The sequence below is a fragment of the Triticum aestivum genome, chromosome 7B (genome assembly GCF_018294505.1).
Source record: "Triticum aestivum cultivar Chinese Spring chromosome 7B, IWGSC CS RefSeq v2.1, whole genome shotgun sequence".
In the NCBI taxonomy this organism is placed as follows: Eukaryota; Viridiplantae; Streptophyta; class Magnoliopsida; order Poales; family Poaceae; genus Triticum; species Triticum aestivum.
In genome coordinates, this window is record NC_057813.1 from 619,724,863 (window position 1) to 619,869,041 (window position 144,179).

At 45.6% G+C, this 144,179-nt stretch overlaps 3 protein-coding genes, 1 long non-coding RNA gene and 1 pseudogene across 4 annotated transcripts; 1 reads left to right on the forward strand and 4 right to left on the reverse strand.

Moving 5' to 3' along the window:
• Positions 1–13,048: 13,048 nt before the first annotated feature.
• LOC123158281 (2-oxoglutarate-dependent dioxygenase DAO-like) lies at positions 13,049–19,799 on the reverse strand (annotated as a pseudogene).
• Positions 19,800–24,705: 4,906 nt separating this feature from the next.
• On the reverse strand, positions 24,706–26,701 carry LOC123157197 (60S ribosomal protein L36a). The gene is made up of 4 exons (XM_044575456.1): positions 26,514–26,701; positions 25,227–25,406; positions 25,026–25,100; positions 24,706–24,935 (listed from the first exon to the last, which is right to left on the reverse strand). The coding sequence occupies exons 1-4, from the start codon at positions 26,514–26,516 to the stop codon at positions 24,876–24,878; spliced, it is 318 nt and encodes a 105-aa protein (XP_044431391.1). The 5' UTR covers positions 26,517–26,701; the 3' UTR covers positions 24,706–24,875.
• A 77-nt stretch (positions 26,702–26,778) lies between these two features.
• On the forward strand, positions 26,779–29,097 carry LOC123157196 (uncharacterized). The gene is made up of 4 exons (XM_044575455.1): positions 26,779–26,945; positions 27,048–27,204; positions 27,811–27,890; positions 28,814–29,097. The coding sequence occupies exons 1-4, from the start codon at positions 26,794–26,796 to the stop codon at positions 28,884–28,886; spliced, it is 462 nt and encodes a 153-aa protein (XP_044431390.1). The 5' UTR covers positions 26,779–26,793; the 3' UTR covers positions 28,887–29,097.
• Positions 29,098–32,687: 3,590 nt separating this feature from the next.
• On the reverse strand, positions 32,688–34,824 carry LOC123162988 (uncharacterized). The gene is made up of 3 exons (XR_006481624.1): positions 34,672–34,824; positions 33,854–34,119; positions 32,688–33,765 (listed from the first exon to the last, which is right to left on the reverse strand). It is a non-coding gene; the product is annotated as an uncharacterized lncRNA (long non-coding RNA).
• Positions 34,825–35,177: 353 nt separating this feature from the next.
• On the reverse strand, positions 35,178–61,773 carry LOC123158282 (uncharacterized). The gene is made up of 4 exons (XM_044576336.1): positions 61,503–61,773; positions 36,611–37,222; positions 35,815–36,124; positions 35,178–35,604 (listed from the first exon to the last, which is right to left on the reverse strand). Exons 1-4 carry the CDS (start codon positions 61,771–61,773, stop codon positions 35,178–35,180), a joined length of 1,620 nt encoding a protein of 539 aa, XP_044432271.1.
• Between the last annotated feature and the right edge of the window lie 82,406 nt (positions 61,774–144,179).

A 144,179-nucleotide genomic window follows, 5' to 3' on the forward strand; every position in this document is an offset into this window, starting at 1 on the left:
TGAAAGCATTAGGTTATCTTGTCCCTTGTCTTACCAACAAGAGGGTTTGTGACCCCTTGAACTAGTGCAAGATATGGAATTTGATTGCACTTGTCCTTGCCAAAATGATATGAGTGAAATATGTTGGCGGAGTCACCCTCAAGAACTCTCTAGTTCTTCTTCTTCGGGATCCACATCATCTTGATGGGAATCCTTGGAGTTGTAGTTGTACTCGATGAAGTAGAACTTGACATAGTCTTGGGAACCCACTTGACCAAGGCCTTAGGAGCTTCTTCAAATCCATCAATCTCCTCTTGAAGCTTGTCCTTGCCTTTCTGCTTGTGGTCTTGTGGTGGAAGATCATCTTGAGCTTGTGTCCCTTTGAAGGAAGTAGGATCATACTTCTCTTATTGAGGAACAAACTTCGTCTTGGGGTATTGATCTTCTTCCCACTCAACTCCATTGGCATTGAACTTTCGTTCAAAACCAACACCTTGGTTCTTCCGGTGCCTTCCTTGCTTGCGTACAATTTCCTCGAATTGCTTACTCCCGGCAAGACTCTTGTAAACACCTTTCTCTATAATTCCCTTCAATAAGCTATTTTCTTGCTCAAGTGTAACTTGGCTAAGAGAATTATTAGTGGAATCAAGAGAACTACTAGAAGCAACAACATTGGATTTAGCATGATTATTGTTACTACTAGAGGAAGAATCTTCCTTGTTCTTGTTACTAGACTTGACTTGAGGCATGTAAGTGGATAAGAGTAAACGCTTGGCAATGTAAGAAGAACTTTTCTTACAAAGATCATCATTGATTGCCTTTAAGAACTCATGCTCTTGCTCAAGGTTGAGCTTTTCGAAACGTAACTTCTCATGAGTCCTTAAAAGTTCTCGATGATCTTCTAAGATAGTTTCATGAGCTAACTTAAGAGTGTTTAGTTCTTTAGTTAGGTGCTCAATCTTCTCCTTATCATTGTCATTCGTTTTATCTTGATTAACATGATTAATTGATGTCTCATCATAGTATTCATCACTAGAGTTGTCAACAAGTAAATCATCATCACCTAACAAGTCATCTTCATCACTATTGAAATCAACATATTCGGGGTGTGATACATTTGGGCCTTTAGCCATGAAGCATCTTCCAAGTCCTTCATTTTGTGAATCAAATATGTCGTAGGAGTTGGTAGACACAAGTGCTAGAACGGCAACACCTTCATCTTGAGTATATTTGGAGTGGGAGTGATAGCTTCTCTCGGAGTGATTGTCGGAGTCGGAGCTGGATACCCATTCACAAACATGAGCTTGATGTCTTCATTTTGTGTAGCTCCTTGATGACTTGTCCTTCCTTTCTGAATCCTTGCTTCTCCGGGATGTTCTTCGTTCATAACGATCATCTCTACTCCTTCTCTCTCTTGATGGTAATTCTTCTCTTCTACTTCTTCTCTTTGGAGAATCTTCTCTTCTTTTGTAGGGTGCCGTACACTCATTGGAATAGTGTCCGGGTCTTCCACAATTGTAGCAATTTTGCTCACGACTAGAAGATCTTTTTTCATTGTATGACCTTGACTTGTAACTTCTCTTCTTGCTTCTACTCTTGTAGAACTTGTTGAAGTTCTTCACCATTAGGCTCAATTCTTCATTGAAGGTTTGTTTCTCACTTGATGATGTGGGAGCTTCACATGAGGCTTTGTAAGCACCACTTGACTTGTTGTGGAGCTCCTCCTTATCCTTGAGTGACATCTCATGAGCAACAATTCTTCCAATGACTCCGTTGTCTTGAGATCTTTGTAATTGGGCATCATTTGGATCAATGTGCACACGGTATCATATTTTTCGTCCAAAGCTCTTAGGATCTTCTTGATGATGAATTTGTCGGTCATCTCTTCACTTCCTAAGCCGGCAATCTCATTTATGATAAAAGCAAGCCTAGAGTACATTTCAGTGACACCTTCACCATCCTTCATTTTGAACTTGTCAAGCTGACTTTGAAGCACATCCAACTTGGATTCCTTGACGGAGTCGGTACCTTCATGCATATCAATCAAAGTATCCCAAATTTCCTTTGCATTCTCAAGACGACTGATTTTGTTGAATTCTTCGGGGCACAATCCGTTGAAGAGGATATCACAAGCTTGAGCGTTGTATTGCAGCATCTTCAACTCTTCCGCGGTAGCTTCACGGTTCGGTTCTCTCCCATCAAAGAATTCACCTTGCAAGCCAATACACACAATAGCCCAAATGGCAGGGTTATGTCCAAGAATATGCATTTTCATCTTATACTTCCAACTAGCAAAATTAGTACCATCAAAGTAAGGGCCTCTATGGTGGTAATTTCCCTCGCTAGACGCCATACTCTCCTAGGTTGTGAAACCAAGGCTATGATCACCAAAAGCTATGGAGATCAAGGCAAATGGAGACCAAAGCTCTGATACCACTTGTAGGATCGAAAGTATGTCTAGAGGGGGTGATTAGACTACTTGACCAAATAAAAATCTAGTCTTTTCCCAATTTTAGTTCTTGGTAGATTTTAGCAACTTAGCACAAGTCAAGCAATCAACCTACACATGCAATTCTAAGAGTATAGCAGCGAAATGTAAAACAATTGCATATGAAGGTAAAGGGGAGGAGTTTGAGAAGGCAAACGCAATTAGAGACACAGATGTTTTTGTCGTGGTTCCGATAGGTGGTGCTATCGTACATCCACGTTGATGGAGAATTCAACCCACGAAGGGTAACGGTTGCGCGAGTCCACGGAGGGCTCCACCCACGAAGGGTCCATGAAGAAGCAACCTTGTCTATCCCACCATGGACATCGCCCACGAGGGACTTGCCTCACTAGGGTAGATCTTCACGAAGTAGGCGATATCCTTGCCCTTACAAACTCCTTGGTTCAACTCCACAATCTTGTCGAAGGCTCCCAAGTGATACCTAGCCAATCTAGGAGACACCACTCTCCAAGAAGTAACAAATGGTGTGTTGATGATGAACTCCTTGCTCTTGTGCTTCAAATGATAGTCTCCCCAACACTCAACTCTTTCTCACTAGATTTGGATTTGGTGGAAAGAAGATTTGAGTGGAAAGCAACTTGGGGAAGGCTAGAGATCAAGATTCATATGGTAGGAATGGAATATCTTGGTCTCAACACAAGTGTAGGTGATTCTTTCTCAGAAAATGTATGTTGGAAGTGTAGGCATGTTTTGATGGCTCTCTCCACGAATGAAGAGTGGGTGGAGGGGTATATATATAGCCTCCACACAAAATCTAACCGTTACACACAACTTACCAATCTCGGTGGGACCGAATTGAGAAACTCGGTTAGACCGATTTAGCAAATAATGTGACCGTTAGGATTTTTGGTGGGACCGACATGCAACTCGGTAGGACCGATATGGTTAGGGTTAGGGCATAACGTAATCTTGGTGAGACCGATTACTCAAACTCGGTGGGACCGATTTCGGTAATGGACACACAGAGGGTTGGTCAGGCAAACTCGGTGGGACCGATTTGCTCATCACAGTAAGACCAAAACGTTACAAAAGGGAGACAGAGAGTTTGCATTGGAATCTCGGTGGGACCGATCGCTCATCTCGGTTTGACCGAAACGTTACGAAGGGAAACAGAGAGATTACAACCCCATCTCGGTGAGACCGAGATCCCTATCGGTGAGACCGATTTGCCTAGGGTTTGTGGCAGTGGCTATGACATCTGAACTTGGTGGCGCCGGATAGAAATAATCGGTGGGGCCGAGTTCGACTTTTGGTTTAGGTCATATGTGGATATGAGAAAATAGTTGAGGGCTTTGGAGCATATCACTAAGCATTTTGAGAAAGAAAGCCATTAAGCAACACCTCATCCCTCCTTGATAGTATTGGCTTTTCCTAAAGACTCAATGTGATCTTGAATCACTAAAATAGAAAATGTAGAGTCTTGTGCTTTGAGCTTAAGCCAATCCTTTTGTCCTTAGCATTTTGAGGGGTCCACTTTCCTCATCCATGCCATGCCAATCATTGAGCTTTCCTGAAATATTTATCTTGAAATAGCATTAGCTCAATGAGATATATGTTGTTAGGAATTACCAAAACCACCCAGGGATAGTTGCACTTTCAGGACCCAACTTTTTCGGGTGATCCATGGTTTCGTCGCTGTTTTTGCATACGGAAACCATTGTTCTTTCACATTGTGAAGGGAGTGGAGGCTCACGATGACTACTTCAAGCTCACATGGTATTATTGCGGCCAAATTTCTTTCTCTGCTAAGTAGAAATGCATGGCTTGATACTGCCGCAGATGCCATTGGTGAGATGGTCCAGATGGGCAAGAGCGTATGCCTGAACAAAACTGTCAAGTTTGCCCGCACCCTGGTTCATGTGTTTGGAGGAGACTATCTGAGAGAACCAAATGCGTAGGACAAAAAAAGTTGTTGGCTATTAGAGAGCCCAGAGGGTTTCCAGAAATGCTTGGATCAATTGATTATATGCATTGGCAACGGAAGAACTGCCCCAAAGGTTTGTGAGGAATGTATAAAGGTCATACCAAAGAGATCACCATCATGCTAGAAGCAGTTGCATATCATGATTTATGGATTTGGCATGCTTTATTTGGAATGTCGGGTTCTCACAATGATATCAACGTGCTTCAGCAGTCTCCGGTGTTCAGGAGGCTTTAATTGGGAATCACCACCATGCAACTACATTGTCAACGGTTGTGACTACAAAATGAGATACTATCTTACCGATGGCATCAATCCGTAGTGGATGGCGTTTGTGAAGACCATATCCGAACCACACGGTAACAAACAAAGTCACTTTGCAACAATGCAGGAAGCAGTTAGGAAGGATGTCAACAGGTCATTCGAAGTGCTTCAAGCTCGTGGCAGTGATGTAGAAATCAGAAACTTTGTGGCAGTTGATGACATGTTGTGTTATTTTACACAACATAACTGTCGAGGATGAGGGTGATGGTGTTGCCCAAACCAATTATTTTTGAAGCCCCATTCGTCGCAGTACAATGCTTATTTGCTCGTATCAATTTGTGTAGCTGGTTGTAGCATCTTCCATCCACCACTATAGCATCTTCGTTGCTCGTCCTTCTGTCGTGTACCTGTATTGCTGCCGGTTGTATCATTTCGCAATATGTTTGTGGCAAACCATGATGCTGATTGCAGTGAAAATCAGAACATCGATTGTGCGATGTAGCAAACCACAACGCTGGTTGTAGCCGGATGGGATGTCGGTAATAGCAATTTGCAATGTCGGTTGTAGCATGTAACAAAAAATCATGAGCACATCCTCACCGCCCGTAGTCAACATGCTTGCCACCCGCTGTCAGCCTCAGTTGTAGCAAAAAAAGCTAGAAGAACCAAAAAACATATTCAGTTGTAGCAAAAAGAACGTCGCTGATTGCACATTGTAGCTTCCCACGACACTGGCTGTAACTTCCCCGGGAGTTGGTTGTAACATTCGGCGTCATGTTTGTAGCAAACCGGGGAGGGGGTCCGTTGCAACTTCGCCCGTAGGAGCAAAAAAGACGACATTGACGTCGAGGGGCGCAACTCCGGCGGGAATGGATGTAGCAACCACCCGCTCTTGGCTCTTGGGGGGAGGGGGAGGAGGCGTACGCTCGCCGAGGGAGAAAAAGGGAGAAGGGCGCCTTTGCATGATACACGCTCGCCAGAGAAGAAGAAGGCAGGAGGGGATAAGGTGCGTGGGAAGGGAAGGATCGATGACATGGCAGAACGGGGAACGCTAGATCGAGCGGGATCGTGCGACGCTCGCGAGACCGGCCAAAGTCGTACCGAAACATTTTCTCATAATAGTAGGTATAGCCTATACCTACTATACCGTATAGGTATAGATTTCAGTACAAAGTTGTACTAAAATTAAGACAAAATTTTTAGAAGGGGAGTATGTTTGTATGATGTTTCCCACTACGCTGCCCACTATAGCAATCTCCGTAACTTCCATGCCGTTGATATGCAGCGTTAACTGTAGTGCGGGGCAGTGGATCGTCAGGTCAAGACTCTCCGAAATGGCTGCTAGCTGCTTTTTTTAAAAAACTTTCGATCTATTCATTTTTTAATCATAGCAGTCCAACAAACACCAGAAATAATAAATATTATATCCAGATCACTAGACCATCCAATAACGACTACAAGCAATGAAGCCAGCTGAAGACGTGCCACCGTCATCGCCGGAGCCAGGCAACACTTGTTGTAATAGACAGGTGAGAAGTCGTTTGTGCTAAGACCCCATAGGACCAGCGCAGCAAAACAACAACCGCCGCTGATGAAGTGTAGCGTAGATCGGAAGGATACAACCTGAATACACCCGAACGATGACAAGGTCGAATATGATCCACAAAAGACAGATCCACCGGTACACACCTCCACTCGCCTACCAACGATGCTGAACGCATCATAGGAACGGGACTAGATGGGGATAACCTTATTCTATAGACGGAGTCGCCGTCGTCTCGTCTTTCTAAGTAGGGCAAAAACCCTAACAAAATTTAAAAAATAATAATCTAAAAACGAATCCCTCCCGCCTGCAAGGGCCGGTATTCAACACACCCCCAAGACTCTAAGGCCACCGGAGACATGGCGGACCGGCGGAGGCGCTGGCTGAAGGCGAAGGAACCCTAAGCTTTTTGGAGCAGAAGAAGCAGTGGCGGCGGCGGCTGCGTATAGCTTGTAAACGGCTGCTAGCTTGGCGCCTACAATGCTGGCATATACACCAAATAGTTTTATCTGCACGTGACGAGATTTGGCAGTTCCACGCGGTCACATATTATGCCGATTTTGCATATGCCCACATCGGCAACTTTTTCAAATCCCGGATACCTCCTAAACCTAGAGCACTCAAAATAAACACTACTACTTCGAACATGACAGACGAATCTGCACTATTTTCGCCAAGGAGGAACCCCATGCACCATGGTAGTTTTTTGCTGTCTTTATAGCCGCAAGATTTCTGTGCCGACAGGCAGTTGTTTTATTTATTTTTGTCACTACTTTCACAACTCCTATACTTTATGGGTCTATCTAAGCATCAGTCGACTGAGACTTGGGACATCGTCCAATTTATAGTCCAGCCCATCTTATTCCTTGTCCAGTCTTAATTTATTTTCCTGTTTTTGCTGGGCCGGCCCTTGTCTTTGTCTTTTATTATTGTTCGTTCTTTTGGACCAGCGTTCTTTTAATGACACGTGATTTTTCTGGGCGCTTCTTGTTGTCTAGCTTTCCTGTGTCTAGTGTGACGCTAGTTCTTTGTATGATTTTCCTGTTTCTAGTTTTTTGTTCTTTTTTTTTTGCGTGCTGTCTAGCTTTTTGTTCCATTTCCTGGGTTTTCTGATTTCATTTTTCCCGTTGTTTGTTCAATGTTTTTATTTATATTTCATTTTCAGTTACATGTTCACTAAAGAAAAGGAAACACTTTTTTGCATTCATCGTTATACTTCAGAAATAAGTGTTTGTACATTTAAAAAAAAATCCATTATGTGATAAAATTACTGTGTAATTAAAAAAATGTTCAAATAGATTTAAAAATATTCACCATATTACTTTAAAATATAAAAATGCATTTTTAAAATGTTCAATGTGCATTTCAAAAAAAATGAAGGTGTATGGAGCGGCTAGTTGCTGGTACTTGTATCCCTTGCAGTTACAGTTGAGATATGGCGTGCAATAAATTTTTCATAAAAAAACTGGCAGAACAACACTAAGGTGTGGTCGTGTTGAAAAAATGCAGTTGTGGTCAGGTGCGACACTTCCAGTTGCATGCCTAGTGTCGGACATGCAACTGGCCCGCTTCCTCTCCCGACACCCCCTCCGACAAAACAAAGGTCCAATTGCAACCATGTTGGGGGACATGTAGTTGTGGTCGGGTGTGGCACTTGCAGTTGTGGGGCTGTTGTCGGGATTGCAACTGGCCCGCCCCCTCTGACAAAACAAAAAACTCTAGTTGCAGTCGGGTTACATGATATGCAGTTGCGGTCGTGCAACCCTTGCAGTTACATTCCTAGTGTCAGACATGCAACTGGCCCGCCCCCTCTCCCGCTGCCCCTCTGACAAAACAAAGGTCCAGTTGCAAGTATGTTGGGGGACATGCAGTTGCGGTTGGGTGCAACGCTTGCAGTTGGGGGGATGTTGTCAAGCTTACAACTGGCCCACCCCCTCTACCGGTGCCTCCTCCGACAGAAAAAAGTCCAGTTGCGGTCGGGCTAGAAGACATGCAGTTACGGTTGGGTGCGACACTTGCAGTTGCATTCCTCGTTTCGGACATGCAACTGGCCCGCTCCCTCTCCCGCCGCCCCCTCCGACAAAACAAAGGTCCAGTTGCAACCATGTTGGGGGACATGCAGTTGCGGTCGGGTGCGGCATTTGCAGTTGTGGGGGTGTTGTCGAGATTGCAACTGGCCTGCCCCCTCTCCCGGCGTCCCCTCCGACAGAAAAAAGTCCAGTTGCGGTCGGGTTAAAAACATGCAGTTGCGGTCGAATGCGGTACTTGAAGTTGCGGGGCTGCTGTTGGGTTTGCAGCTGGCCCGCCTCCTCTCCCGGCGCCCCCTCGGACAAAACAAAGTCAAGTTGCAACCATGTTGGGGGGACAATGCAGTTGCGGGCGGATGTAGCGCTTGCAGTTGCAGGGCTGTTGTCGGGCTTGCAACTGGCCGGCCCCCTCTCTTGGCGCCCCCTTCGACAAAACAAAAATCGAGTAGCAACCATGTTGGGGGACATGGAGTTGCGGGGCTGTTGTCGGGCTTGCAACTGGTCTGTCCCCTTTCCAGGTGCCCCCTTCGACAAAACAAAAGTAGAGTTGCAACCATGTTGGCAGACATGCAATTGCGGTCGAGTGCGGCACTTGCAGTTGCGGTGTTGTTGTTGGGATTGCAACTGGCCCGCCCCTCTCCCAGCGCCCCCTCCGACAAAACAAAAGTCGAGTTGCAACCATATTGGGGGACATGCAGTTGCCGGGTTGTTGTCAGGCTTGCAACTGGCCCGCCCCCTCCGACAAAACAAAAAAGTCCAGTTGTGGTCGGGTTAGAAGACATGCACTTGCACCCGGGTGCAAGAAAAAAAATATATGCTAATATTCTTTTATGCATAAACAAGAAAAATATATATGAAAATGTCGGTCCTATACAAAACAAAAGTCATGGTTTAAAAATCCGCTAACAACCAACATACCCACTAACATTTATGTCTACATGGTTCAAAAATCCCCACTCATCAAAGAAGAAGCATTTCCCACATTATACAAGCATAGATAAATAAAATGCATACATAAATAAATCCACAAATAGATATCTGGCATAAAAGAGGGGAAAACAGATGAAAACAAATGCAACTGAAGAACCTCGAGGGACAAAGACCCTTCCCCTCAGACGAGTACTCCGTGGTAGATATGGTGTGTACATGGCGATTGAAATGTCCAACAAAAACAATAAAAACGCCTCGCACAACCAGCACATCGCGCATCAATATCGAACACGAGAAAAGTAAACAAGAAGAAGCGAGCGCTAAATAGGTCGGGGTAACACTAGACAAGCAGTGTTGCGTGAATCTTACGGAAACTCTGACGACTATATATGTGTACCGGGACTTCGGTTAAACTCAATCGGTTGAATTTTAGCAATCCCGCTAATAAAATTTCAACTATTGCAGCCAACATTTACTTACAAATCATCTAATGGATGTGCAACTGAAAATGATTAACAAAAAAATTGGTAGGATATTTCGTTGCTAAAATAGGGCTGCTAGAAAGTTGGAAAATATGCTAAAATCATATAGAATAAAACACAACATTAATAAGCAAGGACAAAATGAAAAATGAAAAATTAAATTAATTAAACAAGAAGAAAAAAACGAAAAATATGAAACGTGACGAGCAATAATAAATAAAAATAAAAATAAAAACAGCTAAAGTCTTATAAAAAGTAAATGAAAAGTAAAACAATAAAAAGAAGAAAATGGTAAAGAAAAAGGAAAAAATGAAAATGAAAATTTCTTTTGGGAAAAAGAGAAGCCAGCGAGACTTCCTCTCCTACAGGCAAAACTCATTTGTGTAGGGCGAGAAAAAGAAATAAAACAAAGTACTTATTTTGTAGGCTGACAAAAATAACTAAAAAAACACTCTCGGGAAACTTGGGCTGCACAGCAAAGGGAACAACGCCGAGAAGAAAAATAAAAGAAAGGCTCTCTCATCTCCACCAGCCCGTGCAGCAACCAAGAAAAGAGCTCGTTCGAGCCAACGTACACGTACACACAAATCTTAGTGCCATCGACTGAGACTTCCCTGCTGAGATTTAGTGTAGCGGTAACAACAACGGAAAACCCAATACAACAAAAACATAGAAACTAGAAATACAAATAAAGTAGAACCTAAAAATATAAACAGTTATTGATAAACTAATTATATTGAATAATTTTTGAAGGAGTTTCACATGGACGATGAACATCCAGCTACGCATAGCAAACGAGTGTGCAACTATTGTTACGCAAGCGAAATTACATACATATACTTGTAATATCAAAGTTTTATATTCTTTATAAAACATGTGATTTTACAAGAAGAAAAATATTTATACAAAAAAATCTTCATATAATTCTACAATTGTTCATGTACTTACAAAAATTATTTAGAAAAGAAGAAATGGAAAAACAAAAAAGACAAACATAACTGCACATGAAAAGAATTTTTTATTTTTTTGAGGATCACACATGAAAAGAAATGGACGAATACTTTTTTCTCCCTAATAATCCCTCCGTTCCTAAATATAAGTCTTTGTAGGGATTCCACTAGGTGGACTACATACGAAGCAAAATGAATGAATCTACACTTAAAATGCATCTATATACATTCGTATGTGGTTCGTAGTGAAATCTCTACAAAGACTTATATTTAGGAACGGAGGGAGTACATAACAACGCAGGCAAAGAGAAAAAGGCCAAGCTCACAACCGCTGTACCACAAAAAAAAAGCAAAATTAAAATGAAGAAAAAGAACAAATCACAGGAAAGACACTGAAAAGGCTCCCCGCACATCCTCAGCCCACCACGCAAACCCTCTGGCCCGCGAGAAAAAGGGCCCAGACAACCAGAAGACCTGAAGAAAAAACAACCGGCTGCATTAACAGGCCAGAACAAGACAAACCCACTTACAGCGCGAGTCTTAAAGCAAATAACAATCAAACGGTGGACGCGTCGACTGAGACTTTGCGAAGTCTCAGTCGACTGAGATTTAGCAGCACCGATACTTTATAGTACATTATACGCAAGCTGGCTTGATTTAATAGGTCCACATGATGAACCAGTCACATCATATCTCCTTGTCCTCTCACTATATGCCTACCTGCATATAAGTATATACATACGACGTCAACCAAAGATTTGTTGCTGTCTTGGGTTATCTCCATATGTAAGTCAGTGCTTGATGTTGGAGGGGCAGCTTTGTCCAACAAGATTACATCTAGGCACATATAAGACGGCCATGTGAATGACCTCGTACCATAGTTGGAAACACATTGCATAATAATTTGCGAAAGAGGTATCACAGCCTGAAAAACAGATAGGAGACCTGAGCAATTCCTATTCATATAAAGCGCATCATAGCAGACGCTGAACATCAATCCTAATTATGAATAGGAATTGCCACGAAAAGGGAGTCAACGACCACGATATGTCTAGTTTCAGCCATGGTTCTCACTTTCAGTGAGATTTCGATGAAATTAATTCCAGCAGGCACAGATATATTTATGTTTTGGCCAAAATATTTCAGCAATTTCAGTAGTACATAGGAATTCAAATATTTTCAAGAAAAATCAAATATTCAATTGAATTCAAGTTAATATTTCGGCCTTTTGGCTGAAATGCAAACTAAAATCACTAAAATTCTGTGAATTTAGGCGATTGGGCTTAGTGCTAAAATTTTCTGAAACTAAAATTGAAAACCATGGTTTCAGCATTGTAGCTCTGCAGCTTCTATCATCTGACCTTCTTGCCACTTGAAAGCAGACTGATTCATGCACACCAGCAAGTTCATGAAAGGCCTGGCCCTGTTAGCGACGATCTTAGCCACCAGTTTGAGGAAACTTTGACAAGACTGATAGGGCGAAAGATCAGAGGAGGCATTCTCCTCTCATGGTTGGTCGGCTATCACATGCCCATCCGCCGTGACCGAAGGGATGAACTTCTTTGCGTGAGTCCGTTAGCCAAGGCGTGAAACAACTTAGTGTCCCCATCCATTCTCAGTCTCACTCACTCACTGCCACCTATCTCCTTGCCCTGCCGCCGCCACCTCCGGTGGACGAACACTAGATGTGAGGCGAGAATAATAATTGGCCTATTTTTCTACTTGGAGTTGGTGGCGAGTTCACCTGTGGGGCCAACAACATTTACAATAAACAAATACACTCCTCTTCCTCTTCACATGTGGAAGTAGCAAACTTCCAAAAGTCATATAAACAATTCTATTTTACTAATGCGTGAAAACTAACACTCGCGTAGAAGACACAAATAACAATTGCAAAAAATATGACTCCAAGTCAACATCATGATTTCGGTTTTAGTTTCTCTTCCTAACAAAAATTTGAAGTTCTATATCATACCATATGAGTGAACAAATTGTAATGCCCATTCTCCCATGTTTTCAAATTCAAAACATTGTCACACTATAAATCTTTCGAAGGACCTACTACAGTCATATCAAATTCTTTGACACCTACCTCATCCCTCTTACTGTATTTTTGCTCTCTTTTTTGTCGTGAACGGTGCAAGATACTAACATCTTTTGCTCATCTCCCAAGTCGGTGTCCTAACATCTCTTCTTTTTAATTGCTTCGTAGCAACACACGGACACTGTGCTAGTATACGGAAAAAGCAAGAGGATGACCGTTGAGCAAAAGTAAATCAGATAACTGTGCTTCATGGGAGACCTTAGTTTGCAATTTTTCACCTTTTGCAATTCGTACAAGATTTCATTGACTGAAAACAACAACAATTCACAGCCTCACTCAGCTGTGTGAACAGCTAGCTGAGAATTACACTCTGGAGCCTAAACATGCCCCGTCAGATACCTAAGCTACGCCACCATTCGAGCGAGCGCGCTCGCCGGTGGACAGCCGGAGCTTCCGGTAGTCGTCGTAGTAGAACGGCTGGAACCGGCGCGGGTGCTGCGCGTCGACGAACGCCTCCGGCGCTCACACCCTGTCGTCCTTGGGCGCGAGCAGGAACAGGGCGATGGAGATGCGCGGCACCCGTTGCTCCACGCCTGAAGCACAAGACGGGTTGCTCACTCAGACTCCGAGGCTCAGCGCACCGGACGTATACGAAGACGCCAACAGTTTTACCGCTGTAACGAATTTACGGTACCGTTCCGTGCCGATGTTGACGAGGAGCGAGCCGGCGACGGGGTCGACGCGGACGAACTCGTCAGTGGCGGGGTCCAGCACCTCGAGGCCGCCGACGCAGTGGTCCTCCTGGAGCACGGTGAGGAAGCCGGAGTCCGCGTGAATCTGTTCATGCGTGTAGTTGTACCTGTTCATGCGGAACTGGAACCGGTGGCCCTCCAGCCCGAGGCTCGCGGCCACCTTGCCGGCGACGTCCACGATCAGCTCGTGCATCGCCCCTGCAACAGATTGCGCGTATGTTGAGACCAAATTTGGGGGATCAAAATTCATTTTAGGACCAAGAAAGTGCTGCGGTGATCCATTTCTTCGTCCGAACTGGCATGGGGCGGCACGTCCAGGCGCGCGCAGAAGGCGTCGAAGTCGGCGGGCGCGGCGGCGTCAAAGAGGTCGAAGGCCTCATTTTTTTTTTTGAAACGGAGGACATCCCTGGCCTCTCCATGTCCCGGCTTGTGTTTAAGTGGCTCAAATAGCCTGCATATACCTCTTCCGCGCTAAGTGCCTCACAGTTCAGCAATTCAAACATTGTTTTGCCCTTTTCCAGCAAGAGCGACTCTTCTTTTGCCGAGTGCTTAGCTAGCACAGTGGAGGTCTTGGGTGTCTTCTGACTCGCCCCAATAATGGCAACGCCATCAGTATTTTCCTCAAGAAGGGCTTCTTCACTGTCTTGATAGGAGTAGAAGAAGGAATTGGATTTGGCAGGTCACGATTATCCGCCGGGTTAGCTTTAGTATCCATGGCTAGTACTGGCCATGGGAAGCCCGGCCCGGCCGGCCTGGCCCAAAAAAGCCCGACCCAGCCCGGCCTGACGCTGCCCCCGGGCCGGGCTCGGGCCTAGTTTTTTAGCCTGAAGGCCGGGCTGGGTCGGGCCCGGGCCCGTTGTTTTTGCCATTTTTTGAAGGTCGGGCCGGGCCGGCCCGAAGCCCGACGGGCTTTTATGTGCTCGGGCCGGGCTCGGACCCAGAAACACAGGCCCGATAGCCGGGCTGGGCCAGGCCCGGGCCTGAGTTTTTTGTGTCGGGCTTGGCTAGGCCCGGCCCGAAGCCCGGCCCGGCCCGAGGTTTGGCCAGGTATATCCATGGCCTCCGAGGCAGTCATGTCAGCCTGTGGAGGCGGGTTATCTGGCTTGTTGTGATGCTCTTCAGGATGTTCGGTGTTGGCCTCAGGGGTTACCAACACCTATTCCTCTGACTCAGGGACTTGGGGTACTTGGAAGGGTTGCCAACCTTTCTCTTCTTCTCCTTGGCTTTGACCCTGTGATCACATTGGAGTGTCAAGACAAGTATGACAATAAATTTTAAGTTATAAATAAATGTAAGGAACAATGAAGACAGGCAGCTGGGTTTGAGATGAGCCTCTTGAAGACGGCGGCGACTCCTGATAATTGGAGTCATAAGGGTTAAGAGGATGTCTCATAAGACCAGCTTTGGGTAAAGAGGAAGTTGGACTGTGTGGCACCTCAGCGGGCCGTTTACAGGCGGAAGGTTCATGAGTTAACTTGGCCATTAAGTCGCCTGAGCCGCCACTTCGAGTCTGGCGTCTTGACTCATGCTGAGTTTTCTTCAAAATAAAATATGGATCTAAGTGAGCATCTGGATGAGAAAACTTTACTTTTCGGACAACCCGCCGTATTTTTTTCAGAAGGTGCGTGGTCTGAGCTAGAAGAGACAAGAATTACCTCAATATCGTCAGCCGGCTTGTGGCAACCTCATCCTGAGAATAAGAGGTGTTAGCTAATTCAATAAAGAGTCGGCCAAGAGAGTCGAGTTCTACCTCTGATTGCTTGTCAGCGTCAGCTGACTCGCCCACAGCAACCAGCTCAGCTGGAGCAGCTGCCTTGTTCTTCTTTGACTTTGGGCCAGTCCTGACCTTGGCCATAGCAGTCTTTATCTTTCTTTTCCAAAAAGCAGAGTCGGGTTGTGTAATGAAGAGGGAATTAACAAATAAGATGCAGAATAAGTCAAGGATATTTAAGCTAGACATAAACTAGTACTTACAGGTGGGGCCGGGTTGAGCTTGAAGAATGGTAGCAGTCCAGTCTTATTACAATTTTCTTTAGACTCCCCAAAGCATAGAGTTCACAGTTTGAAATATCTCCTCAGCAATAAAGTTATCGGAGCTGTACCGTTGAGGGTCATCTGACTCGCCTGAATATTCACATATTAAGCTGAGGCGACGGCTTAAGGGAAGAATTCTCCATGAGGCCCAGTAACGGGCTAAGTCAACTCCAGTTAACCCATTGGCTAATAAAGTCGTTATCTCTGGATAATATTGAAATGCTTCAATATGTTCATCTGGCAGAAGCTTTCTTTGGGGGTCAAAATTGATAGGAAGGCCATTAGCCCTATAATCCGGCAGAGGGTTCTCATTAGCTGGGGCAGTGTTCTTGCAACAAAACCATGTCTTTATCCATCCTTTGGGGTGGCTACATGAAAGCCACCGTCTCTGCGTCGCTGGATTGAGACCCCGCCTAATTCTTGACTCGGGCCATTGGTACATTCAGTTTGGCGGTTTATGTAGAAGAATTCCTTGAAGAGAGCAATAGCGGGCCCTACTTTCCAATAAGCTTCACAGAAAAATTGAAAGTGGCAAAGGTTCGTCACTGAATTTGGGCATATATCTTGAGGATGAAGATTGAAATAGTGCAAGGCGTCCTGAAAAAACTTTGACCCAGGTGGTGTAAAGCCTCTAAGGATATGGTGAGTAAAAACTATCACTTCTCCTTCACCAGGATTGGGAATATTTTCTCCTTGGATAACTTGCCAGCCAATCTCTTCTTGAGTCGCCAAGAGACCTCGGCCCACATAATCCTTAAGGATTTCTTCAGTGACTAGGGAAGGGCCCCAGTTAGAGAGAGTGGTTTTTGTCATATTGAGTCACCTAAGGAGGATGGAAGCTGCAGAATAAGAGTATGTCACGTTACTTGAGAAGTAACGATTCATCATCATCATAACCCAAGTCCGGCAGTTTAAAGATAAGTCGCCATAAATAATGGCGGGTTGTGTAAAAAAATATTCAGTCTCTACAACACTGGCGGATTATGAATTGTTGGGGAACGTAGTAATTTAAAAAATTTCCTACAATCACGCAAGATCTATATAGGAGATGCATAGAAACGAGACGGGAGAGTGTGTCCACGTACTCTCGTAGAACGAAAGCAGAAGCGTTTAGTTAACGCGGTTGATGTAGTCGAATGTCTTCACAATCCAACCGATCCAAGTACCAAACGTACGGCACCTCCTCGTTCAGCACACGTTCAGCCCGATAACGTCCATCAAGCTATTGATCTAGTTGAGGACGAGGAAGAGCTCCGTCAGCACAATGGCGTGGCGACGGTATTGATGATGTTATCGGTGCAGGGCTTCGCCTAAGCACTACGACGATATTACCGAGGTGTTAAACTATGGAGGGAGGCACCGCACATGGCTAAGAGAACAACTGGTGTGCTATGGGGTGCCCCCTGCCCCCGTATATAAAGGAGGGAGGAGGAGGAGGCCGGCCAAGGGAAGGCGCGCCAGGGGGGGGAGTCCTACTAGGACTCCAAACCTAGTAGGATTCGCCCCCACCAACTTTTCCTAGTCCAAAAGGGGGAAGGACAGAAGGAGAGGGAGAGGGGAAGGAAAGAGGGGGCCGCGCCCCCTCTCCCTAGTCCAATTCGGACTGCTAAGGGGAGGGGCGCGCGCCACCTTCTGGCCTTCCCTCTCCTACTCCCTTATGGCCCATCTAGGCCCATAACTTCCCCGGGGGGTTCCGGTAACCCCTCGGTTCCCCGAAAAATGCACGAACTCTTCCGAAACCTTTCCGGTGTTCAAACATAGTCTTTCAATATATCAATCTTTATGTCTCGACCATTTCGAGACTCCTCGTCACGTTCGTGATCTCATCCAGGACTCCAAACAAACTTCGATCATCAAAAACACATAACTCATAATACAAATCATCATCGAATGTTAAGCGTGCGGACCCTACGGGTTCGAGAACTATGTAGACATGATCGAGACACATCTCTGATCAATAACCAATAGCGGAACCTTGATGCTCGTATTGGCTCCTACATATTCTACGAAGATCTTTATCGGTCAAACCGCATAACAACATACGTTGTTCCCTTTGTCACCGGTATGTTACTTGTCCGAGATTCGATCGTCAGATCATCATACCTAGTTCAATCTCGTTACCGGCAAGTCTCTTTACTCGTTCCGTAATTCTTCAACCCGCAACTGACTCATTAGTCATATTGCTTGCAAGGCTTATAGTGATGAGCATTACCGAGAGGGCCCAGAGAAACCTCTCTGATACACGCAGTGACAAATCATATTCTCGATCTATGCCAACCCAATAAACACCTTCGGAGACACCTGTAGAGCATATTTATAATCACCCAGTTACGTTGTGACGTTTGATAGCACTCAAGGTGTTCCTCCGGTATTCGGAAGTTGCATAATCTCATAGTCTGAGGAACATGTACATGTCATGAAGAAAGCAGTAGTAATGAAACTGTAACGATTATAATGCTAAGCTAACGGATTGGTCTTGTCTATCACATCATTCTCGTAATGATGTGATCCCGTTCATCAAATGACAACACATGTCTATATGGTTAGGAAACATAACCATCTTTGATTAACGAGCTAGTATAGTAGAGGCATACTAGGGACACTATGTTTTGTCTATGTATTCACACATGTACTAAGTTTCCGATTAATACAATTCTAGCATGAATAATAAACATTTATCATGATATAAGGAAATATAAATAACAACTTTATTATTGCCTCTAGGGCATATTTCCTTCATGAATATATTGGTAAGTCGCCCAAAGATGCAGAGGCAGGTCATCTAAAGTTTAGAATTGTTGGAAATTCTGCTAAGTGTGGAGCAAAAAAGTTTCACAATCAAACAACTATATTTATGGATCTATGGACAGTTCAAAAAAGAAAAATAATTGCTAAACGTAAGAGGTGGTGACGGAAAAACTAGCAGACAACCTATTGATTCTAAAAGGTATACAAGTCGTTGAAGGTATAAGACGGTGCCAAAACTACTACCGCAATATTTCTATGGTGTTTTTCCGGATCAAAAACAATTTCTATTCAAAGATATGTTGATCTGGAAGGGGATGAATGCCGATGAACTCCAGGTGACCTAATGTAGATCTAAGAAAGAAGAAGGATGGTACCTGAGGGCGGCGGAGGAAAGCGGAGGCGCGCCGTTGTGTCCTGACGACGAGGAGGAGGTATGGCGACCTCGAGCAAAGAAGGCTGGCGCGCATTGACGGGCGCGGCAGAGCTCCAGTTGCGAAGGGACTCAGGAGGAGGAAGGAGAAGTGAAGAATACGCGGTAAAAGGCAAAAGGAGGGCCCTCGTGCCTGTTTATAAGGGAAAGTAACAGTAAATGGCTAGTGCGAGGATCGAGGAGGCACAATAAATTTTACAGGAAAGGGACGCCTCCAATTTTGGAATGATTGATTTATACAAAGATTCGTTATGATGTCATGAAGGGTTTTCCGAAATCACGGAGGTGACATCATCTCTTTATGGCGGGTTATGAAGACTTTTCAAGACCGCAATGAAGAGAAGTAAAAGGATGACTCGCTAGACGGAAGATATTAGTTGACATGAATAAGTTCAAATCAATCTGGGGCCTAATGTTGGGGATATGACCCCACGATATAACACGCCCAGGAAGGGCCGGGTTAGACCGTTGGTGACTCACGGAGTCAAGGCTTCAGACGCGCCCAAGTACCCAAGGGGCAACTCACAAGATGGGCCGATTTAAATCCCAAGGCCTAAAGACGATGTGTGGCCCATAGGCGTAAGCCGCCTTATGATGACTTGCCTTATAAGGCGAGGTGATTTAGAATATGGTCACGGGTTGTAACTCGACCCGGACTCTTGTAAGCCGGTGGCCTCGACCTGTATCTAAAGGCGTGTCCCAGGCATAGAATAGACAGGTAACAATCAATCGATAGCTAGGTCAAGCGGAATCGCTCCCTTGTAATTGATACTCAAACAATAAGCAACAAGAGTAAGAGTAGGCTTTTACCTCCACCGTGAGGAACCTGTGTAAACTTGTGTCTCTTGTCCCGCTCAATCCCGACAAGCTAATCACCGTTGCGATGGCTTCACGCTTAAGTCCTTTCACTAATCATCTGCCGTGACAAAACCATGACATATACGACCATTTTATTTAACTGAAACAAAGTGACCCAAGGTCTGTAATCCAGTAAGCGGGTTGGCGGGGCTGGGCGCGACCTAGCCGTTGCAGGCGATGACGCTGGTGTTGTGGCGCTTGGCCTCGTTGGGGAGGTTGAAGACCGCGCGCACGGCGGCCTTCATCTCGGCCTGCAGCGCCGCGGGCACGCCGACTCCTCCGCCCGCGCACCGGCGAGCCACAGGTCGACCAGCGGGATCTCCACCATCTGCGCTGCCTTACTAGTTGGCCGGTCTCGTTGACTTGCGTGGGGGATCGATCTCCACGGCGTTTTAGTATTTAGAGGCCGGCGGCCGGTCGTGAAAAGGGACGCTGGGGGCAGGCCGGCCGCTTGTCGGGACGACCGCACTCACACCGCCGGCAAGGAGGTACGAACAAGCTTCCGTGTACTGGGATTGGCGAGACGATCAGTCGATACATATCGGTGTAGGTCAAACGCTGCCATTTCTGTCATGTTGCTGGACTGTCTCATGCACGATTTTGTCACATTTTTTAAAAGCATTTAAGGTTTAATCATTTACAAAGCTCATGAAACGGCACGGTAAAACATAAAAGTACTACTAGCTAGGTGTCAGTGCGTTACTACAGGATGAAATTATATTTCAAGAATGATGGCTTGTGACCGATTGCCCTCGGTCGTTGACTATGTTGTGCGGACATTGGTGGCTAATTATTCTAGGTGCATATGAAGCGATAGATTATGGGCTGTTCTTGAAAGAATCTCCACTATTCCTTGGCAACAATGTCATTACCAAATACTCTCTGAAGATGAAACAATGGTGGATCTTTCTGACATAACACCCATAATTAGAAACATAATTCTTATATATAAAAGGCTCTAAGTTATTTTTCTGGTCTCCCTTTTTGACGATCAGCCAGTTGAATAGTTGAAAGCAATAATTTCATTTAAAAAAAATTATTAGTACTCTCGTCATTTATCCTTGCTCTAGCATTGCGGGCACCTTCTAAATTTTTAATAGATATATGAAATGGTCTTCGTGTACCGCTAGATATGATGAGGTATTGCATGTCTGAATTAACTAATGAAATCATTCTCACCTACCACGAGCGTGTGTTGTATTAAATTTCTGATTTACCAATAATGAAAGATGCATGTACTGCAGTACCCCTCCCCCCATACATATATATCTGAAAAATGAGACTAAAACAAAGGGGTGATCATAAATACAGTAGATAACAAAAGGAAAAATGAACTCATACAATATTATAATCAGTTAAATCCTATCCAAATGCAATGGCAACTCTTAACACAAAAAGTGAAATAAATCAACTAATCAAAAGATTCTCCATGTTATCTATCTTGCTATTGTTGCTCGTTTGAGTTACAAAGAGTATTTATAAATGAATGGAGGCACTTTCGATCCTATATATATCTTCTAGGCAACCTGATCAACGTTGTACTCAGTGGCATCTCCCTCCTCTAACAACTAAGCTTATGCCGTACTTTACTTCCCATGTCCTTTGTTCAAGTTCAAAAATTGGCATATATTTTTCATTACATGGACTACTAATTTCTCTTGTCCTATAAAAGTTGAATGCCTTCAAGCTGTCAACACGTGCCCATAAAGGCTATATGTGGACAGAATGTACTGGCACATTATGAAATACTCCCTCCGTTCCTAAATATTTTTCTTTTAGAGCTTTTAAATGGACAACCACATACAGATGTATATAGACATATTTTAGAATGTAGATTCACTCATTTTACTCTGTATGTAGTCACTTGTTGAAATCTCTAGAAAGACAATTATTTAGGAACGGAGGGAGTAGTTACCTGCACAAACCAAGAATCTTAGGCACCTCTATGCTCTAGCAAATCAGTGATCGGGGCCCTAGGGAGGCGGGTTTGCACCGAACCAGATAAAGGATTATCAGGTTTAGTTTTGCAATAGCATAGACCTGCAGATACTCCCTTTCTTCTTGCATGTCCCAGATATTTATTAAGAAATATATTAAGAGGTTCATATGACAAATCAGCTGATTGAAGAACAATGCCAGGAGGGCTAATTCAGCAAATATAAATCTCCATGACATCGTGAATCCGAGCATTCTTGCTCCTGCTTCTTGTACACGTCTGTATAGATTTGATCATATCCTACGCTTTCCTTGTGATAATAATAGGGTGAAAATAGGAATCATTCTAGGTAAAAATAATAATTACAAATTACTCTGCACCTGCTATAATTCAACCACGCTCCCGCAATAAACGGAAAACTCCCCAAAGGGAAGACGTGGCATCACCACATGGGAGACTCCAACTCCGGTAGGTAGAGTTTGGTGCACGTCTCTCTCTTTACTACGACAATAGAAATTGCAAGCTACTTTGGTGCCAATGTATTTACTTTGTTAAAGCTCAACTATAGGTTGATGCTCTAATATTGAGTTGAACTTATGTAATTTATTGTTTTTGTTGTTTCCGTTGTCCTAAAGGGACTTCCAAACTTCCATTCATCATAAGTCTCAACTTTTGCAGAAGATTGACAAGGCCCAATGTGTAATGAGCTTCCTAAAGAATCAAAGGAAAACAAACACTCACATGATGCATTTGGAATTCCTAGTAGCAACTGAATAAGAATGAAATTAAATTGAGCCAAAAATAAAGTGGGCTTCCAGAGACCACAAAACATGTTTATGCACTAAAATAGGAAAAGGAACTGCGGACATACACAGCAAGACCAACAAGTGTAGTTTCCATTTCTGCACTTCCTGTGAAATTCTTGGTGCATAGTGCAATACTGTGTAATCCAGCCAGCAAAACTTGAAGGAAAGCAGTAGTAAGACCTGAACTAATTGTGATGGCATATTATGCCAACTTTGCATATGCCCACATCGCCATCATTTTCAAATCACTGATATATCCCAAGCCTATAAAAACTCAAAACAAACCCTACTGTTTCAAACATGACAAATAAATTCTAGCATATTTGTCACTCAAGGAAGAATGACAAAGAAATAGTACTGGTCTATTGTCACTCAAGGAGGAAGCCCGTGTCTACCACAATGCATTGCAGTTTTTTGTTGTTGCATCTTATAGTTGGCAGCACATTGGGGGAGGCCCAAACCCTATCAAGCGGGGAGATGTGTGATGTGCGGGATGCTTCTTAAGGGAGGGACACTTTTGGGGTTTCTGACCACATGGTCCCGACCCTATTAATCACTTGTCAGAGCTATAAACCGGCCCATATGACTAATAGCAAAGATTAGGCACAATCTTAGTGGTTACCTACCTAGTAAAGATTAATCGGCCCATAAATCGTTGACTCAACCGATATTTTCAAAATTGGTATTGGGAGCAACGATGAGTCATGACAACTCAACTAGCAAGAATGGAGATTAATTTGTCTTTAAACTTTGCATACCAATGGGTCAAATGATGACAGTCCAAACTAACCCATTCGTCTCGGAAGCAAGATAACTTAACTATCTCGCATTACGTGGTGTGACACGAAATGCAACTGTCTGCAATCCCAAGAACTTAATCACCTTACCATCTTCCCGAAATGCTCAACATCTACGTGCATCCACATGGTATGATTTAGGATGAATACGCAACCCCTGCCAAAATTTCACCGATTAACAACGCCTTATTACAAATCCGGTTGACCTAACAAGCCGCAACAGTTCTGAGATAACTCGAATCGCCTATGTTGTGTTGTGAATCTGCAGTGTCTCAAAACCTGACAGGAACAATTTCTACAATCAACTGGAACTTAGACATAAGATAATCTCAAGCGAATTAGATATCACAAAACTATTAAAATTGTTCTTTCATGGAGTGTTACTTTTTTTTCAGCTTACGACATACAAAAAGTCTATATTACAAGAATGTTTACAAGCATGTAAAAGACATGAGTTCCGTGTTAGCGTTGTTCTTCTAAAGTTTTTGACACTTTTTTTATGGATTTACTATTCATGCTTGCAGCGGATGACTCTCTTAATATCAGAGTACTTAATTTCTTCAAAACAACTTATAATGTCCTGGGTCTAAAATAATGCCAAACTGCATTGGATCTTATGTTGATCTAGTTGTCAAGATGAATTACTCAATTGGCATATTGACCAACCTGAGTCTTAACACTTCTTCAGCACCACCACCTTTCTTGTGCAAAATCTCCCGCAGTCAGCTTTAATGGGTGGGCAATGTTTTGTGTGAAATTCTAAGTCAGCTAAGTTAACTTTCCTAACTTTTGTTCATTGTTTCTGAGATAAAAAAAAGACGTATCATAATTAGAACTCAAATAAGATGTTTCATAATTAAGGGACTCTGGACCTACATACACCACAAGCCTCCACTTCCACTCTTGGCTGCTACTCTCTCTGCTCGTAAATATAAGTCATTTTAGAGATTGCAATGTGAACTATATACAAAACAAAATGAGTGAATCTACACTCTAAAATAAGTCTATACACATCGGTATGTAGTTCATATTGAAATCCATAAAAAGACTTATATTTAGGAACGGAGGAAGTACAAGATTTACAAGGCCGAAAATATAATGAGTTGTCCTGAAGGCTTGAAGCTAAACACTACGAGGTGAAAGATTCCGTACAACAATCTTGCTGTGATCACATATTATGGCAACTTTGCATATGTGCACGTCCCCAAAATTTCAAAATGCCTGATACATCCCAAACCTACAACTCAATACAAGCCCTACTTATTTCAGACATGGCAACTTGCAATTTTAACTCGCAACTTGCACCATTGCAATGCAAGGTTTTGCTGCTTTTATAGCTGTTTGGTTCACAGTGACTTGATTTGAATTGGTCCACGTGAGACTCCCTCTCCACAGTAAATGCCCAGCTTTATAAAATAGTGAAAGTTGGAAGAAAAATTTGTACTCCCTTCAATCCATATTAATTGTCACAGCTTTAGTACAATCAGTCAGTGATGAAAAAACATAAGCGGCGAAGAACACAGATAGGCGGCACAAAACAGAGCCATGCTAACAGCAGCGTAGTGAGAAACAGCATACCAAAACAATTCGCCAAAGCCAGAAAAATAGACAGGAGACCTAAAAACGAAGGGCAGTCAGCGCATCATAAGCATAAGTACGACAGCAATTCTAATCAGACCAAGAACCAAAATACCATGCATAAAGAACATTTTACTTGTCGATTAGATCTGGAGAAAGTAGTTGACACAATAGCAAAACATATGCTTCATAGCCCATAGGGTTATAACCAGAAAATTAAAGATAATACATTCTTCTTGTGGGAAGTTCTGGCACAACATTCTAAACATAACAGCGATATCATCAGCTTAGAAGAGAGATGTTCCCTTGCCCTTCTTGTCTCCACCGATTTCAAAGTGCTTGCACCTCTGTAGTAACAAAGAAATTATGGTGTCAGATACTTAACATAACAGAATATAGCAAGGAAATGGGATAGCAGATAAGAGGGAGGCAGGTACCTTGATAGCGCGTTGTGAGTAATGCTTGCAGCTCTGGCACTGCAACTTCAGCACAATCTTCTTTGTTGTCTTGGCCTGAAACAAACAGAAGAATAAACATCCAGATGCAAAGACGCAACAGAAGAGGAACCGCCAACATTTCCAAAGTAACTTGAGTTGTACATCAAAGAAGATATATGCCAACAGAAACAAGTAACATACCTTCTTGTGGAAAACAGGCTTTGTCTGGCCACCATATCCAGACTGCTTGCGGTCATAACGACGCTTCCCCTGAGCAGAAAGGCTATCCTTGCCTTTCTTGTACTGGGTAACCTTGTGGAGGGTGTGCTTCTTGCACTCCTTGTTCTTGCAGTAGGTCTTCTTGGTCTTCGGAACGTTCACCTGCAAAAATTGTCATACCATACTTAGCCAACAGGAACAAACAACCAGGAGTTTTACAACACACGAAAAACAAAAAGAACTTCATAGCTGAACTCATAACCCATGCTTGTTAGTTTAAGATGTGGAGAAGGACGTGTTTGATTCCATGGGGCATGGAAATTTGCTAGTGAATCACGAGGGTGCAAAATGGCAGAGAGCAGAATTTCCAATTTTCAATTACACAAATAATGAAAAGAGAACTCAAGCCAAAGATGTTATGTTGAACTAGAAAAGCACCCAGCTGGCCAAACAGAAGGGAGTACATTACATACTCCTAAACAGGACAGGTTGAGTTAGCTAGCAATGTTGGTATGCCAGCCCTAGTACATATAGAGATAGGCTGTAAGGAGGGGTACATCATGACACTCGTTGTTAGTACAGAAGCTGATTAACTGCAGCTGAATGACAGCATACTGTGCAAACAACCTGTTAAGCTATGAGCTGACATTGCAAGCATATGGCTACTACTCCCTCCGTCCGAAAATACTTGTCCTCCAAATAGTTGTATCTAGACTTATTTTAGTTATAGATACATTCATTTTATCCATTTTTAGGACAAGTATTTCCGGACGGAGGGAGTATAAATGTGCATATTTGGGATCAATCACTAGTGATGACAACTCGGCTAACAAGACAGACTTTTGAGACCAATGTATTTTCTAGCTACACACCCCGATGGGGTTAGAAGATGACAATTCAAACCAACCCATTCGTCATTCAACCAAGTTAACTTAACACATCCAAGGACCTGAGTTGCGCAGTGCGATACTGAATGTAAGCGTCTCCAATCCACGCATCCCAATCACCTCCCCTTCTTCCCGACACGCTGGAGATCCAGCAGCACCGACACGGTACGATCTAAGAGAAATGCACAGCTCCTACGGCAATTTTCATCCGATTAACAGCACCGGATTACGAAACCCCGCTACACGAATTACCTCCGCGCTCGCAAATCATTCTACCGAGCGCCGCAGCTGTAGTGAATCTACCGACTCTGCGCTCGTTCGGAAGCCAGGAACAGTTGCTACGACCAACCGCAGCTACAGAGATCAGGGGGAGGAGACTCACCATGTCTGCGGAAGCGGCGGAGGATCCGCGACGACGACGGCGAGTGGAGGAGGAGGAGTGCGCGCCTGGGTGAGAACGCGAGGAGTGCGCCGCCGCCGCCGAAAGCTGAAAGGGTAGGAGGGCGAAGGGGTGCGCGGTTATATACGAGCGTGCGGCCAGCTAGGGTTTCGCCCTCGCGGACGTGTCGCTGCAGGTGGGTCCCGGTGTGTATCGGCCACCCGGGCCAGTAGTTGGGCCGGTGAAATGGTTCCCTCAGGCCCATGTGACACCGAAGGTCTAAATGGGCTGGCGGGTCGGCATTTCCGTCTCCGCGTCGCATCTTGGTGGACTCCGGCCAGCGAGGGGAAGAGAAGCAGCCGCCGTCGTCTCGATCTCGGGATCTCTCGTCGCCGGCGCGCGTGGGGAGGGGAGCTGCGGAGGGGTGGTTGCGAGGTGAGTCGGCCTCCTCTGGTATCTCCGTCGATGGTGCCGAGTAGGATTGATTTGTGGATTGGATTTGAGCCGCCATTTTGGTCCTTTTCTTGGAGTGGACAGGGAAGTGTGGTGGTGGTGTAGGAGGAGGAGGAGGAGGATGAGCGAGAGCGAGCAGAGGCCGGTGCCGAGGCGGGAGAGCCCGTGGGGCTTGCCGGAGGGGGACAAGCGGCAGCCCAAGGCGCACCGCTGCAACGACCGCGTCGAGGATGTCGTCCAGGTCCCCTCCTCCCTAGACACCTACCCTCCCTTTCTGACATGTATGTGTACTAGATGATATTCAGAAGATCGATGATGCAACAGCTAAAATGATCCCCTAGAAACCACTTGTAATTAGGCACTTGATTGTGTAGGCTGGTTTAGTTCATCAACTGTACTACTGTGAGGGTCTGGCATCAAATTGTTTCAGTACTTAGTTTGCTCTCAGGACTCTTTACATGTGTTTTGGGTATGATAAGCACACAATGTTGCCTGCTACTCCACAAAGTACGCACATCGACTCGATAACATGTAACCAGAATGATTCCTATCCTACCTCTGCTGTGGTTACTGCTTCCAAGCTAGTGATGGCGGTTGCAGGTTCATTCCCCCAAACACGATTAGAAATGACCAATGGACTACTTTGAAACTGGTAGTAGCTTATCTGGGCACTCCCCCCACCCCCACCACCCACCGCCTCAATATGGAATTTCCTGTAATCACCGGGCACTACCTTCAACTGGTTGTGCGTTTTCCAACAAATGACAGATATTGGCTCTGTGTTTCATCATGTGAATTCCAAGTCTGAAATGAACATGTTTTGGTCTGCTTAATTATTTGTTTGCAGGCTGCCTTTGAAGGGAATCCATTCAAGACAGTTCCAGGCCCATTCAAGGTCTTTTGGCAATGCATGCGCTCGAAACCTGGGTATCCGCTGCTTCTCATGATCTCTGTTTTAATGCTTTTGGTGGAATCATTAGAATCACTGCTGACAATCTAAATATATTTTTAGGTTGCCCGCAACAGTTTCATAAAATGAATGAGCAGTATATGAGGAAAATGTTAAGTTAGTGATTGCTAAGTATGCTCATGTTAATTTTTTTTCTTTTTCTTCGGTGATTGCTTGCTTTTTCAGCAACTTAAATGCTTATTGACTAGTTACTACATAGGGATGCTCACTAAAAAGTAATCTCTTTGGCATGGTGTTATTTTCTTGTTTATGGGAAAGTCCTATATGAGCCTAACCAGTTCCTAAAAATCTAATATGGAGCATGACACGTAACAGGGAGTTGGTCAGGCACGATTCTCCATGTAGTTGCAAATCCCTAAAATTTATGAGGCGCGTACCAGCCTACCTGTGTGCCATATATGATGTTTCACATCTGTTAGGAAGGTAGTTTAGTTGGTTGGTTGGGCAGTATGGATGGTGCAACCTTTCTGGACAATATCTCAGTCTGGCTGGCTGGGCCAGAAACCAAGGGCACCGCTGTGGCTTGGCTGGGAGCAATCAGTTCCACATACCAGGAGTAGAAGCACACATGCAATCTTTTTGATCACCAAAATTGAACAAAAGAAAGTACCTGGTGACATGGCTATCTCCTAATAAAAAGGCTAAGTGGTTCAGGAAGCTGTTGTTCTGAAATGCATATTATGGGAGGGCTCCATATTTGTGTGAAATTGTGGACTATAGAATTCTAATGATGAATATTGCCTCAGAGAGCAGGCAAGTATCAACTATAGTTTCTGGTGCACATACATTCAAAATTATGACAAGTATTCTGACCATGAATATTGCTTCTCCCCCATCTTTTGTTAGAGAAAGTTATTAATGTACAAACTGTGATTTGCAGGGAGGAACCAACTGTACCATTTACTTACCTGCAGCTGGATCCTCCGAAGAGGGTAGAGGCCAAGCTAGAGTAAACAGCACCTAAATCCTTCTGAAGTGTGCGTGGTTATATTCCGTAGTGAACTTTTTACCTAGGCGTCATGTTGAACGCAAGGCCTTATGTTTGGATATTTATTCATGAATAAATAATAGTGCAAAACCGATCCAGAAATAAGAAACGCCTTCACAGGAGGTGAATTGGTTGAAGTTGCTCTTCTGAAATGAGATTTGTAATTTCGTCTGACTTGTTTAGGGCCTTGAGAGTTAAATCCTTATTGAATGGCTTCTAAGGTTTGTTGATGGGATTTCGTAGTGGTTTGCGGCTCATGTGGAATTCTCGGTAAAGATGGTGCCTGATTCCTGTGCCTGTCAGTTCATGGAAAATTGAATTAGACATTCTTAAACTGCTCCCTGGTGACAAAAAGTTGCCAGTTTCCTCTTTGTTTCCCATTTCTTTTTGCCAACTCATTTTGCGAGAGGGCTGCACGTGCTTTTCGGTACCTGCTCGTCCTACAGGTTATGCCTGGTACTGTAAGCACTACATACACGTTCCATGATGAATACTAACATCAAAGTTTGAGATTGTGTCCTGGATTCCGGGGCAAGTCTCCTTCACACGGATTGTTTCGGAGCAGGATGGAGTGGAGACGCAACATGTGGAGTTGAGAGAAATACTGCTTGAGCTGGATTTGTATTGCAACTTACAGGACGCAAAACAAACTGTCGAAGTAAAAAAGAAAACTAGACGGGATATAGTGTGTGGATCATGGCAAACTGTCTGATTATCTGTATAGAGTGCAAATAAGATAATGATGATTGAGCTCCTTCTGTGTGATCACCGTTTTTCAGAATAAATTGCCTAGGGCAGCTTCGCTGACTTCTAGAGAAGCTTATGCATCAGATTTTCCTTGTTGCATTGCCGGGCAATGTTCACACGAAGAATTGCCACAGATGAAATAAGCGAGTAGTCTGACTAGAACCCTCTCAATTCCCAGACTGAAGAAACTACCTAGAAGAGATGTAAATTGCTGATGCAGACAATCATATCTTTGAAGGTAGGTACATTCAGCGGAGACAAATGCCAGTGAGTAGCTGTCTACTTCTGTGGTTCTAAAGGCTGGGTTACTTATGCACTTCCATACATATGATTGTCCCCATGACTCCCAAGCCGAACTAATGGACATGCCAACAAATTAGCAAAAGGCAACACTAGTCCTGTCATCCTGGTTGTCAATCAAGCTAGGCTTGTGGTCTGAGATTAGGGGGACGAAGAGGATGGAGGGCTTGCACAAATAAGAAGGGCAAGTAGAGTTGTATAAGTGGAAGGGTGGGAACTCGCAAGTAGTTTGTATCAGGAGGGATGGGGTGGATAATGTACTGGTGGTGTGAGGTTTTGCCCTCGGCAGACTCGCTGTAACTAACTGTCCTTCTAGAGATCTCTCTTAATGAAACTATGTGCAACTCTCTTGCGCGTTCCGAAAATAAATAAAGAGCAGTTAATTTGTACTTCAAGCATAGGAACCCAGAATTGAGTAATATTGAAGTGTAGTGAAGCAAGGGAATAAAGGCAACCGTGGTACGTAGAACATGGAGAAAAATGCACGAAACGATGCTCCATTGAAGCAAAAGAGTCTAACAATCAATTGAATTGATGGATGTCAGAGCAACCAGTTCGATATCATGCATAAATATAATGAGAGAAAAACTTGTATTCTATAGTGTCAATGAAGTAAGACTATTAAGTGCGCTTCAAGAAAACTCAGTTGAAATTAAATTGGATTTAGGCTTGTCGTTTGTATATGTAATTAACTTCGTTCCATTGTGTTTGTGATGCACAGTGCTTCCAATTTTAGGCTTAAATTTGAACTTGGATTTGAAATGTTGCTAATTATGTGTGGCGTGATGGTGAAAAGTCTTAATTATCATGTCATGGAATGTTTAGTTTGTTAGTTGGGTAACATGGATGGTTCACATCATGGAAAGTATAATTATTGTGTTTCGGTTGGTTTCGTTGGGTAACATGGATGGGGCAAGCTTTTTGGATAATATCTCAGTCTGGCTGGCTGGAGCGGAAACAAAGGGTGCTGGTGTGGCTTGCCTGAGAACAACCAGTTCCAGCATACCAGGAGTATAAGCACACATGCAATCATTTTGTACACCAAAAATGAACAAAAGAAAGTACTTGGTGAAATGGCTTTCTCCGAAAAAATTGCCAAGTGCTTCAAGAAGCCGTTGTACTGAAATGTATTATGGAAGGACTCCATATATGTGTGAAACTATGGACTATAGAATTCTAATGATGAATTTACCCTCAGAGAGCTAGCGGGTATCCACTATAGTTTCTGGTGCACCTACATTTCAAAATTGCGACAAGTGTTTTGACCGTGAATATTGGCTCGTTTCTCTTTTGTTAGAAAGTTGTTAGTGTATAAACTGTGATTTGCAGGGAGGAACCAACTGTACCATTTACTTACCTGCAGCTTGATCTTCCGAAGAGGGTAGAGGCCAAGCTAGATTAAACAACACCTAAATCCGTCTCAAGCGTGTGCGGTTATATTTCGTAATGAACTTCTTATCTAGGTGTCATGTTGATTACGAGGCCTTATGTTTGGATATTTAGTCACGAATAATAATAGTGCAAAACCCATCCAAAAATAAGAAATTCCTTCATAGGAGATGAATTGGTTGAAGTTGTTGTCGTGAAATGGGATATGTAACTTCGTCTTACTTGTTTTGGGGCTTGCGAGTTAAAGACTTGGGATTTTGTAATGGTATGCAACCCATATGGAATTCTGGGTAAAGATGGTGCCCATTTTGCAAGAGGGCCGGACGTGCAACACTTCAGCACCTACCGGCTTGTTCTACAGGTTCTGCTTGGGCCTATAAGCACCACATATACCATTCGTGATGAATGCTAGCATCAAGATTTGAGTCTGCGCCCAGGTTCTTCAGGCAAGTCTCCTTCGCATTGATTGTTTTAGAGCAGGATAAGTGGAGCAGAGATAAATACTTCTAAGTTTACCGGAACTAACTGGACGGGGAAACAGGTTGTCAAGAGAAAAAAGAAAATTGGGCGGTGCCTAGGGCAGCTTTGCCGACTTCTTGAGAGGTTTATTCATCGGATTTTCCTTGTTGTCTTGCCGGCAACATAGACGGGAAGAATTGCCGCGAATAAAATATGTGAGTAGTGTGACTAGAAGCATCTACACAGAAGCAGCTGAGTACCAGTTTTTCTTTCAAGCTAAGGTTTCTAATGCATTTATGCACATCTTCTTATCCCCATGACTCCCAAGCCAAGGCAACAAACTAGCAAAAGACAACACTAGTCTTATCATCTTGGCTGTCAATCAAGCAAGGCTTGATAGGCTGAACAATTGGAATATTTGTGTTAGAACTACCCTGTGCTTTGAGATTAGAGGGACGAAGAGGCTGGAGGGCTTGCATAAATAAGAAGGGCGAGTAGAGTTGTAGAAGGGAGGCAATGAAAGAGGGGTAATTAACGAAAATTGGTAGGCGCGGACGAGCGCGTGCGCTCCTGGTATCGCTAGCCATCGAACCTGCTATGGGATGTGGGCTGTGCGCTTTATTATATGTTATTCGGTTGTACATGTACGGCATATGCGAAGGTACGAATTAGCATACGTGTAACGGAGGTGGGCTTAGACGGGCGTTTGTCTCTGACGGGGTGGTTGGTACCTTAACTGACATGAGGAAAAGAGCTGCCGACTGAAAGTGGAGCAGACATCTGGATCTCGGCCATATTAAGGTTTTGTTTTTTGGAATCACCCGGCCATATTGAGTGATTCAGAGGCTAGCGGCGGCAAAGCAGTTCTTTGTCGAGCCTGTGAGCAAGTGCCAAGCTTGATCACTTAAAGTGGCAGATTTGATGGTCGGCTCAGAGTCTCAGGGTATGAACTACAGGCTCTGCTGGGTTGAAAGGTTTCAAAAATCAAACTAGATGTGTACAGTGCTGCGTCCGCGCCCATGGCCGAAGACAAGAGAGTCTGCACCCTGCTGTCGGTGCCGGCTTGATTGTCAAGCATAACATTTATATTAAAAATCATGCGTGTGATTTTAGTAAAATTTTCAGGATAAAAAATCGGGAAAAATAGGAGATACAACTGACTCTAGGGAATAGTAGCTGAACATGTCATCATTAGCACACGAAGATTAATATGAGACCTTTGTTACAGCAGCATGAAACTTAGCTTTGAACAACACATCCACATTCAGGGCATTAGACAAATACGGTACATATTTTGGCTAAGGGCACTGGCAGTGAGCAGTCAGGATACAAGGAGGAAATAGGGAAAATCCCGTGATACTTGAAATGCTTGCAGCTTGCATAGATGAATCATGGTTCAACATTTCAGGGAAAATTAACACGAAAACAGGACATATAAGTGGAGATATATGCCTGACTAATGGATAGTAGATGAACATGTCATCAGTAGCACACTAAGATTAATATGAGATCTTTGTTACAGCAGCACAAAATTAGTTTTAAACAATGCATCTAGACAGCTCAGGGGTTCAGACAAATACATATTACTAAGCTGACAATACATAATGTATATCAGGGGGCTGGCAGTGAGCAGTCAGGATACAAGGGGGAAATAGTAGAAATTCAGTGCTACTTGAGATGCTTGCTGCTTGCATACTGCTCAAGGGCACATTATTCATTGAACCGAAGAAACTACCAATTATATTGTAAACTTTTCCAATGTTGATATTGTTCTCTCTAAGTTGTTTAACAAGGTCTCTTGCATATAGATGGATATTTTTATGTGAAGGTCAGTACACCTTTTCACCACATTTATCTGTCAAAGCATGATTGTGTGATGGCCTGTGCTCAGTTATGTACGCAGGGCACTCACAGCGGCATGTGCGTGTATTTCCTCTTTTTGGTTTGCCCTGAAAGTACAAGTTCATCGCCAAATGTTTCAGTGCATTTTCACAAAACAATTGCAGGAATGGGACAATGAATTTAATTTGGACCCACAGAGTATCCACATACTATCTCCTGCATACATTTGGTTCTCTTGACGTTGAGCCTACTTTTTTCGTATCTTATTTCGAATCCAATTTCCCACGAATATAGGTTGTGGAGGTCGTATGGCTCTCCCAATGAATCAAAGTTGTATCCAACAGATGGTACCACTACGGTATCAGTTTTCTTCTCTGCATATCCTCTTAATGTTTTTTTCAAGGGCACATACTCTTCCAGCACAAGGTGCACGCTCGATAGGGGCTCGCCCAATATGAACCCTGCATCATTAAGAATGAATTAATTCTGACTGTAAATGGATGCCTTCCTTTTCCTGAAGAATGCAATATTCATCAGTGAGCAACATGGAAGTACAGTTTTACAGTCAGAGATCTAAATTATTCAGAGATGCCTTAGCGTACTAGCTTCAGAGTTGAGCATCAACAAAGACGAACTGAGGTTTGCCTTATTTTTCCTCAATAATTTACTTTGGATAAGAGAGCACCATGGATGTACAGCTTTACTTTCAGAGTTCTAAAATCATGAAGAATGAAATACCTCTGACTAAGAATGCAATTGGACCAACATGGAAGTACAGTTTTACATTCAGAGATCCAAAATGTTCAGATATATCTTAGCGTACTAGGTTCAGAGTTGAGCATGAACAAATACAAACTGACGTCGGCCTTCTTTTTTCTGAAGAATGTAGTATTGACAAGCGAGCACCATGGAAGTACAGCTTTACTTTCAAAGTTCTAAATTGTTCAGATATGTCTTAGGCTCTTAGCGCACTAGTGTCATAGCTGAGCATGAACAAGAGGAACAGACGGTACCTTTTTGTCCACCCGGCGGCTTGAGGGTCGTCTTTTCCCGTTGATTGTTGCGAATCGGTCGCCGACAAGCTCAGCGCTCTCAGCCGTTGTTCATGGCCAACTGGATTGTAAGCGGCGCGTCGCCCACATCTCCCATGCTCGATTCAGAAGCTGACTCTGGCTCACCGGCGCGAATGCTAGATGCAAGATCCAGCAAGGGGAACCTGCGAGAACACCCAGGCATCCCTAAGTTGGTTCCCGCAAAAGATTCAGAGTTAGTACTTGGCAGAAGATGAACTACCAACCATACCTGTCCACCGGATCTGATGTCCATTGCCGCCGTCGCCATGAGCTCTCGTCTTTGTTGATGGCGCTGCAGATCACTCGAAATGATGGGTTTTTCTTTTCGGTCATTGGAGGCGGGAGGTGGGCAGCGGGACTTGTGGTGGACCTGGGCTGGCATTTATTTTTCTCCATTATGTGTAAGCCGTTGTCTTTTTTTTTGCAGGGAAATCAGAGAGCTTTATTCATATGAAGGCATTCTTAGGACAATCAGCCAATAGACTGGTCACTAAGAAGCTAGGGGTCTCGTCAAACCAGCTATCGGTCACATTCAAAGTGCAAGCACGCTTTGCACAGAGATGCGCTGGAACGTTAGCTGACCTGATTACATGCTGAATTTCGAACAAAGTAAAATTATTACATAGCTCTCCTATCTCTAATAATAAAGGAGCCACAGCTGAACGAGAATTGTGGCGAGTGGTCCAGAGCATCACCATCTCCAAGCAATCAGTTTCCATTATCACATGAGAGAAGCCTCGGAGAGAAGCAAACCGAACTCCGTCTCGCAGTGACAAAACCTCCATGATTAAGGGATCAGAGATACCCAAGTATGGCTTGCACCAAGCTCCCAGGAACGCCGAAGAGGATCGAGCCATCCCTCCCGCACCGCCCCTGTCATCAGCAAAATTTAGCGCTCCATCCGTGGTGATCTTTACAACACCATCATCAGGTGGTCTCCAGCCAAAACCAGGTAAGATCATCGCATCTTTCCGTGGTAGATGAAGAAGAGCGACCGCCTCCTTAGTGGCCCTGAGCGTAGCCGTAGGATTCCTGCCCTCCTCTCCATGTTTGATCCGGTTTCGGGAGTGCCATATAGACCACATTATCGTGGTGATCTTGGCACGGTCATCATCTATGAATCTGGGATCACATGTGATATCACGTGCCCATGAGTCTGGATGAAGCCGGGGCAATCTTAGGCCGAACCATGCAGCCGCTTCCTCCCAGAAGGGTTTTGCATGTGAACAGTGTATGAGCGCATGCTCCAATTTTTCATCCATAGCCAAACAAACTTTGCATCGACGAATCTCTGCAATATGTCGATAGTTAAGAGTGGTTTCATCCGGGAGAATTCCACGAAGGACCCTCCACCAAAACACTCTCACCTTCGGAATGACATTCAATTTCCATAGGGATTTCCACAACTGTGTATTATCCTCTGAGGTTCCGGTAGCTGTCCCTTCCTCTAGAGCAACACGCTCTTTCTGAGTCACGAGAGCACGGTACGCCGACTTCATAGTGTAGTTCCCCGATCTTTCGAATGCCCATGCAAGAAAATCATCTCCACCTCCTTGCTGAATAGGGATGTTCAATATTGCTTCAACATCAGGCTCAATGAAGTTGTAACGAACAAGGTCTTGTCTCCACGTCCAATTAGATGTATCAATCAGCTCTGACACACGCTCAATGGTAGTATGTTGGGGTCGGGAGATAGGAGACATAGAATTTGTACCTGGGATCCACTTATCATTCCAGGCAGATATGGAAGAACCATCGCCTACTCGATAGATCAGTCCTGCCCGTAGGGATTCTCTTCCTGCCATGATCGCCCTCCAAGTGGCCGACGCTGACTTGGGTATAGTAGCATTCATGAAATCATTGTCAGGAAAGTAACGACCCTTCAAAACTCTTGCACAGAGGGAATTGGGGTTGGTGAGGAATCGCCAACCATGTTTGCCCAACATAGCAAGGTTAAAAAGATGCGGGTCTCTAAACCCCATCCCACCCTTGCACTTAGGTGTAGCTAGCTCCTTCCAGGACACCCAATGCAGAGATCTCTTGTCAAGAGAACTACTCAAAAAATACCTGGCCATTGGTGAAGTAAGACTCTTACCAACTTTCTTGGTCAGAAGAAAAGTACTCATTGGATAAGTAGGAATTGATTGAATAACAGATTTGAGTAGTGTTTCCCGACCTGCACACGCCAATAATTTTTTCGACCAGCCTTGTATCTTCCCACGAGCTCTTTCACTGATATGATCAAAAGTGCCACTTGTAATTCTACCCACAGCAGTTGGGAGCCCCAGGTATTTCTCACTGAAAGCTTGCACATGGATGTTTAAAGTTGCTTGCAGAACCTGCCTCAGCGAATCAGGAGTGTTAGTACTAAAGTATACAGAGCTTTTGTCACGATTAACACTTTGTCCCGAAGCCTCTCCATAAATCCGGAGAATCTCATTGAGTCTAAGAGCACTTGGGTTACTTGCATTGATAAAAATCAAACTGTCATCTGTGAATAATAAATGTGTGACCCATGGTGATCTATAACTCACCCTCAGACCTATGTCTATGGCAACTCCACTGTAATATTTCAACAGCGAGGAAAATCCTTCCGCACATAGCAGAAAAAGAAATGGTGAAACTGGATCACCTTGTCGGAAACCTCTGGATGGTGTAAAGTATGGTAAAAGTTCACCGTTAACCCGCACCGAAAAGCGCACCGAGGAGACACACTTCAATATCAATCTAACAAAGCTCATACAAAAGCACAGCCGAACTAGTATAGCTTCGAGATAATGCCACTCAACACGATCATATGCTTTCATCATATCTAACTTGACCGCACATGAATAGTTTTTGCCCTTCTTCCTCCTCCTCATTGTATGTACGCTTTCATAAGCTACAAGCACATTGTCCGTAATGAGGCGTCCGGGTACGAAAGCGCTTTGCTCTTCGCTAATAATCTCATCCATAAAGCATCTCAAACGATTGGTGATTGCCTTAGCAGCAATCTTATACAAAACTGGGCAGAGTGCAATAGGATGGTACTGTGATATCGATTGGGGGTGTCTAACCTTTGGGATCAGAGTTATAGACGTGTCATTCAGTCCCGCTGGTAGCTCCCCTCCATTGAGAAAATCAAGTACTGCCTCGGTTACAGCATTACCAAGTAGATCCCAATGACGCTGATAAAAACCTGCAGTAAAACCATCAACATCGGGTGCCTTCGAAGGAGCCATCTGAAACAGTGCCACTTTGACTTCCTCCGGGGTATAGGGTTTGGAAAGTTCTATGTTCATCGCTTGTGTCACTTTAACTGGCACATGTGATAACAGTAGCTGAGGATCCACCAAACCCTGTGATTCATAGAGTCGCTGGTAAAAGTTCTGAACCTCCACCTTGTCCTCATCTCCACTAGCGCAAATCGTGCCATCCGCTCGGCGAAGATCTGAGATCTTATTCATACGTTGGCGCTGAGCTGCTTGCGCTTGGAAATATGATGTGTTATGATCACCCTCTCGGAGCCACAGAACTCTCGAACGCTGTCGAGTCCAAATCTCCTCTTGAAGCAAGGCCTCTTTCAGTTTCTTTATAATGCTTTTCTCCTCATCCGAAGGCCTAGTGCCTATAGTCTGACACCGAACACGATTCAGTCGTTGTTGAAGTTGTCTGACAGTACGCACCAAACACCCAAATTCCTTCAAACTCCATGGCTCAAGGGTTGCCTGCAAGGTACCAAGTGCCGATGCAATGCCTTGGAGGCCCGGAGAGTGTGGTATGCCCCGCCAAGTCTGCTCAACGAGACGGTCATAATCAGTATGAGTTTGCCATACATTTTCATAACGGAATTGTTTCTTTGCCCTCGGACGATCCGACAATACCTCTTTGATTTCTGCTAACACAAAACAATGGTCAGACTCAACTGAAGGCAGATGACGCACCCGTATATGGTGAAAATACTATCGAAATTCCTCATTCGCAAAAGCTCGATCTAGCCGTGACTTGACATTTGCTTCTCCCATTTGATGATTGTCCCACGTATAAGCCGTACCAGACCAGCCTAGATCTTGGAAAGATAGATCATCCACAACCTCCCTGAAGGATCTCATGTGAGCTTCAGACCGAGCCGCTCTACTGAAATGCTCACACGCATACAAAGTTTCGTTAAAATATCCCATGCACAACCAAGCACTATGGGGAATGTTGTAAAGTACGCAAGAACCGCCAACTGTGGTGTCGCTCTTCCACTCGCGGTGCTCCGTAAAAACCCGTGAAACGCCAAACATAAGCGTTTTGATTATTGCTATGTACCAGTACATCAATATGATTCTTACTGAAATTCTTCAAATCCACGGTCACATCTCTGGACCAGAAAAGACCTATGCCGCCACTAAGGCCAACACTGTCCACTGCAAAACTGCCTGCAAAACCCAGCTAAATTTTAGATCCTCAACTCTTTTGGCATTGATTTTAGTTTCCATTACAAAGAGAAGGGAGGGGCCTTCCAGCTTCACGATACTATGAAGCTCCCGAACTGCCTCGGGGTTCCCAAGCCCCTGGCAGTTCCAGCTTAGTACACTCATTGTGATTGGCAGGACCGCAGCGCGGTCTCTGCCGAATTATCAGGTGTGGGCTTCTTCTTCTTTGTATCACGAGTAAAGTCATCTCCCTCTGTATCGTTGCTAGCTGTGGTTGGGTCCATGATGGTCGCTCCCCCATCCCCCACTGCAGCACCTGAGCTCCCATCCGTAAGCAACAAGGTTTTAGCCACGTGTTTATATACCTGATGAGGGGCATCTTTCCGCTTCTATGGCTGCTTGTTCTCACTAGTGCAGAACCGGCCTTTAGTGCCGATTCGTAATGGGCTTTAGTGCCGGTTCGCCAACCGGCACTAAAGAGTGGGGACTAAAGGTCCCCTCCCTTTAGTACCGGTTCGTCACGAACCGGCGCTAAAGTGCCACCACGTGGCACGAGCCAGACCCGTTTGCGTGGAGGGCATTAGTACCGGTTGGTAACACCAACCGGTACTAAATGTTTGGGTGTTTTTTTAATTTTTCTTTAATTTTGTGTTTTCAATTTAATTTAGTGATTGTTTTACATTATAATGAGTTGTTAAATCATTAGGTGAAAGTACCGCAGATTAGTTTCGACTGGATGCATTATTGGATATATCTACTAGCTAGCTAGCTAGAGTATATGCCATATCCATATTATACTTGATCAACTATAATATATACGGATATGGCATATACTTGATCACTTAGGTAAGATCCATCCAGCTGAAACTAATCTGCGGTTTCTTTCATTAAATGATATAATAATTAACTAGCTATCTAATCACCACCAGCACTACTAGCTTAAAGAAGAAACATTCACTTGTACCAGAAGCAAAAATATTATCGATCGAGTTCAACATGATTGTCATGATATTATAAGCGTTCATATATAACACCACAAAAGCAAATCACTTAAGTTCAGAACGAAGAACACGGACATGAAAGGACAAGTACTAATTAAGAGCAGCATGAAGAACTAGCTAAATCACTCCTGCTAGCTACTCTCTCTCTGGTAAAATAGCATAGAACATGTATAGCTCTCCTGATTGATCATACTGGAGCATGCCGATGAACCTGTCTCCTAATCGTGGGCTGCGCTTCTCATTGCTGCCCCCTAGTACTTCTCTGCGATCATTAACAATTTTCCTCCAATCTTTCACTATTAAGCATTCATCGCTTCTAGAAATCCTGAATGCATTCATGTGCAATGCAGGATATCTTGGCCGTAAGCTAACAATTGACATCTGACCTTTAGTCTCGATCCCCTGAGGCACAACTGTCATCGGGAGTCCCTGTTGAAGAACATTGTATAGTACTTAATTAATATACTTAGCAATGAAAGTTTAGCAAAAAAATTATGTATGCAAAATATGCACTGAGGACAAATAGTAAATATCTTACCATCATTCCTAAATAGATGTGACCGTAGTTCAATACCATCACTATTGGTCGCACGTTTTGAGTACTAACATTTCTAAGTGCAGGAAGAAAATTTGTCTTGACAGTATGAAGATCCTCAAGCCATGAAACATAATGACTTATCTCCTCGCAGTTTAGTTCAGCTCCGGGACAGTAGTAGGTCCTGTCTACCAAGCGCCGGACATGTTTGGTTGAATGGAGATAAGCTGTCAATAGAAATTAGTTGTCAGTTATTTTTGAATAAGCAATATCAAAGACAAAAATATAGTTGAGAAGAACTCACATAATGGTAGAACTGGAGGCGTCTGCACATCGACCCATATGTCTCTATTACCTTCAATATCATCTTCCGGACGAATATCAAAGGTGATAACCATACCAGGCTCAAATGCATAAGCCTTGCATAGTGCTTGCCAAGTTTTGCATTCAAAATAGGTGTACGTGTGTGCATTGTATACTTTGACGTTGAAAGTATAACCATCATGCTCAGTTTTCAGGTAAGCTCTCTTTACCTTCATAGTTTCCATATCTTTGAAACCTATCTTATCCAAGACAAAAATTCTTGCATGGCACGGGATGTGCTAGCAGAATAGTGAAAATTAAAAATTATAAGTCAGACAAATGAAGCATATATAAGTCATGCTTAATTACGAAAACAGACTTGTTGTTTTGACTTACTGTATTGAATTCGAAAGTCTATCCAGCTTGATGCTGAATCGCCTACCATCAATAAGGAAATTTCTGTCGCACTGGCCACGCTGGTCTTCACAGTATTCACACATAATGAAATTTTTTCCGTCGTCAGACGACATTTTCTATGTTCATATTAGGCGAAACATTAATCACTTACTAATTCAATTAATTCAACTACTTCTATTAATTCAACTAAGCATTTATTAAAAATAAACTAGTTATATTAATTCAATTAGTTTAAAGCATTTACTAAAAATAAACTAGTTCTCTATATATATATTAATTCAACTAGTTTAACTAAACATTTACTAAAAATAAACTAGTTATATTAATTCAACTAGTTCAAACTAAGCATATACTAAAAATAAACTAGTTCTATATATTAATTCAACTAGTTCAACAAAGCATTTACTAAAAATAAACTAGTTCTATATATATATATATTAATTCAAGTAGTTCAACTAAGCATTTACTAAAAATAAACTAATTCTCTATATATATTAATTCAACTAGTTCAACTAAATATTTACTAAAAATAAACTAGTTATATTAATTCAACTAGTTCAAACTAAGCATATACTAAAAATAAACTAGTTCTATATATTAATTCAACTAGTTCAACAAAGCATTTACTAAAAATAAACTAGATCGATCTAACATAACATTTCTAACATTCTAAAAATAAACTAAATAGTTCTAATTCATCTAAACATTAGAAAACAGAAAATAAGTAAAAAAATATGTGTGTGTGTAGTGTGTGTGTATATGTGTGTACATACGTACATGCATGTGTAGTGTACGTGTAGTGTGTGTGTGCGTGTGTTTGTGTGTGTGTAGTGTGTCTGTGTGTGTGTCTGTGTGTATGTGTGTGTGTATGTGTGTGTATGCGCGTGTGTGTGTGGAGCGGGCCGGGCGCGTACGGGTGGCGGGGGCGGCGACGACGGGCGGCGGGGGCCGGGGACGGCAACGAGACGGGCGGCGGCGGCCTGGGACGGCGACGAGACGGGCCGGCGGCGGCCGGGGACGGCGACAAGACCGGGCGCGGCGGGGGCGGCGACGACGACGGGCGGCGGGGGCGCGCGGCGACGACGACGACGGGCGGCGGGGGCGGCGAGGGCGACGGCACGGCGGCGCGGCGGTCGGCGTCGTCGAGATCGAGACTCGCGCGCGCGAGAAGTGGAACGAATTAGTGGCGACGATAACTGATTTTTCGTAAGTGTAGTATATATAGGATGGGCCTTTAGTACCGGTTGGAGCCACCAACCGGTACTAAAGGCCAATTTTGGCCAGCCCAAGCGGCGGGAAACGAGGGCCTTTAGTACCGGTTGGTGGCTCCAACCGGTACTAAAGGGCAACACATTAGTACCGGTTGGAGCCTCCAACCGGTACTAATGCCCGTGCGCTGCCACCCGCAGTGCACTACGTTTAGTCCCACCTCGCCGAGCGAAGGGCAGCCGCACTGGTTTATAAACCCAGCCGCGGCTGCCCTTGTGAACTCCTCTATATAGCAGGCTTCTGGGCCTAACTAGGACGCGCTGCCCTGTGAGCCTGATGGCCCTACTGGGCATGTATTTGCACACCCAAGGTCTGGCAGGCCCACCGGACAGCGCCCCAACATGTTTTTTATAAAAAATTTCTTTTCTGCATTATTTATTTTCTTCTATTTATTTTTGAGTAATTTTTTATATAGTTATTTCTTTCCTGCTTTATTTTTTTCTTCTATTTATTTCTGAATAGTTTTTTTTGCTGTATTTAGCTTCTTCATGAATTTTTTTGCTTTATATATTTTTTTTTTGCATTATTTATTTTCTTCTATTTATTTTTGAGTAATTTTTTATATAGTTATTCCTTTTCTGCTTTATTTTTTTCTTCTATTTTTTTCTGAATAGTATTTATTTTTTCTCCTATTTATTTTTGAGTAATTTGTTTATATAGTTATTTCTTTTCTGCTTTATTTTTTTCTTCTATTTATTTCTGAGTAGTTTTTTTGCTGTATTTAGTTTTTCTTTGTGAATATTTTTGCTTTATATAATTTTTTTCCTTTTCTGCATTATTTATTTTCTTCTATTTATTTCTGAGTAGTTTCTTCTTCTTCTTCCTCCTCCTCCTCCTCTTCTTCTTCTTCTTCTTCCTCTTCTTCTTCCTCCTCTTCTTCTTCTTCTTCTTTCTTCTTCTTCTTCTTCTGCTTCTTCTTCCTCCTCCTCTTCTTCTTCTTCTTCTTCTGCTTCTTCTTCCTCCTTCTCCTCCTCCTCCTCTTCTTCTTCTTCTCCTTCTTCTTCCTCCTCCTCTTCTTCTTCTTCCTCCTCTTCCTCTTCTTCTTCTTCTTCTTCTTCCTCTTCTTCTTCTTCTTCTTCCTTTCTTCTTCTTCCTCTTCTTCTTCTTCTTCTTCCTCTTCTTCTTCTTCTTCTTCTTCCTCTTCTTCTTCTTCTTCTTCTTCTTCTTCTTCTTCTTCTTCTTCTTCTTCTTCTTCTTCTTCTTCTTCTTCTTCTTCTTCTTCTTCTTCTTCTTCTTCTTCTTCTTCTCTTCTTCTTCTTCTTCTTCTTCTTCTTCTTCTTCTTCTTCTTCTTCTTCTTCTTCTTCTTCTTCTTCTTCTTCTTTCTTCTTCTTCTTCTTCTTCTTCTTCTTCTTCTTCTTCTTCTTCTTCTTCTTCTTCTTCTTCTTCTTCTTCTTCTTCTTCTTCTTCTTCTTCTTCTTCTCTTCTTCTTCTTCTTCTTCTTCTTCTTCTTCTTCTTCTTCTTCTTCTTCCTTCTTCTTCTTCTTCTTCTTCTTCTTCTTCTTCTTCTTCTTCTTCCTCCTCTCTTCTTCTTCTTCTTCTTCTTCTTCTTCTTCTTCTTCTTCTTCTTCTTCTTCTTCTTCTTCTTCTTCTTCTTCTTCCTCCTCCTCCTCCTCCTCCTTCCTCCTCCTCCTCCTCCTCTCTCCTCCTCTCTCCTCTTCTTCTTCTCTTCTTCTTCTTCTTCTTCTTCTTCTTCTTCTTCTTCTTCTTCTTCTTCTTCTTCTTCTTCTTCTTCTTCTTCTTCTTCTTCTTCTTCTTTCTTCTTCTTCTTCTTCTTCTTCTTCTTCTTCTTCTTCTTCTTCTTCTTCTTCCTCTCTTCTTCTCCTCCTCTCCTCTCTTCTTCTTCTCTTCTTCCTCCTTCTTCTCTCTTCTTCTTCTTCTTCTTCTTCTCTTCCTCTTCTTCTTCCTCCTTCTCCTACTCTTCTTCTTCTCCTCCTTCTTCTTCCTCTTCTTCCTCTTCTTCTTCTTCTTCTTCTTCTTCTTCTTCTTCTTCTTCTTCTTCTTCTTCTTCTTCTTCTTCTTCTTCTTCTTCTTCTTCTTCTTCTTCTTCTTCTTCTTCTTCTTCTTTTCTCTTCTTCTTTTCCTTCTTCTTCTTCTTCTTCTTCTTCTTCTTCTTCTTCTTCTTCTTCTTCCTCCTCCTCCTCCTCCTCCTCTCCTCCTCCTCCTCCTCTTCTTCTTCTTCTTCTTCTTCTTCTTCTTCTTCTTCTTCTTCTTCTTCTTCTTCTTCTTCTTCTTCTTCTCTTCTTCTTCTTCTTCTTCTTCTTCTTCTTCTTCCTCCTCCTTCTCCTCTTCTTCTTCTCCTCTTCTCCTTCTTCTTCCTCCTCCTCTTCCTCTTCTTCTTCTTCTTCTTCTTCTTCTTTCTTCTTCTTCTTCCTCCTCCTCCTCCTCTTCTTCTTCTTCTTCTTCTTCCTCCTCCTCCTCCTCCTCCTCCTCCTCCTCTTCTTCTTCTTTAAATTGTGCATCTGAACGCAGAAAAAATACATTGATCAGTACCGCCTTTCAGCCAAAACGCGCGCTACTGCTACACAGAAGTACATATAAAAAATACATTGATCATCAACGATCTTTTGTATAGAATCTAAATCGTCAATAGGAATCTACCACCGATTTAAGAATCGGCGAAGACTCCTATTGCAGCCACAGATCCTACACATAGAGTTTAATGAAGACCAAATGCTTGGGATGGTTTGAGAAATAACATACTTAAGGTGGTCAAATTCTTGTTAGGGGAGCGAGGTGGGACTAAAAATAGCGCCTGCCACAACCTATTTAGTACCGGTTCGTGCCACAAACCGATACTAAAGGTGCTGGCCGGGCACCAGCATCTTTAGTACCGGTTCGTGGCACGAACTGATACTAAAGATTCCCAAAGAACCGGTACTAAAGGTCACCTCCCGCCAAGTCATTTGAACCGGCACTAATGGGAGCATTAGTGCCGGCTCATATGCCAACCGGTACTAATGTTTCACATATTAGGTCCTTTTTCTACTAGTGTCTTCTTAGGAGATGTCACTTCCACCCCAGGTTCCTTGTTAGTGCTAGAGTTCCTCGCGGTTGGCTTGCTTTGAGACTTTGTATCCCTGGAGGAATTGTCGCTGACCGGCGCCTTCTTTGCATCATCCGGCGCACAGAGTTTAGAACCAAACGGCAGCTCATCCTTGTCATCGCGTGAGCCCGGAGTAGCACAATATAGTTCCGAGTGCCCTAATCTACCACAGGAGAAACAAACGTAGGGAAGCTGTTCATATTGAATGTCATATGTGTTGGGGAACGTTGCAGAAAATTAAAATTTTTCCTACAGTTTCACCAAGATCCATCTATGAGTTCATCTAAGCAATGAGTGATAGGAGAGAGATTGCATCTACATACCACTTGTAGATCGCGTGCAGAAGCATTCAAGAGAACGGTGATGATGGAGTCGTACTCGCCGTGATTCAAATCATTGATGACCAAGTGCCGAACGGACAGCACCTCCGCGTTCAACACACGTATGGAGCGGATGATGTCTCCTCCTTCTTGATCCAGCAAGGGGGGAGGAGAGGTTGATGATGATCCAGCAACACAACGGCGTGGTGGTGGATGCAGTAGAACTCTGGCAGGGCTTCGCCAAGCTGCTGCTGGAGGAGGACGAGGTGTAGCAGGGGGAGGGAGGCGCCAAGACACAGGGTGCGGCTGCCCTCCCCCTTGCCCTCCTTTATATAGGCCCCCAGGGGGCGCCGGCCCTGGGAGATGCAATCTCCCAAGGGAGGCGGCGGCCAAGGGGGTGGAGTGCCCCCCAAGGCAAGTGGTGCGCCCCACCCCCCCACCTAGGGTTTCCAACCCTAGGCACAGGGAGGGCCCAAAGGGAGGGCACACCAGCCCACTAGGGGCTGGTTCCCCTCCCACTTCAGCCCACGGGCCCTCCGGGATAGGTGGCCCCACCCGGTGGACCCCCGGGACCCTTCCGGTGGTCCCGGTACAATACCGGGTGACCTCGAAGCTTTCTCGATGGCCGAAACAACACTTCCTATATATAATTCTTTACCTCCGGACCATTTCGGAACTCCTCGTGACGTCCGGGATCTCATCTGGGACGCCGAACAACATTCGGTTTGCTGCATACTCATATTCATACAACCCTAGCGTCACCGAACCTTAAGTGTGTAGACCCTACGAGTTCGGGAGACATGCAGACATGACCGGGACGACTCTCCGGTCAATAACCAACAACGGGATCTAGATACCCATGTTGGCTCCCACATACTCCTCGATGATCTCATCGGATGAACCACGATGTCGAGAATTGAAGCAACCCCGTATACTATTCCCTTTGTCAGACGGTATGTTACTTGCCCGAGATTCGATCGTCGGTATCCCAATACCTCGTTCAATCTCGTTACCGGCAAGTCACTTTACTCGTACGATAATGCATGATCCCGTGACCAGACACTTGGTCACTTTGAGCTCATTATGATGATGCACTACCAAGTGGGCCCAGTGATACCTCTCCGTTATACGGAGTGACAAATCCCAGTCTTGATCCGTGTCAACCCAACAGACACTTTCGGAGATACCTGTAGTGCACCTTTATAGTCACCCAGTTACGTTGTGACGTTTGGTACACCCAAAGCACTCCTACGATATCCGGGAGTTACACGATCTCATGGTTTAAGGAAGAGATACTTGACATTGGAAAAGCTCTAGCAAAACGAACTACACGATCTTGTGCTATGCTTAGGATTGGGTCTTGTCCATCACATCATTCTCCTAATGATGTGATCCCTTTGTCAACGACATCTAATGTCCATAGTCAGGAAACCATGACTATCTGTTGACCAACGAGCTAGTCAACTAGAGGCTTACTAGGGACGTATTGTGGTATATGTATTCACACGTGTATTACGATTTCCGGATAATACAATTATAGCATGAATAAAAGACAATTATCATGAACAAGGAAATATTATAATAATCCTTTTATTATTGCCTCTAGGGCATATTTCCAACAGTCTCCCACTTGCACTAGAGTCAATAATCTAGTTACATTGTGATGAATCGAACACCCATAGAGTTCTAGTGTTGATCATGCTTTGCTCTCGGAAGAGGTTTAGTCAACGGATCTGCGACATTCAGATCCGTATGTACTTTGCAAATATCTATGTCTCCATCTTGAACATTTTCACGGATGGAGTTGAAACGATGCTTGATGTGCCTGGTCTTCTTGTGAAACCTGAGCTCCTTGGCAAGGGCAATAGCTCCAGTGTTGTCACAGAAGAGTTTGATCGGCCCCGACGCATTGGGTATGACTCCTAGGTCGGTGATGAACTCCTTCACCCAAATTGCTTCATGCGCTGCCTCCGAGGCTGCCATGTATTCCGCTTCACATGTAGATCCCGCCACTACGCTCTGCTTGCAGCTGCACCAGCTTACTGCCCCACCATTCAACATATACACGTATCCGGTTTGTGACTTAGAGTCATCCAGATCTGTGTCGAAGCTAGCGTCGACGTAACCCTTTACGACGAGCTCTTCGTCACCTCCATAAACGAGAAACATGTCCTTTGTCCTTTTCAGGTACTTCAGGATATTCTTGACCGCTGTCCAGTGTTCCTTGCCGGGATTACTTTGGTACCTTCCTACCAAACTTACGACAAGGTTTACATCAGGTCTGGTACACATCATGGCATACATAATAGATCCTATGGCTGAGGCATAGGGGATGACACTCATCTCTTCTTTATCTTTTGCCGTGGTCGTGCATTGAGCCGAGCTCAATCTCACACCTTGCAATACAGGCAAGAACCCTTTCTTGGACTGATCCATTTTGAACTTCTTCAAAATCTTATCAAGGTATGTGCTTTGTGAAAGACCTATGAGCCGTCTCGATCTATCCCTATAGATTTTGATGCCCAATATGTAAGCAGCTTCTCCAAGGTCTTTCATTGAAAAACACTTATTCAAGTAGGCCTTAATGCTGTCCAAGAATTCTATATCATTTCCCATCAAAAGTATGTCATCTACATATAATATGAGAAATGCTACAGAGCTCCCACTCACTTTCTTGTAAACGCAGGCTTCTCCATAAGTCTGCATAAACCCAAACGCTTTGATCATCTCATCAAAGTGAATGTTCCAACTCCGAGATGCTTGCACCAGCCCATAAATGGATCGCTAGAGCTTGCATACTTTGTTAGCGTTCTTAGGATCGACAAAACCTTCCGGCTGCATCATATACAGCTGTTCCTTAAGATAACTGTTAAGGAATGCCATTTTGACGTCCATCTGCCATATCTCATAATCATAGTATGCGGCAATTGCTAACATGATTCGGACGGACTTAAGCTTCGCTACGGGAGAGAAAGTCTCATCTTAGTCAATCCCTTGAACTTCCCGATAACCCTTAGCGACAAGTCGAGCTTTATAGATGGTGACATTACCATCCGCGTCCGTCTTCTTCTTAAAGATCCATTTGTTTTCTATCGCTCTCCGATCATCGGGCAAGTCAGTCAAAGTCCATACTTTGTTTTCATACATGGATTCTATCTCGGATTGCATGGCTTCTAGCCATTTGTTGGAATCTGGGCCCGCCATCGCTTCTTCATAGTTCGAAGGTTCACCGTTGTCTAACAACATGATTTCCAGGACAGGGTTGCCATACCACTCTGGTGTGGAACGTGTCCTCGTGGACCTACGTAGTTCAGTAGCAACTTGATCCGAAGTACCTTGATCATCATCATTAATTTCCTCTTCAGTCGGTGTGGGCACCACAGGAACATTTTCCTGAGCTGCACTACTTTCCGGTTCAAGAGGTAGTACTTCATCGAGTTCTATTTTCCTCCCACTTACTCCTTTCGAGAGAAACTCTTTTTCCAGAAAGGATCCGTTCATGGCAACAAAGATCTTGCCTTCGGATCTAAGGTAGAAGGTATACCCAATGGTTTCCTTAGGGTATCCTATGAAGACGCATTTTTCCGACTTGGGTTCGAGCTTTTCAGGTTGAAGTTTCTTGACATAAGCATCGCATCCCCAAACTTTTAGAAACGACAGCTTAGGTTTCTTCCCAAACCATAATTCATATGGTGTCATCTCAACGGATTTAGACGGTGCCCTATTTAAAGTGAATGTAGCTGTCTCTAGAGCGTATCCCCAAAATGATAGCGGTAAATCGGTAAGAGACATTATAGATCGCACCATATCCAATAGAGTGCGATTACGACGTTCGGACACACCGTTATGTTGAGGTGTTCCAGGCGGCGTGAGTTGTGAAACGATTCCACATTTTCTTAAGTGTGTACCAAATTCATGACTTAAATGTTCTCCTCCACGATCCGATCGTAAGAATTTTATCTTACGGTCACGTTGATTCTCTACTTCATTCTGAAATTCCTTGAACTTTTCAAAGGTCTCAGACTTGTGTTTCATCAAGTAGACATACCCATATCTATTTAAGTCATCAGTGAGAGTGAGAACATAACGATATCCTCCGCGAGCCTCAACGCTCATTGGACCACACACATTAGTATGTATGATTTCCAATAAGTTGGTTGCTCACTCCATTGTTCCGGAGAACGGAGTCTTGGTCATTTTGCCCATGAGGCATGGTTCGCATGTGTCAAATGATTCATAATTGAGAGACTCTAAAAGTCCATCAGCATGGAGCTTCTTCATGCGCTTGACACCAATGTGACCAAGGCGGCAGTGCCACAAGTATGTGGGACTATCGTTATCAACTTTACATCTTTTGGTATTCACACTATGAATATGTGTAACATTACGTTCGAGATTCATTAAGAATAAACCATTGACCATCGGGGCATGACCATAAAACATATCTCTCATATAAATAGAACAACCATTATTCTCAGATTTAAATGAGTAGCCATCTCGCATCAAACGAGATCCAGATACAATGTTCATGCTCAAACTTGGCACTAAATAACAATTATTGAGGTTTAAAACTAATCCCGTAGGTAAATGTAGAGGTAGCGTGCCGACGGCGATCACATCGACCTTGGAACCATTCCCGACGCGCATCGTCACCTCGTCCTTCGCCAGTCTCCTTTTATTCCGCAACTCCTGCTGTGAGTTACAAATATGAGCAACGGCACCGGTATCAAATACCCAGGAGTTACTACGAGTACTGGTAAGGTACACATCAATTACATGTATATCACATATACCTTTAGTGTTGCCGGCCTTCTTGTCCGCTAAGTATTTGGGGCAGTTCCGCTTCCAGTGACCCTTCCCTTTGCAATAAAAGCACTTAGTCTCAGGCTTGGGTCCATTCTTTGACTTTTTCCCGGCAACTGGCTTACCGGGCATGGCAACATCTTTGCCGTCCTTCTTGAAGTTCTTCTTACCCTTGCCCTTCTTGAACTTAGTGGTCTTATTGACCATCAACACTTGATGTTCTTTCTTGATTTCAACCTCTGCTGACTTCAGCATTGAAAATACTTCAGGAATGGTCTTCACCATCCCCTGCATATTGTAGTTCAGCACAAAGCTCTTGTAGCTCGGTGGGAGCGACTGAAGGATTCTGTCAATGACCGCCTCATCCGGGAGGTTGATCTCCAGCTGGGACAGGCGGTTGTGCAACCCAGACATTTTGAGTATGTGCTCACTGACAGAACTGTTTTCCTCCATCTTACAACTATAGAACTTGTCAGAGACTTCATACCTCTCGACCCGGGCATGAGCTTGAAAAACCATTTTTAGCTCCTCGAACATCTCATATGCTCCGTGTCGCTCAAAACGCTTTTGGAGCCCCGGTTCTAAGCTGTAAAGCATGCCGCACTGAACGAGGGAGTAACCATCAGCACGTGATTGCCAAGTGTTCACAACATCTTGGTTCTCTGGGATTGGTGCTTCACCTAGCGGTGCTTCTAGGACATAATCTTTCTTGGCTGCTATGAGGATGATCCTCAGGTTCCAGACCCAGTCCGAATAGTTGCTGCCATCATCTTTCAGCTTGGTTTTCTCTAGGAACGCGTTGAAGTTCATGTTGACATGAGCGTTGTCCATTTGATCTACAAGACATATTTTGCAAAGGTTTTAGACTAAGTTCATGATAATTAAGTTCATCTAATCAAATTATTCAATGAACTCCCACTCAGATTGACATCCCTCTAGTCATCTAAGTGTTACACGATCCGAGTCGACTAGGCCGTGTCCAATCATTACGTGAGACGGACTAGTCATCATCGGTGAACATCTCCATGTTGATCGTATCTTCCATACGACTCATGTTCGACCTTTCGGTCTCTTGTGTTCCGAGGCCATGTCTGTACATGCTAGGCTCATCAAGTTAACCCTAAGTGTTTCTGCATGTGTAAAACTGTCTTACATCCGTTGTATGTGAACGTAAGGATCTATCACACCCGATCATCACGTGGTGCTTCGAAACGACGAACTTTAGCAACGGCACACAGTTAGGGGGAACACTTTCTTGAAATTATTATAAGGGATCATCTTATTTACTACCGTCGTTCTAAGTAAACAAGATTCATAAACATAATAAACATCACATGCAATTATATAAAGTAGTGACATGATATGGCCAATATCATATAGCTCCTTCGATCTCCATCTTCGGGGCTCCATGATCATCTTCGTCACCGGCATGACACCATGATCTCCATCATCATGATCTCCATCATCGTGTCTTCATGAAGTTGTCACACCAACGACTACTTCTACTTCTATGGCTAACGCGTTTAGCAATAAAGTAAAGTAATTTACATGGCGTTCTTCAATGACACGCAGGTCATACAAAAATAAAGACAACTCCTATGGCTCCTGCTGGTTGTCATACTCATCGACATGCAAGTCGTGATTCCTATTACAAGAACATGATCTCATACATCACAATATATCATTCATCATTCATCACAACTTCTGGCCATATCACATCACATGACAATTGCTGCAAAAACAAGTTAGACGTCCTCTAATTGTTCTTGCATCTTTTACGTGGCTGCAATTGGGTTCTAGCACGAATGTTTTCTTACCTACGAATAACCACAACGTGATTTTGTCAACTTCTATTTACCCTTCATAAGGACCCTTTTCGTCGAATCCGCTCCAACTAAAGTGGGAGAGACAGACACCGTTAGCCACCTTATGCAACTAGTGCATGTCAGTCGGTGGAACCTATCTCACGTAAGCTTACGTGTAAGGTCGGTCTGGGCCGCTTCATCCCACAATACCATTGAAGATAAATAAGACTAGTAGCGGCAAGCAAGTTGACAAGATCTACGCCCACAACAAAATTGTGTTCTACTCGTGCAATAGAGAACTACGCATAGACCTAGCTCATGATGCCACTGTTGGGGAACGTTGCAGAAAATTAAAATTTTTCCTACGGTTTCACCAAGATCCATCTATGAGTTCATCTAAGCAACAAGTGATAGGAGAGATATTGCATCTACATACCACTTGTAGATCGTGTGCGGAAGCGTTCAAGAGAATGGTGATGATGGAGTCGTACTCGCCGTGATTCAAATCACCGATGACCAAGTGCCGAACGGACAGCACCTCCGCGTTCAACACACGTACGGAGCGGATGACGTCTCCTCCTTGATCCAGCAAGGGGGGAGGAGAGGTTGATGATGATCCAGCAGCACAACGGCGTGGTGGTGGATGCAACAGAACTCCGGCAGGGCTTCGCCAAGCTGCTGCGGGAGGAGGACGAGGTGTAGCAGGGGGAGGGAGGCGCCAACACACAGGGTGCGGCTGCCCTCCCCCTTGCCCTCCTTTATATAGGCCCCCAGGGGGGGCGCCGGCCCTGGGAGATGCAATCTCCCAAGGGGGGCGGCGGCCAGGGGGTGGAGTGCCCCCCAAGGCAAGTGGTGCGCCCCCCCACCTAGGGTTTCCAACCCTAGGCGCAAGGGGGGCCCAAGGGGGGGGGGCGCACCAGCCCACTAGGGGCTGGTTCCCCTCCCACTTCAGCCCACGGGGCCCTCCGGGATAGGTGGCCCCACCCGGTGGACCCCCGGGACCCTTCCGGTGGTCCCGGTACAATACCGGGTGACCCCGAAACTTTCCTGATGGCCGAAACAACACTTCATATATATAATTCTTTACCTCCGGACCATTCTGGAACTCCTAGTGATGTCCGGGATCTCATCCGGGATGCCAAACAACATTCGGTTTGCTGCATACTCATATTCATACAACCCTAGCATCACCGAACCTTAAGTGTGTAGACCCTACGGGTTCGGGAGACATGCAGACATGACCGAGACAGCTCTCCGGTCAATAACCAACAACGGATCTCATCGATGATCTCATCGGATGAACCACGATGTCGAGGATTCAAGCAACCCCGTATACTATTCCCTTTGTCAGACGATATGTTACTTGCCCGAGATTCGATCGTCGGTATCCCAATACCTCATTCAATCTTGTTACCGGCAAGTCACTTTACTCGTACTGTAATGCATGATCCCGTGACCAGACACTTGGTCACTTTGAGCTCATTATGATGATGCACTACCGAGTGGGCCCAGTGATACCTCTCCGTTATACGGAATGACAAATCCCAGTCTCGATCCATGTCAACCCAACAGACACTTTCGGAGATACCTGTAGTGCACCTTTATAGTCACCCAGTTACGTTGTGACGTTTGGTACACCGAAAGCACTCCTACAGTATCCGGGAGTTACATGATCTCATGGTCTAAGGAAGAGATACTTGACATTGGAAAAGCTCTAGCAAAACGAACTACACGATCTTGTGCTATGCTTAGGATTGGGTCTTGTCCATCACATCATTCTCCTAATGATGTGATCCCGTTTTCAACGACATCTAATGTCCATAGTCAGGAAACCATGACTATCTGTTGACCAACGAGCTAGTCAACTAGATGCTTACTAGGGACGTATTGTGGTCTATGTATTCACACGTGTATTACGATTTCCGGATAATACAATTATAGCATGAATAAAAGACAATTATCATGAACAAGGAAATATAATAATAATCCTTTTATTATTGCCTCTAGGGCATATTTCCAACAATATGCATCCATCTTCTTTCTCCTGGCAAACTCGATTAAGATCCACCTTCTCAAAGGCTTATCTACCTCAATGGATATCCTTGCTCGCAGAAAGCCACCATTATGATCAAACTTTACAAATTGGGCGTTTTTATCCATCTGCTTAGCGATCGGCATCCACCACACTTCATCCCTTAGGTTATAGGGTTTGGAGTGGCTCGCCATGGCACATCAGTAAGAACGCCATGGTGCTGGCTGAATTTGATGAATGCATGCGGCCTGATGAGGTCCAACTCGATCGTCTCTCAAATTCTGCTACAAACACGTTGACGCCCGCTGATCGAAACTGCAAACCACGCGGGTTGCCCCATGCCGGCCGAAGCGCATTAGTGATGGTCTGGATATGAAGATGGTTCCGATGGAGCACCTTCCCGGCCAAAAGCCACTTCGCCGGCCTTCCCTCGACGCGATCGTCGAGGATCAGAGGAGTAGCCTCTTCTTCGGATATGTCAAGTTTCCCCAACGCCTCCTCAAGCTTCTTCCTGGCGGCGCAGCCCGCCTGGCGATCGCTCCCCTCCCCCAAGCCCGCGGCGCTAGGCGCAGCCATGAGCCTGGAGCACTTGTCTCTTCCGCTCTCTCTTGCACCGGCGACGAGTCGGTGGGCAAAGTCGAATCCACGTCAAACCCTAATCACCACCGGCGCCGCCAGGGTTTTAGGGTTTGGGGAAAAAACTAACTGCTGCGCCGTAACCGGTGTACGCCGTTGTCTGGACGGAACTGCGTCCGTCACGTACATGATCGAGCCGTATGTATCGACAGTAAGCTCATCTGCATGTGTACGTCTACCCGAAGAGGCCCACCAATCCGGTCTTGCTCTATTGGTCCACTTAGCGGGAGCGCGCGTGCCCGTGCTCTCTATCGCCGTTCTCGGGTAATTAAGAAACAATATAATATAACAGAGCCACCAACGAGCCCTCTCAGCGATTTCAGAACGTCAGCCATTGGATCCTCTTACGAACGAACAAGATCTTTCCATCGTTGTGCAACAGTTCATTGGGCCTCTTTCACTTGTGTGAGGCCGGAAGGGCCGGCAGGGCCTACGTAAAAAGGGCTGCTACTCCGCAGAACTACCTGCAGAGGCCTTCTCTTCTTTTTTTTGCGCATCGCCGGAAATCCTGAAATAAATCTAGGAATAATGTGAGCACCAGGATTTGAACCCTGGTGGGTTGGGGATACCATTGTCCACCTAACCATCTCAACCACAGGTTGATTCGCGCAGGCCTTCTCCTTCTAACCTGCAGTTTCACGGTCGATCTTACCTGGACGGTCGGATTGCACCACCGGGGCTCGCGTAGGTAGAGATAAGTCTACCATCCTTTCCTCTAGCCACGCGCTGCACGATGGCCACGGGCACTCTCATACGCCGCCGGCAGCCCGTCAGACCTCCTCTTCCTCGCTTGCAGGGTGAACTGGCTTAGGATTGTTTCACTCTTGGTGAGCCTCCTTCTCAAATGTGAAATCCTTTTTCTGCAACGTATGCTCATTTATTTTACATCTGAAACAGATGGTAGGGATAATTGGCAGAGGTCGTAACTCATCCTTGTTGGAGGTGCAGGCTATTTCGAGTTCCCGACTGAGTTGACACGCCTCGACATCGTCCAGCTCGAGGCCTAACTAGACTCCTCGAGCAGAAGGCCATAAGGCGTGACGAGAAGCACTGAAGCAATAACACGAGCCGGGCAGCTCTGAGAACCAGCAGCAGCCTCCCGCTGCCTAGAGAGTAGTAACTTTGAGAATGGATGCTTACCTCCTCTGTTTATTCATAGCATTTCCTAAAAAAAAAAAAATCTGATTTGTGTTTTTTTAGATCAACAATCTGATTTGCGTTCACCTTAGATGTACAATCAGAAAGAAAGTGGAGTAAGATACTAAAGTAGATGAGGGAGGAGAAGTAACATTTGCACCCATGAAATGATTCAAGTCATTACACCCAAAATAATCACATTTAGGCGATAGGATTTTACTTCCAAAATAATCACATATTGTACCTACACTGCTCTTTGCCAAGGAGAACGAGAACCCGACAGCTGGCCGGCCTGCCCTAGAAGAAACGGCTATGCCGGTGAGATGGGCAGTGGCTTCTCCTCAAGCGGCAACATCAAGGAGCCTGACTCCTAAGCCATGCTCCTAGCGCCAAGGGTAGGGCGCTGCATCGACGAGGTATTCTGCCATGTGCTTGGTCTGATATATGCAACATATTCAGTGCTCTGCCTAACACATGTTCCTCAAGCTGCTTTGATCATAGCTTTGGTGCCACTCATATTTACAGATCTAAACATTAAGAATTGATTGCATGTTTTCCACATTTTCTTTATCCACTGGCCTTTTGGAATGTATACTGGTAGCATTGAAGTGAAATTTGCACCGTATGTAGCTGCTAGCCTGCTACTGCTGGTGTTGTAGGCCTTCCTTAATGTTTCATGAAGGTGCTGCAACTCCATGGAGGGAGAGGAAAAACATCTATTTATTTTTAGACCTATCAGCAGTGCATATGCTCTAAGGTGAGATAACTTATGCACCACCAAAATCAATGTTTTGTTGATCAGGAGTGGCACATCCTCTGAAGAAAAACCAGAAAGCATTTTTATTAGATTGTTCAGCGTACAGGTACAGGTATGGAGATGAGCACATGACTTTTTTCCTGTTGGCTGTGCCGACTTTCACTTTGTAATTTTTTGTGTTATTATTCACTAATGACAATGTCCAATAATTGAGAGCTTGAAAACATCAAGTTAGGTTGCTTTTCTTGACCAAGTGAGATAGTTGAACATTCTATGAACTAATTGCAAGGAACTTTGCCTACCCTGTTAAACTGAGCTATATATCTCTGAAAACGTGCAATCTCATATTTTCTCAGATTTTTTATTTCATGAATCTTAGTTGTATAATTACTCATCTCATTGATACATATCTGAAACCTTTCCTTCTAACGAGGAGACACAGTAACAAAAGAATAGTTTGTTCTGTTCCATTATTCTTTTTGTATATTCTCTTCCCAAGGACTCTAAAAGAAGCATTTGTGTGAGCATAGATAAGTTGAGCCCATTCATTAACCCAAGTACTGTTTGTAAGTACATGCGCCGGTTTGAGACATTAATATATTATTAAGCTTTGTGGTAATATCATCCGAAGTTGAGCAATCTATGTTGAGAATGAATGGCATTGTGTGCAGATTAAATGCACTAACTAATGCATAATCTGCGATTGGAGATGATTTGATGGTAGATTACACAAAGATTCAAAGGGAAGCAAGGTACATAAAACTTTTTCTTTGTAAGATCCTCCTAGCGAGTTGATATTGGGAAGAATGACATCCAATTTTCACTGTATATCTTTTCATGTATTTCATCACACTTGACTCTTAAAAGTTAATTCCATTCCTACAACTAGGAGATGAATCTCCATATGCTTAATGTCCCTCTTCAAAGTTACTATTGTTATAATTTGTCTTTTGCTGTCTGATTTCTATATTTGAATTTGGTATCCAAGTGTAGTGTTAACAATTCATATTTTATTAAATATCTGGACTGTCCAAATTCTTATATTCTCACATATTTCTATCATTCTTTCAATGAGACACACATGCATCGCAATACGTACTTTGATTTGTGCCAATTATCACTTATTGACCAACATATGGATTAGTTTATGCTAATTATTTTGAATGTTTTGCACCTTTACATATTTATACTTCCTACCGGTCAACTGTAGAAATAGACGGGCGCGGCAACGCGCGCCATCATGATCTAGTCAAGTCATACATCAAGCATAGGATCCTAGAGCGAGTAAAAATTGATGAGAGTACAATTGAAGTGTATTGAAGTGAGGGGGTAAAGGCAATGGTGGCAGGAATCTGGAGAAAAGTGGACAAAACAATGCTCAACCAAAGCAAAGTCTAATATTCAATCAGATCGATAGATGTTAACACAATAGGTTCGTGTGTTATCGTCCATAAATAAAATGAGAAAATCTTTATGCTATAGGGTGTATCGATGACATGACATTATTAAATGTGTATCGAGAAAACTCGGTTGAAATTAACTAAATGTGTGTTGCTAGAAACTTTGAACAAGAGCATGAGTAATTAAAAGCTAGAAATTAAGTGCAGAGAAATGATAATGCTAGTACATTGAATTGCACATGTCTCCGTCCTTGCCACTAGCTCTTGGGTCTCCCTGTGGACTTGGCACACCTAGAGAAGCTGACGAAACCGCCCATCACCATGCAGTCTCACCTGCCTCATTGCCTGCTCTTCTGCTCAGAGACAAACAATCAATTACATACTGTAGCTGGATACTCCGAAGAGGGTGGAAGTCAACCTAGAGCGAACAACACCCATATCCTTCACAAGTGTGTAGTTTTGCTTCATAGTGAATTTCTCATTCCCTTTGAAATACCTCTTTTATCTTGAAGTGATCAACGACTTATCTTTGGTTTCCATAAATAATAATTTTGCAAATCTGGCCTTGGACGGAACACCTACCAAGGAGGTGAATTCATTGAAATTGCTATAGGGAATGGAATGTTTACTTTTGTTCTAGGCCTTGAGAACAAAACCCTTGCTCATCCCACAGACGGAGTTCTGCATAAATGATAAATGAGTCTTGCACCACTCCTTTATGATAATAACATATGTTAATTTCCTCTTAACTCTCTCCTTACGCTAGTTGTTATTTACCAGTTGTTTCTTGCCTATCCATTTTGCAAGTACTGGGTTGTTGTACATGCTTTGTTTGGACATAAGTAATGCACACCATGTTTTTCCTAAGGAATGCACAACGATTACATAAAAATACAGGTGATGTTCTTAATACTGGCTAGTGCCTAGCCGTAGCACATGGCCTTGGGCTGCTGGCATGCAAGTCTCCCTCTCATGATTGTTTTTCTGCCCAACACCAAAAAAAAAAGAAAAAGAAAAAAGAAACACAATGCCTTGGCATGAATCCTATCTTTACATTCAGTAAAACTGAAACAAAAAGATACGCCAACACGAGACTGGTTCTTCTTTTAGCATATGCGCCAGTCCATTGCCCCCAAGAAATCCAGAACGCAAATGCACTTGTTCCATTGTGTCCTAGTAGTAGTCAGAAGCTAGTATAAACAACGGTTGTTGTGACTGGACATGGACTATCAAAGGGGCAAAGGGATATGCTTTGTCCCGATGCCTTCCAAGCCAAACTAATGGACAACCTGCTAGAAAAAGGTAAAATCAGCCTTCATCATTATGGTTGTCTTGTTTAATTGATAGACCGAGCAACAGAAGAATGTGTGTTAGAACTAACATGTGGTTAGAGATCAGAGAGACGATGAGGAGGACTGGCATAAATAAGAAGAGCAAGTAGAGGGTAGGCAAATAAAGAGGATTATTTAATTCATACTTCAAGCACACTTGCAAAGAAAAAAAAAGCACACACGCGATTAATTCGCCACCAACTTGAACAAAAGAAAGTACTCCCTCTGTTTATTAATATAAGATTTCATAAATATCCCAATATGGACTACAAACAAACTGAAATGAGTTTAAAGAACACACTAAAATGCATCTATATATACTCGATTCAAAAAAAAAGTTTGAACATTTTAAATAGTGAACGGAGAGAATACTTCCTTTGTGGCATGACTTGTTCCGGAACAGGAAGCCTCAAGTCCTTTAAGAACTAGTTGTACTTGAAAGGTTAAAATGCATATTACTCAAGGAATTTGTACAGGTCTGAAACCGCGGACTACAGAACCTGATAATGAATTACACTCAAGCAGCTAGCTATAGTATCAAATGTGCACTTCTACAATACTCACGAACAAATATGGATCCGTCCGGCGCCTTGGCTAATTTCTAGCATCAAGATGGGAGCGGTGCATTCAGCGATTAGAACACCAACACTAGAAGGTTGGCTCTGAAGTACATCTATACCAATATAAAAAGACTCAAAGGGCAGATTCAACTGATCTCGGTCATTACACTAAGTCAATCCAACGACCTAGACTGCTCCAATGGTGAGTGTTCAACGTGTTTAACGTGCAATTAATATCATACCAAATATTGCACTAATCACAGAACTAAAACACAAAACAATAGCATACCTATTATCCGCATGCAATTAATATATTGCTAAAATATTAACGTGCATTGCACGTGCGCATTTACTAATGAACACAAAGGTACAAAATATACCCAACGAAAAAAGGGTCAGATCACTTTAGGTCTATTGCACACAACTTTTTCCTACATTTCTACAAAAATATAAATCACATCGCAGAACAGATAAACAATCTCTTATTGTTTGCATCAATTAGTGATTCAGCATGGCTAGTCAAGAAACAACTGACTAAAAAAGTCTCCTAGGAATGCGCTTTGTAGCAGAATTGCTTCTTTCCCCATCAGTGTTTTTAGAAGCGTATTCCATGGTCTGGTTGCCTTCCTTTGGTTTGGATGAATCTCACCCTTGTGGCTACCCTCATTACACTAATTGTACTCCATTACATAAGCAGAAATTAGATTACTGTCAAGTGTTGTAAGTTGCGAGGGGTGGCTCGGGGGAAACATACCTGCAACCACGCTGACCCGTTTTCAACCCTCCATCCCTCGCTGCCACCGGCACAGGTAGCCGGATTTAGCATGGCTATTCAAAGAACAACAGACTAAAAAATTTGCCTAGGAATGCACTTGGAAGCAGAATTGCTTCTTTCCCATCAGTGTTTTTTAGAAGCCTTTCCATCGCCTGGTTGCCTTCCTTTGGTTTGCATGAATCTCACCCTTGTGACAACCGTCAGTACACTAATTGTACTCCATTACATAAGCAGAAATTAGCTTACTGTCAAGTGTTGTAAGTTGCAACGTCGGCTCAGGGAAACCTACTCGCAACCGCCATGGCCCCTCTTCCACCCTCCCTCCCTCGCCGCCACCGGCATAGGTCGCCGGCAAACCCCACAAGTGGTCGGCGGTGATGGGACATGTCTTCCTCGCGCGGACCCGAGTCTCTTCCGCACGGTTCTTGGTGGATGAATGCGCTCTTGGATCCCTTTCAGTGGGCTGCTCTGGCTTGACGGGGCCCTTGTGCAGTGCGCAGACATTCAGGACGCGCATCCGAGCCTACCTATGGATGGTTGTTGCATGTCTTTCACCGAGGCGGTTTCTTCGAGTCGCTGGTGGTGGTGCATCCTCCTCCTCCGCAGTGTGGCTACAACAACCTCCTACAGATCTGCGGCGGGAATGGTGGTGATATATGAAAGAAATATGCCCTAAAGACAATAATAAAGTGATTATTTATTTCCTTATTTCATGATAAATGTTTATTATTCATGCTAGAATTGTATTAACCGGAAACTTAGTACATGTGTGAATACATAGACAAACAAAGTGTCACTAGTATGCCTCTACTTGACTAGTTCGTTGAATCAAAGATGGTTAAGTTTCCTAGCCATAGACATGAGTTGTCATTTGATTAACGGGATCACATCATTAGAGAATGATGTGATTGACTTGACCCATTTCGTTAGCGTAGCACTTGATCATTTAGTATGTTGCTATTGCTTTCTTCATGACTTATACATGTTCCTATGACTATTAGATTATGCAACTCCGGTTTACTGGAGGAACACTTTGTGTGATACCAAACGTCACAACGTAACGGGGTGATTATAAAGGTGCTCTACAGGTGTCTCCGAAGGTACTTGTTGAGTTGGCGTATTTTGAGATTAGGATTTGTCACTCCGATTGTCGGAGAGGTATCTCTAGGCCCTCTCGGTAATGCACATCACTATAAGCCTTGCAAGCAATGTGACTAATGAGTTAGTTGCGGGATGATGCATTACATAACGAGTAAAGAGACTTGCCGGTAACGAGATGGAACTAGGTATTGAGACACCGACGATCGAATCTCGGGCAAGTAACATAACGATGACAAAGGGAACAACATATGTTGTTATGCGGTTCGACCGATAAAGATCTTCATAGAATATGTGGGAACCAATATGAGCATCCATGTTCCGCTATTGGTTGTTGACCGGAGATGTGTCTCGGTCACGTCTACATAGTTCTCGAACCCGTACGGTCCGCACGCTTAAAGTTCGGTGACGATCGGTATTATGAGTTTTTGTGTTTTGATGTACCGAAGGTAGTTCGGAGTCCCGGATGAGATCGGGGACATGACGAGGAGTCTCGAAATGGTCGAGATGTAAAGATCGATATATTGGACGACTATATTCGGACATCGAAAAGGTTCTGAGTGATTCGGGTATTTATCGAAGTACCGGAGAGTTACGGGAATTCGCCAGGGAGTATATGGGCCTTATTGGGCTTTAGGGGAAAGAGAGAAGCGAGGCTGCGCGCCCCCCAGGGCCTAGTCCGAATTGGACTAGGGGGAGGGGCTGCGCCCCCTCCTTCCTTCTCTTCTCTTTTCCCTTTCCTTCTCTCCTACTCCTACTACATGGAAGGGGGGAATCCTACTCCTAGTGGGAGTAGGACTCCCCAGGGCGCGCCATAGTTGAAGGCTGGCCCTCCCCCTCCTCCACTCCTTTATATACGGGGGAGGGGGCACCCCATGGACACACAAGTTTATCATTGATCTCTCTTAGCTGTGTGCGGTGCCCCCCTCCACCATAATCCACCTTGGTAATATCGTAGCGGTGCTTAGGCGAAGCCCTGCGTCGGTAGCATCATCAACACTGTCATCACGCCGTTGTGCTGACGAAACTCTCCCGTGAAGATCTGCTGGATCGGAGTTCGCGGGACGTCATCGAGCTGAACGTGTGCTGAACTCAGAGGTGCCGTATGTTCGGTACTTGGATCGGTCGGATCGTGAAGAGGTACGACAACATCAACCGCGTTGTGCTAACGCTTCCGCTTTCGGTCTACGAGGTACGTGGACTCACTCTTCCCGCTCGTTGCTATGCATCACCATGATCTTGCATGTGCGTAGGATTTTTTTTGAAATTACTACGTTTCCCAATAGTGGCATCCAAGCCAGGTTTATGCGTAGATGTTATATGCACGAGTAGAACACAAGTGAGTTGTGGGCGATACAAGTCATACTGCTTACCAGCATGTCATACTTTGGTTCGGCGGTATTGTTGGATGAAGCGGCCCGGACCGACATTACGCATACGCTTACGCGAGACTGGTTCTACCGACGTGTTTTGCACACAGGTGGCTGGCAGGTGTCTGTTTCTCCAACTTTAGTTGAACCGAGTGTGGCCACGCCCGGTCCTTATGAAGGTTGAAACAACACTAACTTGACGAAATATCGTTGTGATTTTGATGCGTAGGTAAGAACGGTTCTTGCTAAGCCCGTAGCAGCCACGTAAAACTTGCAACAACAAAGTAGAGGACGTCTAACTTGTTTTTGTATGGCATGTTGTGATGTGATATGGTCAAGACGTGATGAGATATAAATTGTTGTATGAGATGATCATGTTTTGTTGAAGTTATCGGCAACTAGCAAAAGCCTTATGGTTGTCTCTTTATTGCATAAAATGCAAGCGCCAAATAATTGCTTTACTTTATCGCTATGCGATAGCAATAGTTGCAAGAGCAATAGTTGGCGAGACGACCAAGTGACGACACATTGATATAGATCAAGATGATGGAGATCATGGTGTCATGCCGGTGACGATGGAGATCATGACCATGCTTTGGAGATGGAGATCAAAGGCGCAAGATGATGATGGCCATATCATGTCACATATTTTGATTGCTTGTGATGTTTATCTTCTATACAACTTATTTTGCTTTAATTGACGGTAGCATTATAAGATGATCTCTGACTAAATTTAAAGGTATAAGTGTTCTCCCTGAGTATGCACCGTTGCCAAAGTTCGTCGTGTCGAGATACCACGTGATGATCGGATGTGATAAGCTCAACGTTCATCTACAACGGGTGCAAGCCAGTTTTGCACGCGTAGAATACTCGGGTTAAACTTGACGAGCCTAGCATATGCAGATATGGCCTCGGAACACTGGAGACCGAAAGGTCGAGCGTGAATCATATAGTAGATATGATCAACATAGTGATGTTCACCATTGAAAACTACTCCATCTCACGTGATGATCGGACATGGTTTAGTTGATTTGGATCACGTGATCACTTAGATGATTAGAGGGATGTCTATCTAAGTGGGAGTTCTTAAGTAATATGATTAATTGAACTTTAGTTTATCATGAACTTAGTCCTAATAGTATTTTGCAAATTATGTTGTAGATCAATATCTCGCGTTGTTGCTTCCTATGTTTTATATGTGTTCCTAGAGAAAACTAAGTTGAAAGATGGTAGTAGCAATGATGCAGACTGGGTCCGTGATCTGAGGTTTATCCTCATTGCTGCACAGAAGAATTATGTCCTTGATGCACCGCTAGCTGACAGACCTATTGCAGGAGCAGATGCAGACGTTATGAACGTTTGTCTAGCTCAATATGATGACTACTTGATAGTTTAGTGCACCATGCTTAACGGCTTAGAATCGGGACTTCAAAGACGTTTTGAACATCATGGACCATATGAGATGTTTCCGGAGTTGAAGTTAATATTTCAAGCAAATACCCGAGTTGAAAGATATGAAGTCTCCAACAAGTTCTATAGCTAAAAGATGGAGGAGAATAGCTCAAGCCATGAGCATGTGCTCAGATTGTCTGGGTACTACAATTGCTTGAATCAAGTGGAGTTAATCTTCCAGATAAAATAGTGATTGACAGAGTTCTCTATTCACCATCACCAAGTTAGTAGAACTTCGTGATGAACTATAGTATGCAAGGGATGACGAAAACGATTCCCGAACTTTTCATGGTTATGAAATCTATGAAGGTAGAAATCAAGAAAAAGCATCAAGTGTTGATGATTAACAAGACCACTAGTTTCAAGAAAAGGGCAAAGGGATAGAAAGGTAACTTCATATAGAATGGCAAGCAAGTTGTCACTTCCGTGAAGAAGCCCAAAGCTAGACTAAAGCCTGAAACTGAGTGTTTCTACTACAAAGGAAATGGTCACTGGAAGCGGAAATTCCCTGAATATTTGGTGGATAAGAAGGATGGCAAAGTGAACAAGGGTATATTTGATATACAGGTTATTGGTGTGTAGCTTACTAGTGTTTATAGTAGCCCTTGGGTATTTGATACTTGTTCGGTTGATAAAAATTAGTAACTTGAAACAGGAGTTACAAAATAAACAGAGACTAGTTGAGGGTGAAGTGATGATGTGTGTTCGAAGTGGTTCCAAGATTGATATAATCATCATCACACACTCCCTATACTTTCGAGGTTAGTGTTAAACCTAAATAAATGTTATTTGGCGTTTGCGTTGAGCATGAATATGATTTGATCATGTTTATTGCAATACGGTTATTCATTTAAAGTCAGAGAATAATTGTTGTTCTGTTTACATGAATAAAACCTTCGATGGTCATACACCCAATGAAAATAGTTTCTTGGATCTCAATCGTAGTGATACACATATTCATAATATTGATGCCAAAAGATGCAAAGTTGATAATGATAGTGCAACTTATTTGTGGCACTGCCATTTGGGTCATATCGGTGAAAAGCGCATGAAGAAACTCTATAAAGATGGATTTTTTGAATCACTTGGTTATGAGTCATTTGATGCTTGAAACCATGCCTTTTGGGCAAGATGACTAAAACTCCATTCTCTCAAACAATGGAATGAGCTACTAACTTGTTGGAAACAATACATACCGATGTATGCAGTCCAATGAGTGTTGATGCTCGTGGCGGGTATTGTTATTTTCTGACCTTCACAGATGATTTGAGCAGATATGAGTATATCTACTTAATGAAGCACAAGTCTGAAACATTTGAAAAGTTCAAAGAATTTCAGAGTGAAGTGGAGAATCATCGTAACAAGAAAATAAAGTTTCTATAATCCACTACTAGGAAAAAGGCTATAGATGGAATTGACACTAATGGCGCATCAGACATGTGGTGCGCCATTACTATATACTAATGGCGCACCATGTGTTGGTACGCCATTAGTGTCCAAATACTAATGGCGCACCACATCCACGGTGCGCCATTAGTAAAAATATATTTTTTAAAATTTTTGTTCAAAACTACTAATGGCGCACCGTGGGAGTGGTGCGCCATTACTAGTTGAACTAGTAATGGCGCACCACTCCCACGGTGCGCCATTAGTAAAAAAAATTAAAACTTTTTTTGAATCTTTTTCAAAACTACTAATGGCGCACCGTGGGAGTGGTGCGCCATTATTAGTTGAACTAGTAATGGCGCACCATGCCACGGTGCGCCATTAGTAACTTGGCCACCACTTCCACCGAATGCATCCCCCCCATGGATCGCCTTTTCAGTTTAAAAAAAAGAAAATGATGAAAATGTCAAAAAAATAAAAGAAACTAAGTTTCCCATGTGATATATGGCCTAGTTATTGGGAAAATTTGCAAATATGAATTTTGACTTCATTTGCAAAATCTCGCGAGAATTTGTAAAAATGGGCATAACTTTTGCATACTAAGTCGGATGAAAAAGTTTTTTATATGAAAAATCATCTACTAGAAAAGTTACATCCAAATTTAACGGGGAACCCCGTTAAACATTTTCAAAATCCTCAAAAACCTAACAGAAAAAAAGATACGGGGCTTTTAAGATCTGGAGAGGCAAAAAAATTAAAAAAAATTCAAACTTACTAATGGCGCACCTGCCCATGGTGCGCCATTAGTATCTTCCCTCCTTCAAAATTCAAAATAAGTCAAAAAAAATTAAAAAAAATTACTAATGGCGCACCTGCCATGGTGCGCCATTAGGTGCGCCATCAGTATCTTCCCGCCTTCAAAATTCAAAAAAAATAAAAAAAAATAAAAAAATTTACTAATGGCGCACCTGCCCGCGGTGCGCCATTAGTATGCCGTATATATGGCTGGTCGTGGTCCTCTCCTCCTTATCTCTTCATTCCACCTCTCCTACACTCCATCTCCTCCTCTCCTCCACTCCATCTTCCCTTCTCTCCTCCATGATACTTCTCCTCTCCGGTAACCTCCTCCTCCTCTCCGGCGACCTCCTCCTCCCTCCTCCCCTCCCCTCCCCTCACGGTTTCTTCTCCCTCCTCTCCGGTGAGCTCCTCCTCCCTCCTCTCTGGTGAGCTCCTCCTCCCTCCTCTCCGGTGAGCTCCTCCTCCCTCCTCTCCGGTGAGCTCCTCCTCCTTCCTCTCCGGTGAGCTCCTCCCCCCTCCTCTCCGGTGAGCTCCTCCTCCCTCCTCTCCGGTGAGCTCCTCCTCCCTCCTCTCCGGTGAGCTCCTCCTCCCTCCTCTCCTCCCATCCCCTCATGGTTTCTCCTTCCTCCTCTCCGATGCTCCGGTGAACTCCTCTCTAGCGACCTCCTCCTCCTCCTCTCCGGCGATGTAGGCGAGCGCCTCGCCGGTGACCTCCTCCTCCTCCTCTCCGGCGAACTCCTCTCCGGTAAAAGACCACGGCAAAAGAACGTACAAGATCCAAAAACAGGAACAAAATTTGAAATAATGTCGTGCCAAAAAACAAGCAAAAAAAAACGAGCAAAAAATAGGCAAAAAATCACGATCCAGATCTAGATTCAAAATGGCGCATCACTAAATAGTGCGCCATTAGTATGCCGAAGTTACTAATGGCGCATCCCATTGTCGTGCGCCATTAGTATGCCAAAGCACCTGGGTATACATGGCCCCTGGGAGGCATACTAATGGCGCACCGTGGCCTATACTAATGGCGCACCAGTGGTGCGCCATTAGTATACCAGATACTAATGGCGTACCAGTGGTGCGCCATTAGTAAAAATTACTAATGGCGTGCTAGTAATGGCGCACCAGTGATGCGCCATTAATGGCCAAATTAGGTGCGCCATTAGTAGGGGTTTTTCTAGTAGTGATCTGATCGCAGAGACAAACGTTTGAGTTACGAGTTTGGCCTTCATTTAAAACCAATGTGGAATAGTTTCATAGCTCACGCCACATGGAACACCACAGCGTAATGGTGTGTTCGAACGTCATAACTGCACTTTATTGGATATGGTGCAATCTATGTATCTTACCGATTTACCACTGTCGTTTTTGGGGTTATGTATTAGAGACAGCTGCATTCACTTTAAAAAAGGCACCATCAAAATCCGTTGAGACGACGCCTTGTGAACTGTGGTTGACAAGAAACCAAAGTTGTCGTTTCTTAAAGTTTGGGGCTGCGATGCTTATGTGAAAATTTTTCAACCTGATAAGCTCGAACCCAAATCGGAGAAGTGCGTACTGTTGGGTACACCTTCTATCATAGATCCGAAGGCAAAAAATTCGTTGCTAAGATGGATCCTTTCTAGAGAAGGAGTTTCTCTCGAAAGAAGTGAGTAGGAGGAAAGTAGAGCTTGATAAGGTAATTGTACCTTCTCCCGAATTGGAAAGTAGTTCATCACAGAAATTAGTTCCAGTGATTCCTACACCAATTAGTGAGGAAGCTAATGATGATGATCATGAAACTTCAGGTTAAGTTACTATAGAACCTCGTAGGTCTTCCAAAGTACAGTCCACACCAAAGTGGTACGGTAATCCTGTTCTGGAAGTCATGTTACTAGACCATGATGAACCTACGAACTATGAGGAAGCGATGATGAGCCCAGATTCCACGAAATGGCTTGAAGGCCATGAAATCTGAGATGGGATCCATGTATGAAAACAAAGTAGGGACTTTGGTGGACTTGCCCGATGATCGGCAAGCCATAGAAAATAAATGGATCTTCAAGAGGAAGACAGATGCTGATAGTAGTGGTACTATCTACAAAGCTCGACTTGTCGCAAAAAGTTTTTCAACAAGTTCAAGACGTTGAATACAATGAGATTTTCTCACTCGTATCGATGCTTAAGTCTGTCCGAATCATGTTAGCAATTGCCACATTTTATGAAATCTGGCTAATAGATGTCAAAACTGCATTCCTTCATGGATTTGTTAAAGAAGAGTTGTATATGATGCAACCAGAAGGTTTTGTCTATCCTAAAGGTGCTAACAAAATGTGCAAGCTCCAACGATCCATCTATGGACTGGTGCAAGCATCTTAGAGTTGGAATATACGCTTTGATGAGTTGATCAAAGCATATGGTTTTATATAGACTTTTGGAGAAGCCTGTATTTACAAGAAAGTGAGTGGGAGCTCTGTAGCATTTCTAAAACTATATGTAGATGACATATTGTTGATTGGAAATGATATAGAAATTCTGGATAGCATAAAAGGATACTTGAATAAGAGTTTTTGAAAGAAATACCTAGGTGAAGTTGCTTACACATTGAGCATCAAGATCTATAGAGATAGATCAAGACGCTTGATAAGATTTTTCAACGAATACATACCTTGATAAGATTTTGAAGTATTTCAAAATGGAACAGTCAAAGAAGGAGTTCTTGCCTGTGTTGCAAGGTGTGAAGTTGAGTAAGACTCAAAACCCGATCATGGCAGAAAATAGAAAGAGAATGAAAAGTCATTCCCTATGCCTCAGTCATAGGTTCTATAAAGTATGCTATGCTGTGTACCAGACCTATTGTATACCTTGCTCTGAGTTTGGCAAGGGAATACAATTTTGATCTAAGAGTAGATCACTGGACAGCGGTCAAGAATATCCTTACTGAGGACTAAGGAAATGTTTCTCGATTATGGAGGTGATAAAAAAGTTCGTCGTAAAGAGTTACATCGGTGCAAGCTTTTACACCAATCCAGATGACTCTAAGTCTCAATCTGGATACATATTTAAAGTGGGAGCAATTAGCTAGAGTAGCTCCATGCAGAGCATTGTAGACATAGAATATTTTGCAAAATACATATGGCCCTGAATGTGACAGACCCGTTGACTAAACTTCTCTCACGAGAAAAACATGATCACACCTTAGTACTCTTTGGGTGTTAATCACATATCGATGTGAACTAGATTATTGACTCTAGTAAACCCTTTGGGTGTTGGTCACATGACGATGTGAACTATGGGTGTTAATCACTTGCAGATGTGAATATTAGTGTTAAATCACATGGTGATGTGAACTAGATTATTGACTCTAGTGCAAGTGGGAGACTGAAGGAAATATGCCCTAGAGGCAATAATAAAGTTATTATTTATTTCCTTATTTCATGATAAATGTTTATTATTTATGCTAGAATTGTATTAACCGGAAACTTAGTACATGTGTGAATACATAGACAAACAAAGTGTCACTAGTGTGACTCTACTTGACTACCTCGTTGAATCAAAGATGGTTAAGTTTCCTAGCCATAGACATGAGTTCTCATTTGATTAACGGGATCACATCATTAGAGAATGATGTGATTGACTTGACCCATTCTATTAGCTTATCACTTGATCGTTTAGTATGTTGCTATTGCTTTCTTGATGACTTATACATGTTCCTATGACTACGAGATTATGCAACTCCGGTTTACTGGAGGAACACTTTGTGTGCTACCAAACGTTACAACGTAACTGGGTGATTATAAAGGTGCTCTACAGGTGTCTCCGAAGGTACTTGTTGAGTTGGCGTATTTTGAGATTAGGATTTTTCACTCCGATTGTCGGAGAGGTATCTCTGGGCCCTCTCGGTAATGCACATCACTATAAGCCTTGCAAGCAATGTGACTAATGAGTTAGTTGCGGGATGATGCATTACATAACGAGTAAAGAGGCTTGCCGGTAACGAGATTGAACTAGGTATTGAGATACCGACGACCGAATCTTGGGCAAGTAACATACCGATGACAGAGGGAACAACGTATGTTGTTATGCGATTTGAACAATAAAGATCTTCGTAAAATATGTGGGAGCCAATATGAGCGTCCAGGTTCCGCTATTGGTTATTGACCGGAGACGTGTCTCGGTCATGTCTACATATTTCTTGAACCCGTGGGGTCCGCACGCTTAAAGTTCGGTGACGATCGGTATTATGAGTTTTTGTGTTTTGATGTACCGAAGGTAGTTCGGAGTCCAGGATGAGATCGAGGACATGACGAGGAGTCTCAAAATGGTGGAGACGTAAAGATCGATATATTGGACCACTATACATCAGAAAGGTTCCGAGTGATTCAGGTATTTATCGGAGTACCGGAGAGTTACGGGAATTCACCGGGGAGTATATGGGCCTTATTGGGCTTTAGGGGAAAGAGAGAAGGGAGGCTGCCCCCCCCAAGGCCTAGTCCGAATTGGACTAGGGGGAGGGGCTGCGCCCCCTCCTTCCTTCTCTTCTCTTTTCCCTTTCCTTCTCTCCTACTCCTACTACATGGAACGGGGGGGGGGGGGTGGATCCTACTCCCGGTGGGAGTAGGACTCCCCAGGGCGTGCCATAGTTGAAGGCCGACCCTCCCCCTCCTCCACTTCTTTATTTGCGGGAGAGGGGGGCACCCCATGGACACACAAGTTGATCATTGATCTCTCTTAGCCGTGTGCAGTGCCCCCCTCCACCATAATCCATCTCGGTAATATCATAGCGGTGCTTAGGCGAAGCCCTGCGTCGGTAGCATCATAAACACCCTCATCACGCTGTCATGCTGACGAAACTCTCCCGTGAAGCTCTGCTGGATCGGAGTTCGCGGGACATCATCGAGCTGAACGTGTGTTGAACTCGGAGGTGACGTACGTTCTGTACTTGGATCGGTCGGATCGCGAAGACGTACGACTACATTAACCGCGTTGTGGTAACGCTTTCGCTTTCGGTCTACGAGGGTACGTGGACTCACTCTCCCCGCTCTTTGCTATGCATCACTGTGATCTTGCGTGTGCGTAGATTTTTTTTGAAATTACTACGTTTCCCAACAATATAGAACCGGTCGAACGAATGCTCATGGCTATAGACTGTGCTACAAGACTCTCCTCTGGATCCACAACGGTGGTGGACACCAAAAGGTCTTCGGAGAGGGTTCATCTGTCTCGATCTGGTGGTTCACTTTAGTTGTGAGATGCAAACTATGGACGAAGACTTGACAAAGGGGATGCATGGTCGGTGGTCATCGCATGTAACTGCTGTGATCGAGGAAAAGTGGCGGCGACAACACATGTGTGACTTCAATGGTGGTGCTAAGTGCACTGAGTCTTGATCTCCAGTGTGAAAGCCTTGGTCTAACATGAGTTGGTTATACCTAGCAATGGCAATGCTCTTTTGCGTCATTATCGTATTGAAGGCATTGCTCAGATATGTTCGGACTGATTCTTCAAGGTGAAACCTAGATTCTTGCCTTGATGGTTGGATCCGGTGATGACGGCATTAGCGTCGTCTAATGGTGTCATGAGATGATTGCTGCGGATATAGTCATTGCTACAGTTTGCCGATTGCAGATATGATTGTTTTCTCGCCTAAGTATAGCTTTGGTCTTATATGACTGTGCTAGTTGTCAGCATGTTTGTGTGTGTGTGTGTTGGTGCTGTTTGTGTGCATCCTACTTAAGCATAGGCCAGGTGTGTGCTCATAGTGTTTTTACCCTCTTAATGCTTCATTTTGAGCCAATAAAATCCACCCACTATAAAAAAAGTGTCGTAAGTTGCGTAGTTTTAGCAAAATATTCAGAATTTTAGCACATGTGTTGATATTTCAGCAAATCATTGTAGTGGTCAATGATTTAGCAAAGACATGCACACTGACAAAAAAAGTGAAGATGAATCTTTCTACTTCACATGGAGGAGTGTGTATCTTTATGTTGGGTGTTCTTCGGTCGTGCGACCCGATGGCTTATGTGCGACATGTGGCCCATGCCTCCTATTCTATTTGTTCAGGGCGGGCGGCGTGCATGAACTCTGATTCAATCTGTGTATTCAATCCCGCCACTGAGATGTACCAGGTACACAATCCATGCTAGTCACCCACAACTCACAAGTTGGTTCAGGAAGTGTAAAAACAGAATAGTTGAGCTTGAGCCTTATAATGGTAGTGTAAAAGCATGCTGAACATGCTTATTAGTGCAGCTTTGTGGACTTCCTTCTCTATTGGTAGCATTAGGTAGCCTTAATACTCAAAGAACAGGATTGGTCCATCTTATCAGCATTTTTGTGCTGCTCAAACCTATGAAGGTAGACTGACTGCAAGTGACTATGGGACTAGTTTAACGAGAAGCCTCTTTCCATCACTCCCAAGAGCAGCCAGGAGAACAAACGAAGGAAGGGATCTTTAATGGGAAAAGCTTGGGGCCGGGGCGCCGGCCGAACGCCCGGCCGGTCGCACGCGAGCCTTACGATCGTTTTCCATCATGCGTCACGGGAGCACTTTTTTTTTGAGGAAACAGAAGCGCTCTTTAGATCGTTTTTTCCAGGTGCATCACGGGAGCACTCCTCGAATCGTTTTTTCCACGTACGCCTTCTTCTTCTTCCCTATAACTCTGCAGCTGCTCCTTTTCACCCATCTTCGCCGCCATACGCAGTGCACCGCGATGACGTGCCCTTGCTGGTAGGGCGAGCCACGGCGGGGGCGAAGAAGACGACACGACAGAGAAGTCACAACAGAGAGAGCTGCAAGAGGCCGTGTGCGACGTTGGTGACCATCGGTGGCGCGCGACCAGCCATGGCGAGCGACCAACCATGGCGTGTGACAATGGAGATATTGCTGGAAACCTTCATTTTGAAAGCCGAGGGATGTTACATCCGGCGGCGAGGGATGTTACAACCGACAACTTTTTTTGTTGGAACCAACCACATGATTTTGTCGCTGATTTTTTTATTTGCTGCAACCAGCATTTTGTTTTACTACTACCAGCGTTTTCATTTGCTACTACCGGCGACCACCTTTTTTTTGCGACATAATTCATGAAGATGATGCAACCTTGATGACGGGCCAAAAACTTTTTTTTGCTGCAAACCATGATGTTTTTTTGCTACCACCGGCTACAGGGTTTGTTACCACCGTACACGGCGCCCGGCGTGACGTTTATTTTGTTTTTGCTACAACCACGTCATTTTTTTTGCTGCAACCGGCAACTACGAAATCTACATCCAATCAACATTTTTGCTACAATGGCGACGGCGGACGGCAGCGGTAAGCTTTTTTTGGCTGGAAGCGATAAACTTTTTTGCTAAAACTGGCATCGTTTTTTGCTGCAACCATCCACGAAATTTGCTGGAACCGGCTTCGAGATTTGCTGGAACCGGCGCAGTGTTCTGCCGGAAGTAGCACCCAAAAAATGGTTCCATCGGAGTCGTTTTTGCTGCAAAATTTGATATATCCGGCATCGTTTTTGCTACATTTGGCATCGCTTTTTGCTGGAACCCGTGTCTAGCTTTCACCCAGGGAGAAGATGCTTCAACCATTTGTGGTAAAGCTTCATCCGGCTAGAGGAAAAGCTTCAAAGTGGCATGAGAAAAAATCTTCCACAGCGGGGAAAAAAGATTCAATGGTGGAAAAAGCTTCAAGCGGCAGTGAAAAAGCTTCAACCAGCGGGAGGAAAAGGTTCAAGCGGTGACCGGTGGTGATGAGGACGGCGACCGGGGGTGAGGGCGGCGACCTACGGCGACGAGGGCGGCGACCGGTGGCGACGAGGACGGCAACCGGGGGCAAGGGCGGCGACCGGCGACCGAGGGCGAGGGACGGCGACCGGTGGTGACGAGGACGGCGACTGGGGGTGAGGACGGTGACCCGGCGGCGATGAGGACGTCAACCGGTGATCGTTGGCGAGAGCGGCGACGAGGACAACGACCGGGGTAGAGCACGGTGCTGCGGGGATAAAGGACGTTGTTGCTTTTCGTGCGTGCGAGGAAGGAGGCGATAGAAGGGTGTGATCTAACGGCCCTAGGCAAATGGATCTGATGCTGGGCAGACGACCGGCCGAATTGTTCGGCCGGCGCACCGGCGCAGATCATTGCCCATCTTTAATTGGTAGAGAGAAAAGTCTTCGGGTAAAATCGAGATCATAAGATGTAGGAGCATGAGATCTCTATGCACACGACCTCTGCATTCAGGACAACTCGTACCCTTTTTTTCTTCAAGCTAAAGCTATGTTTGCACTTTTGCACATCCGCTTGTCCTGATGCCTCTCAAGCCAAAGTATTGACATGGCAACGAGTTGGCAAAAAATAGCACCAGTATCATTCAAACGAGCTGCTCGACAGACAGGCTGGGTAACTGATGTGTGTTAGAAACTAGAGGGAATGAGAGGAAGGATGACTCGTATATATAAATAAAAATGGGAAGTAGACGGTACGCAAATAAATATGGGTAGTCAATTGACACTCCACGTACGAGACCCTAAAGCGAGTAAAAAATTGATGCAGGTAAAATTCTTCTAGGCCTTGAGAGTTAAAACCTTGGTCATCTCCCAACATCTCATGACTACGCTGGTAGTTTCCGAAGAAGAATTGTTAACTACTCCGAGTCATGAGATGCAAGTGGAGTTCTGGCGGCTTGAGTATTATTTTGTTCTCTTTGTGACTGTTTTTGTTCACCACATTTCGTACTAGTATGATATTTTTCTCGAATACGCATGCTCATTCATTAAAGAAGAAGAGGGGGTGGGGAGCCCCAATCCACCAATAAAACATTCAACTTATTTACAAGCGGATTTCATCCGACCTACCCGCTATTTACATAAGGCTAACTACTCGTGCCCTATCCGCTCCACCCTAACTGGCTCCTGCCCTAAGACCTCGCCGTTAATCGGGCCTGAATTTGCCCAGATAGCCCCCTCCGCTTGTATCTTCTGCAACACACCTGACAGAGATGGGGTATGTCCCTCGAACACGATGTCATTCCTATGCTTCCACAATGTCCACATTACCAATAAACACAAAGCCCGAGTAGACTTCCGATGCTTCATGCTCTCCTGCTGTCTCATGCATCAATCACCCAGATTCTCACCTGGCAGGGGGAGGTACTCCATCCTTCCAGCCAACAAGGTGCACCAATGCCATACCTGCCTCGCAAAGACGCAACCGATGAGTAGATGTTGCATGGTCTCATCATGTTGGTCGCAGAAAGGGCAAGCGTCTTGGTGTGGTAGCCCTCGGTGTGCAAGCCGGTCCGAGGTCCAACTACGGTTCCTGAGGGCAAGCCAGGTGAAGAAACGACATCTTAACGGAGCCTTCGACTTCCAAGTAAACGGCGCTGTCGGAGAACGTTGCCGTCCCATGAATTTTGCCGCGTATGCCGACCTCGCAGAGTACAAACCATTTTCCTCCCAGGACCACTGCACCTTGTCCTCCACTCCCTCCGCCAACTCAAAATCTGCAAGCCTCGTCCAAAGCCACATGTACTCCTCCAGCTCCGGTCCCGTGAGGTTGGTGCCAACATCTCCAGCCCAAGCACCATTGCCGAGCGCATCCGAGATCAATCTCGTCATCCTGACTTACATTAGCACTCTGTTGTACAGCGCCGGTGCCAGCTCTCTTATCCTCGCTCCGTCCACCCAGCGGTCCTCCCAGAACCGAGCTGCACTTCCATTCCCTATCGTCGTACGCATCGCCGCCGGAGCCAAGGCCATCGCTTCTGGGGGCACAGCGATGGAGAACTCAGCCCAAGATCTCTCTTTGTCAGTCCTTTGGAACCAAGGCCATCGGGCTTGCAGTGCTTTGTTCAGCCATCTCAAATCTGGAATCCCCAGGCCACCAGGCCATTTAGGCGTACATACCTCAACCCAAGCCACCGAGCAATTGCCCCCTTTTGCCTCACTCTTGCCGCACCACAAAAATCCCCGACAAATCTTCACCAACGCCGAGAGGGTTTTAGCTGGGAGGTTCAGGGCAAGCATGGAGTGGACTGGTATAGCACATAGCACTGATTGAATCGAGATTAGCCACCCACTCTTCGGTAAGAGGTCTGCTTTCCAATAAGGCAAACAATCACGAACCTTGTCCACCAGGCCTTGCATCCGCGCCGATTGTTTTCTGAGTGTTAAGGGTAGACCCAAGTAGGTGCATGGGAAGGCCGACGTCGAACATCCCAGAATTGTTTTCACCAACTCCACTTCATCGTGAGAACATCTAATTGGCCATATAGCGCTTTTGTTCATATTGACCACCAAGCCCGAGGCCTGCGCAAATACCTGCAAGAGTGCAGCACATGTCATAGCTTCCAGTGTCGTCGGCTTGATAAAGACGACCACATCGTCCGCAAACATCGAAGTTCTTTGCCGCAGCCCATTCCTTGCTAGCTGCCCTAGCAAACCTCTGTTTGTTGCATGCTCAAAAAGAGCTCGTAAGGTCTCCATACAGAGTATAAATAGCATAGGTGACAGCGGGTCGCCCTGACGGAAACCCTGGCAAGTGAGGATTGGTTTGCCAGGCGTGCCATTTACCAGGATCCGCGTAGAAGATGTTGCCAACAAACCACATATCCAAGTGATCCATCTATTCTCCTCAAGACCTCCAGGATGAAAGGCCATTGTATCGTGTCAAATGCCTTAGTTATGTCGAGTTTTAGCATAACCGTCGGGCTCCTCAGCGCATGTAGCTTGCGAGCTGTGCATTGGACAAGCATGAAATTGTCATGCAAAGATTGACCTCTCACAAACGCATTTGATGCAGCCCCACCAATTTCGGTAGCTCCTCTGCCAGACTTGAAGCTAAAATCTTGTCAAAGATCTTGATTGGCCCACAAACAAGGCTGACCGGTCTGAAGTCTCTGACATCCACCGCACCTGCTTTCTTCGGCAGCAAGGTGACCAAAGCCTTGTTTATCTCAGCCATGCTTCTCACATCTCCTTCATACAATTGATCAAGTGCCCTCATAAAATCCTCCTTGATGACTTGCCAGCACGTGGCATAAAATCTACCCATAAATCCGTCCGGACCAGGCGCCTTGTCCATTGGCATTTCCTTGATTACTCTAAAAACCTCCTCCTCATCAAATGGTACCTCCAGCCGGGCCAGGTCAAGACAGGGCAGGTTCAGCATATCCAGGTCGATCGTGGCCTCACGAGCTCTGGCCGAGCCGAACAGCTGCCCATAGAACTCGTCGACAACCTCAGCAACCTCCTCCTGGCCCGTGTGCATTGCTCCATTGTGCTGCATCTTTATGATTATGTTCTTGCGATGCCTATGAGCCGCCTGCCTCTGGAAGAATCTCGTGTTCGCATCCCCTTCTCGCTGCTGCAGAAGTCGTGATCTCTGTCGCGCATGTGGAATTCTGCATACATTATGCTTGATTCCTGCACGGCTCCTTTATCATGATAACATCGTCAATTTCATCTTCCCATTGCTTGCCTATGCCAACCATTGTTTTCCAGAAAGACTTTCTGCTCATCGTGCATGGCACTTGAGAACTGTATAGATTGTAGTAATGGGCAACACTACTTGAGTGGAGAATACCCTTGGGCTGGCCACACATCAACATTTGAGACCAGGCTTGTTAGTGACAGTCCCTCTCGTGGACTGTTCTTCCACCCCATTACCCCGATGGGGGGAAAACAATGTGTAGACATGCATCATACACCTGTATTTAAGTGTTCTGATCCTATTTGTGATTTCTCAAAAGGGGAGAAAAAATCTTAGAAACAACTTAGTTTCCTTTAGTGATACTATTCACCAATTTGATGCAACATAATAGTGTATGAGGAAAACGGAGCAATTCTTTCTTTGGTTTGAGTTTCAAAGAAAAAAGAAGGAAATTTACAGTCCACTGAAATGGAGGAGCATGCATGTTTGAGCCATCCATACTGGAGGAGCATGCATGTTTGTTCCCACCATACCAGCTACGTTTATATAGTTCCCTCGACCCCTCGCGTCGCGTCCCCTCAGGCGACGCCAGGGGCCCCGAACCCTAGCCGCCAACTCCCCTCGTGCCCTCCCCAGCCGCCGCTGCCGCCGGCAAGGGCCGTGGTGGCGGCCGGCCCGACGCAGATCCAGGGTGGGTGGGCATCACAACATCTCCTGTGGGGCGTAGGAGGCATTCCATGCGGGAAGGCCGGGGGAGGCAGTCAGGGCCGCGCTCCTGCTGCACGGCGGCGATCGAAGCCTCCATGGACGGTGATGACCTGAGATTGGGTGGTGGCGATGGCAGCACTCCATTCAGCGATGCGGCGGCGGCCTACATACGGATGGCATCGATGGTTGCGGATCTGGCGTCCTGCCCAAATCCGTCACACATGGCTTTGGCCGGCCCGGGGAGCGAGGAGGACCGGTGAGGGGTGGCTGGAGGCTCCCTGCCGGCGTGCCGACGGCGGACCTCGTGTCCACGGCGAGGCTCCATTCAGCTCCACCCACTTGCGATATCGGGGAACATGACTTCTGGTGAAAATCGTGCCGACTACGGTCATGGCGGACGATGGTGGCGTCTGCGACGTCATTCCCTTCTCGAGACATCGTTGTTACAGGTCGTGGCACCCCACTCGTGATGCTCCGAGGGAAACCATAAATCTGGGTCTATCGGATCGGACGATGATGGCACCTCCGTTGCAGTTGTCCCTCCTGGGGGCATTGTTTTGTAGGAAGTGATGGATAGAGGGATAATTGGAGGTGCGGTGTTACATCTACCACAAGATCGTTGGTGGATCTCGGCGGCATGGCGCTGTGGAGGTTCGGTGATGGGTGCGTGTGGACGGATACGTGCAGGATGGTGGAGTTGTCTGGTGTCATGGTGGCATCGACGGTAGGCCAGGCATGGTCGATGCGTTACTTCCTGCTCTGGAGATGGATTGGTGGAAGATGGCGGCGGCAGCATTTGAGAGTGCGCCAGACCGGTGTGACCCAGTCACTACTAGGGAAAAACCTAGCAGTAGCGCGGGTCAAACACATAGTAATAGCGCGGGCACCAGTGCTACGCGGTACTGGTATACCTACTTAGCAGTAGCATTGTTCAAACAAGCGCTACTGCTAAGTAGCTTAGCAATAGCGTTCGTCCGTCCAACACTACTGCTAAATAGTTGTAGCGCTTGAGTGCGGCGACACTGCTTCATGCTAAACAACGCTACTGCTATTTTTTAAATATTTTTTTGCTATGTATTTGCGATGTTTTTGTACATGCAATATGCTCCTCATATCATACATATAATTATATCATCATATCATCCAACACAAATCATGTCGTCTCATCATAATCACGATACATCGATAAAGTTAACTGACATGTCTCGAATACAAGCAACTGCATGGTCATCACATACACACTTTTCATCATCTATATCTAAACTAAGATATAGAAGAGAAGAGATATCACTATGAGCAAGAGCACAATAATTAATGTAGTAGTTTTTAAGGCGCCGGTTTTGATCCCTCTCTTGCGCTAGCGTCAACCTCAAGTAACTATCTTTCACTTCGGCTCTGCTATCGAACACTCTGTGGCTGCCGCCCGAAAACCGGTGCACCTGGGCCTGACACTCAAGCCACTCGTTGTACACTCCTAGAACCTTCCCTATGTACACGGCGTAGCACTTCTTCGCCATCGATGATCTATGTACATGCATCATCACATGAGTTGACAATATGCAACATATATAGTTGAGCAATAGAAAGAGATAGAGTTAGCAAAAATAGAAACAACATATCATAAGCATAAATAACAAAGTTTATTGTACCCAAACTTCCCTAACTAGAGTGATCTTAGCTAGTTGAGGAGGACGGTTTAATTACATCACAAAGTTTCATCGTGCATAAAATTAGAAGTTTCGTCATAGAGGAAGTAGTGACTAACCGGACACATTGTCATATATCGTTGATGTCCGCTAAAACTACGTTGATATTTCCCCAAAGAGGAAGGAATGATGCAGTAGAGCGACGATAGGTATTTCCCTCAGTGATGAGACCAAGGTTATCGAACTAGTAGGAGAACCTCCTCACACCACGTAAACAACACCTGCACACAAATAACAAATACTCGCAACCCGACGTGTTAAAGGGGTTGTCAATCCCTTTCGGGTACGATGCCTCAAGATAGGTAAATAATATGAGGTAAAAGTGGTAGATAGGATAGATAGATCGCGGAACAAATAAATTGCAGCAAGGTATTTTTGTATTTTTGGTTTAATAGATATGAAAATAAATGCAAAGGGAAATAGATCGCAAAGGCAAATATGATGAAAAGAGACCCGAGGGCTGTAGTTTTCACTAGTGGCTTCTCTCGAAAAAAATAGCAAATGGTGGGAAAACAATTACTGTTGGGCAATTAATAGAACTTCAAATAATCATGACGAAATGTAGGCAATGATCATTATATAGGCATCACGTCCAAGATTAGTGGACCGACTCCTGCCTGCATCTACTACTATTACTCCACACATTGACCGCTATCCAGCATGCATCTAGTGTATTAAGTTCATGGAGAAACGTAGTAATGCAATAAGAATGATGACATGATGTAGACAAGATCTATTTATGTAGAAATAGACCCATCTTGATATCCTTAATAGCAACTATACATACGTGTCGTTTTCCTTTCTGTCACTTGGATCAAGCACCGTAATATCGAACCCATCACAATGCACCTCTTCCCATTGCAAGATAAATAGATCAAGTTGGCCAAACAAAACCCAAATATTGGGGAAAGAAATGCGAGGCTATAAGAAATCATGCATATAAGAGATCAAAGAAGACTCAAATAACTTTCATGGATAAGAACATAGATCTGATCATAAACTCAAAGTTCATCGGATCCCAACAAACACACTGCAAAAAGACTTACATCATATGGATCTCTCAGAGACCATTCTATTGATATTCAAGAGAGAGAGAGAGAGAGACAGGAAGCCATCTAGCTACTAACTACAGACCCGTAGGTCTACAAAGAACTAGTCACGCATCATCGGAGAGGCACCAATGGACATGATGCACCCCTTCGTGATGGTGTCTAGATTGGATCTTGTGTTTCCGGACTCTGCGACGGCTGGAAATGATTTTCGACGACCCCCCTACGGTTTCTGGAATATTGGGTATTTTTATAGAGCAAAGAGGTGGTTCAAGGGGCACCTAAGGTGGGCACAACCCACCAGGGCACACCTGGTCCTCCAAGCGCGCCCTGGTGGGTTGTGCTCCCCTCGAAGCAGCCCCCAGGTGCTTTCTTGGCCCACTGGATGTCTTCTGCCCCCAAAAAAACGTTAAAAAGTATTGCTGCATTTGGACTCCATTTGGTATTGATTTCCTGCGATGTAAAAAACATACAGAAAACAACAACTGGCACTGGGAACTATATCAATAGGTTAGTACCAAAAATGATATAAAATGACTATAAATGATTGTAAAACATCCAAGAATGATAATATAACATCATGGAACAATAAAATAATTTAGATACGTTGGAGACGTATCAGCATCCCCAAGTGTCGATGTACAAAAGTAGGGGCTCTCCTTTTGACCCCTTTACTTGTGCACGGGCAGTCAGAGCCACGCGTCATGGCCGCACATAGCAGGGCAAAGGAGGGAAGACGAAGGCTCGAGACAAACAAGGCAACATCAAGGACCAAGGCCCCAAAGTGCAGACGAGCAAAGCAGTTTCCCCGGCAAGGCCCTTGCCGGGGCAGCCTCTGCAGCCCCGGCAAGCCCCTTGCCGGGGCAGCTCGCCCACACCGGCAGAGCGAGCCACCCTTGAACCCACGGTCTCCAATGTCAACAACCACGTTGGACCAGGGTTCGGGAGGCACCTCCGTGTTGGCATGCAGATCTTTTTAAAGACATAGAATGCTCAAGATATCCTCACCGAAGACCCTTACCGAAGAAATCCACAAGACCCCCGGCAAGATCCTTGCCGGGGACGCCAGCGCGCCACGGCAAGACCCTTACCGGGCCACCCGGCAAGACCCTTTCTAGAGGCAACAACAGGGCCACTGCCAGGCCCACACCAACCAACTCCCCGCCGTCGTTCACATGCAGCTGCCAGCCCAACCAGCTGGGCAGGCACCTGCGTGGCAACACGCAGCTTCTCGGCCAACTCAGCACGCACCTGCGTGGCGGCATGCAGATCTTCGTGGAGGCTCCACCACCGCGCCACCTCAGCTGCTTGCCTGCCTACATGGCACCGCGTGCATCGCTGGCCAGGGCGCGTGTCGAAGCGAGGAGGAGCGGCGACGGACGGGACGGGCCTCGCTCCCGTCCCTGATAAAGTGAGGGACACCTAAGCCATGCATTAAATGCATCTTGTCCTGTAATACGAGCGATAAGCTCGCACCATTGTAGGCCTTTCCACCTCCTGTGTGCCACTGTGGCAGCCCCTTTTGCCTATAAAAGGATGCCTATGGCATACAGGAAAAGGATTCGGCTCTTTCGAACCATACAGCACCCGTAGCTAGTTCGAGAGCTCAAGAACACTCAATACATCCACCAAAGCAGGACTAGGGTTTTACGCATCCTCGTGGCCCGAACCTGGGTGAACAATCCTCGTGCCAATTGCTAATCCTGCCCTTCTCACAACCCAGCACCCGCAACCGTAGTAGAGATTCTTGTGATCCCAGAGGTGTCGTTTCCTACTGACATCTTTGACGCGCCAGGTAGAGGATCGCAATTGTGAGAATCTGGCCTGGTAGTTGGCTCGGCAGTTCTTCATCGCCACGACTCCCGCGGAGAAGGCGGCCAAGAGAGCGCCGCTACGTGCGAGCGCAAGGGACACCAGGGCGGCGAAGAGAAAGCTAAGTCATACCAACTTTTAAATTCTTCTCCGTAATATAAGGTTATCGTCCTCGGAGGTTCTGCCTATGTATGGAAAACCTATACGCAGATGGGCCCTCCCGCGATTGGCAACGCCCTTGTTCCGTTTCGAGTTCGCTCAACCGTTCGAGCGGCCGCGTCGAGAGCGGCAGGGTAGCCTTCCGCCGCTAGCAACGCTCTCGACTCTGACTCGAGTCAAACTCGACAGATCGAGCAGCCGCGTTGGAGGCGGTAAGGTGGTTTGCCCGGCAGCAAGCACACCCGGCATGCTAATGGGGATCCGTCCTCAAGATGCCACCCTGGGTATACACACCGGCAAGCCTACCCCGTTAGCGTAGGGTGGATATACAAAGGAAAATTGAACAGGAAAATAACATGCATAATGTCAAGAGTACTGCAGGGTTATATTACATAAATTGCCGCCGCGGTTCGAACTAAAGATAGCAATTGTCTTGGTCATGAACTTGCAGTGGAAGTAAGGAACGGGGTGCCTAGTACCGGTGCTAGCCCTCCAACCTCTTGATTTTGTCGATGCGGCTGAGGATGGGCTTGATACGCTCATTGAGCGCCGCGATGTCAGCATCCTCTGGCAAGCTCTTCAGCGCAGCTTCGAAGTCGAGGTCAGGATGCCAGTGCGCTATCTTGGCAAGCACCCTGGTCATGACACCCGGGCAAAGCATCCAGGACTCCTCGGCCAGGGAGGCCGTCCGATCAGAATGAAGCCGCTCCAGAGCGCCGACGACCTTTTCAAAGTACATGGTCAGGTTGGCGTTGGGGCTCAGGCTCGCCTCCGGGGCGTACCTCATGTTCGGCATCCCCATGATGCCCAGCTGTGTGGCAGGGCAGCGAGGCATTCAAGCCAACGCTTCTCGCCCACCATGTGGTCCTTGAGGTTGGCGGTCTCGTTCATCCGCAGCTGCTTCTCGGTCTCCAGCTCCTTGGTCAGGATCCCCTCCCGGGCTTTGGCCTCCGATAGCATCTTCTCGAGATCTCCCAGCTTCAGCTTGAGGTCTCTGATGGAGTTGTTGGCTTCGGAGAGTTCTCCGGCCTTGCTGACGTACGCGCCTTGCACCTCCACCAGGGCGTCGTTGAGCGTGTCTTTCTCCGTGGACAGCTTCAAAGCTTGCTCCTCCAGCTCCCTCACCTTGCCGGTGTGGACCAAAGCCTGGGCATCGAGTGCCTCCTGATGCCTCTGCTCCAGCTCTTGGGTCTGCCGCATGACGAGCTTGTCCACCTCTTCATCCTTGCCGCGGAGCATGGCGGCAAGGTTCTTCTCGCTCTCGGCAAGATCCTCCTCCTGGGAGTTCAGTGCGGCCTTGCGCTGGGTCCGGACGGCCGTGGCTTCATCGTCCAATTTCTTCACCGTCTCCTGGGCCTTCTCGACGTTGTCCAACTTCAGGGTGAGCTCCACCTCACACTTGGCCAGCTTTCCCTGGGCGGCCTTCAGCACGTCCTGAGCCTGGCAGAACCAGTCCCGCGCCTCGGCGATGCGCCCTTCGAATTTTGCCTCCGCCTTCTCCACCACCGCCGTCCTGGACTTGGCCTTGTCTAGACGGGCACGGTGGAGCGCCTGAAGCTTCCGGAAGCTGGCACGCATGGCCTGGAGCAGCCGCTCCTCCTTGGAGCCGACGCCACCAACGCCCGGCTCATCGACGACCTCAAGCCCGGCGGTGGCAACACCTCCTCATCGAACACCTCTCCCTCAAGGGGAGCCCTGGTGCTCAACGCGCCTAGGAGGTGGACGAAGAGGTCGTCGCTCACCCTCAAGTACCTGCCGGAGCCAAAGACAACGGAGGAGGAGGGCAGGTCGTCCAACGCCACCTCCTCGGCAGCGGCCTTGCCGGCATCCCCGGCAGGCCCCTTGCCTGGTTCTTTGGCGGGCTCCTTGGCGGCGTCCTCAGTAGAGCCCTTGGCGCTCTGCTCGGCAGCGATCTCCTCGGCCTGCGCCGCGGCATCCGCGGCAACGTCCTTGATGACGGTGTCAACGTCCTCTGAGTCCATCGAGGAGGGGTCTGGATGCCAAGAAATAGACAGGGCGGGGCCGAGAAAAAGAAGAAAAGAAAGAACGCAAGCGGAAATGGAGAGCGAGTGGCTTACCCGTGCCGGGCCGAGAGGCGGAAGTCCCTTCTCCGTCGAGGTTTGGTGTCTAGGCGAAGCCACCGGCCCCCGTGTTCTCCTCCTCCTCCTCCATGTGCATGGCCTCGGCGCTTGGTGCCCTTGCCGGGGATGCCCCTCGGGGCGGCGTGGTCGACGGGGGCGGCATTATGGGAGGAGCCCTCTGCGGCTCCCCTTGGTGTTGCACCCCTCCTACATCCACGGCAGTGTCAGTACCAAGGCGTCGTGCATTTCCCACGTTGATAAAGGATGGGTGATGGACTCATGCTGGGGGCTGGGCTGGGGGCTGCTGTCCGGGCTGCTCAACACCACCAGTGGCGTGCTGGAAGTGCTTGCCGGGGGCTGGCCACTCGTCGAGATCCTGGCCCTCTTCACCCTCTGCGCCAGCGTCTCCACGTCCCTGCAAGTTAAGGATAGTTTAGAATGGACGGCACCATTGGAGAAAAAAGAGAGGGCGGGGAGAAAGCAGAGCTTACTCATCCTCCTCCTCCTCCTCTTCTGTCTTCCTCTTCCTCTCCAGGCTGAGAGGCCCAAAGTCAAACGCAATCCCCGCGCCAATGTTTGCTGGCGAAGGGGGAGGCGATGGCGTCCGGGCGCGCTTGGACGACGAAGAAGCGGATGCCTTCTTCTTCGATGCCACGGCCTTCGCCTCTTTCTTCATTGCCACCACCCTTGTCTGGCGCACATGCGCCTCCTGGGCCTGCTGCAGCTGCATGGCCCGGTCAGGGCGGACCGGCTTGCTGGAGGTGGCCCGTCGCAGGACCCTCCCTTTTCCGGCGATTGGAGGGTCGACAGTCGTGGTCTTCTCCCCCTCGCCTTCCTCCGCCGACGACCCGTCGGCTGCGTCCTCGACGAGGGGAGCCCCGGTGTCGGTGCCGCTGGCCTCCCCAGTGACTGCTGCCCATCGGGCAAGCTCCTCTTCCTCCGCCTCCGCCGCTGCTGTGCCCGCCACGCCGCCGGCGCTGCCAGCCTCCTCGACGAGCTTTGCCTCCTCCGTGGCAAGCCTCGCCTCCTCCACCCTAGCAGCAATGTAGTCCAGCTCCGCCGGAGAGGTGGACAGGATAAGCTACGGCTCGGCGGTGACGTACACCTCATGCAAGGTGTCGAAGAACTCCTACACCTTGAGCTCGTCCGGCTCGACCCAGTTCAGGTCAAGGCCATGCGCGTTGAAAAGCGGCATCATGGCAATGATCTCAGACCGGCGAGAGTTGTTGTTCAGCGGGACCTCTCCCACCGGCAGCTTGAAAATGGGCTCCTTGGTAATCTTGTTGGCCTTCGCGGCAGCCCTTGCGACCTTGCCGGACCACTCAACCTTGCCTTTGTCACTAACCTCGAGCTGGAACATCCATTGGCAGAGATGGGCGTGCCTCAGCACCGTCAGGTTGTTGTCGAGGCCGGGGCGGAGCCTCATGATGTCGGCGGTGTTCACGAAAAGCCAGGCCGGCCTTCCCTTGTCATGCAAGGGAGCAATTCGGTGGTGGATGAAGTCTGCCCCGATCATCTCGAGGGTGAACCCGGCCTGGGTAAGCCGAAGAACCCTGGTGGTGGCGATCGTGAGCTTTGCATCGTCGGCATCGACGTCGCCCCAATCGACCCCATGCACCGGCGGCTCCTGGCGAACCTTGCAGAATGCCGGCGGGTCCTTCTCCTCAATCCAGCACCACCGGCCCCGCCATTCGTCCCACCTCTCCTTTGTGGTGCCCTCCGGGTATGCCCCCTTGGCCCTCGGGATCCAGGCGACGCAGCCAGAGATGGCACCCCCTTTTTGGATCCGAGGGGAGAAGTAATGGCGGAAGAGCGCCGTGTTGGGGTGCACCCCGGCGAAGCCCTCGCAGAGGTGTGCGAAGAGAGCCATGCACGCCACGTCATTCGGGGTGAAATCTAAAATGCGGAAGCCGTAGGTGTGCATGATATCCTTGAAGAAATCAGAAAAGGGGGGACAGAGCCCGCAGGAGAAGTATTGGAAGAAGAAGGGGTACCAATTTGGGAAATCCCCGGCGCTGGCAGGGACGACGTGCGTGGCTGGATGCCCCGTCTTCTCTCCTCTCGTCTTCACCCCCCACAGATCCTTGAACATCTCCTGGAGCTCGGACACGTCGACCGTCGAGGGGAAGTAGGCGAACTGCGCCCATTGCGCCACCAGCTCGCTCTCTGGTTGCTCCGTCGCCCCGGCGTCTTTGGCCACTCCTTTGCTTTTGGTGGACTTGGGCGCCATGGCGGCTGCGAGAAGCGAGGAAGCAGAGGATGGCGGAAGCACGCCAGCGATGGACGAAGGCAGAGGGGCAAGAGAAGAAGGAAGAAAGGGGGCGGCGGTTCTAAGATTGGAGAAGGCACAAGGAGGGTAAAGTTAGCAGCGCGCCCGCGGTTATTCCTTTTTACGGGGAAGGCGCGGGCCGCCTCCTTTCCCATTAACTGCGATACAACGCATGCGTGCGAGAACCGTCCCACGCACGCCACCCACGTCACGCACGTGCGCACGACCCCCACGTCGCACGTTCAACACGGGTCGTGAGGAAGCGCAGCGGACGGAGCAGTTAGCACGGTAAAATCTGCCCCGCCTGCCCGCGCATCGTTCTGGGCCTGGCCCAACAATGTATCGCGCTTATGTATGGCCCAAGCCCGGCGGCTCCTGTCGGTGTACAAAAGTACAGGCTCTCCTTCTGACCCCTTTACTTGTGCACGGGCAGTCAGAGCCACGCGCCATGGCCGCACATAGCAGGGCAAAGGAGGGAAGCCGGAGACAAGCCGAAGGCTCGAGACAAACAAGGCAACATCAAGGACCAAGGCCAAAAAGTGCAGACGGGCGAAGCATGTTTCCCCGGCAAGGCCCTTGCCGGGGCAGCCTCTGCAGCCCCGGCAAGCCCCTTACCGGGGCAGCTCACCCACACCGGCAGAGCAAGCCACCCTTGAACCCACGGCCTCCAATGTCAACAACCACGTTGGACCAGGGTTCGGGAGGCACCTTTGTGGTGGCATGCAGATCTTTGTGAAGACATAGAATGCTCAAGATCAGGTGGGGGTTGAGAGGCAACAATCCTCACCGAAGACCCTTACCAAAGAAATCCACAGGACCCCCGGCAAGATCCTTGCCGGGGACGCCAGCACACCACGGCAAGATCCTTGCCGGGCCACCCGGCAAGACCCTTGCCAGAGGCAACAGGAGGGCCACTGCCAGGCCCACACCAACCAAATCCCCGCCATCATTCGCATGTAGCTGCCAGCCCAACCAGCTAGGCAGGCACCTGCATGGCAACATGCAGCTTCCAGGGCAACTCAGCACGCACCTGCATGGCGGCATGCAGATCTTCGTGGAGGCTCCACCACCGCGCCACCTCAGCTGCTTGCCTGCCTACATGGCACCGCATGCATCGCTGGCCAGGGCGCGTGTCGAAGCAAGGAGGAGCGGCGACGGACGGGACAGGCCTCGCTCCCGTCCCCGATAAAGTGAGGGACACCTAAGCCATGCATTAAATGCATGTTTCCCATGGCTTACCACTGACGAAGATCGTCGCCTTTCCCGCGACTTACCACTGACGAGGATCATCACAAACACCGGAGGCGGGAGCGCCGTCTTAACCTGGCCGAGATGGACGAGGAAGCCATGGCGGTGTGGAGCAACGCTTCCCGCAAGACATCATCAACGAAGATCAGTTCTTTGCCGAGAGGAGCCTGGAGAGGGAGAAGAGGAGGAAGGAGCGAGCCGCCTATCACGAGGACAAGCGAACGCGGAAGGCGGTCGCTAAATACAACACGGCGCTAGGAGATGCGTCGTCCTGGGACTCCCGCGACGAGCGGTTCCTTGACGCCTATGCTCAGACGTCGGAGGAGGACATCATCGAGGCAGAGTCTGAGTCGGAGAACGAGTAGTAGTAGAACTATATATCGTTGGAGAAGCCAGTTTTATTTTTTATCATAGAAGCAGGCTATGTGGACGTAGTAGAACTATATATCGTTGGAGAAGCCAATTTTATTTTGTATCGTAGAAGCAGGCTATGTGGACGTAGTAGAACTATATATCGTCGCAGAAGCCTAGATGTATGCATTTTGTATCATAGAAGCAGACTATGTGCGGAACTATTTTTTGTGCGCTGCATTTTAGCACGGCTGTTGGAGCCAGCGTTGCATGCCGCGCAAAACCAGGTGAAGCGCCCGCGGCAAAGTAGTTTGTAGCGCGCGGAGCATTGCACGCCTGTTGGAACACGCGCTCAAAAACTAGGCCGCGCGCTAAAATCCGGGTTTTTTGGGCGCCGGACAGCTCCAGCAGAAGGTGTAAAACAGTGCGCGCGTAAAAGAGGGTTGGGCGCATGCGGAAAAATGCTATTAAAAGTTGCAAATTTGAGGCGCCGGATTATGCGCGCTTCACAATTTACACTGCGTGTTTTTTTGGACGCGTGTTTTTAGGCATCTGCTAAAGCAATGTCGGGTCCAGTGTACTAAAAGCACTACAGTGGCGTGCTAAAATAATTTTAGGGAGCGAGATTTTTATGCACCTGTTGGAGATGCTCTGAATGGCTCCTAAAGTTTGTTCATGTTATTTGATAATGGTATTGCAACCCATGTGGAATTCTGGGTAAAGATGGTGCCACTTTTGTGAGAGGGCTGCACGTGTATCACTTCAGTACCATCTTGTTCTACGGGTTCTGCTTGGGCCTATTCATGATGAATGCTATCACCAAAGTTTGGGACTGTGTCCAGGTTCTTCATGGCAAGTCTCCTTCGCATGGATTGTTCAAAGCAGGAACAAGTGGAGAAGAGAAAAAAAATACTATTTAGAGTGGACTGGAACGAACTGCACAAGAAACAAGTTGTCAAACTGTTCTAATTGTCTGCATAGAGTGCAAATCAGATACTGTTGATTGAGCTCCTTCTGTGTAATCACTGTGTTTTAGAGTGCTCTAACTAGGGCAGCTTTGCCGACTTTTTAAGAAGTTTATGTATTGGATCTTCCTTGTTGTATTGCCGTCAACGTACAGGTAAAGAATTTCTGCAAATGAAATAAGCAAGTAGTCTGACTAGAAGCCTCTTCCCAAACCCATAAACTCTCATCTGCTTTTATTAGCCTGACAAACCTTAGCCGGCTGCCGTAGCGAGTCTTTTTCCAGATCCCTTGCTCCGGGTTTTTTCGCTCTCTCGCCGGTCGTTTTGATCGACGTTTTTTTTTCAATTTATTCTTGATCGGTTTGTGTTGCCCGTCGTCGCCGTCGACCCCCGTGCGCCTCTGCTCCCACTACAAGAAATATGTTGACTAGTGACCTTTTGTCAGTGACCCTAGAAGAATTGGTCATAGATCTATGACCATTTGAGGCCAATTGGTCAAAAGCTGTTCGGGGGGCTCCAAATCCTAAACCATTGCAACCATTTTGGTCAGAAAGGTCGTAATTTCCTTACACGAAATGGTCATAAAGCAAACAGCGCTAGTCCGCTGCCTTATTTCTAGTTGTTAACGACCAATATAGATGGTCATAGCCTTGTAAATTGTGGTGGGTTGCGATGAGTAGGCGCCATCTCATCAGTTTTGCCTATGTGTCATGTCCATGTGTTAATTTTTGCCCTAGGTTGTGAAGCAACCTATATTTCTGTTATTCCAAAAATTCCCAAAAAATTCTCATAAATTGTTTGGATCGTATCTTCATCAAATATGTCAAAACCTTCCTTGCCTAGTTCAAAAATAATTTAACAATATTCATTTTCCTATTCTGTTCAGAGCAGCACTTTGTGAAGGAAGTACCACTTTGGCATGTCCAAATAGTATCCATTTTCTACAGTGCTTTCCTATGCCCAAATAACCATCCTACACTAAATGCCAGCTCAATCCATTCATTATTTTGAGCCCAGCTTCAACATTCGTATTTATGTCCAGTGTGGTACTTTGCAAAGCAAGTACCACCTAGGCTCCTCCTTTTGAGATGAAAATTTGTGAAGACGGTCTTCTTAGTAACTGATTATCCTTAGCCAAAACTCATGCCTATTAGCCATGTACATTTCCCGTACCGCTAATCGAACACTTGGCTGATAATTCATGTTTGAGCATCGATCGGTCTCCTTGTGAGAATCTTATGTTGTAATTTTCTTCCTAGCACTTACCTGGGGAGTGCCCAGCCCACTAGACATGCGTAGGCCTCCCAGAACACATGGCAATGCCACGGTCACGCGGTGACCATGCGGCGGGCATGCGAGTTTACACGCTCTAGAGTTGGGGCCCTCGGCCACCGCCCAAACCTCGACGTATCGCCACCAAACCATGTATTTATAACTAAATAGGTACTTATGTAACTAGAAATGATTTTTGGAAAAAATAAATAGCAAACTATGAGGCAGCTGCAGTTCAAATTTTACCCGCTTCCAGCTGAATCGGCGGAAATTTGTCTTTTTCACGAGAGGTGGATCAAAACTTTTACACCCAACCATTTTATCAATTGTGCATTAAATATGTCCTAGTATTTTAAAAAATTGATTTGGTCCAATTTTGCAACAATTATTTGGGAGGTCCTTCACAAAAAAACCTCCTTTTGGGCACTCAAGAAACTGGAAAATGATTTTTTTTCGTCCAAAGAAAATGAAAACTTCCTTAGGCAACATTGTTTGCCATTCCAATATGCACCCTTGTGCACAATATGAGATCATTTGAACAAACTATGCCATGAATGTGGCCATAAGATTGATCATTTGGCTTGAAAGTCATTGATCTCCATACGTGATAGCTCGTTTCTGAGAACACTTTTTTAAAATAATTGCCGTATGACAAGTTTGTTAATTTTTCCTGGGAACTTGGCCACATAAAATGACACAATGCGAAGGTTTCCCAATTTTTGATTCTTTTTGAATTTTTTATGCCCGTTTCAAAATGCGGTCAAAACGGTGGGAATGACCGTTCCTAGCTAGTGGTTGAATCTTGGAATTTTTTGGTGTTTCTCTAATTAGATAGATACTTATGTACCTAGAAATGATTTTTGGAAAAAATAAAGAGCAAACTACAAGGTAGCTACAGTTCAAATTTGACCCACTTCCAACTGAATCGACGGAAATTTGTCTTTTTCATGAGAGGTGGATCAAAACTTTTTACACCCAACCATTTGGTCAATTGTGCATTAAATATGGCCTAGTATTTTATAAAAATGATTTGGTCCAATTTTGCAACAAATATATTGTAGGTCCTTCACAAAAAAACTCATTTTGGGCACTCGAAAAATGGAAAATGAATTTTCCGTGCAAAGAAAATGAAAACTCCCTTAGGAAACATTGTTTGGAATTCCAAGATGCACCTTTGTTCACAATATGAGATCATTTGAACAAACTATGCCATGAATGTGGCCATAAGATTGATCATTTGGCTTGAAAGCCATGAATCCTCACGCATGATAGCTCATTTCTAAGAACACTTTTTTAAAATAATTGCCGTATTACAAGTTTATTATTTATCCTGGAAACTTGGTCACATATAATGACACAATGTGAAGGTTTTCCCAATTTTTTGATTTTTTTTGAATTTTTTATGCCCGTTTGAAAATGCGGTCAAAACGGCGGGCATGACCGTTCCTAGCTAGTGGTTGAATCTTGGAATTTTTTTGGTGTCTCTGTGATTAAATAGATACTTCTTTACCTAGAAATGATTTTTGGAAAAAATAAAGAGCAAACTATGAGGTAGCTACAGTTCAAATTTGACCCACTGAATCGGCGGGAATTTGTATTTTTCACCAAAGGTGGATCAAAGCTTTTGACACCCAACCATTTTATCAATTGTGCATTAAATATGACCTAGTATTTTAGAAAATTGATTTGGTCCAATTTTGCAACAAATATATGGTAGGTCCTTCACAAAAAAACTCATTTCGGGCACCCGAAAAATGGAAATGAATTTTCCGTGCCAAGAAAATGAAAACTCCCTTAGGTAACATTGTTTGGAATTTCAAGATGAACCTTTGTGGACAATATAAGATCATTTGAACAAACTATGCCATGAATGTGGCCATAAGATTGATCATTTGGCTTGAAAGCCATGAATCTTCACGCATGATAGCTCATTTCTGAAAACACTTTTTTTAAATAATTGTCATATTACAAGTTTATTATTTTTCTTGGAAACTTGGTCACATATAATGACACAATGCGAAGGTTTCCCAATTTTTTTTGATTTTTTTGAATTTTTTATGCCCGTTTCAAAATGCGGTCAAAACGACGGGCATGACTGTTCCTAGCTAGTGGTTGAATCTTGGAATTCTTTTGGTGTTTCTCTGATTAAATAGATACTTCTTTACCTAGAAATGATTTTTGGAAAAATAAAGAGCAAACCATGAGGTAGCTACAGTTCAAATTTGACCCGCTTCCTGCTGAATCGGCGGGAATTTGTCTTTTTCACCAGAGGTGGATCAAAGCTTTTGAGAGCCAACCATTTTATCAATTGTGCATTAAATATGAGCTAGTATTTTAGAAAAATGATTTGTGCCATTTTGCAACAAATGTATGGTAGTTCCTTCACAAAAAAACACATTTTGGTCACTCAGAAAATGGAAAATGGTTCTTTTGAGGAAAGAAAATGAAAACCTCCCAAATCAACATCGTTTGTCATCCCTAAATACACACATGTACAAAGTATTGGTTTATTTGAACTAACTATAAGAGGTTAAATGTTTGCCTGAATAAGAGGGTACAAACTATAAGAGAAAAAACAAAAAAAAAGCTTAATTCTGATTGGTGAAACCAGCTATGGCATGGATCAATGACATGGCAAACGTCTGTCCATCCATCCGTCCGTCCATCCATCCCTCCGCTCTCTCTCTCACACATCAAACCCCTCGCACAGCTAACCCTAGCGATCCACCTCTCCCCTGCCCTCCCCTCACGCAGCCGCCACCCACCTCCACCATGCCTTCTTCCCACCCACATCGCCGCCGCTGCCGCCGGCCTATGCCCTCCCCCCACACCGCCACTGTGAAACCCCATCCTCACCTTATCTCCCCGGTCGAGCAGCAGCAGGTCCGGCGGAGGCGGCAGCCAGATCCGCCGCGTTGCTTCCGGATCCGCGCCCTCCCCACCCTCGATTCATCTCCAATCTCGCCGCCGACACCCAACCCCACCCCCACCAGCGACCTTACTTACCCCGTCATCGTCGGACCCGTCCTCACCTCCCGCCACCGTCCCTCTTCCTCGTATTCTCCGGGCACCGACGCCGCCCCTGCCTCTCAGGAGGATAGAGGAAGGCCCCCGCCGCCGCCACGCTCCTCCATCTCCGAGGCCATGGAAGGGGCAGGAGGGCCCGTGGCCGCGGATCTACGCCGGGACATGGCGGCGGCGCACGCGGTGTGCGAGCGGCAGATCGCGCAGGACCGTGCCCGCACCACGGCCACCTCTGCCTTCTCCGGCACCGTCCTCTCCGCCCGCTCGCTCGCCGAGCATAGCATCACGCACCGACGTACGCGCCTCCCCCGTCGTCGTTCCTCTTCCGTTCAGGTAGTAGTACAGAACGGCATCCATCACAGCACCAGTTACGTAGATTCAGGGGTAGTAGTACAGAATGATGGATGCATGCATCCATTATAGCACCAGTTACGTAGAGATATTTCTAGGGATTGTGCAACTTTAGCAAAGATCGTGTAGGCATCTTGAAGCCTTGGGGATATACTACTACTGGTACTAATACTTGTAGTCGATGGATGGAACTACACGTTCCTCTGCGTTGTCGATCCAATTTCCCGACCGCGAGTGCTGCTTCTTGTTATTTTCTACCAAGTCCTCTAGACGCACATAAGCTACTTGTAGTCGCTGGATAGTAGACTCTTTTGTATTTAGGAATTAGTTGTGATTACTACTTAGATTCAATGTTTCTCGCCATCGAATAGAACTATGAACCACTTTGATATCTTATCTTAAAATGTTTTATTTGTGCCTCCTGATTGGTTACTAGTGTTTCCTGGTTAGCACTGATGTTCCAAACCTAGGTGTACTCATGTGCTTCTCATGGATATGTCTTTCAGGTGTACATCAAGAACCAGAAGACAAGGGCGTACTCCAAGCGTTTCCAGGTCCAGTTCAAGGGAAGGCGTTGTATGTGTTAGCACCTGCCTCTCCATGAATCTGCTACTTCTGTCATTTGACAGCGATTCTGATTGGCTGATTTTCCCTTCTCCCTTGTTTTCTCGGGGGGAAGACCGACTACAGGGCCAGGCTGAGACCAACTAGGACAAGAACAAGTACAATACCCCCAAGTACCGTTTTGTTGTGCGATTTGTATCCTTGAATGATTCTTCATCTGTTCATCATAGTCTGTGCACTTCTCAATTATCTATATATATATGTTGCTTATGTTGCTTATTATTACCATGGAGTCATGTTGTATCTCTTAACATTAGTACTTTAGACCAACAAGGATGTCACTGCCCAAATTGTTTACGCTACCATTGCTGGTGATGTCGTGATGGCCGCTGCCTACTCCCATGAGTTGCCTTGCTATGGTCTTGAAGTTGGCCTCACGAACTATGCTGTAGGTTGATTTTAGCTACTGAATGAATGTGCAAATGCATGATGTGATCGTATGCATGCCTCTTTTCTAATCTATTTTTCTGAATGCATGATGTAGCCTACTGCAGTGGTCTGCTTTTGCGCCATAGAAGGCTGTTCCCCTGCTCCGTCCTCTACCTTCCCCCATCATGATGTAGCCTACTGCAGTGTCTGAGATATTCAGTGAACTGTGTGGATGCCTGTTCGGACCTAGTGCAAATCTGATTAGTGCCTTGTTCGGGGATTCGGGAGGTGTTTCTTTCTTCAATTGTCGAGCTACAAAGGGACATTTTCGGTAGTTTGGTTGAGTTGTTGCTGTTGCCCCAGAGAATTAAATCTGTCTTGTGATGCTGCTTTGTTTTATGTGATGTTTAATGCTTGCTGTCACATTGCACAACTACTAGTACTAGTAGATGCATAGTTATACTTATTATAGACTAATAGAAATTTCGCTGCTGCTATAGTTAGGTTTGGCTGACTGGTAACAACGGAGTACTATTTCTACTTGTTTACAATGTTTTTAGGCCCTGGTATGAAAGCTGCCCTTGACAGGAACATAGTACCACAATATATATACACTACTAAATATAGTTTGGCATCTTGTTTTCGTCAATTGCTGTGTTCCTGCTTCCTGTTGTCAAGCCCAAACCCACTGAATTACCTATCTCCGGTCTTCTCTTCATATCGAAGCTCATCAAACATGTCAGCTGTACGCAACACTCTACCAGTAGATTTGTTTCGGGCATGTAGCAATCACCCATTTTTTACAGAGCATATGACCAAATGCTAATTGACAACATCTAGGTGCATTCATGTTTCATTTATGCTGATTGTCTAGGGGAAGTTGTTTCTAACAAATAAGGGGGTCTTTGGTGAAATTGAATAAATAACTTCCCATGTGATTTCAGGTTGTGTTCCCCGGACCTGCTGTTGCTGCTGGTTGTGTTCCCCGACCGAGTCCCCAAGCTGCTGCTGCTGGTTGTTTTCCCCGACCATGTCCCCAAGCTGCATCCTGCTGCCCCTGCCCCGTGCGTCCTCAACTTTGCTCCTGGACAGCTACTGCAGGTGAGCCAATTGCCTCCATCTGTTGCTACTATTGTTGTAGTTTGGTTGTAGACGCAACTGTTGTAACTCGGGTGAAATCTTAGTTTGCCTGCCTTGAGATAATGAGAAGGATATAGCGCATAACATTGCTTCAGACATTTGCAATGCAACTCTTAATTTAACATACAAGGTTGGGGTAGTTCTGTTGTGTTATGCAGAAATATTGAAATACCAAGTAACTTTATATCCACAACATTGTAATCCGGTACCTTTTATTCAGGGATGTTCAATATCTGCCTCTGCTTCCCAAAGCATATTGATAGTATAGACATATGCAGAAGCACAAAAGCTGCTTTTGCATTATCACTATTGTTGGTTGCTACTTTACTAATAACTAGTCAATATACTGATAAGAGAGGGGTCTGATCCTAGCTATAAATGTAGGGGATAGTATGGTATGTGTTCACGTTCACGTTGTTTGTCATGTTCTTGCTAACTGCAAGGGATTATGTATGGAAAACCAATTATCCAGTCCATTTTTCACAAAAGGATTAGTCTGCTTAATTATTCCTGATGTTTTATTTTACGGAGTAGTTGCTTATTTGGCCAGATTATCTTTCTTGCTTTTGGCATAAGAATAAGCCGATAAGAACATAATATTGATATTGTGTGTGCTATTAGTAAAATGCTCTATTTCTGTGCATCACCTTTCTTGTATGCACGGGTATCTCGTTTTAACTAACTAGAGAACAAAAATCATTGTACTATGTAAATTTGTGTTATTATCCTAAAGAAATTGCCCTTTTTTGAATGGTCTATTCAGAATGTATTGGGTCTAGTGTTTTGATTCTTCTCTTCTGACTCATGTAGCAGGGCGACGGTCGAAGGTGTGATGATAGTTCTATTGCTGTTCTGTTAGCCCAGTGTAGCGAAGGTCATGGCCTAGTCGACTATATCTGTGTGACTATGATTGTATTTGTATATGTGTTATTACATTAGTAGAGCATGTAACCGTGTCATATGAGAGAAGGAGCCCAGTATGTAATTTGAAGCTTGTAATTACACTTGTGGAGCTTGTAATTTTTGTTGTCAATGTATCGATAACAGATTTATTCTCGCTGCTGTTATGTGAAGCATTACTTGTGTTTTCTATCTGTTCTTATTTAAATATGGTTATTTATTCTGTCAAATTGAAATCTGAAGAAAATGATGCTTACAAAAGTGTCCCACTTGAATAGAACCTGACAATTGGGACCCATCTAACTAGTTTACCCGGAAAAAGAAAAACTAAATTTGTTGAATCAAAAAGGCCATGGCCCAAAAAATAGAAAGGCCAAATTATTGGGCTTGGCCCATGAGGCTGACCGAAATTAACAGAAAAATATATAAAAGGCTGAATTATTGGGCTCGGCCCATATAAACACCCAATTGGACCGGGCCGATTCTAATTTTTGACCTTTTTCAATTGGTCACAATTTTGCCACGTCGGATTGCCACGTCGAATCCGACGTGGCCTGGGCAGACAGCCAGTGACCAAAACAAAAGGTCATGGATTCAACGACCTTCTGTTTTGGTCGTAAACGTCCATGACCTTCTCACAGAGAAGGTCGTTAATTTCAGTTTACGACCGCTAGCTTTTGACCTTCTGTTTATGGTCACAAAAAGGTCGCAAATGAAAAACAATGACCTTTCAGTGACCAATAGTGAGGGTCACAAGTTGACATATTTCTTGTAGTGTCCAACACCGGCGCGACCGGCAGGCTTCTTCACCGACCCGGCGGCCTCGCGCAACAGGCGGCCCCTCATGTCGTCGTCCGTGCGCCAGCCCGCTCGTCGATCTACGTCGGCCGTCACCGCCTCTCCGACCGGGATACCTGCATCGCCCTGACCCGACACCCTCGTGCCATGCGGCGACCCATCAAAGCCGCCCTTCGCGCATCGGCCCGCCCATCGATCCACGCCATCCGTCTCCGCCGCGTCCCCGGCTGCTTTGGGCCGACTGCGTCAGGCTCGTCGGCTGCCTCTGCTCGGGCGCCGCTGCTACGTTTGTCGCAGGCTTCATCTCGGACTCCGTTGCCACCCCGCCTCCACCGAGCGGCTCCACTGACCTTGCACGCGATCGACTTGATCACCCGCTCGCCACCGCAATCAGTCCCATCTACGTCGCGCGACCGACCTGGCCAGTCGGTGGCGCGTGCCTCCGCAGGTCCCGTGAAGATCGTTCCCGAGTTCAGGGCGCCCCTCCACTGATCAAGCAACAGGCTGCCGCTGCGTTGCCCCGTCAGGCCGCAGTGCCACCGCCCCGTGGTTCTCCTCGCGGCTGCATCAACTCGCGCATCACCGTTGTGTCGCCCCTCCGGGTCGTAGTTTCGCGATCCGCGGTCCCAGCCACCGCCCGAGGCCATCCCCATGGTTGCACCGACAGCGCTCTGCCGCTGCGCCGCCTCTTAGGCTGTAGCACCGCGGCCCCCAGTCCCCGTTGCCGCCCAAGGTCTTCCTGTCGTCGCATCGACCCGCCTGCTGCCGCCGCGTAGACTCTTCGGGCCGTGGCGCCGCGGACCGAAGTCCACTATCGTCCCGGCGCGTCGACTTCCCGTGGTATGCGCCGCGCTGCCTCCCTTCGCTCGGGAATGCCACCTTCCGCGCCGGTCTTCGTCACGCTGTCAGGGGTCCTTGTCTACTTCGAGCATCGCCGCCGCGCTTCTAACCTGGCCGCCGCCAGGCCACCGCAACCGCTCTTCTTCGGCTGACGCGGCGACTACCCCATAGCCTCCGCCGCTACCCGTCCAACCCTTCGTCTTCGTCCAGCACCAGCCCATTGCCAGCGTCGCCGTCATGTACCCCGACCACTTCATCTACTTCGACAACCGCGGGCGACATCGGCCCCGCGTCGATTGGCACCACAACCGTCGTCGAGTCCTTCTCTGCTGGCCTCTCCGATTCCTCCGACATGGTGTATAAATCGTGTAGGTCTCAGTCTACGCATGCCCGGTGCTAGCAACACCGATGCGTGCCTTCATTCACGACGTGTCCACGGGCTTGGCAAGCCTAGTGCAGCGCTTCGTCAACATCATCTTCATCCGTCTTGGCATGCCCGATGCTGGCAACACTGACGTGTGCCTTTGTCTACGACGTGTCCCCGGATTTGGCAAACCCGGTGACGCCTCGTCAACAACATCTTCTTTCCGACACACCACTACTTGGACACCACTGCGCCCATGCTAACTCGGCACCGCCTTACGCCCGCGGCTCCTCGGCGACTTCCTCAACACCGTATACCTGGACTTGACATTGAGTACGGTGTTCTTCACACGACAACCTCGACCACGGCTACATCACCTACGCTCTCGGCTATTTCGACAAAGGGCACAAAGGGCTACCGCCTTGCTTGAGCAAGCAGGGCCGGCCCTGGAGGGGGGCGAACGGGGTGGCCGCCCCGGGCACCCAAAACTCAGGGGGGACATCCCAGGTATGCATATGTAGTGTTAGGGCCTTGATTTAGAACGAAAAAAATGAAGCCCATGTATACGCAGGCCACAAGTAGAGACGAACGTAGAAAGGAATACTCGTTTCCTGTAGATTCTTCTCGAAAGAAAAAAAAGGTTGTTTCCTATAGATTGTTCGGATCACGGGATCAGAGGACCCTGATTGCGATCTTTCCCTTGATCCCTTGCTTCTTTTGCGGTTTTGCCTCTTCGTCTTCGAGTCCGTGAAAGAAAATGCTTATTGTTTTTCTGAACACATGAATAAGGTGTTTTTGGATGCACTTGACTATTTTAGTGATATAGAAAATGGTAAAATTTTAAGGTATTATGTAATACATTATTTAATATGCACACATATTTAATTTGGATCGATGCACTTGACTGCTTTCGTAGATACAAATTTATGTCGACTTATGTTGATTACTATTTTAAACATTTATACTAAGTGCCCCGAAGGGCCTCGGATTATAGTTTCGCCCCGGCCCCCTGAAATCTCAGCACCGGCCCTGTGAGCAACCTCGTCGGTTTCCACTCCAGCCACGACTCTGCCATGAATCGACCGTTATGACTATGTGTGTGTGTGTGGGGGGGGTGTCAGTGGCTTGCCTTCGGATTCTTCTCCATTCTCACCGTTTACGTCGCTACCATTGTGACTGCGGGGGATGTTTAGTCGATGATTATTAGGAAATATAGGATAGACTAGGATTTGGTCCTGCCTTGTCTTCTACTACAAGTTGATCATTGTACTCCTATATATGTGTCCACAGGACTCAAGCAATACAATCAACGATTCCACCAAACTCCCTCTCTATCCCATCTAACACTTATGTTCAACTTGGTGGCAAATTGATTGCATTTGTGCTATTTTTTAGGGGTTGCATGTGTGCTCCTTTTGTAGGGGTTGCACGTGTGCTTGAAGTATGAATTAACCAACCATCTTTATTTGCCCACCCTCTACTGGTTATTTTTATTTATATACAAGTCCACCCTCCCCTCTCCAATCTCTAATTACATGGTAGTTCTAACATATATTTTTCCAGTTGCTCAACCTATCGAGCCTAATGTTTTTTTTCTAGCTGGTTGTTCATTAGTTCGGGTTGGGAGGCATTGGGAAAAGGCATATCCCAAGAAACCTCATTGGTAGTGCATGATATGTGATACAGGTATTGATAAGGATAATGTTTCCAAACCTATCTGCTTTAGGGCTTGGGATGATATTTGCAAACCTATGCATCAAGGTGGTCTAGGCATTAGATATCTTTATATGATGAATAAGTCTATGGTTGCTATGATGGCTTGGAGAGTTATTAAGATTCCTAATTCTCTTGTTACGAAAGTTCTCAAAGCCAAATATTTTCATAACTCTTCTATTTGGAAAGTGAATGACAATGTTCCTAAATCTGCTTTCTGGTCCTCTATTCTCAAAGTTCTTCCTTTCATTAGCAAGGCTAGTCATACTCAAATTGCTAATGGTAATACTTGTATTTGGACTAGTCCTTGGTGCAATGATTGGGACAATATTTATGATCACCTTAAACCTAATCTAGGTATCCCTTGTCCTAAAGTTGTTAGTGATCTTTGGAAACAAAATTGTAAGAGTTCGGATGAGGATAAAATTAATATCTTTTTCGATGATAATTTCAAGAGAAATATTTTACAAACTCCTATCATTAATGCTAATATGGACGATACTTTATGTTGGATTCACACTCCTAATGCAGAGTGTACCACTAAAAGTGCTTATAAAGCTTTGATGCAGGAGGCACATCCCATGTTAAAATCTCAAAGTCACACTATTTCAGATTCTGAAATTTCTATTCTCAATCAGGTTTAGAAAAGCAAAAACCTGGCTCCAAGAGTCAAAACCTTTGCATGGAGAATTCTAAGAAGAGCTTTAGCTTCAGGGCTTAGGGGATCCAGGTATTCTACTCACCTTAAAAAGGAATGTTGCAGGTGTGGCGAGGCGGAGACAGACTTGCAGCTTTTCTTCACTTGAAATTTCACTAGAGCTATTTGGTTCCTATTTGGTCTTAAGTCTGATGAGTTCAATCATAACTTATATCCTTCTGATGTGATTCAAAGGATTTTATCTTCTCATCATGCTGACTTAGATCTGGATACCAGTTTCACGTTGCTCTGAAATATTTGGAAAGTGGGGAATGATCTTCTTTTTAATAAGAAAAAATAGAGTATTATGCAGGTTATATATGCTACAAACACTATGCTAAATGCGGAGTTGATAGAGGAGAAGGCGGCGGCCCACATCAACCCTGCAAACAATAATATTTCTCCTTTTCACGTTCAAAATATACAGTTCCAAAATGCAGGTCTTTTGGCATACAGTGATGCTGCGTACAATCCAGAAATTGCAAAAGAAGAAGCTGGTCTTGGAGTTTTTCTTAGAAATGATAGTAACAACCATACTGTATTTGTTCAAGCTGCTGCAAAAAAGTTTGCTCTATTTTGCAGGCTGAAGCTATTGGATTATCACTGTCGGCTGAGGTGGTTAAAGCTCTAGGATAGAATACTGCTATTTTCTTATCTGATTGTACACTAGTAGAAAAACACCTAATAGTCCCGGTTCGTAAGGGCCTTTAGTCTCGGTTCATGAACCGGGACTAATGGGTCGTTACTAATACCTCCACCCATTAGTCCCGGTTCAAACACGAACCGGGACCAATGTGCCACCACGTGGCCTTGTGCGTCGAGCCTAGTCAGGGGGCCTTTGCTCCCGGTTGGTGGTACCAACCGGGACCAAAAGGCATCCACGTGTCAGCATTCTAGTGGCCGGGGTTTTTGTTTTTTTTTTGAAAGAAGGGGGAGGGGGTTGGGGGTTTTGGGGGGTTAATTTAGGTGTTTCATATATTGTGTTAGCTAGCTAATTAATAGAGAGAAGTGTCCTCTCTTATGTCCGTGCTTGGTCGACGCTGCGTACTATATATACATAAGTGATCGAGAGAACCATTGAGTACAGAAGTTCGTCATGCATAGCGAGAGAAGTGATCGATCGACCTCTCCTTGTCCGAGAGATTGGTCGAACAACAAGTTTTCGTATATCACGTATCCGACGCTACTGGCTACATACATGTACAATATGTATAAGATATAAGATCTCTTAATTACAATCCCCTTGCAATTGAAATCAATTTGCACATGGTATTCTCCGGCTTTATTGATGACGTGGTCAAGAAAGAATCCCGCCAATTCCTCTTGAATTGCTTTCATGCGATCTGGTTCTAGGAGTTTATTCCGCATCTGCCACGTCTAGTTTGAAGAAGGGGGTTAATTAATACATATATATGAATGAAACTCAACAGAAATGATGGTGTAATAAAATGAAATTGTGAATATTATTGCTTACGCACTTCATATTGTCTTTTAGAGTAGCCCCGCTTGTTTTTCAAAGTCGCGTTGTGGATGAACTCGCACACGTAGTATCCACAGAAATCATTCCCTTCTTCCTGCCACAGGCACTTTACGAGAAATAGAGGTCAATCAAACTGATAATGAAGCATTATAAATGGCATTGATGAAAGTATAGCTATAGAATCAACGGGAGATGCGCGCAACTAGCTAGCCAGTAGTACTTACTTTCGGGTATGTATATCGCAGCTCCTTTGGCAGTCCCGGAGCTTCTGCGGTGAACTGTTTCCAAACCCTGCAAGACAAAGAAAATAATAATTATTACTTGAGATATCAGGAAATGAACAAAAATTTGCCGATATGGTGCGATAATGATCGATTGAACTTACTTGTTGAGCAATTCAGTCATGTCCGCATAGGTTTTGGGATCTTTCCGTCTCGAGTCTAAGACGGTTACTAGTCCCCGCTCAAGCTTAATCTCCAGAAGAACATAGTGGTACCTGCGCACGCATGCATAACTCATCAATTACATTACTATAACATCGCTCGAGTAATAAGGGAAACCGAATATGCACACGGCAGTAACACTCACTTGCCGTTGTAAGGAAAGAGTATGGTATCTTTGTTTTGATTTTTGATCAACGATCGTAGCAAGTTGTCGTCGGCCTCTTTGACGTCCTTTTTAACCAGAAATTCATCTATAATATTTGTGTTAATGAACCCAATATCATAAATTTCTTGTTTTTTGCACTCGACGATCTTCAATCTACATAATATATTGAGGATAATTAATTATAAATACATGAAATAAAAGAGCCGAGCTATATATAGAGACTTAATGACAGAAATGGTACTTACAGACAGTAGCAAAAGACCATTAGTTTATTAAGGGCCTTTTGATTGAAGAACGCAAAGAACTCATCAAATGGAACAGTCAACGGATCATTTGTAACGAGGTCGTGCTCCTCTTTAATATTCAGATACAAAGCATTCGTACCCCCAGACTCTCTGCAGGTTTCCATGTACCAATTATGGAATCTTCGCATCATTGTTGTCAGAGATTTTTCGTCTTTGACGAGAGGCTTCCCGTACTCGTATCTGTGTTCGTCCACCTCCAAGAAATCAGGAAGTTGATCGTCAGGCAGGTAATCTGCAAGATTGCCATAACCGGCCACCGTCCCCGGAGCATTAGACACATTGAGCGGGGGGCACGATTGATGTGCTTGTTCGCCGAGATGGGTAATTTTTTTCCCCTTTGCTCGTTCTTTTAACCTTTTAGCACTGACAGTAGTTCCCGACCGCTGGGCTTGGAGATATGTCTGTTCAGTAATGCGCTCATAGTTGGTTCTCGGTGGAGACTTTGGTAGTTTCCTCAGGGCATCGATAGTACGCTTTGCTTTCACCGGATCTACCTTCTCCTCCGGAGGTGGATGTCTCTTTGCTTTCACCCCTTCAAAGAACTCCTTCACGTGGGTCCGCACAATCCTATCGTTTTCCTCCTCGGTCCTCTCATAGGGTAACTTCTCTAGAGGCTTGAGAGGTGGACCGTAACTGTATTGCCTCCCGCCTCTGGTTGTGCTGCTAGACGCCGGAGCAGACGGAGCGGCTGCGGCGTCTGTCTTCTTTCGTGCTTGCTTACAAGGCGGAGGAGAAGGAGTACGACGCGCCGGAGCAGCCGGGGAGGCGGCGGGTCTCTTCCGCCCTTGCTGGCGAGGCGGAGAAGGAGGAGGCTGCTGGCTGCTCGGGAGCACCGGCGCAGGTGGAGAAGGAGGCAGAGTGCTGCCACGCGTTGGAGAAGGAGGCGGAGTGCCGCCACGCGTGCCTTGATCGTCACTCGCCGGAGGAGGAGGCGGTGGAGGAGGCGGAGTGCCCTGACTCGCCGGAGAGGAGGAGGAGGCGGTGGAGGAGGCGGAGTGCCCTGACTCGCCGGAGAGGAGGAGGAGGCGGAGGCGTCCAGTTCGGAAGGTTGATGAGCTCCTTCCGCCATAGGCATGGAGTCTTCAGAGCAGAACCCAGCCTAGTCTCCCCTTCACCGGTAGGGTGGTCAAGCAGGAGGTCCTCAAATCCCTCCGTTATTTCATCCACCATCACTTTAGCATATCCTTCTGGAATCGGCCGGTAGTGATAAGTTTATCCGCATCCAGTAGGATAAACAGAGCCAACAGCCGCCTTGACCTTCAAATTCATCCATCGCGCCATAATGTCGCAATGTTGAGACTCCGTGATAGCATCCACGAGATAGCTGGCAGGAGCCGTCAAGACATGCTCCGGCTGAAGCAGCTCGGTGGAAGCCATGCTACTTCTCCGCTGAGATGGCGGGGTAGCTTCGGGGGAAGCTTCGGCAGGTCGTTTGCTGCGATCTGCTGCTTCTCGTTCCTCTTCTCGTTCCTCTAGCCCCATTACCCTTTCGTGCAGCGCCTGCAGTTGGCCCCTGCTCTAGTTTCTTCCTCCTCTCATGGGTTTTGTAACCCCCTGCATCCGGAAAACCAACCTTCCACGGAATGGAGCCTGGCGTGCCTCGTGTCCGTCCAGGGTGCTCAGGATTCCTGAGGGCCATTGTGAGCTCGTCCTCTCCCTGTCTAGTACAAACGTCCCTTTCTGCGCTGCATTGATATAGTGTCGAAGGTTCTTGACTGGTAGTTCCAGTTGCTCGTCCGTCCAACGGCACATCCCTGATATAGGGTCCAAGGTTCCGCCAGCCCCGAAGAACCAAGTCCGGCAACGGTCTGGCCATCTCATTGTCTCTAGTTCGATCCCTTTTTCAAGCAGATCATTCTCCTCCTTGGACCACTTAGGCCGGGCTTTGAGGTAGCCACGTGACCCCGTGCGATGGTGAAGCTTCTTCTTCGCAGCATTTTCCTTGTTCATTGCTGACATCTTCTTACTCTTTTCCGATGTCTTGTGGGCCACAAATGCGGGCCAGTGATCTTTGATCTTCTCATGTTTGCCGATGAATTCTGGTGTCTTTTTTTCCCAACAAAATGGTTCAACTCTTTCCTCCACCTCCTGAATAGGGTTGCCATCTTCTTAAGAGCACAAGACTTGATTAATTGCTCTTTAACTGGCTTCTCCGGATCCTCCTCTGGCGGTAGGGTGAAATTTGCCTTCAGCTGAGTCCAAAGATCTACTTTCTGCATATCATTGACATAAGACACCTCAGGGTCGTCCTTAGGTTTATACCATTGCTGGATGCTGATCGGGATCTTGTCCCTAACAAGAACCCCGCACTAAGCAGAAAATGTGTTCTTTGTCCGGATGGGTTCAATCGGTTCGCCGTCGGGCGCGATTTCTATGATCTCAAACCTTTCATCCGAGCTCAACATATTCTTCGGGCCTCGTCTCCTAACCGAAGTTGTGCTTGATCCGGAGGGCTAGAAATTAAAAGGAAGAAAGACGAGAGTAATTAATATGTGTACATATACCAAAACAATGAATGCATCAATTAACTAGTCAGCACGGGCTTAACTAATATATATATACCTGGCCGGACTCGGTTCGGTCACCAGAGCAGTCAGCACGGTCTCCTTCTTGTACCTCCATTGGGTCATCACCGGAGCCATCATGAACATAGCCCTCTTCTTGTACCGGCATTAATGGGCCGGAGCCATCATGAACATAGCCCTCTTCTTCACCTATTCCTTCCTGACCAACGACATCGTTGAAAAATGACGCAATGACATCAGTTCCTTCTGCGATCATCTCCCCCAACATCGCTTCTGTTGCTTCGTCTCGGTAGTGCTCCATAGTTTCTGCAAATATTTACAACATGTCAATTATTATTCAAACATGGTACAGATGGATATATATTAGTGGCAAACGTAGAACTAGCTTGCTAATCACAATAAGGAATCATGTTAGTGGCCTCGACGCTGCTTCTCTAGGGTTTGGGATCGCCTCGACACAATGCTTCAAGGGTTTGGGGTGGCCTCGTCGATAACGCTCTTTTAACTTGGTAAATTTGGCTGGCCTCGAGAGTTTTGGTCGAGCGAGAGGGCCGAGGGGGGTGCTGCCATTGTATAGGTTATCACGGTCGAGAGGGGGTATATATGTCGACCGCCCCTCATGTCGAAGTTATCTCGAGGGGGCGGCGAGGGCGAAGGCGAGCAGCCTGACAGCGAAAGACCCGATAAAACATAAGAAAACGAAGAAGAAATAAAAAGAGGATAAGAAGAAAGGAATAGAGGAGAAGATCGAAGAAAAAAAAAGAGAAAAAAAGAGGAGAAGAAGAAAGGAATGGAGGAGAAGAAGAAAAAATAGAAAAATATTCTATTTTTTCTTATTCTCCTCCATTCCTTTCTTCTTCTCCTCTTCCTTTTCTTCTTTTTTGTTCTTCTTATTTATTTCTCCTCTATTCCTTTCTTTCTTCTTCTCCTCTTCTTTTTCTTCTTCTCCCTGAGAAAGGAAAATAATTAAGGAAAAGGAAGAAAAGAGGAAGAAGGAAGAAGGAAGAAGAAGAAGAAAGGAATAGAGGGAAAGAAGAAAAAATAGAATTTTTTTTCTATTTTTTCTTCTTCTCCTCTATTCCTTTCTTCTTCTCCTCTTCTTTTTCTTCTTTTTTCTTCTTCTTATTTATTTCTCCTCTTCTTCCTCCCCTCTTCTTCTCCTTTCTTCTCTTCTTATTTTCCTTTTTCCTCTCGGTCTTTTTCTTCTTCTTCCTTTCCTAGCTAGATATATAAATTTTTTCTAAAAATTAAACTAATCTAAAATGTACTAAATCAGAGAACATATATAGATAAAACTTTTCTAAAAATCTAACTTTTGCATATATATATATATACTTTAAAACATCATTACAATTGAAAAAATACATACATACATAAAAAACATGTAAAAAATACATACATACATATATGAACAAACATAAAAAAATTACATATATCTAAAAAATACATACATACATATATGAATATAAAAACATATAAAAAATAGCATGTATAACTAAAAAAATAGCACGGCGGCGGCGGGGCCGCAGAGGCGCGGTGCTCACAGAGGGAGGAGCGCGCGGCGGGCAGCGTCGGGGCAAGCAGGGGCGCGGGGAGTGGCGCGGCGATGGCGTCGGGGCAGGAGCGGCGCGTGGCCGGGCAGGGGCGGCGCGCGGGGAAGGTACAACGCGCGTCGATGGCGACGGGCGAGGGCGCGGGCGACGGCGAGTGTGCGGGCGGCGACGACGACGGGCGCGGGCGACGGCGACGGCGACGGCGGGGGCAGCGGGCGGCGTCGGGGCAGCCTGGCGGCGACGATGTGCTCGGCGTCGTTGGGGGGCAACTGTGGTGATGAACTCTGCAAAATTGCAAAGTGCTACTTATATACCACGAGCATTGGTCCCGGTTCGTGGCACCAACCGGGACCAATGCCCCCTTTAGTCCCAGTTGGTGCCACCAACTGGGACCAAAGGCCTCTTTTTCGGCAGCCCAAAAGGCGGGAAGCGGCGGCCTTTGGTACCGATTGGTGCCACCAACCGGGACCAATGCCTCCCCCTTTAGTCCCGGTTGGTGCCACCAACCGGGACCAAAGGACCCTGTGCTGCCCGTGTCGGCGCCAAAGTTTAGTCCCACCTTGCTAGTTGAGAGGGGCGCGCAGTGGTTTATAAGCCCCACTGCAGCACCCCTCTCGAGCTCCTCTCCACCGTAGGCTTGCGGGCCTAATTGCTACTGCTTTGCCTGATGGGACTTCTCGGCCTACTGCGGGCCTGAATCCTGGCCCATGGTAGGGTTTCTAGTCGTATTCAGGCTGTGGGGGCCCAGTAGGATGCTTTTTTTTGTTTTCTTTCTTGTTTTATTTATTTTATTTTGTTTGTACTTACAACAAAATACTTATTGTTGCTATTTTTAATTATTTTCTAGTTTTTTTGTTTTGTTTTCTGCATTATTTATTTTCTTTTGTTTTTTGCTTTATTTTTTAATTCTTTTTGCTTTTAGTTTTAGAAAAATTATAAACTTTCTGTTAGTGCCATTAGTTTTCAAATTTGAAAACACTTTTTTGTTTTTTTATTTTCTTTCTTGCTTTATTTATTTTATTTTGTTTGTACTTACAACAAAATACTTATTGTTGCTATTTTTAATTATTTTTTTGTTTTGTTTTCTGCATTATTTATTTTCTTTTGTTTTTTGCTTTATTTTTTAATTCTTTTTGCTTTTAGTTTTAGAAAAAATATAAACTTTCTGGTTGTGCCATTAGTTTTCAAATTTGAAAACACTTTTTTGTATTTTTGTTTTCTTTCTTCCTTTATTTATTTTATTTTGTTTCTACTTACAACAAAATACTTATTGTTGCTATTTTTAATTATTACGAGGGCCGAACCATAAGACATTAAAGCATTTCAAATGAACTATGAAAAAGTTGAAAGTTGGCATGGTATCATAAATTCACCCACATAGCATGTGCATGTACAAAACGGACAATGGTATCATACTCGTGTGTTACAAAGTTGGCATTGGTATCATCATAATAGTTGCGGGAGAAAGTCTTCACTTTTTCTTCGCTTGTGTCATTTGCTTATTGCGCCGTAACCATGGATAATCTTCATCGCTTATCAGGATGCTGGGGTCAGCCTTGACTTTGAAGGGAGGAATTTCATGAAACTTTTCATAATCTTCAGACATGTCTGTCTTGCCCTTCACTCCAACGATGTCCCTTTTTCCTGAAAGAACTATGTGGCGCTTTGGTTCATCGTATGATGTATTCGCTTCCTTATCTTTTCTTTTTCTCGGTCTGGTAGACATGTCCTTCACATATATAACCTGTGCCACATCATTGGCTACGACGAACGGTTCGTCAGTGTACCCAAGATTTTTCAGATCCACTTTTGTCATTCCGTACTGTGGGTGTACCTGTACCCTGCCTCCTAACAGATTGACCCATTTTCACTTAAACAAAGGGACCTTAAAATCATGTCCGTAGTCAAGTTCCCATATGTCCACTATGTAACCATAATATGTGTCCTTTCCCCTCTCGGTTGTTGCATCAAAGCGGACACCGCTGTTTTGGTTGGTGCTCCTTTGATCTTGGTCAATCGTGTAAAATGTATTCCCATTTATCTCGTATGATTTCCAAATCGTAACAGTCGAAAATGGTCCCCTGGACAACAAGTACAGATCATCACAAACAGTGTTGTCACCTCTGAGACGTGTTTCCAACCAACTGCTGGAAGTCCTGATGTGTTCAATCAGTTCGCCGTCGGGCGCGATTTCTATGATCTCAAACCTTTCATCCGAGCTCATCTTTTTCTTTGGGCCTCGTCTCCTTACCGAAGTTGTGCTCGATCCGGAGGGCTAGAAATTAAAAGGAAGAAAGACGAGAGTAATGGATATGTGTACATATACCAAAACAATGAATGCATCAATTAACTAGTCAGCATGGGCTTAACTAATATATATATATACCTGGCCGGACTCGGTTCGGTCACCGGAGCAGTCAGCACGGTCTCCTTCTTGTACCTCCATTGGGTCATCACCGGAGCCATCATGAACATAGCCCTCTTCTTGTACCGGCATTAATGGGCCGGAGCCATCATGAACATAGCCCTCTTCTTCACCTAGTCCTTCCTGACCAACGACGTCATTGAAAAATGACGCAATGACATCAGTTCCTTCTGCGATCATCTCCCCCAACATCGCTTCTGTTGCTTCGTCTCGGTAGTGCTCCATAGTTTCTGCAAATATTTACAACATGTCAATTATTATTCAAACATGGTACAGATGGATATATATTAGTGGCAAACATAGAACTAGCTAGCTAAGCACAATAAGGAATCATGTTAGTGGCCTCGACGCTGCTTCTCTAGGGTCTGGGATCGCCTCGACACAACGCTTCAAGGGTTTGGGGTGGCCTCGACGACAACGCTCTTTTAACTTGGTAAATTTGGGTGGCCTCGAGAGTTTTTGTCGAGCGAGAGGGCCGAGGGGGGTGCTGCCGTTGTATAGGTTATCGCGGTCGAGAGGGGGTATATATATCGACCGTCCCTCATGTCGAAGTTATCTCGAGGGGGCGGCGAGGGCGAAGGCGAGCAGCTTGACGGTGATAGACCCGATAAAACATAAGAAAACGAAGAAGAAATAAAAAGATGAGAAGAAGAAAGGAATAGAGGAGAAGATCGAAGAAAAAGAAAGAAAAAAAGAGGAGAAGAAGAAAAAATAGAATATTTTTCTATTTTTTCTTTTTCTATTTTTTCTTCTTCTCCTCTATTCCTTTCTTCTTCTCCTCTTCCTTTTCTTCTTTTTTGTTCTTCTTATTTATTTCTCCTCTATTCCTTTCTTTCTTCTTCTCCCTCGAGAAAGGAAAATAATTAAGGAAAAGGAAGAAAAGAGGAAGAAGGAAGAAGGAAGAAGAAGAAGAAAGGAATAGAGGACAAGAAGAAAAAATAGAATTTTTTTTCTATTTTTTCTTCTTCTCCTCTATTCCTTTCTTCTTCTCCTCTTCTTTTTCTTCTTTTTTCTTCTTCTTATTTATTTCTCCTCTTCTTCCTCCCCTCTTCTTCTCCTTTCTTCTCTTCTTATTTTCCTTTTTCCTCTCAGTCTTTTTCTTCTTCTTCCTTTCCTAGCTAGATATATAAATTTTTTCTAAAAATTAAACTAACCTAAAATGTACTAAATCAGAGAACATATGTAGATAAAACTTTTCTAAAAATCTAACTTTTGCATATATGTATACTTTAAAACATCATTACAATTGAAAAAATACATACATACATAAAAAAACATGTAAAAAATACATACATACATATATGAACAAATATAAAAAATATATATATCTAAAAAATACATACATACATATATGAATCTAAAAACATATAAAAAATAGCATGTATAACTAAAAAAATAGCGCGGCGGTGGCGGGGCCGCAGAGGCGCGGTGCTCACAGAGGGAGGAGCGCGCGGCGGGCAACGTCGGGGTGAGCAGGGGCGCGAGGAGTGGCGTGGCGACGGCGTCGGGGCAGGAGCGGCGCGCGGCCGGGCAGGGGCGGCGCGCGGGGCAGGGACGGCGCGCAGCGATGGCGACGGGCGAGGGCGCGGGCGACGGGCGTGGGCGACGGCGACGGCGACGACGGGGGCGGCGGGCGGCGTCGGGGCAGCCTGGCGGCGATGATGTTCTCGGCGTCGTCGGGGGGCAACTCTGGTGATGAACTCTGCAAAATTACAAAGTGCTACTTATATAGCACGAGCATTGGTCCCGGTTCGTGGCACCAACCGGGTCCAATGCCCCCTTTAGTCCCGGTTGGTGCCACCAACCGGGACCAAAGGCCTCTTTTTCGGCAGCCCAAAGGGCGGGAAGTGGCGGCCTTTGGTACCGGTTGGTGCCACCAACCGGGACCAATGCCTCCCCCTTTAGTCCCGGTTGGTGCCACCAACCGGGACCAAAGGACCCTGTGCTTTCCGCGTCGGGGCCAAAGTTTAGTCCCACCTCGCTAGTTGAGAGGGGCGCGCAGTGGTTTATAAGCCCACTGCAGCACCCCTCTCGAGCTCCTCTCCACCGTACGCTTGCAGGCCTAATTGCTACTGCTTTGCCTGATGGGCCTTCTGGGCCTACTGCGGGCCTGAATCCTGACCCATGGTAGGGTTTCTAGTCGTATTCAGGCCATGGGGGCCCAGTAGGAGGCATTTTTTATTTTCTTTCTTGTTTTATTTATTTTATTTTGTTTGTACTTACAACAAAATACTTATTGTTGCTATTTTTAATTCTTTTCTAGTTTTTTTGTTTTGTTTTCTGCATTATTTATTTTCTTTTGTTTTTTGCTTTATTTTTAATTCTTTTTACTTTTACTTTTAGAAAAATTATAAACTTTTTGTTAGTGCCATTAGTTTTCAAATTTGAAAACACTTTTTTGTTTTTTTGTTTTCTTTCTTGCTTTATTTATTTTATTTTGTTTGTACTTACAACAAAATACTTATTGTTGCTATTTTTAATTATTTTTTTGTTTTGTTTTCTGCATTATTTATTTTCTTTTGTTTTTTGCTTTATTTTTTAATTCTTTTTGCTTTTAGTTTTAGAAAAAATATAAACTTTCTGGTAGTGCCATTAGTTTTCAAATTTGAAAACACTTTTTTTGTTTTTTTGTTTTATTTCTTGCTTTATTTATTTTATTTTGTTTCTGCTTACAACAAAATACTTATTGTTGCTATTTTTAATGATTACGAGGGCCGAACCATAAGACATTAAAGCATTTCAAATGAACTATGAAAAAGTTGAAAGTTGGCATGGTATCATAAATTCACCCACATAGCATGTGCATGTACAAAACGGACAATGGTATCATATTCGTGTGTTACAAAGTTGGCATGGTATCATCATAATAGTTGCGGGAGAAAGTCTTCACTTTTTCTTCGCTTGTGTCATTTGCTTATTGCGTCGTAACCATGGATAATCTTCATCGCTTATCAGGATGCTGGGGTCAGCCTTGACTTTGAAGGGAGGAATTTCATGAAACTTTTCATAATCTTCAGACATGTCTGTCTTGCCCTCCACTCCCACGATATCCTTTTTTCCTGAAAGAACTATGTGGCGCTTTGGCTCATCGTATGATGTATTCGCTTCCTTATCTTTTCTTTTTCTTGGTCTGGTAGACATGTCCTTCACATAGATAACCTGTGCCACATCATTGGCTAGGACGACGGTTCGTTAGTGTACCCAACATTTTTCAGATTCACTGTTGTCAATCCGTACTGTGGGTCTACCTGTACCCCGCCTCCTAACAGATTGACCCATTTGCACTTAAACAAAGGGACCTTAAAATCATGTCCGTAGTCAAGTTCCCACATGTCCACTATGTAACCATAATATGTGTACTTTTCCCTCTCGGTTGTTGCATCAAAGCGGACACCGCTGTTTTGGTTGGTGCTCCTTTGATCTTGGTCAATCGTGTAAAATGTATTCCCATTTATCTCGTATCCTTTCCAAATCGTAACAGTCGAAGATGGTCCCCTGGACAACAAGTACAGCTCATCACAAACAGTGTTGTCACCTCTGAGACATGCTTCCAACCAACTGCTGAAAGTCCTGATGTGTTCACATGTAATCCAGTCGTCGCACTGCTCCGGGTGTTTGGAGCGCAGACTGTTCTTGTGTTCATCGACATACGGGGTCACCAAGGTAGAGTTCTGTAGAACTGTGTAGCGTGCTTGAGACCAAGAATATCCGTCCCTGCATATTATTGAGTCCCTTCCAAGCGTGCCTTTTCCAGTCAGTCTCCCCTCATACCGCGATTGAGGGAGACCTATCTTCTTAAGGCCAGGAATGAAGTCAACACAAAACCCGATGACATCCTCTGTTTGATGGCCCATGGAGATGCTTCCTTCTGGCCTAGCGCGGTTACGGACATATTTCTTTAGGACTCCCATGAACCTCTCAAAGGGGTACATATTGTGTAGAAATACGGGGCCCAGAATGACAATCTCGTCAACTAGATGAACTAGGACGTGCGTCATGATATTGAAGAAGGATGGTGGGAACACCAGCTCGAAACTGACAAGACATTGCACCACATCACTCCTTAGCCTTGGTATGATTTCTGGATCGATCACCTTCTGAGAGATTGCATTGAGGAATGCACATAGCTTCACAATGGCTAATCGGACGTTTTCCGGTAGAAGCCCCCTCAATGCAACCGGAAGCAGTTGCGTCATAATCACGTGGCAGTCATGAGACTTTAGGTTCTGAAACTTTTTCTCTAACATATTTATTATTCCTTTTATATTCGACGAGAAGCCAGTCGGGACCTTCATACTAAGCAGGCATTCAAAGAAGATTTCCTTCTCTTCTTTGGTAAGAGCATAGCTGGCAGGACCTTCATACTGCTTTGGAGGCATGCCGACTTTTTCGTGCAAACGTTGCAGGTCCTCCCGTGCCTCAGCTGTATCTTTTGTCTTCCCATAAACGCCCAAGAAGCCTAGCAGGTTCACGCAAAGGTTCTTCGTCACGTGCATCACGTCGATCGAAGAGCGGACCTCTAGGTCTTTCCAGTAGGGTAGGTCCCAAAATATAGATTTCTTCTTCCACATGGGTGCGTGTCCCCCAGCGTCACTCGGAACAGCTAGTCCGCCGGGACCCTTTCCAAAGATTACATGTAAATCATTGACCATAGCAAGTACGTGATCACCGGTACGCATGGCGGGCTTCCTCCGGTGATCTGCCTCGCCTTTGAAATGCTTGCCTTTCTTTCGACATTGATGGTTGGTCGGAAGAAATCGACGATGGCCCAGGTACACATTCTTCCTGCAGCTTCCCAGGTATATACTATCGGTGTCAAGTAAACAGTGCGTGCATGCGTGGTATCCCTTGTTTGTCTGTCCTGAAAGGTTACTGAGAGCGGGCCAATCGTTGATGGTCACGAACAGCAACGCCTTTAGGTGAAATTCCTCCTGTTTGTGCTCATCCCACGTACGTACACCGTTTCCATTCCACAGCTGTAAAAGTTCTTCAACTAATGGCCTTAGGTACACATCAATGTCGTTGCCGGGTTGCTTAGGGCCTTGGATGAGAACTGGCATCATAATGAACTTCCGCTTCATGCACATCCAAGGAGGAAGGTTATACATACATAGAGTCACGGGCCAGGTGTTGTGATTGCTGCTCTGCTCCCCGAAAGGATTAATGCCATCCGCACTTAAAGCAAACCATACGTTCCTTGGGTCACTTGCAAACTCATCCCAGTACTTTCTCTCGATTTTTCTCCACTGCGACCCGTCAGCGGGTGCTCTCAACTTCCCGTCTTTCTTACGGTCCTCACTGTGCCATCGCATCAACTTGGCATGCTCTCCGTTTCTGAACAGACGTTTCAACCGTGGTATTATAGGAGCATACCACATCACCTTCGCAGGAACCCTCTTCCTGGGGGGCTCGCCGTCAACATCACCAGGGTCATCTCGTCTGATCTTATACCGTAATGCACCGCATACCGGGCATGCGTTCAGATCCTTGTACGCACCGCAGTAGAGGATGCAGTCATTAGGGCATGCATGTATCTTCTGCACCTCCAATCCTAGAGGGCATACGACCTTCTTTGCTGCGTATGTACTGTCGGGCAATTCGTTATCCTTTGGAAGCTTCTTCTTCAATATTTTCAGTAGCTTCTCAAATCCTTTGTCAGGCACAGCATTCTCTGCCTTCCACTGCAGCAATTCCAGTACGGTACCGAGCTTTGTGTTGCCATCTTCGCAATTGGGGTACAACCCTTTTTTGTGGTCCTCTAACATGCGATCGAACTTCAGCTTCTCCTTTTGACTTTCGCATTGCGTCCTTGCATCGACAATGACCCGGCGGAGATCATCATCATCGGGCACATCGTCTGGTTCCTCTTGATCTTCAGCAGCTTCGCCTGTTGCAGCATCATCGTGCACATCGTCTGGTTCCTCTTGATCTTCAGTAGCATCACCGTATTCAGGGGGCACATAGTTGTCATCGTACTTTTCTTCTTCGCCGTCTTCCATCATAACCCCTATTTCTCCGTGCCTCGTCCAAACATTATAGTGTGGCATGAAACCCTTGTAAAGCAGGTGGGTGTGAAGGATTTTCCGGTCAGAGTAAGACTTCGTATTCCCACATATAGGGCATGGACAACACATAAAACCATTCTGCTTGTTTGCCTCAGCCACTTCGAGAAATTCATGCACGCCCTTAATGTACTCGGAGGTGTGTCTTGAACCGTACATCCATTGCCGGTTCATCTGCGTGCATTATATATAATTAAGTGTGTCAAAAATCATTACAGAACATCATGAATAGATAATTAAGTGACCAAATTAATAGAAGTTCATCATCACATTAAAACCAAAGTACATACATAGTTCTCATCTAACAACATAAAGCTCTGCAGAGCATCTAAATTAATTAAACCATACATTGAAACTATGTAAAACATTTCAATGCGAAAACAAATGCGATCATAATCGCAACCAATGTAACAACTGATCCAACGGCATAATGATACCAAGCCTCGGTATGAATGGCATATTTTCTAATCTTTCTAATCTTCAAGCGCATTGCATCCATCTTGATCTTGTGATCATCCACGACATCCGCAACATGCAACTCCAATATCATCTTCTCCTCCTCAATTTTTCTAATTTTTTCCTTCAAGAAATTGTTTTCTTCTTCAACTAAATTTAACCTCTCGACAATAGGGTCGGTTGGAATTTCCGGTTCAACAACCTCCTAGATAAATAAAATCTATGTCACGTTGGTCGGCATAATTGTCATAAACAATAGATGAACCAATAGTTATGAAAAGATAATATATACCACATCCGAATCATAGACAGGACGAGGGCCGACGGGGGCGGATACCAAAACCATCGCACTATATAAGATGCAATAATAAAAGTAAGAAAATTATACAAGTATCTATATAAACATACAAGTAAGAATTTTTTTCCCTTTTAGAAAGAAGATAAGAACAAGAGGCTCACCACGGTGGTGCCGGCGACGAGATCGGCGTGGGCGATCGACGGCGGTGAAGACGGGGACGGGACGTGACGGACCGCTAAACCTAGACAAATATTGAGGAAAATGGAGCTTGGAGGTCGAGCTTGGAGAGGAGAAGGCTTAAGTAGTGTGGCTCGGGCATTCCATCGAACACCTCTTGTGCATAGGAGGTGAGCTAGAGCACCACAAAGCTCTCTCCTCGCCGGCCACGAAAAACAGAGCAGTGAGAGTGCTCTGCTCGAGGGCGAGGGGTATATATAGGAAATTAATTGGTCCCGGTTCATGGCTTGAACCGGGACTAAAGGGAAGCCTTTGATCCCGGTTCAGGCCATCAACCGGGACCAATGGTGGTGGGCCAGGACCAAGGCACATTGGTCCCGGTTCGTCCCGCCAACCGGAACCAAAAGGTCCAGACGAACCGGGACCAATGGCCCACGTGGCCCGGCCGGCCCCCGGGGCTCACGAACCGGGTCCAATGCCCCCATTGGTCCCGGTTCTGGATTGAACCGGGACTAATGGGCTGACCCGGCCTGGACCATTGCCCCCTTTTCTACTAGTGGTAGGAATCTTGTCCAGATGGCTAAAGCAAGAAACCTTTTAGAGAGTCCAGGAGATTGGAGGATAAGACCTATGCTTGCTAAATTTCTTAATCACACTTCTTTTCTTTCATCATGTGAAGTCAGGTCTATACCTAGGAATGGGAATGTCATTGCTCATTCCCTAGCTAAGAAAGCTTTTATGCAAAGAGTTGTCTCTAGTTCTTCAATCTTATGCAGCAAATCTTCTGCATGTAAAGCTCAGCAAGCTTTGAACTCTATCTCCTTTCCTTTTGAAAATTTGATCTCTGTACACTGTTTGGGTTGCAAATAAATAAAATCAAGGGCTCTCTTTGAGGGCCTATATGTTGTCAAAAAAAACTGTCGTTTACACTAGCTTTTGACTACTACTCCCTCCGTCCGGAAATACTTGTCATTAAAATGGATAAAAGGAGATGTATTTAGACGTATTCTAGTTTTAGATATATTCTTTTTTATCCAGTTTGATGACAAGTATTTTCGGACGGAGGAAGTACTAGGACACAATCGAACAAGTGCATGTTCTCTTCTGGATTTCTAGGCGGCGACAAAATGGCGCCTATGCTAAAAGAAGAATCGCTCTCGTGTTGGTCCATCTTTTTGTTTCTGAACTGTTGTAACTTTGGACATTGTCTTCCACTGAAATGTAGAGATAGGATGCATGCCGAGCCAATGTGTTCCTTTTATGGTGTTGAACAAAAAGAAAAAACAATCACGAGAGGGAGACTCGCATGCCCGTCCCAAGGCCATGTGCTAGTGCTAGCTAGTAGTAAGAACATCACATGTACTCTTTAGGTAACATTGTGCGTTCCTTTAAAGAAACATGTTGGGCTTCACTTCTGGTCCAAGCAGAATCTGTGCAACAACCCATCGTTTGCAGAATTGACAGGAAAAAAAACAACTAGAAAAATAACTAGCGTAGCCAGAGAGTGACACAAGAAGAGCAGTGAAAGACTCAAGTATAATTAACCCAGAACTCTCCATGTGAGATGAGTAACGGTTGTAGCTCTCAAGGCCTAGGAAGGCCGTGAGATAGCCGCCGCCGCCTCCTTCTCCAAGAAAAGCTAGGGTTCATGTATCTCGCGGGTGCAGCCGCAAGTCCGCCTCGTCTCTGATGACCCTAGAGCCATGGGGCGCAGTGGATCCTGGCAAGGGCCGGCCGGAGCGCTTCGATTTTTGTCGTTTCTTTTCGCTTTGTTAGGATTTGTGTCCCGCTCAGGAAGGCGAGATGGCGGCGGCTCCGTGAAGATGAAATAAAGGTCTCCCCGCCTAGCCCCCGTTTCGACGGTGCGTCTAGCATGGTTGGTGGGCGTGTGGAGGTGTGTTACCGGCAGATTTATCTTTAATAGATTTGTTCGGATCTCGTCAATGTTCGTCTATATTCGTGTGTCTTTGGGTTGGATCCTTTCGATCTACGTTATTCTTCATTGGCGGCGGTTGCTATTCTGGTGTGCTGGTCCTATGGAGCCTTAGCACGACGACTTCCCGACTGTCTACTACAACAAGTTATGCTTGACTCCGGCGATGGAGGGGTGATGACAGCGGCGCGCCTTCGGCTCGCCTCAATGCTTGTAGTCGTCGCTAGGTGGTCTATGAATCTGGATGTAATTTTTATTATTTCTGATGTTCGTTGTACTGACATGATTGAAGATAAATAGATCGGAAGTTTTCTCAAAAAAGAACTCACACAGCCTAGGAAAAAAATATGGAAAGACTAACGCCCACACGTGTGGGCATCTGGCAACTCGCCCACACGCATGGATCCTCGTCCAACCACTTCTGCATGAATCCTGGTGCGTTCTAGCAGATTTTTTATGCCACATAGGACTGGGCTGGTGTGGGGGCATTCATCCGGCCGCCCACATGCCTGTTTCACCACGCGGAGTGGCTGGGGTGTGGGCGTTTAGCAGTTCGCCCACACGCCAGTTTTCACGCACGGAGAAGGGCTAGTGTCTGGGCGTTTATCAGTTCGCCCACACGCCCGTCTCTTCTCCCACGCCCAGAGCTGTCAGTTGCCATGCGTGTTGCAGCATACATGACAACTGCCCTAGCGTGCTTGTAAGCAGATGGCAACTCTCTCTTTTTACCTCAAGTTGCCATGTGTTCTGCAGGGTACATGGCAACTGCCCTAGTTGCTTGTAAGCAGATGACAACTCCCTCTTTACCCGAACATGTTTTTTGTCATGCCTTTTTTATAGTGCTACATGGCAACTGACTAGTGTTAGTAGGCGGCAACCCCTAAAGTTTTTTCAAATCATGCCAACTGTAGTAGACCAGACCATACATGGCAACAACTACAGTTGTCCAAAAATGGCATCTGACACTTGACCTGAGATGGCAATTGCAGTTGAGCAACCATGGCAACTGTAGTTGTCAGACATGACAACTGTAGTTCAACAACATGGCAACCGCAGTTAAACAAACATGGAAGAGGGTCCGGACCATGGCAACTGCGGGGACGCGTGATGACTGTCACGCGGAGCGTGCAGGACCGTGAGTACGGGCGTGTGGGTGTTATCGATTTTGTCCATACGTAGGCGTGCAGGAGGGACCGCAAGGCAAAAAAGGAGGCGTGCGTGCATTACTTGTTTTGCCCACTCGTAGGCGTATGGGCTGGTTCGCTTAGACACCACACAAAACGTGTGGCTAGACCCCTTAACACCCACACGTGTGGTAGTTATCCGCATCCAAAAATTACGCATCTCTTTCCGGAACAATAATTTCAACTAATCCACCTCTTGGGAAGGCGTGTCTTCCTAGACCAGGTTTAGAAAAAAAGTGAATACGGAACATAAGAAATTGACCACTTCAAGACTAAGAGGTGTTTGAAAGACGATGAGAAATTCACTATGAAGCAAAACTACACACTTATGAAGCATATAGTTTATGTTCACTGCAGGTTGACTTCCACCCCCTCCGGAAGATCTAGATGCACGTATGTAAAATGGTTTGTGGCTCTCTGGGAAGAATAGCAGTCATTGTCTCCTCCCTTCTTCAATTTTTCCTTGCCTTTCTTCCTCACATCACACCTCTTTGTAGCAACCGACTTAGGAGCGTGGCTCCTTTTTCTGTCATTGACACTAGTAGAAAAGGGGGCATCAGTCCCGGTTCGTAAGGGCCTTTAGTCCCGGTTCTTGAACCGGGACTAAAGGGTCGTGACTAATGCCTCCACCCTTTAGTCCCGGTTCTAACATGAACCGGGACAGATGGGTCTCCACGTGGCCACTGCGACCAGCCCAGGCAAGGGGACCTTTGGTCCCGGTTGGTGACATGAACCGGGACCAAAAGACTTTCACGTGTCAGCAGCTGAGGTTTTTCTTTTTTAAAAAAAAGTGGCTGGTTTAGGGGTTTTGGTGGTTAATTTTAGGTTGTTATTAGCTAGCTAATAGAGAGAAGCGTCCTCTCTTATACTGCTATGTTCATTTCACCCGCTGATATATAATAACTCATACATGCTCGCATCATACATCATCATATATAATAACAAGTCCTACTAAACATGCATCATCATACAACTTCTACTCGGTATTAATAACAAGTCATACGATCATCCTCCTCATAGTCATCGAACCCAACAGTACATAATTGTTCTTAGCACATGGTCATCAGTATCAGGTAGGACCTAAACACCCTTAAGGTAAAATAGCATAAAACAATATAGACCCTGACTCTCCATTATGAAGAATGGAGATCATCTTGTCTCCAATTCTTGCGCTTCGCCTCCTTTTGCTTGCAAGAAGCTCCTTACGACTGTCCATACATTTTTTCCATTCTTTGATTGTCATGTTTTCACTTCTTTTAGAAATTCGGTATGGACAATTGAGATTCGTAGGACGACCTGGTTGTATGTTCAAAACATCAAGGCGACCGTGCGTATACATCAGATGAGGCACACAATCATTCGGGATTATCTGTTGAAAAATATAGTAATAACTTCGTAGTTAGCAATGATGTACTAGTTTTAGAAGTATTTAAAAAGATGCAGGGATGTCGTAATAGTAAAAAAATCTTACCAGGGTATCTCCATGTTAGCTACCGTAGTTCAACACGTAGTTCAACACGTGCACTAGTGGCACGTATTGACCATAATGTTGAGGAGTTCGATTATAGACATTGTAATTCTCAAGATCAGTACAAAATGCGATCAGATGATTTTTCTCCTTATAAGTTAATTCGAGCCATCGGTGTAGTGGGTTTTGTCTACCATTTTCCGCACATTCTTTGAAGAATGAAAATAAGCTGTCAATGGAAACAAGCTGTCAACTATTTTGAAATAAACAATATAAATTACTTAATAACTATGTTAAGCTCACATGGGGGAAGAATTGGAGGTGTATCCACAAGGACCCAAATGCCCATATTGTCTTGCTGGATTGTAGGATCACCAAGATCCATGGTGACAAGCATACCCTCATCAAAACCATACATCTTGCAAAGTGCTTCCCAATTTTTGCAACCAAAATGGGTTACACTCTCAGCATTGTACAACTTTACTTGAAAATCCACACCATGATGGTCCTTAGGAGAATTTTTTGGTTTCCATACTTTCATGGTCTTCAAAACCCATCCTCTTCAAGACATAGCGTCTTGCATAGCATGGGATAAGCTAGTCGAATTGGAAAAAATGAAAAATACACGTTAAAATAGTTGAAGTCGTGCTTAATTACGAAAAAAATTATTGTCGTCGTTGTGTACCGTATGAACATCGAAGGTCTCCTCGAGCTTAATGCTGAAGCGCCGATCTTCGTCCAGCTCAATGAACCTGTCGCACATACCTCGGTCGTCGTGGCACCAGTCGCACTCCACCGGGCGGTTTTCATCGTCCGAATACGACATTTCCGGCCTAAGTTCATAATTCAAATATTAAATATATATACTAAAAAACCTAAATTAGATCATTATTATTAATCACGGGTTGACTATCGGTGATGGTACGTAGCTCCTCCTTTTATTCCCAAGTGAATTATTACAACAAATTGTCTAGCACACGGGAATGAAGGAGAAGCTACCCCACGACGGCGTGGATGATGGAGGGGGCTCCTAGATTTCTACATAGAGTGCTCTTCAATTTTAGCATTCAAAGTAGGAGTACTTTTCCAATATGAGCATTCAATAAGCAAAACCAAATCATAAAATAAAGTAGTATTCAAATTAGCATGCATTCAATTATAACCAAAAGTACATCATCTCTTGTGTACGTACATCGTCGAATACTCCTCGAATACTATCATACATATAGCATCGCTAACTAATACAGTTAGAACCGTAGCGCCCGACGGGTATCATCGCGGGCGGTGGACACCCAAAGATAAGGAACGATCACAGGATCATAGCTCTAGTGAGATCCCTGAAGAACCTGACAGGTATTGTCGAACCTGCCCTCCAACGCAACCATGTAGCGACAGACGTGCTCGTCCTCCTCGCTGACACGGTGACGTACCACCTCCGCTGTGTCCGAAAGCCTCGGCATCGTCACTGGCCCACGCGACCGCCACCAAACAAGGATCGGGTCAACAACGGGCTGCCTCCTCACCAACCTACGTCCCCTAGAAGGTAGCACCTCCCAATACCAGCCCGGCGGAGCCCAGTCCCGAACATGACCCTGATCAAGCAGGCCTCCACCACCGCCGAGTCGACGACGACAAGGATGCGGAATAGGCATCATCGACGTCGATGCGGGAACTACTTCTATATATAGTTAAACAAAGTAGTTTTATTAATTAAATCAACTAGTTCAACTACTAAGCACTTACTATAAATAAATAAAGTAGTACTTATTAAAAATAAACTACTTCTATATATAGTAAAATATATTGGTTTATTAAATCAACTAGCTAGTTCAACTATATATGAAGCACTTACTATAAATAAAATAAAGTACTACTTACTAAAAATAAACTAGTTTAACTATAGTTCTATTATTTTTCTAACTAATTTTCCTATACATACACATGAACAAAAGAATCATTAAAATTCTATGAACAAAATTAGAACAGAAAAAAATCATAAAAATTCTATGAACAGAAAAAAATCAAAAAAAAAATTGACATCTAAATTACAACAGAAAAAATCATAAAAATATCTAACACAATATGAACAAATTAATTACACAATATGAAAAAAAATCTAACAGAAAAATCTATGAACTACACATCTAACAAAAAATCCTTAAAATTCTATGAACAAAATTAGAACTGGAAAAAATCATAAAAATTCTATGAACAGAAAAAAATCATAAAAATTTGACATCTAAATTACTTACACAATATGAAAAAAATTGACATCTAAATTACAACAGAAACAAATCATAAAAAATTGACATCTAAATTACAACAGAAAAAATCATAAAACAATCTAACACAATATGAACAAATTAATTACACAATATGAAAAAAAATCTAACTGAAAAATCTATGAACTACACATCTAAATTACTACACATCTAAAAAAATCTATAAACTACAAAAAAATCTAACAAAATTAACTACACATCTAAATTAACTACTACTAATGTCAAATTAAATTAGTTGCTCATGGCGACGGCGACGGCGAGGTGCGGCGCGGGGCAGGCGGGGCGGCGACAGCGTCGGGGCGGCGCGGGCCGGGGCGGGCGGGCGCCGACGGCGTCAGGGCGGCGCGGGCCGGGGCGGGCGGGGCGCCGACGGCGTCGGGGCGGCACGGGCCGGGGCGGGCGAGGCGGGGGGGCGTCGCGGGGGGGGGGGGGCGCGGAGCGGGGGTGGCGACGGCGTCAGGGCGGCGAAGGATGACGCGGGGCAACGACAGCGACGACGAGGCAGAGACAGGCAGCCTGGCGGCGTCGGGGCGGGGAAGAACAAACTGAACGAGATTTTGACGAGTGCCAATTATATAGACGACGCATTGGTCCCGGTTCGTGGCACCAACCAGGACCAATGCCCTCCGTAGTCCCGGTTGGTGGCACTAACCGGGATCAAAGGCCTCTTTTCAGCAGCCCAAAGGGCTGGAAGCAAAGGCCTTTGGTCCCGATTGGTGGCACGAACCGGGACTAATGGGGGGGCATTGGTCCCGGTTGGTGCCACGAACCGGGACCGATGCACCCCTTTAGTTCCGTTTGGTGGCACCAACCGGGATTAAAGGCCATGTGCTGCCCGCGTCGCGGCACGAAAGTTTAGTCCCACCTCGCTAGCTGAGGGAGCTCGAGGGTGGTTTATAAGCCCCAGTCCCGCTGCCCTCTCGAGCTCCTCTCAAATGCAGGCTTACGGGCCGAAACTCACCATATGTGCCTGTGGGCCTATTGGGCCTGTTGCGGGCCTGAATCCTGGCCCATTGTTGGGTTTCTAGTCGTATTCAGGCCGTGGTAGCCCTTTAGGTGGCACTTTTTTATTTTATTTTTTGCTTTGAATTATTTATTTTCTTTTGATTTTTGCTTTTTTTATTTTTTTATTTTAGCTCAGATAATTATAATCTTTCTAATTACTTATTTATTTTCTTTTATGATAATTTTTTTGCTATTAAAGTTTGTAACAAAATTCTAATTACTTATTTATGTTCTTTTATGATTCTTTTTGTTTTTAATGTTTTGAAAAGAATTCTAATTACTTATTTATTTTTCTTTTATGATAATTCTTTTTGCTTTTAATGTTTTGAACAGAATTCTAATTACTTATTTATTTTCTTTTATGATAATCCTTTTTGCTATTAAAGTTTGTAACAAAATTCTATATAATTTTAGTTTCAATAATACTAGAGGTTTATAAAAGCTTTTTAGTTGATTCCTTCGGTACCAGTTCTAAGGCTGTTACAAAGGCATTTTATTTGGTACAGGTTTTAAGGCTGGTGCCCCACGAGCACCTTTTAGTACCGGTTCGTGCCATGAACCGGTAAAAGAGTTTTTAGTTGATTATTTCTGCAGCTGTTTTTTAGTCCCACCTCGCCAAGCGAGAGGCACTCGCAGCGGTTTATAAGCCCCGAGTGCAGAGACGATGCAGAAGAGGCTCAATGCTAACCTGCACGTTGCTTAGCTTTAAGCCTTGAGGAATAGGGTAGACTGCACGGAGCTATGTGCAGTGCAGTTTACACTATTCCGAAAGGCTTGAAGCTAATTAACGAGCATTGCGCCTCTTTTTTATTTTTAAAGACTTATTACAACTCAGAAATAAACAGAAAAAAGTAAATATAGCAGAAAAAACTATATAAAAAACTACTCAGAAATAAATAGAAGAAAAAATAGTTGTGATTAACTTTACTAAAAAATGAGCATAGATGCGCTTATAGAGAAAATTAGACCTAAATTCATAATAAATTTCTACTAACTTCAGAGAAATTCAATATGAATTTAGGTCAAATTTCCTGTATAAGGGCATCTATTTTCACTTTGGAGGAGCTCAACAAGGCAGAGAGGGAGGGGCTTATAAACGGGTGTGAGCGCCCTTCGGTTGGCGAGGTGGGACTAAACTCTGACCGCAATGAGGAGCAACCATTTAGTTCCGGTTCGTGCCACCAACCGGGACTAATGGGCTGCCTTTGGTCCCGGTTCGTCCCACCAACCGGGGCCAATGGTGGTGGGCCAGGAGCGAGGCCCATTGGTCCCGGTTCGTCCCACCAACCGGGACCAAAAGGTCCAGACGAACCGGGACCAATGGCCCACGTGGCCCGGCCGGCCCCCGGGGCTCACGAACCGGGTCCAATGCCACCATTGGTCCCGGTTCTAGATTGAATCCGGAATAATGGGATGACCCGGCCTGGACCATTGCCCCCTTTTCTACTAGTGTGACACTTTAGGCATCATCATGGGTGTCAAGTACAAAAAGCCTCTCCGACCAGCTATATTACTTCATCTTATTTTGAATTTCCTTAGAGAGTCAGTTCTGTCATTTATCCTCATTATGGAGCAGTACCCATCATTGGTGCAAACTGAAAGTTTTGCCTTGCTTTTCACCTTTCTTCTTCGGTTTGCCCTTGTACAATTCTTGGGCAATGTTGACCTACAAACCACAAGTCTGAAAACAAGTTAGACACCAATACAAGAGATGTTAAAATAATTGACCAATGCAAAGAATCTACCAACTTAACATTGGCATTTGTACCACTTGGATTGAGGCACTCAACATATGCATGTCAAGTATACGTGATATATCATATATATTGTCTCATTGTATGCTTATTTTTATATTTTGTTCATTATTTATGGAAATATCTTAAATGGGGCTTAGCTTTGCTATAGCATTTCATAGCTTCTGACTGAGCCGCCCCTAGATGATATTTTTTGATTTGGAAAAGGAGGATTCCCCCCCCCCCCCCCCCCCACGGCCTCTGCATATGAAAGATGCATGCAGCCATATTATTGAAAAAAGATCGTCCAAAACAGAGTCTGGTATCTAAAGTACAACTCATAGAAGGAGCACAAAGAAATAAAAGCTAACAGTAAAAAAAAGGAAAGCCACAACCGGCTAGATGAAATGGACACTGAGGACCTATCCTATTATGCGACTGCCATCCAAATCGGTTGAAAATAGCCTGTGCTACCATCTCCCATTGGTTGCACCCAGTAGTCAAATGCTTCCGGGAGGCCGTAGGAGTGAGTAGCAACTACGTACTGATCCATGCCGTAGCTCTGAAGATAACTTGCAAGAAGTTTAGAATATATAATCTGTTAAAAATCATATCGTTCCTGAAGTCTCATATAGTTCAAAGAAATTCGCAAATTCCAATCAGAATATTTGACACAGTGTCCAGTTGCACTCCATTTTGTCACATCCCAAACGACGCATCTATGCTAGATGGAGGTGTTATATTAAATGCTATATCAGTTGATCGCCAAAGTAACTTTGCGAGAGGGCGATCAATGAATAAATGTTGGATAGTTTCGTCATGAACACAAAAGCAATATCCTGAGCTACCGACCCATCGTCGCTTTAGTAAGTTATCTTTGGTAAGAATGACCTGCTTATGCACAAACCACATAAAAAATTTGATGCACAGAGAAACCTTAACTTTCCAAATGTGTATCGATCTTGGGATTGTGCCAGAATTAGTGAGGTCTGAGTACATAGATTTAACCGCAAAATGATATAGCTCGCTATTCAAAACGTTGATAATAATAGTGCGAAACTGATAAAAGAAATGCCCTCCAGGACGTGAATTTGCTAAACTGTTGTTCAGAAATGGGATTTGTAGTTTCATTTGCACTTGTTGGGGCAGAGTTAACTTTATGATAGTCTTTGATGACCTATTGAATGGCTTCTGAAGCAGAGTGACTTATGATGGCGTGAAAGTGTCTGTTCATGAAACACATGTGGAACACTCACTAAAACTGGTGGCTGATTCCTACATTCGCAAGTCTATGGAATACTGAAGTAGACATTCTTTGACTGCTTCCTGATCACAGTTCCCAATTTTCCTCTTGTTTCCTATTCCATTTCTCTGTCCATTTTCCAAGAGGTATGCACATGCATTTCAGTATGTGCTCTGACTGTAGTATTTGGTAGTCTTAAAACTTGCAGAAGAGATTGGTTGATCGTGTCTGCCTTGTTTTAACACTACAAACCTATAATGGTAGATTCACCACAAATAAAATAAGGGACTAGTGTGACGAAGAGGCCTCTTTGCATCAGTCCCAAAGGCAATCTGCAGGAATGTCGCTGGCGGGGATCTTTGAGAGAGAGAAAGGTCACCGGGAAAACCGAGACCGTAGGATGCAGGAGCATGAGGTCTCATTACACACGACCTCCGACTTCTAAACAGCACGTACCATTTCCTTCTTCCAGCCAATGCTATGTTTGCACTTTTGCACATCTGCTTGTCCTGGTACCTCTCAAGCCAAACTAATGGACATGGCAACGAGCTAGCAAAAAGTAGCACCAGTCTTCAATCAAACTAACTATGCTCAACGGGCTGGGAAACTGATGGGTGTTACTCCCTCCGTGCAGAATTACTTGTCACAAAAATGGATGTATCTACAACTAAAATACATCTAGATACATTCATTTCTTAGACGAGTAATTCCGAACGGAGGGAGTAGAAACTACCATATGGTTAGAGATTAGGAGGAATGAGAGGAAGGAGGACTTGTATAATTAAAAGGAGTTCCGCTTCGGTACAACCCCCCTCCCAAAACGTATAAAGGGTAATATGGACATTTCACAACTTTTCTATGTATGGTGAATCACCCACGAGACGTATACGCCGTACAAATTCGAAAGAGGCCCGCTACTGGACCGGCCCACTAACAGAACAGAAATAGAGCAATATATATGGTCACAAAGAGAGTAGAGGCCCAGTCAAGATTCGACCTCGCGACCTAAGACCATATACGGTGTTCTGCTAGCCAGTCGAGCAGTCAACTCCTTTTGGTGTTTAGGTAGCGCGGGTATTTTATTAACACAGAAGCGGCACAACTGAAACACACACAGAAACGGCACAATTGAAACAGCGTTTACAAAATTTCGAATGTTTCATGGAAAATTCTGAACATCTTTTAAATACCGAAAATTATTTAGATTCCCTGAACAATTTTCTAAAACAGAAACATTTTTCGACATTAGAAAACAGAATTTGGAAACACAATCATTTTTTTTGAAATCCATGAACTTTTGGTAATACGCGAACTGTTTTTGAAATCCACGGTTTTCAAATGTTCAACCATTATACGAATCTATAAAAATAGTTAAAACAAGAACAATTTTTGGACAACATGAATAACCTTGAAAACATTGGAACACATTTTGAAATGAGAACCAAAATTGAAATTCCGAAAAAATGAAAAAAATACACACGAGCAAATTTTAAAACTCTAAGGTTTTTCCGAAACACTAACAAATTATGCAAATTCCGAACATTTTTTTGAAATTGTGAACAATGTTCACAACCATAAAGGAAATTTTGAAACTCCATTTTTCTGGAAAACATGAATAAATTTAAAAATTCTGTACATGTTTTAAAACCCCTCCTATTCTAGAAATCATGATGAAAATGTAGAATTTTCGACCTTTTTTGCACACAAAAAATGAACACTTTTTTAATATGTTGATATTTTTTGAAATTTACGACATTTTCCAAAAGAAGCATAACAAAAAGAAACACAAAAACTAGAAAAATAGAAACGAAACCAAAACTGAGAAAAAATAGAAAAAAATGGTTTAGGAACCTTCTAGAAGTCCTAAAACCGGCAAGTAACCTTCCAGAAGATTCACAATACAAGTGGCTCGAACGCTTAGATGGGCCCCCCCATTCTACAATCGTGTCGCGACTTGCATATGGTTTCGAAACTTGCTCAAATCTGGCATGCGCATGCTCAGCTTCCTGCAAAAGTCGAGGTCATTTTAAGAATAACCAAAAATGGGCCATGTTCAACGAAGGGTGCCCGCGTGGGCAAGAAGGCTTTGTTTGAGAGCACGTTGTTTCTCAACATCGTTGAAATGGCTCCAATTCTGCTCATGGACTTGTATGACCAATTGAAGGCACCATGCCAAGTTGTTTGGGTTTCCGAAAAGTTTTGCAATTTCTGGAGTTTTCTCGATCAAAAAAGACCGATAAATGGTCGGATGTGTCGCAACTTGCATACGGTGTAGAAATTCGTTCAAACGTGTCATGGATGCCTACAATGGGCATTCTCACCTGTTTTAAAAGTTGAGTTATTTCAAGAATGTCCAAAACTAGACCTTATTTAATCGAGGGGGTCCTGCTAGAAGGCACCGTCTGCACGCTATTTCTTGACAACCTTGGAATGATCCCAAGTTTTTTTTCATGACCTTGTATCACTAATCCAAGGCACCATGCAAAGTTGTTTGGGTTTTCGACAAATTTTGTATTTTCTGTAGTTTTCTCGGTCAAAAAATGCTCATAAATGGCTGGACCTGTCGCAACTTGCACACGGTGTCAAAATCGTTCAAACATGGCATGGAAGCCTACCATGGTCGTGCCAACCTGTTCACAAGAGTTGGGGTCATTTTAAAAATGCCCAAAAATAGTCATTGTTTCACACATACCAGGTCGATACGAGTGAACATGGGCCTGCCCATTTTAATTTGTCCGTTGCCTCTGCGCATCCCGATTTTTGGAACCTTCTAGATGATTTCAGGTTGGTTTTTACCGGTTTGGGAAAAGGTTCATGAATCATCTTTTTTCCTTTTTGTTGTTTCTTTTTTATTTTTAAAAATTGCAAAGTTAAAAAATGATCAACATATTTATTTATCTATTCATATTTTTCCAAAATGTTTGAAGAATTCAAAAAAGATCTCGTTTTCAAAAAGTTTGAATTTTTAAAATTGTTTGTATTTTCAAAAATTGTTTGAAATTTCAGTTCTTCCCATTTTTTCAAAATTCGTTCTGAGTTTCAAACTGTGTTCCACTTTTGAAAATTTTGTTTGCCACTTCATATTTTTAAAAAAATTTAAACAATGTTCTCTTTTATGAAAAGTTGCGCTCAAATTCCAAAAAAGTTCAAATCTGCCATACTCTCGTCACCTGGGTAATTGGGTACAATGACCAAAACTCTAGGACCAAGGCTTCGTTGCATGGGGACTAAATGCGGGTAATTCTCACCAGTAATCGCGTGCGGTTCGTTTTCCTTTCCTATGTTAATTAATGCCTGTGATTATTAGCTGCCATAAAACTCGCACTAATAAAGGCTGCATGCCATGCATGCTACTCCTGTTGTGGCAAACGCATGCACCGGCCGGTTCCTATTAACGTCGCATGCCAAGCTTCCTGTTTTCCGCCGGTTTTAGAAATAGAACCAATAAACTCGGATGGAGAGAATAGTTTTTAAAACATCGCGCTGCTGATTTTGCATGATAGTTTGCTTGATGGAGTGGTTAGCCTCCTTGTTGTGTGAGCGGGAGGTTCCATGCTCGATTCGTCACTCGTTCAGATATTTTTGGATTTTCCACTAACGCATGCATAGACCGTTCGCTATTGGACCGGGCCAGTTGACGTAGGAGGTACACCGGCCCGTGTATAGGTTCTATATATGTACATATCCTAAAAAAAGTTCTACGTACACAAGTCTTGATGTGAGAAAAGACCATCATACCCTTTATTATAAAGGGGTATGGAGAGATCTCCTCCGCTGATGTGTTTAGGGGGGTTGTACTAAAAAAGAAGTGAATTAAAAGAAGAAAAGTAGACGGCAGGCAAATAAATATGGGTAGTTAATCCACACTCAAAGTATAAGACCCCAAAGAAATGATGCTGGTAAAATTGTTCTGGGCCTTGATAGTTAAAACCTTGGTCATCTCCCAACATCTCATGACTACACCATAGTTTCTGAAGCAGAATTGCTTACCACAATTTTGTTGTCTTTGTGACTGTTTTTGTTCACCACATTTCGTACTAGTATGATATGCATGTAGAGTTCTGCATATATTATGCCTGATTCCTGCACGTCTGCTTGATCATAACATCGTCAGTTTCCTTTTTTTTCGAAAAGGGGGGGATCCCCGGCCTCTGCATCAGCATGATGCATACGGCCATCTTATTAACAATAAATAATCCACAAGGTCTCGAAATCTCAAAAGTAGCAAAATAAAATGAAGAAAAAAGGCTCACACAGAGCCCAAAGGCTAGATACACAAGCTAGCCAAATAAAGGATAAACCACAACCGGTTGGCTCAAAAATAGACAGGTAAACTAATTGCCTATCCTATTACATGACCGCCATCCAAACCGGCTGAAGATATCCCGAGCTACCGTCTCCCATCGGATAGCACCAGTAACCAAAAGCTCCCTGGCCTCCGTCGGAGTGAGTAGCGACCAGGAACGGATAAGTGCCGTAGCTCTGAAGATAACCTGCAAAACATGAATGTTTGTTGTTCTGTTAAAGACAAGATCATTTCTGCAATTCCAAAGCGCCCATACTAAGGCGCACACCCCCAAGCGAATATGTTTTGCTAACCCGGGCTCTACCCTGTTGAGCCATGTTCCAAACAACATGTTAACCGAGCTTGGTGGATGAATATTGAAAGCAACATGAACAGTTGTCCAAAGAATTCTAGCTAGTGGGCAATCAAAGAATAAATGATTAATGGTTTCACCCTGATCACAGAAACTACACCTAGTAGGTCCTGTCCAATTGCGCTTTGTTAAATTGTCCTTTGTTAAGATAACTTGTTTGTGTAGAAACCACATAAACACCTTGATCTTTAAAGGAACTTTGACATCCCACACATGCTTGGAAGAAGGAATCGAGCTCGAATTAATAACATCAACATACATTGATTTAACTGTGAATTCACCCGACCTAGTGAGATTCCAGCGCAGTTTATCAGGTTGTTGTGAAAGTTGGACTTGCATCAGTCTCCTAACTAGATGTAGCCACTGTTCCCAACGATTGCCCACTAACGATCTTCTAAATTGAATATTAAGGGGTATCGAAAGAAAGACCGTTGCAACCAGAGCATCGCGCCTTTGGACAACACGATACAACGACGGATACTGGATTGCAAGGGGTGTACCTCCGAGCCAAGTATCCTCCCAGAATCTTGTGCTGGCACCATTACCAACTATATGCTTTGCCCTCTGAAAAAATGAAAGCTTAACTTTCATGAGCCCTTTCCAAAAGGGTGAATCAGTTTGTCTAACCGTGACCTGAGACAAAGTTTTGGTTTGAAGATACTTATTACGAAGGATTTGAGCCCAAGTGGCGTCAGTTCCTGAAGATAACTTCCACAACCACTTACTAAGAAGGCATCGGTTCTTAACCTCGAGATTTTCAATCCCCATACCCCCTTGGTCTTTCGGCCTACAAATGATATCCCACTTCGCTAACCGGTATTTTCTTTTTAGCTCATCTCCCTGCCAAAAGAAACGCGATCGATAGAAGTCCAGTCTTTTCCTTACACCAACTGGGACTTCAAAGAAAGACAAAAGAAACATGGGCATGCTCGTGAGCACCGAATTAATAAGAATTAAACGGCCTCCATATGACATGAGCTTACCCTTCCAACAACTTAGCTTTTTCTCGAATCGATCCTCGATACACTTCCATTCGTTGTTCGTAAGCCTACGGTGATGTATAGGAATTCCTAGGTATGTGAATGGCAGCTCCCCCAAACCACATCCAAACAATTGTTTGTAAGCTTCTTGTTCCTCCTTGGCTCTACCAAAACAGAACAACTCGCTTTTGTGGAAGTTAATTTTGAGCCCACTCAATTGCTCAAACAAACAAAGCAACAGCTTCATATTTCTTGCTTTTACCAAGTCATGCTCCATGAAGATGATAGTGTCATCAGCGTACTGTAGGATGGAAATTCCTCCATCCACTAAATGAGGCACCAAGCCTCCTACTTGGCCAGCCTCCTTGGCTCTCTGTAACAGAACTGCCAACATGTCCACAACTATGTTGAACAGAATAGGGGACATCGGATCTCCTTGCCGCAAGCCCTTGTGTGTTTGGAAGTAATGACCAATGTCGTCATTCACTTTAATGCCAACACTACCCTTTTGCGTGAACGATTCAATCTGGCTCCTCCAGACGTCGTCGAACCCTTTCATACGCAAAGCTTGTTGCAGGAAAGGCCACTTAACTTTGTCGTACGCTTTCTCGAAATCCACTTTAAAAATGACTCCATCGAGTTTCTTCGAGTGGATTTCATGGAGCGTTTCATGCAAAACCACCACCCCTTCTAGGATGTTTCTATCCGGCATGAAAGCTGTCTGGGATTGCTGCACCACAGAATGCGCAATCTGTGTGAGCCTATTAGTCCCAACCTTGGTAAAAATTTTGAAACTAACATTCAAAAGGCAGATAGGCCGAAACTGCTCAATCCTCAGAGCATCGGTCTTTTTTGGTAGCAACGTTATGGTTCCAAAGTTCAAGTGAAATAGTTGAAGCCGTCCAGCAAAAAGGTCATGAAACATGGGTAAAAGATCCCCCTTGATAATATGCCAGCATTTTTTATAAAACTCCGCCGGAAACCCATCCGGCCCGGGAGCCTTATTGTTCTCCATCTGAGAGATGGCATCGAAAACCTCCTTTTCCGTAAACGGCGCAACCAAAATAGCATTATCAGAAGCAGTTAGTTGAGGCACATCCTCAAACCTGGACTCATCGAGAGACACAGCGCTATCCTCCGGCGGTCCAAATAACTGCTTATAATATTCGGTGATGTAAAGCTTTAGATTATCGTGACCAACAATTGTGCCTTCATCTTGCTCGAGCTGGAATTTTTTTTCTTTCTGTGTTTGCCATTCGCAATAAGGTGAAAGAATTGAGTGTTCGCATCCCCTTGGATTACTTTGCGAACCTTTGCTCTGAGCGCCCACTTCAGCTCTTCTTCGCGGAGGAGTTCCTTTAACCTCTTCTCCGCATCAAGCTTACAAGTCAATTCAGCAGACTGCAAAATTGTTGATTCAGCTTTAACATCTAGGGATTGTATAAGATCCAGGAGTCTGTCCTTCTCAATCTTATAAACTCCACTTAGGTGCTTTGCCCATCCCCGGAGAAAGCTCCTCAAATGCCTAATCTTATTCTGCCATCTCTCGACAGACGATCTTCCTCCAGTATCCGTAGCCCACTCCCTGGCTACGAGATCCAGAAAACCTTCTCGTTCAAACCACGCCGTTTCAAAAGAGAAGGTATTTTTGTTTCCCACAATCCTTGGCTCACCTGAGTCTACAAACAAAGGCGTGTGGTCCGAAATCCCGCGCGTGAGAGCCTGAACCGTGACGAGGGGGAACTTCTGTTCCCATTCGGCACTTGCTAGTACCCGATCCAACTTCTCATATGTCGGATTGGGTAAAGAGTTAGCCCAGGTGAATTGTCGACCAGAAAGCTCGATCTCTCTCAGATCCAAACTCTCAATGATGGTGTTAAACATAAAAGACCATCGGCCGTCAAAGTTATCATTATTCTTCTCATCCCTCCTCCTAATGATGTTGAAATCCCCCCCAACCAAAATGGGGAGTTGCTCAGATCCGCAAATACGAACCAGGTCGGCCAGAAATTCCGGTTTAAGCTCAGGTTGTGCGGCCCCATAGACCGCCACCAGAACCCAGTTAAACCCATCTACTTTAGACCGGACTCGAAATTTGACCGCGAAGTCACCCATAACAACGCTCCGGACTTCAAGGGAATCACATCTCACACCAAGCAAGATGCCACCGGACCTCCCTCTTGGAGGAAGACAATGCCAATCGAAATCCACACCTCCCGACAGCGCATTAAGAAACTGTGGCGCAAAATTATCCCTACCAGTTTCAGAGAGTGCAATGAAGTCTAACCGGTGCTCTAAAGATGCCTCCGCTAGAAACCTACGTTTAGCCAAGTCCTTAAGACCTCTGCTATTCCAGAATATTCCTTTCATAGGTCATCATGGAATTTTTTGGCAGTACGAATCCTAGCACTCCTACGTACCGCAGAAGCAGGGTACACCTTCCGCTTCCACTTACGTTTAGGAATGTTATTTCCCGCAACCCGGTCCTCATAACCGTGCTCCGGTTGTGCAAAAACTACATCGTCCACACAGGGTTCTTCCTCGTCCGACTCCGCAGACGGAGGAACAAGATCCGCACAGAAATTGTCAAGCACTCTTACCCCCAATGCATCAATCTCCGCATCATTCATAGGTCTTACTGCCGCTAGGTTTCTAATGGTTTCTAATGCCCGTTCTGCTTCCAAATCTAATAGATCGTTAACCGAGTTTGAAATTTCAGAATTATTATTCCCAAGCGACACCCCTACTTGGTTTGCATTATTAATGATCTCATCCTTAGAGAAATGCAAAATGGAATTGGATAAATTTACTGACATACCGGTAGTGACCTCAACATCACGAAGCTTGGCCGCCCGCATAGCGCACCGCTGCTGCATATCATCCACCTCCGGAAGGTCCTGGAGACGAGAGCTCATCCGTCTCCCCTCGGAGACCGGGTCTGGGATCCCTCCGAAAGCAATTACCTCCTCCCGAGTAGCGGCACTCGGAGGGGGCCTGGACGAGGGAGACCTCCGAAGGTTGGGAGAGATGGCAGGGGGAGTGTGCGCCAGGGCCGCCTGCCCTAGTCCGTCCCCCCCAGCTCTCGCCCTCGCAGCCGAGTACACCACTGGCTCGACCTCCGTCGAAACTAGGGGGTCTGGGGCCACCTGCCCCGGACGCCTGCCTAGCGCCTCCGGCGACCCCTCGACAATCAAAGCTCCCGCGTGGCCATCATCCAGGGCCAGCTGCCCCAGAGATGGACCACCACCGCCGGATACTGGCGCCAAGGGTGTCGACACAGGCGACAAAGTAGCATGAGAGGGAGTCGGGGCCGCCTGCCCCGACGCCCCTCCCCTCGGAGAAGGAACCAAGCCGAGCTCATGCCGGCTGCACAAGGGCACCGATGGCCCTGGGAGCACCGGCGACCCCTGAGGCTCCACCGCGCCTACAACCGAATCACGGGTGCTGTCCGTAGGCCGGAGCGCCGGTCCAAAGTCCAAGACCGGGAGCGAGTGCTCAAAAGCATCGTCAGAGTCAACCCGATCACTCCACAGGCGAGGAGGGGCCGACGTCGGCTGAAAGGATCCAAACCGCAAAGTGTTATGAGGCCGAGACGAAGTTGGAGACGGCTCCACTCCGGATCCGCTCGCGGGCTCCTGAGCTATAGGACCCGATCCATTGGACTCCTGTCCAGCCTCCTCAGTCGATCCCCTGGAAGCACCAGCATCATCTCCCCCTTCGTGCATATCCACATCAGTACCAGCAGCCACCTCAGCAAACAACTCCGCATCCTCAAACTCGATCTCAAGGGGAAATACCTCTCCCCTATATGTCCAATTGACAACGTCCGGAACGTACTCTATGTCCAGAATACTGACTCGCAATCTGGCCACCCCCTGTGCTCGAGTAAACGCCATATCAACCTGTTCCGTTTTACCAACCATAATACCCAAACTAGCCACCACACGAACATCAGCCAGTGCCTCAGATGGTGCCCCAGAGAAGCGCAGCCACACCTGTGTAAGAGGCTTCCCCTTAGGCTCAACTTTCTTCCATTCGTGAAACTCCAAAATACCATTGGTACCTGGCACCTTACACATCCCAAAGCTCAGCAAGCGCTGCAAGTCCTCCACTGAAGGGAACTCAACTCTGAACACTCTTTCTTCAACGGAGACAAGGTCCCACTGAAAATCACCCGGAGCCAACTCCTGAAGCCTCTGCACAATCTGAGCCTGTGAGACATCTCCCTGGGTGATCTTCACCAAACCAGTAGTGAGACACTGAGTAACAACTGGAATCTCCCTCGCAGCTGCGGACTCAAAAAACATCAGCTCAGCACAGTACACGCCGTACACTGTAAGAGCTGGAATCTGCTCCCTCGAAACAGGGCACTCCCCCGATGCATGTGCTGGCTTTCCACAGGACTCACAAAGCTGAGCCACGCATTCTGCAATGAAATGACCTTTCTCCCCGCACCGGTGACAAAGCATCCTCTCTTTCTTGCGAGCATACTTGGATGCCCGCTCTACATCAGCCCGGTCAGCAACCTCGGTATCCTTCGCAGTCCCAGGAACATCAACATCGGCAAGCGCATTCACCACCTCCATCGCGTGGGGTGCTAGCTCATGGGGAACCTGTTCAGTCTCCAATGCCGCATCGGTAGGGCCATCAACCCTGGGTGGAGGCGGCCGGTGAAACCTCCCTCGGCCTCCACCACGACCACGGTATCCACGAGAACCACCTCTCTGTCTGTTATCCGGTCCCGAGGCCCCCTCAACAAAGCCTCCATCTGGCCCTAGAAACGGTCTCTCTGCAGACCCGTCACTCTGCCAAGCAAATCCACGGCCTCCTCCCGTGGAAGAGGATCCTCGATGCTGACCCGCACCATATGCATCATATCCATCATCTCCCCACTTGCCTCGTGGTGGAGCATTTGGACCCCCATTGTTATTAACCTGTCCGGCCTGTGTCTGTGTCTGCCCAAGACGGTTCTGCGCCTGCCGAACGGCAAGATGAGGCGGGAGGGCACGTTGCTGACCACCTGAAGACACATGCACGGCCTCGGTAGACACTCCAGCACGGCCAGCAGAAGCTACCCCCGGCGCCAAGGGTCTGAGCCCGGCCGTACCCACCGCCTCCATCACAGCGGCATGCACCACCGGCGGGGGAGGCCGCCGCTCACCCCGGCCCGCAGCAGCCGTAGCCGAGGCCGTCGCATGGGGCCTTTGCCCGCCCCGCCCAGCCGGCAACGAAGCCGAGGCCCGGGCTCCCTGGGACGTGGGGCCTTGGTTGCCCGCCTGCTGCCTCAAAGGAAAAGGGGGAGCACCGCGGTGCTGCGTTGGAGGTGCTCCTCCCCGCCCCGCAGCAGCAGTGGCCGGCGCCGGTGGCCGCTGTCCGAGCGGAGGGGTGCCGCGGCCCGACCCTTGCGCCGGCGGCGGAGCAGCTCCGCCTCTTCCCGCCGCGCCACTTGCAGCGGGAGGGGGTGCAGTCCCCCGGCCAGTCATAGGAATCAGCGGTGAGATCCTCGTCGCCCGGCGAACACCGCAGACTGGATACCCACGTCGCCCCGACTTACGAACCCTAACACCTCCCACCGATGGCGCAGGGAAGATCGTAATACCGCGATCGTACGTGCATGGCTCGAGAGATATACCGGGCTGGGCTTCAGAATAACCATGGGCCTCATACCCATGTTTCTCCGGCCCAAAACCCACACCGCCCGCAGCCGATCGAACCGGCCCAGCCGCACACAGCAGCCGTTCCAGCGCGGCCGCCCTCGACGTTTGAATCGAGACCGCCGCGGCTGCCATGGCCGGCGCCGGCGATCCCAAACTCCGGGACGTCAGACGTCAGAGGGTACCCTAATGGACACAAATTTGCAGTCTTATTCATGGTTGTATAAGAGAGGAATATCACAATCATTTCCATTGAAAAGAAAGCCACAATGGCAGTCAAATCGACCCAGGTTCAGAGTGCAAGCGGCTGTCAGGGCCGGCCCTGGGGCATGGGCGGTGGGGCGGCGGCCCAGGGCCCAGGCGGGAGGGGGGCCCATGATGTAGTACATATACATACTAATGCCCAGCAAAAAAATGGTAAAAAAACCGAGATGGGCTAGGGCGCGAGGCCCATGCGATCGATTACGAAGCGTTACGCTAGCGCCAGCGATCGGTACCGGCTGCTCATTTTCTTTTCCTTCGTTTGGAGTCTGGACGGTTGGTCTTTAATCTCTTCGTCCTACGTGCTTGCCGCTGTAGTAACTATGGATATGTCAAGGAGTCTGGATGGTTAGTATTATTGTTGTCGATGGAGTCGGTTTGAATTTATTTATTATTGTTGTCGATGGAGTCAGTTGAATTATTATAGTCAAATTTGGTTGAAATTTATATAGGGGCCCATGTCACCAAGTTCGCCTAGGGCCTTCCAAAACACAGGGCCGGCCCTGGCGGCTGTGTGTTACTCTGGTTCAAAGTAACATAGGCTCGAATGAGTAAGTGATCACTTTTCTCTCTCAAATTTATAAAATTTCTTTTTGCAGGGCAAACTTACAACCAAGTTGGATACCTCAGCTTGGTATGAAGTTTAGTATCATTGATATGGTGTCGACACAGGCGACAAAGTAGCATGAGAGGGAGTCGGGGCCGCCTGCCCCGACGCCCCTCCCCTCGGAGAAGGAACCAAGCCGAGCTCATGCCGGCTGCACAAGGGCACCGATGGCCCTGGGAGCACCGGCGACCCCTGAGGCTCCACCGCGCCTACAGCCGAATCACGGGTGCTGTCCGTAGGCCGGAGCGCCGGTCCAAATCCAAGACCGGGAGCGAGTGCTCAAAAGCATCATCAGAGTCAACCCGATCACTCCACAGGCGAGGAGGGGCCGACGTCGGCTGAAAGGATCCAAACCGCAAAGTGTTATGAGGCCGAGACGAAGTTGGAGACGGCTCCACTCTGGATCCGCTCGCGGGCTCCTGAGCTATAGGACCCGATCCATTGGACTCCTGTCCAGCCTCCTCAGTCGATCCCCTGGAAGCACCAGCATCATCTCCCCCTTCGTGCATATCCACATCAGTACCAGCAGCCACCTCAGCAAACAACTCCGCATCCTCAAACTCGATCTCAAGGGGAAATACCTCTCCCCTATATGTCCAATTGACAACGTCCGGAACGTACTCTATGTCCAGAATACTGACTCGCAATCTGGCCACCCCCTGTGCTCGAGTAAACGCCATATCAACCTGTTCCGTTTTACCAACCATAATACCCAAACTAGCCACCACACGAACATCAGCCAGTGCCTCAGATGGTGCCCCAGAGAAGCGCAGCCACACCTGTGTAAGAGGCTTCCCCTTAGGCTCAACTTTCTTCCATTCGTGAAACTCCAAAATACCATTGGTACCTGGCACCTTACACATCCCAAAGCTCAGCAAGCGCTGCAAGTCCTCCACTGAAGGGAACTCAACTCTAAACACTCTTTCTTCAACGGAGACAAGGTCCCACTGAAAATCACCCGGAGCCAACTCCTGAAGCCTCTGCACAATCTGAGCCTGTGAGACATCTCCCTGGGTAATCTTCACCAAACTAGTAGTGAGACACTGAGTAACAACTGGAATCTCCCTCGCAGATGCGGACTCAAAAAACATCAGCTCAGCACAGTACACGCCGTACACTGTAAGAGCTGGAATCTGCTCCCTCAAAACAGGGCACTCCCCCGATGCATGTGCTGGCTTTCCACAGGACTCACAAAGCTGAGCCACGCATTCTGCAATGAAATGACCTTTCTCCCCGCACCGGTAACAAAGCATCCTCTCTTTCTTGCGAGCATACTTGGATGCCCGCTCTACATCAGCCCGGTCAGCAACCTCGGTATCCTTCGCAGTCCTAGGAACCTCAACATCGGCAAGCGCATTCACCACCTCCATCGCGTGGGGTCGTAGCTCATGGGGAACCTGTTCAGTCTCCATTGCCGCATCGGTAGGGCCATCAACCCTGGGTGGAGGCGGCCGGCGAAACCTCCCTCGGCCTCCACCACGACCACGGTATCCACGAGAACCACCTCTCTGTCTGTTATCCGGTCCTGAGGCCCCCTCAACAAAGCCTCCATCTGGCCCTAGAAACGGTCTCTCTGCAGACCCGTCACTCTGCCAAGCAAATCCACGGCCTCCTCCCGTGGAAGAGGATCCTCGTTGCTGACCCGCACCATATGCATCATATCCGTCATCCCCCCACTTGCCTCGTGGTGGAGCATTTGGACCCCCATTGTTATTAACCTGTCCGGCCTGTGTCTGTGTCTGCCCAAGACGGTTCTGCGCCTGCCGAACGGCAAGATGAGGCGGGAGGGCACGTTGCTGACCACCTGAAGACACATGCACGACCTCGGTAGACACTCCAGCACGGCCAGCAGAAGCTACCCCCGGCGCCAAGGGTCTGAGCCCGGCCGTACCCACCGCCGCCGTCACAACGGCATGCACCACCGGCGGGGGAGGCAGCTGCTCACCCCGGCCCGCAGCAGCCGTAGCCGAGGCCGTCGCATGGGGCCTTTGCCCACCCCGCCCAGCCGGCAACGAAGCCGAGGCCTGGGCTCCCTGGGACGTGGGGCCTTGGTTGCCCGCCTGCTGCCTCAAAGGAAA

Bases quoted from the DNA above. Each gene is read 5' to 3' on its own strand.
- LOC123157197 (XM_044575456.1), bottom strand. The intron at 25,101-25,226 runs GTATGTTACTTG...TGTTTGTTTCAG, and splicing joins AGCCTGTTTTCCACAAGAAG to GCCAAGACAACAAAGAAGAT. The intron at 24,936-25,025 runs GTACCTGCCTCC...TTGTTACTACAG, and splicing joins ACTCACAACGCGCTATCAAG to AGGTGCAAGCACTTTGAAAT.
- LOC123157196 (XM_044575455.1), top strand. From the start codon at position 26,794: ATGGGCTGGCGGGTCGGCATTTCCGTCTCCGCGTCGCATCTTGGTGGA. The intron at 26,946-27,047 runs GTGAGTCGGCCT...TGGAGTGGACAG, and splicing joins TGCGGAGGGGTGGTTGCGAG to GGAAGTGTGGTGGTGGTGTA. The intron at 27,891-28,813 runs GTATCCGCTGCT...TGTGATTTGCAG, and splicing joins TGCATGCGCTCGAAACCTGG to GGAGGAACCAACTGTACCAT.
- LOC123158282 (XM_044576336.1), bottom strand. From the start codon at position 61,773: ATGCGCGTCCTGAATGTCTGCGCACTGCACAAGGGCCCCGTCAAGCCA. The intron at 36,125-36,610 runs GTCGTTACTTTC...TGTGGAAATCCC, and splicing joins CTGTGCAAGAGTTTTGAAGG to TATGGAAATTGAATGTCATT. The intron at 35,605-35,814 runs GTGGTCTATATG...TGCTGATGACAG, and splicing joins GCCAAGATCACCACGATAAT to GGGCGGTGCGGGAGGGATGG.